General features: G+C 41.0%; 6 protein-coding genes across 8 annotated transcripts; 3 read left to right on the forward strand and 3 right to left on the reverse strand.

Annotated features, from left to right (window-relative positions):
* Positions 1 to 1,117: 1,117 nt before the first annotated feature.
* LOC131246214 (lysine-specific demethylase REF6-like) lies at positions 1,118 to 60,199 on the forward strand. 2 transcript variants are annotated; one of them, XM_058246118.1, is made up of 7 exons: positions 1,118 to 2,174; positions 4,404 to 4,482; positions 4,622 to 4,689; positions 15,894 to 16,044; positions 29,759 to 30,471; positions 55,451 to 56,317; positions 58,176 to 60,199. In XM_058246118.1, exons 1-7 carry the CDS (start codon positions 1,319 to 1,321, stop codon positions 59,516 to 59,518), a joined length of 4,077 nt encoding a protein of 1,358 aa, XP_058102101.1. In that variant the 5' UTR covers positions 1,118 to 1,318; the 3' UTR covers positions 59,519 to 60,199. The 2 variants fall into 2 exon arrangements, with proteins under 2 accessions (XP_058102101.1, XP_058102102.1); XM_058246119.1 differs by having other exon boundaries at positions 29,759 to 30,435.
* Positions 60,200 to 63,861: 3,662 nt separating this feature from the next.
* On the reverse strand, positions 63,862 to 78,704 carry LOC131246215 (protein NOI4-like). 2 transcript variants are annotated; one of them, XM_058246121.1, is made up of 3 exons: positions 78,515 to 78,704; positions 64,587 to 64,784; positions 63,862 to 64,104 (listed from the first exon to the last, which is right to left on the reverse strand). In XM_058246121.1, exons 1-3 carry the CDS (start codon positions 78,521 to 78,523, stop codon positions 64,081 to 64,083), a joined length of 231 nt encoding a protein of 76 aa, XP_058102104.1. In that variant the 5' UTR covers positions 78,524 to 78,704; the 3' UTR covers positions 63,862 to 64,080. The 2 variants fall into 2 exon arrangements, with proteins under 2 accessions (XP_058102104.1, XP_058102103.1); XM_058246120.1 differs by having other exon boundaries at positions 64,587 to 64,787.
* Positions 78,705 to 91,042: 12,338 nt separating this feature from the next.
* On the reverse strand, positions 91,043 to 91,687 carry LOC131246218 (probable ubiquitin conjugation factor E4). The gene is made up of 2 exons (XM_058246123.1): positions 91,520 to 91,687; positions 91,043 to 91,395 (listed from the first exon to the last, which is right to left on the reverse strand). Exons 1-2 carry the CDS (start codon positions 91,639 to 91,641, stop codon positions 91,071 to 91,073), a joined length of 447 nt encoding a protein of 148 aa, XP_058102106.1. The 5' UTR covers positions 91,642 to 91,687; the 3' UTR covers positions 91,043 to 91,070.
* A 2,699-nt stretch (positions 91,688 to 94,386) lies between these two features.
* LOC131246216 (uncharacterized) lies at positions 94,387 to 97,225 on the forward strand. The gene is made up of 5 exons (XM_058246122.1): positions 94,387 to 94,871; positions 94,964 to 95,192; positions 95,286 to 95,765; positions 96,005 to 96,435; positions 96,521 to 97,225. The coding sequence occupies exons 1-5, from the start codon at positions 94,404 to 94,406 to the stop codon at positions 97,157 to 97,159; spliced, it is 2,247 nt and encodes a 748-aa protein (XP_058102105.1). The 5' UTR covers positions 94,387 to 94,403; the 3' UTR covers positions 97,160 to 97,225.
* Positions 97,226 to 97,600: 375 nt separating this feature from the next.
* On the forward strand, positions 97,601 to 98,578 carry LOC131247081 (uncharacterized). The gene is made up of 2 exons (XM_058247523.1): positions 97,601 to 97,968; positions 98,452 to 98,578. The coding sequence occupies exons 1-2, from the start codon at positions 97,601 to 97,603 to the stop codon at positions 98,576 to 98,578; spliced, it is 495 nt and encodes a 164-aa protein (XP_058103506.1).
* Positions 98,579 to 112,680: 14,102 nt separating this feature from the next.
* Positions 112,681 to 113,127, reverse strand: LOC131247082 (uncharacterized mitochondrial protein AtMg00810-like). Its single transcript, XM_058247524.1, has one exon. It carries the CDS (start codon positions 113,125 to 113,127, stop codon positions 112,681 to 112,683), a length of 447 nt encoding a protein of 148 aa, XP_058103507.1.
* Between the last annotated feature and the right edge of the window lie 24,219 nt (positions 113,128 to 137,346).

Here is a 137,346-nt window from a genome sequence, read left to right on the forward strand (position 1 = left end):
AAGAGACAAGATCAACGCCTGTGTCACTCTTCTCAGATAGATTCATTGAATCATTCCCGCCTTGAGATGTTCCTTCTCGATTCTTAAGCGCCCTACAATCACATTTCATATGCCCTTTCTTATCGCAATGCCAACACACCTCTTTGTCTCTCGGTTTCTTGGATTTCTTCCTCGACTTAGAACGTCCGTGTTTATTGCCTCCTTTGCTCAACGATCTTCCTTTTCTTTCAACGTTTAGAGCATTCCTTGAATCCCTTGAAACTCCCTATGCATTTCTTCTAAATTCTTCGTTGAGAATTAGACCAGACACATCATCGAATTTCAGCTTTGTCGACCCTGAAAATTGCTCACAGCAATCACCAAACCATTCCAAGTGTCTGGTAAACTGGACAAGATCAATAACGCCCTGACCTCGTCTTTAAAAACAATGTCAACGGATTCCAACTGGCTCGTGACTGTATTGAACTCGTTTAGATGTTCAGTCACGCTCCCACCATCTGACATATTTATGTTGAATAGTTATTTCATAAGATAAACCTTGTTGGACGCTAAGGGTTTTTCATACATCGTAGCTAGGGCTTCCATTAATTCTTTTGTGGCCTTCACCTTGGATATATTGAAGGCGACGCTCTTAGACAAAGAGAGTTGAATTGTTCATAAACCTTCCGATCCAATAAAAACTATTTATCATCTATCATCTTCTCTAGTTTCTTCTCTTTTCCTCCTAGAGGAATATAGAGGTCTTTCTGATACAGATAATCCTCCATCTGCATCTTTCAAAAGGCAAAGTTTGAACTATCATACTTTTCAATTCTAATCTTCCCTTCTTCCATCGTCGCTCTCACTTGAACTAAACCAATAACTCTGAGATCAATTGTTGCTCAGCACGCCAACAACGTAGTGAACCAAGATCTAATCTCTGGTCTCACCCACAAACGATATGTCTTTCACCCGTTACAATGGCCCCAAATGCAATGTAGAAGTTTTGAAGGGTGGACGTTATATCCTTTTCTCACATGGTTTATTTGATAACGGACAAGCTATTTTCTTTGTTGAGCTACGGAACTATGTAATAAAGATTGTTGTCTATAAATTAAATTATTTTGTAGAATGGCTCGGGTCATTGAATAGTAAGCCCAACTAAAACAAACTCAAAACCCGTGCGCTCTCCGTTCTATGCTAGAACTTTATCCGCCAAATAATCATATACTTCCTTCAAGAATCCAATGGTAGTGCAAGTAATTTCCTCAAAACCGATTGATCTTTTGCCTTTATGAAAACCATGAAATGAAAATCTCCTCGGTCACCTTCTCCATCAATGGAATCAACAGAAGCAGAAGCTGCACCTGCAGCAGACCCACCTCTGGAAATTCTTCCATGGTTGAAATCCCTACCTCTAGCCCCAGAATTCCACCCCACCCTCATCGAATTCCAAGACCCTATTTCCTACATCCTCAAGATCGAATCTCAAGCTTCTAAATTCGGCATCTGCAAGATCGTCCCTCCCATTCATCCCTCCCCGAAGAAAACAGCTTTCTCCAATCTCAACCGTTCCCTCGCTGCCCGCCACCCTCAGAAATGCCCTGTATTCCCCACCCGCCACCAGGAGATTGGCCTCTGCCCGCATAGGTCCCGCCCCGTTCTGAAAACCGTCTGGGAGAGCGGCGAATCCTACGTGCTGCAGCAGTTCGAAGCGAAATCCAAGCAATTCGAGAGGACCCATTTGAAGAAGAGTGCGAAATGGGGTCCACTGCCACTCGAAATCGAGACACTTTTCTGGAAGGCGAGTGCTGACAGGCCCTTCTCCGTGGAGTATGCGGGTGATATCCCCGGGTCGGGATTCGCACCAGTGAGCGCAAAGAGACAGCGGGAGAGCGGCGGGCAGGCATTGGCGGTGGCAGACACGGCATGGAATATGCGTGAAGTGTCGAGGGCGAAAGGGTCGTTATTGAGGTTTGTTGAGGAGGAGGTGCTGGGAGTGACGTCGCCGGCAGTGGATGTGGGGATGGCATTCAGTTGGTTCGCATGGCACGTGGAGGACCACGATTTTCATGGATTGAATTACTTGCATGTGGGGGCAGAGAAGACGTGGTATGGCGTGCCGATGGACGCTGCTGCAGCATTTGAGGAGGTGGTGAGAGTGCATGGGTATGGTGCCGAGGTGAATCCTCTTGGTGAGTAACAATGCTGCCTTTTGATACTCTGTCAGATTGCGATGGATGATATGTGGGGACTTAGAATTTACTTATTCATACATGGCATGCAAGCAAGTGAAATTAAACTGTCCAAATTATGGTTCCCAGTTTAGATGTATCATGAACAAAAACTTATGGTTAATTTGATTTTCTGACTATCAGGTTGGTGGACATTTAAAAGTGAAAAAATATCCAATGGTCTCATTTCAACAAACAAGTGTCCCTGAATCAAAGGTTGCGATTGTTCAAACAATCTGATTTTGGGACTGTGACTTAGCGTCAGTGGGTTCTACAATTTAGCCAGTTTGATTTGAGTCAATATTGATACGAGTCAATATGGGAGCAACCTTGAATAACCACCCTGTTGGAAGGTTCTAATCATCCTACTAGGTTCCTGTCAATTGCGGACTGTTGGCTGTAATTGTGCATTTGCTAACTATTGACAGGTGGATGGCTAGGATTATCTGGGGAGAGAATTGTGTATAGATCATCCATCCAGGACTACCGGATGAACAGTTTAGATTATCCAAAGTGTGCCTCGCTTCTTCCATTGTTGAGTTGAACAGAAATGCCATTTCTCCCAATGGAGCATCATACTATTTGAAATTTGCATTTCTTGTGTTGTTTTGGATCCTCAACATGAAAGTTTGCAAAGCATAATCCAGATTCCAGATGTTTGGTCTGTTGCATCCCAATAAGAATGGATCATGCCCCGAAAATCTCCTCGATCAGACATTTTAACTGTTTGATTTATGGCCTCCTATCCAAATAGACAAATCAGAAGAGAAATGCAGCAATGGCCACATTCAAGTGAGGACAAGTCCGAAGATTGGTGGCTGGGATCTTCCAATTTGGGAGATGTTTGTGGCATTGTTCATCCATGGTGGTATCAGCATACCAATGGTCTGGATTATGAAACCATGGGCCCCAATAGCCTGAACTGACAAACCCGAGTATTCTGTGCAAAGCCTTGGGTGTAAGATCCTATACATCCTCCACTTTTTGATATAAAACTGACAATTTAAAACAATGGCCTGCCACTTTTAATTGCAGGATCCTCTATGTCCTACTCGGTTAGCATTGTCCTGTTTTTGAATATTTGGTTTTGGAAGGATATGGTCTGTTCTAAGGTGTTGCTTATGGTCGGGGCTAGGAAGTCAATCTTCTGTGTTCTGCATTTGAATATTTCTTTCGTAATTCTATGGCAAGTTTTCTCCTGTGACTAATAAGCAGTTGTTTCTTGTATTCAATTTTTTTAAAGAGCAGTGTTTATGTCACATTACCAACGTGATTTGGCTGTATTTTGGTGGCTGTGCTTATTTTTCCCATTTTTGAGATCTTCTGTTAATTGATAAGATCATAAATTGGAGCATCACCTGTTTCTTTCAAGTCCTTTTTTGGTCAGTTTTCTGTTTAAGCTTTTTTACTTGTAGTTGTAGATAAGGATGCAGGTCAGTTTAATGGATAAACAATTCATATTTTTAGTTCATCCTTTATATGCTTTTTGGTTTAATTGGCTGTAAGGAGGAAGGTTAACTTTTTTGGTAGTTTCTTGTATTCCTTATTATTATTATTATTATTATTTTCCTGCAGGCTGTTGGTTATTTTTATTGTTTGCTTATTGGTCTACTACTCAAGTCTTTCAACTGTCTTCTCTAGTGGTTTGTTTCTTTCATGATTATTGGTTTCTCATGTCTTAGCATGCATTTGTTCACTTTAATCATGAGGATATGATTAGGGTTTTTGAAGTCCTCAAAAAAGAAAAGAAAAAGACAAAAAAAAGAAGAAAAGAAAGATCAAATGGATAGAAATTTTCAATAGATCACAATTTTTATTTTTTTAAAGGTTTTTGGAATCCCTTCTTTAGCTGATGGAGTTCAATCCCCCAATATGCATGCTAAGGAAATTCTTCTTTAGCTAATGTGGCAGTAGTGACATTGGAACTCAATCTGTCAATATGCATGCTAAGGAATTACAATTTTGCTATTTTCACTTTACCTGACCAGTGATTCAGTTTGAGCATTCACCCAAATGCACCGTTTACTTTCTTGAATCAATGGCTTGAAATGCTTCTGTTTGATTATAAAAGACAAAGAAGTTACTAAAAATTAATTGGTTTCAGTGGATGTTTTGTGAGTAATTTACTTTTCTTTTTCTATGTAATTCTAATATTCAAGTACTTTGTTAATCCTGTTGAATTTGTCGCAGTTACTGTTGCTACTCTTGGGAAGAAGACTACAGTTATGTCTCCAGAAGTACTTATTGGAGCTGGAGTTCCTTGCTGCAGGTGACCTCTTACTTTATATCCTCTCATTATATTCCGTTTTCTTTTCATCAGTCCTGATGTTTCTTTGTGAGCTTAGAATTTATAGTAATATCACGAATGTGGCTTGCTTTTTTGCTTACTTGGTTATCATCAATCACAGATTGGTGCAAAATGCCGGCGAGTTTGTCGTTACTTTCCCAAGAGCGTATCATTCAGGTTTCAGTCACGGTAGGACAAAAATTCACTTGGAGTTTTCTCTTTTTAAATCAGTGATGAGAAAATAAGGATATCTAGTCTTAATATGACAAGGTTAAATCATGACATATGTTCTCCATTTTTTATTTTTTATTTTTTAAATTTTTAAAAAATTGTTAATGATGAATAACCTGTGTGATAGTTTACGTATGTGTTTGGAAGTTACTGGCCATTTCTGCTAATTTGATGGAAAAAGGCAAGTGATTGCACCTCCCAAGGCTGAAAGCATCTTCCCCAAGTGCCCCACAGTTTTTGGTGCCATTCACTGACTATTGAATAATGGTAAATGCTATTTCTAGGACTAGGATTGCCCCACTGGTCAGACTATCATACAGATTATTTTTTATAAAAAAGATGCAGGGAACAGTTGGCGAGGACACCCACCATTGAAAATGATTATATTGTTTTTGATGTCCATTATGGTGCCCGTCTACCCATCCAACCTATTCATAATATGTGTCATAGCAAGTTGAAGATATGACCAAACAATCAGGCTGATCTAAAACTCCGGTTGTCCACATCAATTGAATTTAGAGTTTAGAAAATGCTTTTGCATTATTTCCTTTGTTGTGGCCCATCTAAGTTTTGGATCAGCCTTAATTTTGAGCTGTATCATTTTCTTAGCAGTCCACATGTGATGAATTGTTTGGACGCTACATAAACATCAACAGCTCGACATGGTAGCATTTCCATTATGGGGCTGTTTCTTTCACCAATTGCCACATTAATGTAATGGAAATGTGCAATGATTACAAATTACTTACCTCTCTCTTGACAACATTTGCATTTGACCGCTGATTTCGATTTTGGTTTATCGGCGGTAAAATTGTTATGGTGGCATTTTTACATTAATGCCAAATCATTACCAATATATACTGATGTTGCTGTTTGGATTCGAGATTTCACAGTACTGCCATGAAAAAGTGCAATGGTTACAAATTCCTTTACCCGTCTCTTGAGTGCATCTGCATTTGATTGATAAATCCTGTGTTTGGTTTGATGGTGGTAAAATCGTAATGATGACACATTTCCTTTACGTTACGTAATTGGTGAAACAAGTAGGCCCCATGTGTATGTTTGTTGCTGTTAAATGGACCTGTAAGCAGTGAAAGTAGGGACCATTGAACCATTTTGGTGACTCATCCTTCTCACATGTGGCACTCATATATGCCATCCAAATCATCCAAATTGTGGTGCAAGTTGTGGATGGAGCATATCTCTGAGATCCCACTGATAAAAAAGTCAAACTATCTGATTTGGATGAACGGAGCACGTAGCAGCTGATATGGCCAATGTGAGTCGGTTTTGTTGTTGACTGATAAGGTCCACCAAAATGGATTTTTAATCCATGTTCTACACTGGGCATGAATTTGCATGTGTCACACCATTTCCCCCTTTATTTTATGTTGTCAATGTGTCTCATTTCTTGTTAGGGCATGTCAAAGATTGCTGACTTTATCCTTGTTGTTCAAGACCAGGAGCTTGAATCCATTCTTAAAAGCTGTGTCATATGGATGGTGTTTTTTATGTATTACTTTGTCCTTTTGGTGTCTTAGTTCTTATTAAATGAGGAAGTTTGCAATGATATATATTTTGTCTCTAGGCTAAAACATTTCGTCTGCCTATGCATGAAGAGAGGCAAATAAAATTGATTAATTAAGTCATTTCTTATTGATTAAGAGAGGAATTTATTACCACATTGATTTTTGGTAACGAAGTTTTCATCATCTATCAAAATAGAGTCCTTTCTTATTTTAAGCAAGTGAGCAAGAATTAATTAATTTGATAGAATTGAGAACCTCAACTACCATTTACCCAATAAAGCTATAGTCATTTTCTCTAAGTCCTTGCCCTCCTCATAAGGCTTGCAAACTTCTTCCCACTTTAAGACAAAACTTAGAAACTCTCTCTGCTCCTTGCCACAAGAAGTTGCGCCGTAATCTGTCCAGCTTATCTAACATCGGCTTTTGGCATTCAAAAAAGGGCATGGAGTAGATTGGCAAATTTGATAGAGTTGATTTGATTAATGTCATGACCCCCAAGGGAAAGATATTGGCAATTTGGCATCTCCAACTTGCAAGTTTCCTTTTGAACCTTTCCATAACAACATTCCAAGGGTGCTTTGTTGGTTTCCTAATGCACAATGGCACCCAGGGTAGGAAGATAGAAAAGAACCCGCCTCAACCCAAACACATTTACTAGTTGGAAAGGAGTCCTATCCACAAAATCTAAGTTTGACAGTGCGGTTGGCTTTAATCTTGGGGATGGGGAGAGGATTTGGTTCTGGGAAGATGTGTGGGTGAGGAATTCCTGATTGCAAATCTTGTTTCCTAATACTGTCCGCCTATCACCAATCCAAAATATCTTAGTCGCGCAATGTGCTTCGAGTTGCAGTGGTTCAGTGGTGTGGGCTCCCTCTTGTTGGTTGTTCCTCTCAGATGAAGAGGCAGTTGAATTGGCCTCGCTCCTCAGCCTCATTCAATTGTATCATTCGGTCAATGGAGAAAGGGACCATGCTCTATTAGTTCAAGCTTTTTTAGTTCGATCTTTTAGAGCAAGTGGTTAATTGTCCTGTATTAAATTGGTATCAGAGCGGTAGGTCTCGTGTTCTAGACTACTCATTAGGGGTGATTAATGCAGGGGCATTTTTACACCGGGCTCAAGTGGGGTGGCCTGTGGGATTCAGGGGCATGCTTAGGGTGGGCGGCCCGTAGAACCCATGGATTTGGGGCCCACGAGGGGATGGAACCCACGAGGAGGGTTCGGCCGAGGACCTAACCCATGGATTTGGGGCCTGGGCTATGAGATAAAGGGATTAATTTGTCATGTTCTATCAGTTCGAGTTTTTTTAGTTTGAGCTTTTAGAGCAAGTGGTTAATTGTCCTGTATCACATTGTTTGGGTCATGCCAAGTTCTATTGGTGATATGCTTTTGGCGTGGCATGGTGTACAAGTTGGAAAGGAGAAGATGGCTTAATGGTGGCTTCGTTTGTTGGGGGGTCTTTGGGCGTTTTGGGAAGAGAAACAGAAGGCGTTTCCATAATATGAGCCACAGTGTTGAGTGGATTGTAGCCTCATAGGAAGGGTTTGGGTCTTTGTTAGGGAGTGGGATTGCTGTAATAGTGGGGAGAGTGTTATGTGCATTTGTATTTGGGTGGGGTGGTTTTTTTTTTTTTTTTTTTTGGGGGGGGGGATAAAACAAAAAAGTATTCGGTGCTAAATGCTACATAGGGCACACTCATACATCATCCAAACTCCTCATCTGTTGTACCCAATGCTCATAGGCCATAGTCCAAAAATCACACTATTTAGATGATCCTAGCCAGTGTTTGGTTGATTTTTGCCCATTGAAAATTGACTGTTGGTTGGACTTTCCTTTCGCCCCTTTATAATCATCTACTGTCCTCCACTCTGTTTCTAGGATTACCCCACTGGTCGGACTTTTGAGGTACACCCCCTCTGTGGTTAGATGAAGGGTCTGGATCTCCTACACGTGTGACTTTTGTATGGATATTCAATGTTTGATAAATAAGATGATATTGATACACCTGATCCTCTCCATTAAATGAAGAGAAGTTTGGCAGTCACAACTATCTAAGGGGCCAAACTCCCAGCTCAGAATTTATTACACTTGGGTTTCTGACTGCATCATGATTTGTGTATATGGATGACAAGCCCCTTTTTGGAAGCATATCTTTGATATTGTCAAAAGTTTCATCAATTTGTAAGACGTTGTTAATTAGATCTTCTCTAAGCAAGGGAAGAGTCGGGGACAAGAATCCTAGTTTGCTTGGTAGAGGTGGTGGAGATCCGGACAGGAGCAAAATGCTCTCTCAAGGAAGGTCATCACTAGTACATATAAGAACAAGAACCTAGGGTCAGACTAGGGGTGAGATACGGAGGATTAGGGTCAAGCATGTGGAAGTATGTCCGCAGGAAAGTATGAGATTCAAAGGGAGAGTGTGCGGAAAACGTAAGATTTTGTATAGACATGCAGCTGGGGGATGGATCTCTCACTTCTAAATTCCCTAATCTCTATATGGTGACTTCTTCAAATGGGGCATCGATCAAGGAAATTATAATCTTTGTGGAAGCAATATGCTATGGAACAGTAATTTTAGGAGAAACCTAAAGGAGGAAGAATATGATAGCTTCATCCTCCTAATGGAGCCTCTCAATATGCTTTCATTTTGGGGCAAGGGACGAATGGGCAGATCTGGAATGGATGCTGTCTTGGAATTACACATAATTCTTTTTTCGCTTTCTATTGGATAGCAATAGGATGCGATTCTTACCATCTATCACTTGAAGCATTGGAATCACATCATGCCTTGCTTATGCTTTGTCTAACAAGGGTTAGGAATTGGTGCATAATCTTTTCATCCGTCCAAGGTATTCTTGCAAGATCTGTGGTTATTTCTTGAACCCGTTTTGCACAGAGTGATTTTTCACTACACTCTGGGAGAGAACAATGGGTTGGGGAAACTGGCCTGCTTAAAGCCAGGGGAAGAATTCTGTGGAAAGATGCTTCCTTATGGTGCATGATTGGAAAATCTCTTGGGGCAGGGCTGACACCTTTCTTGATAATTTTCCCTGATACAGAACATTTTTTAAGACCTTTCTAGTCAGATGCTTATCTTTCAATTTTTTGTTGCTTCAATTAATGATATTTTGTCCTTAATGACAAGAAGTGAACTCATTGGTCCTCCTTTGTGTACATTTTGTTTCTTCAACTGTCATATGATTGGCTTATCTAAAAGTTAGCAGTTAGATTTATCCAATGTCACTGGAGTCGGCCTTTTCCTTTTCTTTTCTTGTCTTCCAAGGAGAGCCATTTTTGTAATAACTCTGCCCTATTCAACTCTATGGTAAAACAATGGATTTGGGAAAAATTGGCTAATTAGCAACTTCCCAAAATGAATAAGGTTTTAGTTTTTTTTTTTTTGGCAACTTGTCCAAAAGAACAGGCTTTTTTTTTTTTTTTTTTTGCTTCTGTTTTGGAGGAGCTCATTTCAAAACTTGAAAGGTGCTTCTTGTTATTTAAGCAGCTGATTGGTGGCCTTCTTTCTTCATGTAATAATGAAGATAGATACATATGCATGTGAAACCACGATGACTGAAATAAGCTTTACCATCAAGATAAATAATAATCTACAAGGTGATACCTAGAGAGAGTTTGACTGCAACATAGGTTAATGGTTATAGATGTTTGCATTAAGAGATGGACAAAAGGATTGAAATTAATAGTGTCAAAAAACTAGGTGGTGGAATTTAAAATGAGAGAAAACAATGTGATTCAAAAATAAATTGATGGAAGGAGGAAAGTGGAATGTCGAGAAGAAGTAAACGTTATGTGGATGGGATGGTTGAGTGCATTAGGAGAGTGGCAAAAGATGTTTTAGCAGTAGCTGGAGGGTAAAGTTAATCATATAAGGAAACTTGGTGGTGGAATGGTGATGTACAAAAAGCTATGGAAATGTTCATGTTTCAAAGCTTGGCAAGGGACTGGAGGCAATGACAATCTTGAACAATATAGAAATGCCAAAAAAATTGCTGAGAAAGTAGTAGGTGAGGCTGAAATTGAGGCTTATGATGATCTTTACGATAGGTTGGGGACAAGAGAAGGTGAGAAAGATGTCTTCAAACCTGTAAAAATGAGTGAGAGGAAGAGTAGGGACATCGACCACGTTAGATGGATTAAGAGCTCATAGGGTACTAGTCAAGGACAATGAAATCAATGAAAGCTGGAGAATTTACTTTTAGAATTTGTTAATGAAAATAACTCTGAGAGCATATAGATAGAAGGACCTATAAGCTCAAATGATATCAAAGTCTATAAATACCTTTGCAGGCTTAGGATATCCAGTGTTTGAGTTGTCGACGAAATGTCGATATTATCGCTGATAATATCAGTGTCGCTAGTCTACCGATACCGAAACCCCATTTTTTCGTTTCTCTTCGGATTATTGGCGAAATATCGGAGATATCGGCAAAAATCTTAAATTATCACCGACAATATCCACATTATCGCACTGTAGCTACAATCTCGGTAAGAAAACCCCTCTTTCAAAAAATCTAAAAAAATATCGGAACTGGGAAGATCTCCTACCTGTTGATCGGAACTCGGAGCTCAGAAGAACGCCTCGATCAATAGCGCCGGTTGCAGACATTCCCCCATTTCTTTGGCAACAACCCTCTTTCGAAAACCCCCTTTCTTCGGCAACAATCCCTCTTCCGCGAAATTTTAGTTTTTTTTTTTTGTTAAGAAAAACCTTCTAGCCCGGAAGATTTATATGGAAGCCTTGAGCGCTGATGCGGTTTGGCTAGTGACGCTGCCAGGTGGCTAGTTGCAAGTGCTATGTGGGCCCCACCATGATCTATTTGTTTTATTAACACCATCCATTCATTTTTAAACGTCATTTTAATCATCCGTCTTATAAATGAGATTCATCAGAATCTCAGGTGGACCACACCATGGGAAAACAATAATGATTGAACGTCTACCATTAAAAACCTCTTAGGGCCCACTATAACGTTTATTTGACATATAACCTCTATATTAGGTCATACGGACCTGGATGAAGGCAAAAAACAAATATCAGCTTGATCCAAAACTGTTGTAGCCCCAGGAAGTTTTTAATGGTGAGAGCTCAATCAACGCTGTGTGGTCCACTTGAGATTTTGATCCACTTCATTTTTGGGTTCGTAGCATAAAATTATATGTAAAATGGATTAGACGGCATGGATGATACACATACATCATGTTTGAGGTCCACGGAGCACCTACCACTAGCCATTGGCTAGTCGCAGGGAGTACCCAATCCGTTTGAGGTAGCGGATTGCATAGTAACTCCTACGCTTAGCGAAACTGAGTAAACTCTGTGAGGCGCACCATGATTTATTTATTTTTATCCACTCCGTCCATACATTTTAACCGATAATTTTAGGCCTTTAGGCAAAAAATGAGGCATATCCAATGTTCAAATGGACCACACCACAAGAAATAGTTGAATTGAATGTCTATCGTTGAAAAATACTTGGAGGGCCACAAAAGTTTTGGATCAAGCTTATATTTGTGTTTTCCCTTCATCCATGTTTGTATGATCTTATGAACAGGTTGGATGAAAAATAAACATCACTGTGGGGCCTAGAAAGGTTTCAACAGTGGAAATCATTATCCCCACTATTTACAGTGGTATGATCTACTTAATCTTTGGATATGAATCAATTTTGGGCTCAACCCCTTAAATTAGATGAAAAACGGATGGATGGTGTGGATAGACCACATACATTCAAAGTGGGCCCAAATGAGTGGTCATTGAATGTTTAAACGGTGGTCACTAAATCTCCACTATTTCCTCTCGTGCGGCTGCCCTGAGTCTTGGATCCACATGATTTTTTGTCTGATGTCCTAAAATGATCTAAAAAAACAGATGGATGGGGTGGATTTTTTAGAAACATCATGGTGAGCCCCACGTAGCATCCCAGTGCATGAAATAAATCCCTGGCCGGATGCGGATTAGTTGTTGACAGATTGAGTTGCGAGACTTGCTACTGAGGTGACGTCTCCAAGTTCTGTAGGCCCCACCATGATGTATGTGTTGTATCCTCACTGTCCATCTATTTTAATAGACCATTTTAGGGTATGAGACCAAAAATGAGGTATATCCCAATCTCAAGTGGACCACATTACAGGAAATAGTGTTGAATGAACATAGACCAGTAAAAACTTTTTGGAGCCCATAAAAGTATTGGATCAAGATAATCTCTGATTTTTCCCCTCATCTTGGTCTGTATGACTATGACCTAATCAACAGATTGGATGTCAACTAAACAGTACAGTGGGCCTTAGGAGGATTTTAATGGTGGATATCCAATCACTATTGTTTTCATGTGGCGTGGTCCATTAGAGATTTAGATCTGACTCATTCTTTACCTCGTACACTAAAATGATATCTTCAAACGGTTGGACGATGTGGATACAAAACATAAACCATGGTGGGCCCATAGAACCGCTTGACGTCGCTTCAGTAGCAAGTCTTGCGACTCAACCTGTCATAGCTAATCCGCGTTCCTACGGAAGCGGGTACATACGTGTCGTGTGAGGAGGCGAATTGCATACTAAGTAAATTATGTGGGGTCCATTGTGATTTACATATTTTATCCACTCCATCCATCCATTTTAACAAATAATTTGAGCGCTTTAGCCCAAAACTAAGTATATCCAAATCTCAAGTGGACCTCACCACAGGAAACAGTGTGAATTGAAATTATACTGTCTAAAACTCCATGGGGGCCACATAAGTTTTGGATCAATCTATTATTTGTGTTTTTCCTTCATCCATGTCTTTGTGATCTTATGAATGGGTTGGATGACAAATGAACATCAGTATAGGCCCTACCAAGGTTTCAACTGTGGAAATCATTATTACTACTGTTTCATGTGGTGTGGTCCACTTGGCCAGAAATGTGTATTTTTTTTTTTTGAATTCATTTACTTTTACATGTCTTAATTACTGTAAGCTTGCATTTGTATTATATAAACTCTTTGGTTACTATTTGAGTGATTTCTTACGACAACGCATGCCTTTTAGCCCCCATTAAATGGAAACTTATTATTTAATGCATTCTTTTTGTAATTTTTTTCATTCCTGAATATGTAAATATGTGTATTTAGGCATGTCCTGAAGTTTCACTGAAAATTCCATCATTTTCTCCATGTTTCCCCATTTTTCCTTGCATTTCCGGTTATCAACGATATTATCGGCGATAACGATATTATATCTATATCTCCAGCCAGCGAAACTTGTAGCGATACCGACAACTCGAACACAGAGGATATCTGAAGTGAAAGAAGCTATGACAAAGATGAAAATAGTAAAGGCCCTTGGATAAGATGGTATACCGTATACCAATAGAGGTTTGGAAGTGTATGGGTGATACTAGGTTATCTTGGTTGATCAAGTTGTTCTACAAGATTGTAAGATCGAAGAAAATGGCAGATGAATAGAGGAAAAGTACCATGGTACTTATTTACAAGAATAAAGGAGACATACAGAACTGTACTAACTATTGTGGGATTAAGCTTATGAGGCATAGTACGAAACTTTGAGAAAAGGGTGATGGAGCAAAGGCTGAGGCATGAGGCGAATGCATCGGAAAATCATTTTGGTTTTATGCTATGGAGGTCTACCACTGAAGCTATTTTCTTACTTAGACAGTTGATAGAGAAATATTAGGAGAGGAGGAAGGATCTCCATATAGTCTTTGTTAACTTGGAGAAATCTTACGATAGGGTCCCTAGAGAGTTAATTGGGTGGGTGTTGGGAAAGAAAGGAGTTTGAAGAGGATATATGACATGATTAAGGATATGTATGAGGGAGAGCTAGATTTATGGAGGGATTTTTTATAATCTTAAGGATATGAAATTAGTTGGACTAAAACAGAGCTTATGGAGTTTAATTTTAGTACCAATAGGAGTGAGTATGAGGGATTAGTTAAGATTGTTGGCCAAGAAGTGTCCCAAAATGACCACTTTCAATATCTTGGGTTGTTAATCCATTAAAGTAGAGAGATTGAGAAGGATGTTGCCTACAGAATTCAAGCGTGATGGAAGAAATGGAGATGTGCCTCTAGAGTTTTATGTGATCATCGTGTACGACTCAAACTAAAAGGGAAAATTTATAGGATGGCTATAAGATCTCCCTTGCTTTACTGGAAAAAATGTTTTGCAATTAAGGAATACAATGTTTATAGGATGAGTGTAGCTGAAATGAGGATGTTGAGAATCTTGAGATGGATGAACGGCAAGGCAAGGATAAAATTAGAAATGAACAAATTCAGGGGAATTTAGGAACAACACCAATAGGTAATAAGATGAGGGAAAGTAATGCTTAGATGGTTTGATCATGTGCAATGGTGACCAAGAAATGTACTGGTTAGGAGTGAGTTTGTACAAGTTTTATTTTATTTTATTTTTGTACGAGTTGAAGTCTTTAAAATGGCAAGGGAAGGCCCAAGAGGATGTGGGTGGAGGTAGTAAGAAAAGACTTGATGACCTATGATCTAACTGAAGTTATGGCCCTAGATAGAGTGGAATGGCAGAAAAAGATTCATTTAGCCGACCCCAATTAGTTGGGATCAGTGTTCAAAGTATCGGTATCGCTACAAGTTTCGTTGGCCAGGGATACGGAAACAATATCGATATCGCCGATAATATCATTGATAATCGGAAATGCAGGAAAACATGGGGAAAACGGTGGAATTTTCAACGAAACTTCAGGAGATGTTAAAATGTACATATTTGCATATTTAGAAATAAAAGAATTGCACAAGGAATGCATACATAACAAGTTTTCATTTAATGGGGCCTTAAAAGCATGTGTTGTTGTAAGAAATCAGTCCAACCATCCCATCCGGCCTATTTAACCATCCAAAAATCCATCGATATTACAAAATATCAGCAACGCTTGATATTTCACCAAGAAATCATCAACAATTGGAAAGGAAACGAAAGATTGTGGTCTCAATATCACGCATGTTGCGATATTGATAATATTGAGATATTATCAATATTATCAATGACAAATTGAATACTTCATACAACCATGTGTCCATGAAAAAAAAAAAATAATAATTTTCTAATAAACAAAATTTTGATGATATCAATACATTGGCAATATTATTGACATATCGTCGATACACTTATGATACAGGCTTTACCTAGAATTTACATAGTCGAAAATATTGGTGATGCATTGGCGATATTGATGCATTGGCAATACAAGCGATACCTAGAATTAACATGGTTGAAAATATTGGCGATTACATTAGCGATATTGATACGTTGGCGATACTTAGCAATACATTGCTAATACTTGGAATCTTTTATACTACCAACGTTATTGGTATCGCTACCAGTGTTATCAGTATCGTTGAGTTGGAGATAAAGATAATATCGGAGATAATTCGAACACTGGTTGGGATAAGGCTTAGATGATTGTCGTTGTCCTTGTTGTTGGTTATCAAGATATACAAACACATTCTCATTTCTTCACAGCCAGTATATAAAATTCTTTTGTTGCCTACACTGAACCTGCTCTCTTGTGTGCTATATCGTATATCAAATTCATCATTTACAAGCTGGAAAAATCATCTCCTTTGTTTTTCGAACTATAGGTTTTAACTGTGGAGAGGTAGCGAATATTGCGACTCCTGAATGGTTGAGAATAGCCAAAGAAGCTGCAATTCGTAGGGCTTCAATTAATAACCCTCCTCTGGTGTCCCATGTTCAACTGCTTTATGCACTTGCTCTGACATTGTGTTCAAGGTTTGTCCTCACACCATTCCTGATTTTCAAGCATGATCCATGTGTGCATGTGGAATCTGTACATTGTGTGATTTTTTATTAATGTATTTTAGTTTTTCTCTCTTTTCCTCCCATGATTTAATGGCTCATTATGCTTTCTTAAAATTGATGCTTAGATAAAAGAATGTCTTGAATATTGTATCCTCCTTGAAGGTTCCCATTTTCATGCTTTTGCAATTTGTTTCTATTCCCTAGTGATAGAATTGATAGTTGCTGTGCATTAAATATTTGCTTCGTTTCTCATTGCAACTTTTGTTTTAAAATGAAATGAATATGGTTTTTGATGAGCTCAGCTACAATGATTTTTGGCAATCCACCGTTGAAACATTGGTGTGATACCTAGATATTTCAAGATAGATAACATATTTGGGGAGTGGATTTTGACCTCTTCTCTTTAATTTTCATGAATCTAATCTCTCATTTTTGGAAAAAGTTGCGAAGGGGGAAAATGTGCACAAATAAGGAAAAGTAAAAAAAAAAAAAAAGATTTTTTTTTTTGGTAAATTTTTGGGGGATCTAGTTGGGGGTGAATTTCGACCACTTCAATTTTCATGAATCAAATCCTTCATTTTGGGGGAAATTGGGAAGGGGGGGAAGGTATGTTAATATTGTGAAAATTAGAAAAAATAGAAAAATAGGAAATATATTTATTTTTTCAAAACATTTTAGGATCTAGTTGGGGAGTGGATTTCGACCACTTCTCTTCAATTTTTTGGATTTTTTAATTATTTAAAATTTTAAAAATGCAAAAAAAAAACTATTTTATTTTAAGAATAATTATTCTATTTTGAAAAAAACGTATTAATGTTTTCTATTTATGGATGAATGTCGAAGAGTGTGTTGCATTTTTTGATACGAATTACTTTTCGGATTTCTAAAAATTATGGAAAAATAAAAAAAATTCTATTTACTATTAGAGAATAATGTTATTTCATAATTATGCATCCATGTATGGATGGATGTATGATATATGTATGTGTTGATATGTGCATTGATGGATGGATTCCTAGATGTGTTATGGATGGATGGATGTGTTATGCATGTATGGAAGTATCACAAATGGATTGATAGGTGTCTATGAATGCATGAATGCATGTAAGTTTGTAGTATGCATTAATGGATGGGTGGATGGATGGATGATGGATGGTGTATGTATGTATGCATGCATGCATGGATACATTTTTGTTACTATTGCACTAGTTTTTTACAACATCACATGGTTTAGGCCCCTATTAAATGAAAACGTATTATGTGCGGTTCCTTTTTTGCAAATTTTTTATTCCTAAATATGTAAACACATGTCTTTTAGCATCTCCTGAAATTTCATGAAAATTCCAACTTTTTCTTGATGTTTCCCTAATATTTTCCTTAGTCAAAGATACATTTCTTGGTGTCAGCAATATTGAGACATGCTTCCATATCCCCGGTCAGCAATATACGTAATGATACCGATACTCCGAACACTGAATGTGATTGAAAAGTATCGCTTTTGGATATCAAATCTACCTCTAGATGCTACAAACTTGACAACCTGTTCAATAGTAGCTGGAATATACATAATTAGGGAATAAATATAGGAAGAAAGGATAAATATGTGGCTTCTAGTGGAAAAGTTCCTCACCACTTCACAACGTTGGGTCGAAATTTCTAAGAGTGATTGGAATCTGTTGGCTAATGGAACATTTTCACACCATCTGTCCTCTCCCAGAAGTGAACCCTGTCTCCTTACTCTAAATCTGTTGAATCTTCCGAAGGTGTTCCCAACTGATACAATTGCTTTCCATACCGCCAAATCCTTTCTCCGATTGACACTAGTGACTCCCTAGGACCCCAACCAAAAGCATTGACCTTGAGCATCTCCTTCCACTGAGCCTCTTTTCCATCCCTAACTTCCACTGAGCATCTTGGGTTCAAGCAGCTTATCTATCCACAAAGAAGAAGAAGAAAAAAGAAAAATCCATCACCATTTGCCCAACAATGCACAGTTCTTCTTATCCTCTCACACGCTAACCACCATGTCTCTTGGGTTTTCTGCCAACCTTCCATGAATCAAGGTGACATTTGTGGTCCTCTTATTTGTCATTTAATAGGAACTTTTTCTGAATGGATTCAAATCTGTCCACAGTTTGGTGGGTCATTTGATGTGGGATAGCAAGTATACTGGTAGGTTGGCAAAAACAGCCTTCAACAGGTAATCCTCTCAAGGCTAGCTTTCTTCCAAAATTCTCTGTAAGCCCACTTCAAGTTTCTTGAGGAGGCTTACAGTAGCAAAAGGAATACCCAGGTGTTTCACAGGCAGTGGACCCACCGCACAACCTATCACTTGAGCAAGCTGGTCTAGCATCACATCATCTAAATTCATCTGAATAACACTGCATTTTGCGAGATTTACTCTGTCCTAACTCCTAATTCTACTTTGTGACAACAAAGGCTACTTTTAAATGCCTGCAATTCTTGGATTCAACTGACACCAAAAGATGCTGTGAAATCTGTGTATTGGACATGAGTAATTCCAGACCCCGGAGCTTGCATCTTCATACCATTATTGATACTTCCAAAATTGCTCTTGACAGAAGCCTACTAAGAGAGCACTGTTGAAAATATTTGGGGGGGGGGGGGGGGAATCTCCTGGTTGAATCTATGGCTTACTTTTGGGAAAACCTGTAGGACTACCATTTGTCAATATAGAGAACCACAGGAGGTGATGACAAAGCAGTATGCGTCCCATGTTTTTGAAGAAACCTGCGTGATGATGGGATTCTGTTGCTGGCTCAAATGCTGGCCATGCTTGAGGAGATTTTTATTCCTATATCCGGTGAGGATAAATGGATTTGGGAAGCTGCTCCCGATGGCATTTTCTGAGTGCAATCTTTTTTGAAGCTATTGGAGGGAATCCTTCCTTGGATCCCTCAGTGATTTCTTGAATCTGGTTTGCGGCAGCGCCTTTAAAGATCAATGCCTTCTGCTGGATGGAAGCTCTTGATAAAATTCTTTGTATCACGTAATAAAAGAGGTCATGCTCTGCCCAATCACCGATTCCTATGCTTCAATCAAGAAGACAATGTGTTGCACCCATCAATGCACTGCAGATTTGCAAGGGAAGTGTGGATAATGATGTTTGATAGGTTCAAGATCCAGTGGGTCATGCCTAGATCAGTGGAGGCTTTAGTAGCTCGCTGGAGTAACATTGCACTAGCTCCAATTGCTAGTATTAGTTGGGAAGCGGCTTTACAAGCAGTGTTATGGTCCCTGTGGCTGGAGAACAGCAACAGGATTCTTTGAGGGAGATTGTGTATTGTGAAGAAAGTGTTTGACAAGGCTGTCAATCTGATTGTGGCATGGTCACAATGGATTTAAGCATCCCTCTTCAGCTTTTAAGACCTAACTGTGCAGAGGTTGCCCAATGCACTTTTGGAGTTGTCAGGCCCAACGAGATATGGAAAGCTCCTCTGGTGTCCGGCTGGAATTGGGGGTGGGATCATTCTCACTCTGGCATGTGCCTTTTAGAGTTTTCTGATCTGTGGGGTCAGCATGACTATAATATTGGGGAAGTTGTGGCTCTGTTTCGGGGAACTTTATTTGCCATAGAGCATTAATCGTGGCCCCTTCTTATTGAAGATGGTTACGCAAATGTCTATTAAGTGGACCGAGTCAGGAAACCATGCCTGGGAACTGGTCTGGTGGAGAAATTATATGACACTTGTCATAATCGCTGTGGCCTTCTTGCATGAGCATAGAGATGCAAACTCGGAAGCATCGAGTTTGCAAAACTGAGGGTATCTGAGAGAACATGCTCATTTCTTTACAGGTCCTTTCAAGTGATTTGTGGGTGGAATTCATGTGCATGATGTTAGAAGAGGTCTTTAGGTGTTGTTATGGTGTCATTGTACTCTCAGCCTGGGGGCTGCTGTATCTTTTCTCCTCTTTTTAACTAATTTCGATGATATACATAAGACACTAAAGAAGATTTTAGTGTTTTAAAATCTAGCTTTAGATAGTTTGATTGTGCCATAAAAATGGGATATTTATGGAGATAAATGTATTAAAATCTGGTTTCCAGGAATCCCATGAAAAATCCAGTTTGTTTTTTTTAGCCAACTTTATGCCATCTTTCCTACATCAATTGAAAGCAAAGCATTTTAAAAGGAAAGAAAGCAAGTCTTACAAGTTAATTTCATTGGCTTTTGATATGTGTAACTATAAACTAAGTCTTATACCATCTTTCCTACATCAATTGAAAGCAAAGAATTTTAAAAGGAAAGAAAGCAAGTCTTACAAGATCATTTCATTGGCTTTTGATATGTATAACCATAAACTAAACCCTTTTCTTTCCCAGAGTATCTTAGGATACCATTATATCTGTGCAAATATAAAGTAGATGGCATTAAGTTTTTAATAACTATCAAAAACTTTGCCCAGAAGTGATGCTCCAACTGATCCCTATCCCAGGAAAAGGATTAGGGATGCTAGGTGGGTAGCTGGTCATAGAACTTTTATTGAGCGATCATGAAACTCTTGTTTCGAGTATGATTGGAAGAATAAGATTCATAAAGCCAACCCCAATAGCCGGGGGAGGTGGTGGATCAAAGACTAAGACATGAAACAAGGGTATTAGAAAATCAATTTTCATTCTTGGGAGGTCAACAATTGAAGCTACTTGTAAACTTTAGACAATTAGTGGAAAAATATGGAGAGGAGGAAGTATCTATATATGGTTTTTATTAAGGGTGGCAATGGGCCAAGCTAGGCTAGGCTGGGGCCAACCTGACACTTCAGACCAAGGCCTGAGCTGGACATGGGCCTAGCATGATAGGCTGAAAGTCCAAATAAAAAAGGCTAGGCCTAGGTCTGCCCGACCTGATTCAACCCGACCCATGCCAAAAATTGATAAAATTCTTACTTTTCCTTTGAATTTTCCTAATCTATCCTTTTATCAAGCGGGTCATGCATGCTTAAAAAAACATTTTAGAGGAATGAAACCAATGGTCCTCATTTTAAAATAGATGTGATGCAGGACAATTAACCATTTGCTCTAAAAGCTCGAACTGTTAGAATATGGCGAATTAATCCCTTTATCTCATAGCCCAGGCCCCATATCTCATGGGTTAGGACCTCGGCCGAACCCCCTTCGTGGGCCCCAAATCACATGGGCCGCCCACCCCGAGTGTCCCCGCATCCCACGGGCTACCTCACTCGAGCTCGGTGTGAAATGTGCATTAATCACCCCTGGTAAGGAGTCTCGAACATGAGACCTCCCCCGTGGGCCTCATATTGCATGGGTCACCTACCCCAAGGGTGCCCTTACATCCAACAGACGACCCCACTCGAGCCTAGTGTGAAAATGCCCCTGCATTAAGATGGTTGCTGAATGATTAAAATGACATATTGGTAAGATATAAAAATTGGGTTGGGCCGGTTGGGTTGGGTTTTGTTGGGCTAAAATGACTTGAGCCCAAGCCAGACCCGAGAATTTGTTGGCCCATGCATGTTAGCCCCAAGCCCAACCTAGTTAGGTTGGGCAGGCTATCCAGCCCATTGCCACCTTAGTTTTTATGGATCTAGAGAAAACGCTCGATATAGTACCTTGGGAAGTTATTCATTGTGTGATGAGGAGGGAAGGGGTCTCTTCAATGTATATTGAAATCTGTACAAATCCAAAACTGAGAAAGAGGATTGATGTGTGTGAGGGCTAATGTGAAATAAGTAAGAGAAGGAGAGATGAATGAGAGGGAGAGAGAGGCCGACATCTTAGGGTTTTGGGACGTCTCCCCCTCTCTTTCATTAATAAATGTGCGATTACATAAATGCCCTTACGTTTAGATGGGCCTAGCCCACATAACCCACAGTCCTTCAACACTCCCCCACAAGTTGGAGCATATATGTTAATCATGCCCAGCTAGCCACTAAGAAACAAAAACTATGGGGTAGAGATTTAGCGAAAATATTTGCCAAAAGTGCTTTAGATTGTACGTGCTCCATGTCTATGACAATGTCCTTGGACACAATTTTCTCCCTAATGAATTGACAATCCACCTCTATATGTTTTGTTCTCTCGTGGAAGATTGGATTGCTAGCAATGTGTGTTGCTGCTTGGTTATGGCAATAAAGTATCATCATTCCTCCATCGAACAGTAGAAGCTCCTGGAGTAGGGAACAAACCCCATAGAAGCTCGCAGATAGCATGACGTGTGGTCCATGGCCCTATACTCTGCCTCAACAGTAGATTGAGCGACAACACTCTGCTTTTTGCTCTTCCAAGTCACTAAATTTCCTCAAACAAAAGTGCAGTACTTTGAGGTAGAGTTCCTACTTTCCACTAAACCAACCTAATCTGCGTTAGCACAATCCCTATCCTAGAGCTCTCTTCAGGTAGCGAAGGATATGCAAAACCGCATGCCAATGTTGTACCCTTAGTTGATGCATAAATCGACCCACTACTCCAACTGCAAATGAGATGTTGGGCTGAGTAACAATACGATGATGAGCTTCCCCAAGCCTTGGATGCCCTTTTGGATTCTCAAATAATTTCCATCACTGGAAAATCTACTACTCGGTTCCCATTGGAGTGTCACTTGGCTTGCACCCTAACAACCCAGTTTCTTCCCACAAGTCCACATACTTTGGGATAAGTTGATTCTTGAAATTGATAAGGTTATCTCAATCCCTAAAAAGTATCGAAGAGGTCCAAGATCCTTGGTTTGAAATAACTTTTGGATGTGGGCTTGAATTTTTGATATGCTCATAAGATCAGTTCCTGTGATGATGATGTCGTCCACATAGACAACCAAGGCGGCCATCCCTTTGGAACTATGCTTTATAAACATAGAATGATGCACCTGGCATCTATGAAAGCCAAAATCAATCAATGCTCAACTAACTTCTCGAACCAAGTCCTAGGAGACTGCTTATGATCATAAATTGCCTTGTGAAGTTTACACACTTTTCCATTGCCCCCTGAGCAACAAACTGAGGAGGTTGCTCCATGTAAACTTCTTCACTCAGCTCACCATTTAAGAACGCATTATTGACATCTAACTGGTGCAACGACTAAGATTTGTTAACTGCTAACTGCCACAAAGACCAAAATTTGCACAAAGTTTAGTTTAGCAACAGGAGAAAAAGTCTCCATATGGTCCATTCTTATAGTCTGGGTGTACCTTTTGGCCACAAGCTTAGCTTTCAGATGTTCAATTGATCCATTGGGTAAGTGCACGAGCAAAAGCCTCAATAGTAGATGGGATCTTGCTACTTTAAGAATCTGACCTTAGGGCGAAAGCTAGAGAGGAATTTGGCAACACAAAATTCTTCTCTACTGTTGCATAGTCTCATTATTGGTAGTGTCAAATGACCACTTGCTCCAAAAGCTTGAGCCGTTAGAGGATGGTATATCAATGTATATCAAGTGACTTTAACACTCCCCTACACGTGCGGGGTGGAACTCTACACGGGAACATACTGGGCAAGGGTGGAGGGACACTCACAACTCACACCATTTGCACTAATACGAAGCTCCATATTATTCCATAATAAAGTCCTAATTTGGGCATCCATTGCCACCTAATCTTCATACTCTATTGAACTTTCGCCAAGTTTGGGAGAGGTCAAATATTAGAATTTCTTTTTACCCTTTAAGTTATACCTTTACTGATGTGGTCCAGTGTAAGTAATTTGTCCCATTGAGTTTAATCTGAAAGTTCATTGACTAAAAAAGACTCTTGGCTTTTTTCTTGACATCCATTGATCAAGGAGAAATCAAACACCCAAGTAGGAACAAGTAACTTTAACTTCTTTTTTTCTGTTTTTTTTTTGAAAGATAACATGCTTTTATTAAAAAGAAGCAACACAAAAACAAAAGCAGCAAGAAAACAAAAAGCAGATGTGTCGAGAAGGCGACCAAACTACATCTCGAGAAAAAGAAGATTACATCCCTTAAGCTTAGACACGCAAGAAGCCATTCAATTAGGAGAGATCTAACCTTATGAGAGGTTCCCTCTGATGAGTTCCTTTCATTTCTGAAGCACCTTGTGTTTCCTTCCTCCCAGACAGCCCACCAAATAATCCAACAAGGTCATTCTCCACAATATCTTTCTCATCTTTCCAATGCCCGCAATATGCCAAGCTAGAAAGAGCTCACCCACCGGCAGCCAGATGGACAGACACCTGAAACCGCACAAAGTATCCTCCCAAATCTTCTCCATAAAGGGATAGTGGATGAAGAGATGGTCAATTGTCTCTTTGTGAACCATACAAAGAAGGAAAACATTCAGGAGAACCATTGACCTTTTGCGGAGATTGTCAATAGTTAAACTTTTTTCCTACCAACCAACCATCCAAAAGCAACTATCTTGGGAGGGACATTTTAGTGCTGAAGAAATTTGGTGTGCCCCACCTCATCTTGTCGATCAACGACTTGGATGAGAGAGTAAAAGGAGTGGACCATGAAAGATCTAGACTTGTTTGCCCTCCAAAACATCTTATCCATATCAAAAGAAGCCGGGGAGCAAAGATGAACGCGGTCCGAAAGCACCACATATTCAGCCACTTCTTCATCACGGAGGAATCTCCCACAAGGGGATCCCAAACAACCATTTCCCCATCGTGAGAGAAGCAACCATCCACCATTATAGAGGTATCCAGGGCTAAACAGTAGATTCTTGGGAAGTTGACTTTTGAGGGGGGAGGTTCCCACCCATATATTGTCCCAAAACCAGTGTTCGAAATATCAGTATCACACAATATATTGTACCCTCGGGATACAGATACGTATCAGTTATCGCACGGGATATATCCTTTGTATCGCAAAGTTTATCGCACTTTTTGGGAAACATGGGGAAACATTGGGAAAATGGTTGAATTTTTTAATGAAACTTTGGGGATTGTTAAAAGGCCCTTAATACACACTTTTAAATCATAACATCTCAAAAAAAGATGCACATAATAAATTTCCTTTGTATAGGGTCCCACGCTATGCGATGTTTAACTGAACTAAGGCAACTATATTTAAATTGAATGCATGATATTTATAAATATATCATAGTCATGTGTGAGAACACAACCAATCAAGTGTAGCTCGCTAAAATAAAGAGAAGGTATAAAATTCATCCTTATAATTTCAAATTTAGGTGGGCCTCACAACGTGAATTTATCAATTTGGAAGAAGTTTTACATTGTTCCCACTGGTATGGCCCACAATAATTTTTTAATCAACATGTTTTACCCTACAGAGCTGTGACGGTTTTATTCCCAGCATGTTTTCACTTCATACGGTTTTATTCCTAGCATGTTTTCACTTCACACCGTCCATTTATTTTTTCAAATAAACTTTTCAAATCTCAAGTGGACCCGTGACAAATCCACACCGTCTATCTAAAAAGGTTTCAACGGTGGAAATCATTATTCCAACTATTTCCTATGGTATGGTCCACTTGATCTTTGGGTATGATTAAATTTTGAGCTCAGTCGTTAAATTAAGATGGAAAAACCGATGGACGACCTGTATAGATCATATACATTCATGGTGTGCCCAATAGAATTTACTCAGTACGATAATAGCGTACTGAGTAACTTAGTACGCAACCCAATTGACGTGACCATGGACGTCACCAACTTCTGTGGGTCCCACCATAATGTATTTTTTGTTTCCACACCGTCCATACATTTGAATGGCTCATTTTATGGCATGAGCCAAAAAATGGGTAAGATCCAGAGCTCAACTGGACCCCACCACAAAAAACAGTGGAGAGAGTGACGTCCACCATTACAAACTTATTTTGATGGCCACGAGTTTTTGATCAAGATGATATTTTATCCGATCTGTCCATACATTTTACCAAATAATTTCAGGGCTTTAGCCCAAAAATAAAGCATATACAATATTCAAATGGGCCACACCATATAAAACAGTTGAATTGAACATCTACCGTTGAAAATTTCTTGAGGGCAACTTGGATGATTAGATCAAACTTATATTAGTATTTTCCCTTCATCCACATCTGTATCATCTTTTTAACGGTTTGGATGAGCAATAAACATCACCGCAGGGGCGGAGAAAGGTTTCAATGGTGGAAATCAGTATCCCACGTCACCAAGCTCTGTGGACCCCACCATAATGCATGTGCTGTATCCATACCATCCAACCATTTTTACAGCTTGTTTAATGGCATGAGAAAAGGAATGATATAGATCTAAAGTACAAGTGGACCCATCACAGAAAACAGTTGAAGCAGTCACACCCACCGTTAAAATATTTATAGGGCACACCATGATGTGTTTTTTTTAGATCCAACCTATTTGTAAGTTAACATACAGATAGATGAAGTGAAAACAAAAATATAAGCTTGATCGGAGACTTCTGTAGCCCCTGAGAAGTTTTGAACGGTGGATGCCATTGTCCCCACTGTTTTCTATGGTGGGGTCCACAGAGCTTGGTGACGTCAATTCAGTAGCGATTTGGCTACTGAACTTAGGGATCAACCCATTAAATTAGATGGGAAAACAGATGGACGGCGTGGATAGACTACATACATTAAAGGTGGGCTCAATTGAATTTACTGCGTATGATAAGAGCGTACTATGTAAACCACCACAACGAAGGTTTCCCTTTCCGTCTCCTTCACATAAAAATCGCGAGGGTTTTCAGATGAAAATTGCGCCCCTCTTATTCCGTTTCCCTCTCCTTCACGCACGCAATGCTTCCGGACCCACGTTCTCTCGAGCCGAAAAAATCGAAGAAAGATGGATCCAGATACTTACCTGTAGATGGCCCACCTCCGATCATTGCTACAGCCTATGGCTACATGTACTCTCCGATTTCTCCGTTTTTTTTTTTTCTCCACAACCCGGCATGGTAGCTTTTTATCGTTGTGGGTTGTGGGTTGTTGGCTACGTGAGACTCGTGAGTCCCCTGTAAACACACGGCTTGTCTGTTTGTCAATTTCCGACGATAATGGAGGCGGAAATACCGCGATATTGCACGGTGTGGGTTGTATCGGCGATATCGACGATATATCGTGCGATATCGATGATATTAGCTGGTATCTGGATTTGTGAATTTTCGATATCTTCCTGGGGTTATCGGAGGAGTTTCGTCTCGCTAGGGCCCGATACTAATAATATCGGCCGATATTTCAAACACTGCCCAAAACTGGATTCTCTCTCCATTGCCCAAAGAGAAGCTGAACCCTTTCATAATAGCTTTCTTTTCACGGAGGAGACCCCTTTCCACAAGGCCGACTATCTATATCTAGAGAATTCCCTCGTCCACCAACCTGCAATCGAGCACTCATACTTGTTCTTAACGACTTCTTTCCATAGTTCTCCATCGTCCTCTCCAAATCTCGAAAACCACTTGCCGAGCAGCACCTCGTTCATGGATTTGAGGTCTTTGATTCCTGCGCTTCCCTTTTCATAGGCTGTGCAAACTTCATTCCACCCATCAAATGGAACTTCTTTTTGTCATCCGCCCCATGCCATAAGAAGCCATGTCTAATTTTCTCAAGTCTTGAAAGTACCAAAGCTGGACATTTGAAAATAGACACGTAGGAGAGAGGAAGGTTTGATAAAGCTGCTTGGTAAGAGTGATGCACCTTCCAAGAGAGAGTTGGGGACATTTCCATCTTGCCAATTTCTTCTTCCCCACGCAAACAGGGAAACCCACAATTATGGTAGGAAGCGCCCTGGCTGTACAATGAGGGATTTGGCTAAAAGCTCCTCTTCCCCCGCTTCCATCCACACACCAAACAACTTGCTTTTTGCAATATTGACCTTTAAGTCGGAAATTGCTTCAAAGCCATGGATGATAGTTTTCAGCTTGTCCACCAAATATTTCCATAGAAGTGTCACAGAAAATAAGTGTCTTCTACAAATTGGAGACGAGTAAGTTTAACTTACCCGCACGTATCTTAGGAACCGATGTATATCAACGAACACAATCATTTGATAGAACGTCTTGTTTCAACACCTTCACATGCACATTGATTCTTTAATCATTGCAATGCTCTCCTTTGACACATTGTCGATCTCAAATCTGATCACATTTCTGGCCATAAACACATGATGCCCCACTTTTGTCCATCAAGATGGATCTATATGAAAGTGAGCCTCACACACATTCGTAGGACATGATTACACGGCCCACCATACGGTAGTTGAGAGAGATTTGTGTAGATCAGCCTCCAACGACCTTAGATTTACTCTTCAAAACAATGAAAGGAAAAAGAAAAGAGAAGAAACATTGAAGAAGAAGGAAGAGATTGATGCCCATATCAATGTCGCTCTAATAAATTGTGGATGGATTGAGAAGGAGGAAAGAGAAGAAGAAAAGACGAGGAGAAAGAATGAGAATTAGGGTTCACACGTCCCCACTTCTCTCGAGTTTATAAACATGGTTTTCAATATTTACAAGAATGCCATTGATAGCAAAAGCAAAAAATACCCACTATGTCCTAAACCTAGATGGGCCTAAGAATGGGCCAACATTCACATCCAATAACAATTTGATTAGGTTTAAGCTTCCAGATTTATACCTTTATGGGGTTTTAGTAATTGTTAGCAAGTCTTTTTAGAGAGGGGCCTGCTATATCACTGAACTGCAGTATTCTCTATCGTACAGTAACACAATAAAGCTACAGTACTCTTGTCTTAGTTGGCAGTATCTCAAAAGAGTCCTAGTTTAGTTTAGTGTTTTTTTTTTTTTTTTGTTTTTTTTTTCTATTTTTGTTTGCTTGTTGCTCAATAGCTTTCCCAGGTTTAGGAGGTTTTGGATTACAAGTGGTCCCTATAAACTCCATTTATCATGCAATCACAGGTAGGGTTTTCTTTATGAGAAGTTTACTAATAGTTCTCTTTTAGCTTATTCCTGCAACTAGAGTATTCTTGGAGAGATTCTTCAAGTTTTGGTGGAGATATTCTAGCAAACATGTGGTGAGACTTTGCACAAGGTATGGGTTGAGACTAGAGAGATTCCAAACCACCTATCCTTCCATCTTTAAATAATTTCTTATCAGCGTATACTGGAAATACTAGGGCGAGATATGGTTGCATTCAACTTTTGTTTTTTGGTACTTTCAGTTTCCCTTAGTTCTAATACTTTATTTCTATTTATAATGTCGTCATCTTTATGATCCTTCTCTGTTTTTTCTTTTTCTTTTGAACTGCTGTGGTAATAGCGATCCCATTTGCAGTGTTCAACAGAGGAATTGTAAGGCTTTGCTCATCAGCAAAAGTATAGCCTGCTGACACAGGTCTGCATAAATGTGTTGCATGTAGTTTGATGATCTGAATGGTTAATCTGATGGGCCCCAACGTGGATAGGGCATGCCTTGGAAACCTCCCTGTCCGGCTTGTCCTATTTATTCAATAATTAGCCTTTCTTCCATTGAATTTCAACAGTTGCTGTGTGTTTTTCTCTTCACCTTCTCTTCGTAGGTCACTATATTGAAGGGTTAGGATCTTCCAATCCAGGAGAGTTTGTGGGGCATCCCCATCCATGGCTGCACAGGTACTGAATCCTGTGAGTTGACAAACTATACATTTGCTGGTGAGCAGGACTCGGTAGTTATTCTCAAGGCTTCTTTGTTCATGCATTGCGAGGTTCAACTACTAATTCAGTTAGGTATTAGGGGGTAGCTTCTCTAGGCTACCTGAATCTTTATACGTTGTCGTCTTCTTTCTGCAGGATACCAATGAGCATCAGTAATGAGCCTCGGAGCTCAAGATTGAAAGATAAGAAGAGAGGTGAAGGAGATGTAATGGTCAAAGAGCTATTTGTGCAGAATGTAATAGAAAATAATGACTTAATGCGTGCTCTTCTTGAAAATGGGGCTTCTTGCATTCTTCTTCCGCGAAATTCTTCAGACGTGCATTTGAGCTCACATTTGTATGCTGGATCCCGAATAAAGGTAAAGCCCAGGCAATTACTTGGTTTATGCAGTCCCAAGGAAGCAACGGATGGCTCAAAAATTTTACTTTCCGATGGTATCATGCTAGACAGGAATTCATGGCTCAGGCATTCGAATGGTTCCTGTTCAGAGAAGGGAAAATTAGTTTCTGTATGCCAAGAAGGAAAGAGGCTTCCCACCGTAAAATACAGTCGATATGGAAGTAATGATTTGCATGGTTCCACTTCAGGCTTGTGGAGTATGGATTGTGGAAAAGAAGCAACATCCCAAGGAGGAGCATTGTTGGATGGAGGGCGATTTTCATGTGTGACATGTGGGATATTGAGCTTTCCATGTGCCGCTATCATTCAACCAAGAGAAGCCGCAGCTACGTACCTCATGTTTTCTGATTGCAATTCTTTTAGTGATCAGATAGTTGGCCCTGGAGTCAATGATGACATAGACAATGGTGCAGGTGCGGATTATATTTCTGATCTGGATTCCCGTTCAGGTATTCTGCAGCCTTTTTGCATGAAATGATGCATGTGTTTGGCCTGGACATAATAACTATGTGATGCATTTGTTAAATTGTTACTTTAACATTAAAATTTAGTTACTATTTGGTTTTATTCACCCTCTCCTGATTCTTGGTGTTGGACTGTTCCTTGTATTGCTGTCATATGACAATGGATTGAAGTTTAGTCGATCTCCTGTGACTGTTGTGCAAGGTACTCCAAAATGGTTATGTAACAGCCATAACGGTAACATTGGTAATTGTTACATGTTACGGATAATTTGACTTGTAATGGCTAAAATAGGTTTTTCAAAATAATAATAATAAATAAATAAATAAATAAAAATAAATCCATAACGGCCATTACAGCCCATATTGTAACTGATGCTGGACAATTAACCATTTGCTCTAAAAGCTCAAAATGATAGAGCATGGCGAATTAATCCCCTTGAATCATAGCCCAGCCCCCACATCCATAGGTTAGGTCATCGGCTAAACCCTCCTCATGGGCCCCAAATCCATAGGTTCCGTCCCCTCGTGGGCCCCAAATCAGATGGGTTCCGCCTCACACGGCCCCCAAATCCATGGGTTCTGCGGGCCCTCCACCCCGAGTGTGCCTCCGCATCCCACATGCCACCCCACTTGAGCCCGGTATGAAAATGCCCCCGCATTAATCACCCCCAGTGAGGAGTCTCAAATGCGAGACCTCCCACTCTAATACCAATTTGATGTAGGACAATTAACCACTTGCTCTAAAAGCTCCAATTGATAAAGCATGGTGAATTAATCCCTTTATCTCATAGCCCAGGGCCCACATCAATGGGTTAGGTCCTTGGCCGAACTCTCCTCATGGGCCCCAAATCCATGGGTTTTGCCCCATCATGGGCCCCAAATCACATGGGTTCTGCCTCACATGTGCCCCAAATCCATGGGTTCCACGAGCTACCCACCCCGAGTGTGCCCCTGCATCTCACAGGCCACCCCACTTGAGTCCAGTGTGAAAATGCCCCCACATTAGTAACAATAATGGATGTGGCTGTTACGACCACTGTTACTATTATGGAATACCTTGTTGTGTCGATGTGGTATATAACTAACATTGTCTGAGCCAAGGTTAATTGGACCATGGCTCACTCTAGCATGTGCTATTGGCAATGGGTATGTGGTATTAGGGGTGGCATTAGGGTGCGCGACCTGCTTCTTGAGAGATCTACCCCAGCTTTGGACGATGCTTGGACTTTTTAGCTTGGCTTGTGGGCTAGGTTTGGGCCTAAGGTGTAAGCAAGGTATGCCAAAACAGTTACATAACAGTAATGGTGGCAACTAGCATTTCTTGCGTTGTGGGGTCAAAACGGCCATTACAGAAAAGTGGTCCCTAATGATCAAATAGAAACAATTAAATGGATATATATATATATATATATATATATATATATATATATATATATATATATATATATATATATTTATGTATGTATGTATTTTTTTTTCCCAAAAAAAAATAAAAATAAATCTGCTACGGTCCATAATGAGGCTAAAACAGATTTAGGAAGTTGCTACGGAATAACTTGCATGTTTGGCTAGATCAATTTTTGGACTAGGATGGCTATGGTCATTTTAGCCCGACTCGGCTTGGATGCAGGGGTATTGTGTAATTTTAACATTAACCTAACCTTAGATCCTCTCATTCTCTCTCCTTTCTTAAAGGCTTCGAACCCACCCTCTCTCTCTATTTCAAAAAGCTTCAAAACCCCGGGCATCTAGTATGTGGTTGCTCTTTACAACCAGCTAATCCCCATCCCCTTCTCTCTCTCTCTCTCTCTCTCTCTCTCTCTTTCCCTTTGATTTTATTTTGTGGTGATTGGAACTTCAAGAGTTGTAGCTGAACATATAAGTTTTGACAATTTCCCTTACACACACACACACACACACACAAAATTGACACCCATGATTCATTTCTCTGATTATTGGTGTTGTAAGACCCAGTTTAGATGGTGATGATCCAAACTCTCCAAATTTGAAGATCCAATCATGGTTTGCTAACAAGATCAATGGCTTGGATGATCGAATCATGGATTCCATTCATTAGTCAGTAGGGCCCTGGTCCAACCTTTTTCTTTCGGGCTTGGGCTTGGGCTTGCTAGGGTTTTTCAGTATTGATGCCTGCATCGTACCTTGGGAAATGGAACTATATCGTTATCACATGGGAAATATCACTTGTATTGAGGAATTTATTGCTGTTTGAGGGAAATATTGGGAAAGTGATGGAATTTTTTAATGGAACTTCGAGAGATGTTAAAAGAGACATGATTACACACCTAAAACACAAAACATTACAAAAAACGAGTATCCATAATAAGTTTCTATTGCATAGGGGTTGAAATTATAAATTATTTGATAGAAGTGACGTAGTTGTGTATCCAAAATGAGTTTATATCATTCAAATATCCTAAATTACAAGTAATGAAATACAAAAATACAACCATATATTAAAAATAACAAAAAACTATACCTTTGCCACAAACCATAGAGTTATGAGATTGCTAGAAGCCGCCATCTCCGTACCCATTAGGGCAGCCATTGTAGCGTTGCTCCACATATCTTTAGTACTATGCTCAGGTCATGATAAAATGGTATTGAGTCATACTCTCGTGTATTGCTGGTACTCTTATCTAAACTAGATCATTATGCCCATCCATGGGTACTGCTTTATCGTGATCGTTTGCAGTTGTTGTGGTTTTGCACTTCCATACCCATATGAGTTGCTTGAAAACATCCGTAGGTAGTCATACAACTGATATCCCTGCCTGTATATGTAGGCATACTATTGCCCATGTCCATAGTTGGGTGATTGTGATTGTTTGCCTGTTGGAGTTACTCGTCCTATATTTGTACGATCCATACAATCCATATTTGGGAAAGAGTGATTGAGCAAAGACTAAGGCATGAGCCGAATGTATTAGAAAGTCAGTTTGGTTTCATGCCATGGAGGTCTACTACCGAAGCTATTTTCCTACTTACACACTTGTTGGAGAAATACAGGGAGAGGGAGGATCTCCACATGGTCTTTATTGACTTGGAGATAACTTAGAGAAAGTTATAATAGCATCCCTGGAGAGTTAATCTGGTGGCCATTGGGAAAGAAAGGAGTTTCAAGAGGATATATTGACATAATTAAGGATGTGTATGAGGGAGCAGAAATGAATGTGAGGACCTCTAGTGGAGAGACAATTGAGTTCCCAATTACTGTAGACTTGCTCCAGGGGTTGGCATTGAGCCCGTACCTTTTCGCATTGGTTATGGAGTTAACGAGGCATTTGCAAAAAGAGATCCAACAGCGTATGTTGTTTGCAGATGGCATACTTTTGATTGACAAGATGAGGGAGGGCATAAACCAAAAAGCTAGATTTATGGAGGGTGCTTTAGAATATGAAGGATTTAAAATTAGTTAAACTAAATATGGAGTACAATTTTAGTAACGATAAGAGGGGGAACGAGGAATTAGTTAAGATTGGCAGTCAAGATGTTTCCCAAAATGACCACTTTCGATATCTTGGGTTGATAATTCATGAGAGTGGAGGGAGGCGCCGCTTGTCAAACATCGTCTTAGGTTGTTGTTCAGTGATCTGCCCCTGTCGAACGAATTGGAGGGCTTTGTATGGCGGTGATGGCGGGTTGGATCATCATTAATTATTCCAAACTATTTACATAAACTTGCCTCCCTGAAACATAACCTATATTTACTCACATCTCTTTTTTGATCATTATATGATGGCTATAAGAGTTGGTTTGGATGAATTCAGGGATACAATGGGAGGCGAAACAAAGAAAAGAAAGGAAATAGTAAGAAGGAAGTTTATGGTTGTGTCTACTATGACACTACACAACCCTCATATTATATATAAACATGTACATATGGTGCTCTAGCAGAGCATACAAAACCATATACGCACACAAACAAATAAAAACACACTCAGATACATATATATTTCAATACTCCCCATCAAGTTGGAGCATAGATATCAATCATGCCCAACTTGTCGACTAGATGACGCAAGGAGTCCCGAGCAAGGGAATTAGTGCTGCTTCCCGGAATGAATGAATGAAGTTGCAATTTCTTTAGCGGCCACCTTTTCACGGATGAAGTGACAATCAATTTCAATATGTTAGGTGCACACATAAAACACATGATTGCTGGCAATATGAATGGCAGCTTGGTTGTCACGATACAAAGGAATCGAGCCAGGAGGGTAACCAAACTCTTGTAATAAGGTGCGAAGCCACATGAGTTCACACATCGCATGGGCCATTGCTCTGTATTCAAGCCTCCGCCATGGATCAAGCAATCACAAACTGCTATTTACTGTTCCAAGTGACCAGATTACCACCCACAAAGGTGCAATACCCAAATGTAGATCGACGATCATGAAGAGTACCAGCATAGTCATCATCGGAGTAACCAGAGAGATGAAGGTGACCATGTCGCTGGAATCATATGCCTCGACCAGGTGCCATTTTAAGATAACAGAGGGCCCGGTATATAATAGAAAGATGGGCCATACGAGTTGCGTGCATAAACTGACTGACAATGCCTACTACAAACGAAAGGTTTGGCCATGTAATAGCCAAATAAATTAGGCGTCCAACTAATTGACGATACATGTCAGGATCAAATAAGAGTTCGCCATCATCAAGAACTTTCTTAGCAACATCCATAGGAGTTGCAACAGGTTGACACTCAAGCATGCTAGTCTCAAATAAGAGATCAATGGCATATTTCTGCTGCAATAGAACAAGTCCAAATTGGGATCTAGCCACTTCAATACCGAGAAAGTAGCGAAGTGTATCCAAATCTTTAATAGAAAATTGTGTTTGAAGAAAGGTTTTGAGAGTAGTAATGCCCTTGGCTTCATCACTGACTAAGACAATATCATCTGCATAAACTAGTAAAACTATAACAATACGACGACAGATGATGAGAGAGTGATCTGAATGGTTGCGAACAAAGCCGAAGTCCAACAATGCGCGGCTAAACTTATCAAACCAGGCTCGTGGTGATTGCTTAAGACCATAGATAACCTTCTTGAGACGACAAACCCAATGTGAGCCGCTGGTTAGGGAGAATCGTGGTGGTTGATCTATATACACTTCCTCAGCAAGGTCACCATGAAGAAATGTGTTTTTCACATCTAGTTGCAATAACGGCCAAGATAGATTTGCTGCAAACGAGATGATCACACGAATTGAATTAAACTTGGCCACAAGAGAAAAGGTCTCGAAGTAGTCCATACCATAAGTTTGAGTGTAGCCCTTGGCGACTAATCGAGCTTTATACTGGTCAATTGATTCATCTGGAAGATATTTAATAGTATAAACCCATCGACATCCAGCTGTCTGCTTACCCTTGGGCAAGGGAACTAGCTCCCGTGTATCATTTTGTTCAAGAATTGCATTTCTTCCATCATGGCTTTAGTCTAGTCAGGGCTGCTTATTGCTTCCTTCACATTTCATGGGATAATAGAGGTGGATATGGAAGCTGCAAAAGATTGGAAAGAATGTGAAAAACAGTGATAAGAAACATAATTACTAATGGGATGCTTTGTGCATGACCAAGAAGGCTTGTGCAAGGTAGTAGGAAGATCATCAGGAGATGGAGAGCTTATACCTGAACCACTAACTGAAGCAAACGAGATGATGGGGGCTGTGAATGTGATGATATTTATATCCTCAATGATGCACCTGAGTTAGCGTCCGGTGCCTTGTCCTTGGAAAAAGAATTAGTTTCTAGATGGCATTGTCGCCTAGGGCACCCATCATTGTCTCATTTAAAACTCTTATTTCCTTCAATTTCTACATCTACTCCCTCGTGTTGTGAAACTTGTGAGCTCTCCAAACATCATCGAACTGTATTTCCTCTTAGTTCATCTGAGAGGAAACCCAAACCATTTGAGTTAGTCCACTCTGATGTTTGGGGCCCTGCTCCTATTACCTCTCCTTTTGGATACAAATACTTCGTTACTTTCATTGATGATTGTACTCGAATGACGTGGGCTTACCCTCAAAATCTAAGCATGAGGTGTTTGATATGTTAAGGTATTTTATAATGAGGTGGTTACCCAATATCAATGTCCTATCAAAATTCTACACTCTGATAATGGGGAGGAGTATATGTCGTATGCCTTTCTAACTTTCTTGCAGGACCATGGTATTTTATCTCGTACCTCATATCCTTGAACCCCTCAATAGAACGACATCGTTGAGCGAAAGAACTGTCATCTTCTTGATGTCACCCGCACTCTCTTACTTGGTATGAATCTTTCGAAACATTATTGGGATGATGCCTTGCTTACCGATGTATTTTTTATTAATCGTGTTCCATCAAGGATGCTATCATACAAGTTCTCAGTTGAATTTTTGCATCCTCATGAGAAACCATTCCTTTATCCCCCAAGATTTTTGAATGTACATGTTTTGTTCAAATTCTTGACGAAAACAATGATAAGTTGAGTCCATGGGCTATAAAGTGCGCCTTTTTAGGGTACTCTCGATCTCAAAAGGGGTATAAATGTTATGACCCTCTTAACCTATAAAAGATATGTATTCGCCAATGTGACATTCTTTGAAGATGTTTCATATTTTTTTGATAAATGGAAGTCTCTACATGACCCTCTTACTGGTTAGGGGGAGCATGCGTAGTCTAGTTCCATACCTCTCCTTGTTCCTTGTCTTGATGACGCTCCCACTCCATCTATCTCAAAGCCTATCATCGTGTATCATCGACGGACTAAATCTTCTATTGATCGGTCGCCCATCATCTTGTCTGCTTCAGCTAGAGATCATGAAATACACAATGAGAAGGGAAGGTTACTAAACAATTCAAGGATTTCGTGAGTGAACTAACATATAATAGATTAAGAGGAATGCTTGAGACATGTAGAATTGACGACAAATGCATAGAGGAAAAGAGATTGATGGAACCCATTCCTGATACAAGGGTTTGGCTTCCGTCAACAATAGTGACGAACTGTGATTGGCTAGTAGGATGGTAATAATTAAACATATGAGATTTACTAGTCATGTGAGAGGTGGCACTGGAGTCAATGACCTAGGGAGAAGAAGATGACACACTGAAAGCAGTACCTGACTAGGTTATCATGGCTCTGGAAGTGTTAGGAACATCACAAACATCAAGTTGCATCGATGCATCGTTGGCCTCATGAGACAAAAGAACTAAATCATTCGAGGAAGGTTTCTTTACTGTAGACAACAATGAAGTCTTCACAGTGCTAGTGAAGGCACTACTGGCAACAAATACCCCAAATACAGAAGAAGTTTTGTCCTTCGTTGGGTTCTAGCAACACAAAAAACAGGACCACAACAACTACAAAGGAGCTTATAGACATTGAGACATTCTCAAACTTGTACTAATATAGTGGCCACACTCATAATGAAATCCGAATCAGACATGGAAGTCACCCATACACTAGATCATATCCAGAAACAACATGACGAGTTTTGGTGTATAGCCAGTCCCCAAGCCCCAATATGGTCCAACCAAAACCCTGTTCGGCTCACTGCTCTCTCAAATCTTCTCATCCAACGATAAAAGTCTCATGAATTGTCAAGGACAAGAATCCAACCTAGGTATGGAGGAAAAATCAAGGAAACATCCCCCAATTTGAGATGAATCACCGAAACTCAAAGATTTGGGGATTTTCTATCAAATGTGAAAAACAGTTCAAACATGCCTCAAAGGGCCGCAAACAATTCTGCAAAAATCTCCATAAATCTTCTAAAATCAAGTTGCTTCAAACTATGTTCTTCTAGTTGAAAGAGGAGTCATACGGAATATACAATGCTGGCGTCAGCCATATGATTGCTGGCATCAACAAGTTCTAGTAGCAACACTAATCAACTCGCACAAACCTTGCTTTAATGCCAAGTTGGTTTGGATGGATTCAAGGAAAGAATGGGAGGATAAATGAAAAAAGAAAAGGAAATAGGACGAGGGAAGTTTATGGTTGTGTGTCTACAATCACACTACACAACCCTTATATTATATGTAAACATGTACATATGGTGCTCCAACAGAGCATTGAAAACCATATACACACACAAACAAATAATGACACACTCGTACACACACACACATATATTTGATACATATATCTCAATAATAAGACTGAGGCATGCTTTACGGGATAAAATGTTGGGCAATTAAGGAACAACATGTTCATAGGATGAGTCAGTGTTTGCAATATCGATAATATCAACGGATATTATTGATATCACATGTCAGCGATACAAAATCGATGGGTAATGACAAAAAAAAAAAAAAAAAAAAAAAAGAAGCCCAGATTCCTGAATATCAGTGATAATCTCACAAAGTATCGTTATGTATCAGAGATATTGTGCGGTATTGATTTTTTTTTTTTTTTTTAATGGATTTTACAAATATCGACAGATATTGTCAATAGTTCACAAGAAACGCATGTTGTCCTTCCCAAAAACTCCAAAAACCGATTTTTTTTTCCCATTTTTCTTCAAATTTCTCTCTTCTAACCTGTTTGTGGGTGGATATTGGTCTATCTTTTGCTACCATTTGAGAGAAAAACCCACATTTGAAATAAGAGTAAAGATTTTCTTGCATTTGGGTTGTTTCTTATTCGCTGAGTAATTTTTCATTTTGATCCTTTTTTTTTTTTTTCTTTTTTTCATATAAAATGAATTTGAAATCATAAGAAATCCTTGATTCTTCTTCCTTTGGATGGAAAATCAAGGATTTCAACCTTTGATTTTGAGATTTGAGGAAAATTGGGGAAATTTTGAAAAATTCCCAATTTCTCCCAAATTGTTTGTAATGTTCGACTCCAAACATGAAATCAAGCATGTATGATGGCTAATCTACTAATTTGTTAAGTTTTTTTTCAAATTTTGGAAAATAAAAATTATTTTTAATTAAAAATAATAATAAAATTATTATTATTATTTTTTGAAATTTTCCTTTTGAATGAATTGTTTGTGTTTTTGTACATGTCTTCTTACATTTATAAATGTTGTGAATTCAATTTGAATATAGTTGCATTAGTTCAGTCAAACGACGCATAACTTGGGACTCTATCCAAAGGAATCCTATTATGTGTACTTTTTTTTTTTTTTTTGAGATGTTATGATTTAAAAGTGTGTAGTCTTTTTTGAACAATCCCTGAAGTTTCATTGAAAAATTCAACTGATTTCTCATTGTTTCCCCATGTTTCTCAAAAAGTGCGATAAATTGCTCGATACAAACGATTTATCCCGTGCAATAACCGATATGTATTTGTATCCCAAGGGTGTGATACGTAACGTGATACTGATATTCGGAACATTGTCTGTATCCTAAGGACGCGATACGTAATGCGATACCGATATTTCAGACACTAGGATTGGGTGGGTCATTATAGTTCATACTTCTAAGTAAACATAATATATTTATATATCCAAAACTGATATTGTAATTTATATATGAATCGATAGATGCTATTGTTATAAATCTTGCATGCCTACTGTCTGATGGGGACATCACGCGCACACGCGCACTCACACCGCCCCCTACTCACGTACGCCAGAAGGAGGGCCCCACCGTCGATCTGGATCGATGACGGCATCCAGGGAGGGCCTCCTACCTAGAAGACGAAATTTTGATTCAAAAGAGTGGGCACGTTAGTCAAGAAAAGCCCATCATGGGATCTCATGATCGTGGCCCACTAGTCAGATTGATTTCATATTTTAGGTTTTGCTTATTAATGTTATTTAGAACATCATGGACGATTTAGATTTCTTTGATTAGTTTTTATTTTGGTTTACTTCATCACCAAGTAATAGGTTACGCACATGGCGCGAGTTTTGGGGTATAGGATTTTCTTATAAATAGGCACCCCTTGTAGCTTTTTTTTTAATTGATTGAAGATTAATAAAAATTCTGCGTTTTCCTACTCTCTGAGTTGTAAAGCCTAATTGGGTGCGAAGCCCTCCCTTCATCGAAGGGTTAACTACCGTGGTGCGAAGCCACATCTATCCCGATTCGCCCCCATCCATCGTCATCTCTACTATCCATCTTCTACCATCCCTTCTTCTCATCTCACCCCATCATTTACACTTCGAATCAATCATCTATTGCAGCAATTCTCCTCCTCACATCAGAATTTCAGAATCTGGCCCTACCGGAGGGCTGAAACTTCGACGAAGCACCACACACAAACCGCACATCGGATCGAGCTGAGATTTGGGGGTTTTTTGGAGTCCATCCCTGGCCGACCAGGGCCAAGGTGGCCTTATTCTGAATAGTGAGCCCCACACACGTGCGACCGAGATTACATGCACATGCGTCTGGGCCATTGTTGTTGTCCACGCGTGCGGTACTTCTCTGGTTCGTCTCTCTCATCTCTTTCACTCCGCTTTCACCCAAAATCCCTAAACCTAATCCTAAATTACTCAACTCTCCAATTTTATGCCCCTTTTCTTACCCTAGGGTTCCTTGATTTGAAATTGGTGATTCCCTTGGATTAGGGACTGATTACTATGCATGAGTGAATGATTATTTCTTATCTTTGAGTATCGTTTGGTTCATAATTTTTATTGATCCAGCCCTATCATGTGCAGGCCTGGACCCGCATAGATTCCCCTTAATTGAATGTTTGGACTTTCATGTGGGATATGGAATTTTTGTAATTGTTTCTGAACTAACATGATCTTAGCCTAAAATCTCTCATATCATATTTAATTTCCATGTCCTGCATCACTGTCTATATTATGTATGCTCGGTATTACATGAACTAAAGAATAAATCACTAAATGCTAAATCATCATCATCTAAGCCTTTGTTGAGATGTGGAGTCACATCTGGACAGGGCTACTCGACCGGTCGAGTGGTTCACTCGACCAGTCAAGGGCTGGCTCGACTTAAAGTCTAGCGAGCTATGATTTTTTGGGTCTGCGATGCTCGACCGGTTGAGGCCCTTGTTCGACCAGTCGAGAGTCCGCTCGACCAGTCGAGGTTACGTAGATTCGTTTTGCGGATTTGATACGGACTGCGGAAATTTGAGTTTGTTTCGCAGAGGTGCAAAAAGGAAGTTGCCTAAACTATAAATAGGGGTCCTAGGGTATGCAAAAGGTATTCTAAGGTGTGGGCAAAAGGGTTTTCTCTATACATCTAAGGGCGTGTTTGGATTCGCGTATAGTATTGTAAAGGAAAGTAAAATTGTCCCATTAAGGTATTAGTGGTCCTGCAGTGGTAATGCATCTGCAAACTGCAAACCACTCACAATGTTTGGATAAGAGTGCACTTGTAATCACAGGAGACCATGGTTTCCGAAATCAATGTTTGGGAATGGAGTGTTCATTAGCCGCACTGCTTCCAAAGCATGATATCACATGGAATTAACGTTGATTTGCTCGTGAAATAGAAATTGTATATAGACATCCGGCCCTCAGATGATGTACTTACTGTCCAAACTCAATGTGGGCCCCACCATGATAAGGTGCCATAAAACCAAGAGAGTGGGCATATCTCGCATCCACAACATAATATTTTCCTACACAAAGCAATATATGAGAATTAAACATGTGAACAATCGCATCCTACATATGTACATGAATCAGCAATTGTCATTGATTACCATGAGGGACAAGGAAACAATCAGGGCTACGAATTAATGCATTTTGCAATACACGAGCATTGGAGGCCGAACCATCCCAACCCGCTAGCACATATACAAATTTCATATCGAATGTACAGGCTGCCATTACATTCTGTGACAGAATACCTTTTCGATTACGAAAAGTTGCACTTTCGCCTCTTGGCAAATAGGCTGGAATGTGGGCACCATCGAGTGCCCCAACGCAATCCTACAAGCAACATTCATCTTACATTTAGGTTGTCATTAAACAAACGTCAATGTAACTGTATCATAATTTTAGTATTATGGGATCGTATTACCTGAAAATAGGGGCTCCACATTGGATTATCGGATCTCTTTCGGAGTATGTAAGCCCGAGAACTTGACATATTCCGAATAAAGGCCAATTACAGCATCAAGAACCCTATTGAAGTGTCGACTCACTGTCTCCAGACCTTGAAAACCGATTACCAATGACACCGTTTCGCACATTGTGGCCAATTGTATGCAGGAACATGACGACTTGTTCCTCTAAACTGCACCTTTTAGTATCACACAGCAAATTCCTATCTCTTAACAAAGAACATAACTCAAAATTTTTATCACGACTCGTACGTAGTTGTGAAAGGCAATCAGCATCACTTTTCGTTATGATTCCATTCACAAATCTATTTCTAGCTACATGACAATCTCGAGAGGACGACTTCAAACAATAACGGCGATAAGATTCGGCAGCTCCCATCACACATGCAGAGGCTGCAATTGCAGTCATTGCAGCTGCTATCTCATTTTCATTCCAATCACTATTGGATGAATCCTCGCGACTAGAGCACCACTATTAGACCCCATGAGACAATTTGTGTCTGACATGTTACTAGGTCCAAGTTTGCATATACAGATGCAAATGTCATGAAAATCCCAAATGTACAGCAAGATTATGATATGACATGCAGAGTATTTCTATTGAACATCAGTAAGATTATCAACATAATTGTGAATATAGCATAGATCTATTTCGTCTAAAACATGAAAACCATTTTCACTCATCAGACATGACATTGGATACTGACAGTGTTTAAGCAACCAACAAGCATGTCTTCAAATACAATCTGAAATAGATATTAGTAATAGCAACCACATCAATTAGGATAGCCTGACAATATATTCACAGATTTTTTCATGCCCAAAAAATGGAGAAATTTTCATAAAACTTAAATACACTATGCGCCTTCAAAGAAGACAATCAACCAGTCTATGGAACGTGTCAAATGAGAAGAAGCATGTTCGATACATTAGAAAAGATTGCTAACACAGACAGGGAGGTAATACCTCGCCTAATGCAGAAGACTTAGAGTCTGTGCAGTAGTTAAGTATTTAACTTAGAATCGAATGAGAGAAGAAGGAAGGATAGTTTATATAGACTTTCCGCAAATGGTTATGAGGCGCTTCAAAGATCAGTACGCCCTATTCATTATCATGCACAGGTCATGTCGCATGCCGCAGTATAGTGAATCCATCAACCGGATACACTGCAGATACACAGTAAAAACAAAAGATTCATCTGCCAGGAATATCTTTTCGACGATAGCCTTCACACAGGAACCATCGTCTTAGCGTGATTCCCCACCATGGTCGTTACTCTACCCACACATGCATATCCAAATGGTATGTACGTTTGGGCGTTTGGGGAGTAAACAGAGAGACGGAGAAATACAAACTGTTGATAACATCATACTACATCAAACGGGAATTCTATCCCATAGATTCGAGGAAGTAGGTTGTATATTACCTGTATTCACGAAATCACTCACCTGTAATGTCTGCAAGGAAGAAGGTGAGAGGAAAGGCCGCAGAAAGGATGACCAACGAATCCTATCCAATTGGTTCCACTCGGAGGCGGTGGTGGAGGTCTTTGGAGAGGTGCACGACAGGACGAGTGAGGGGAGGAGGGTGGAAGATGCCTGAGACAACCAGACAAATGAGAAGAGAGAGTAGATGCTACAAGATGGTTCGCTGAAGCACTTGCAACTACGGGATTATTTTTTTTTCAAACTGTCGTCTGCTATGGTGGTGCGGTGCAATGAAAGCACTGCACAGACGCTTGCGTTGTAGCAGTGATTTACGAGACGTGTCGTTTCGAGAAACTGGGCTGGCGACATACTCAGGTCGCCAGCGTACCACGTGGCGATGTTTGGATAACGTCGATTTGAATGATGTATTTTATTCACATATACGGTACATTACATTATGGGCCCGACATCCAAACACGCCCTAAAGGGAAAAGGTTAGTATATTGCTTGTAATATCGTTTTCTTCATAGTGGAAGTTTGCACCCATGGTTTTTTATCCTTGTTTGGAGTTTTTCCACGTATATATTGTCTTGCGGTTTGTTTGGTATGCTTTGATTCTACTTCTGGATTATATTTATTTCTGTTTATCGTTTGTGGGTGAGACTGGAGATTGGATCTCGGTTCACTGCGTTGTTGGCGTGCTGCACAACAACTGGTATCAGAGCTATTGGTTTAGTTCTATTGGGAGCGATGACGGAAGAAGGGAAGACTAGAATTGAGAAGTTTGATGGTTCAAATTTTGCCTTCTGGAAGATACAGATGGAGGATTATTTGTATTAGAAGGACCTCTATATTCCTCTAGGAGGAAAAGAGAAGAAACCAGAAAAGATGACAGATGATGAATGGTTTTTATTGGATCGGAAGTCTTTAGGAACGATCTGATTCTCTTTGTCTAAAGCCGTCGCCTTCAATATATCGAAGGTGAAAAACACAAAAGAATTAATGGAAGCCCTAGCTGCGATGTATGAGAAACCTTCAGCATCCAACAAGGTTCATCTCATGAAACAGCTATTTAACATGAAGATGTCAAATGGTGGGAGCGTGGCTGAACATCTAAACGAGTTTAATACAGTCACAAGCCAGTTGGAATTCGTTGGCATTGTTTTTGAGGACGAGGTCAGGACGTTATTGATCTTGTCCAGTTTGCCAGACAGTTGGGATGGTTTGGTGATTGCTGTGAGCAATTCTTCAGGGTCGACAAAGCTGAAATTTGATGATGTGGCCGGTCTAATTCTCAGCGAAGAATCTAGAAGAAAGGCATAAGGAGTTTCAGGGGATTCAGGGAATGCTCTAAATGTTGAAGGAAGAGGAAGATCGCTGAATAAAGGAAGCAATAAACACGGACGTTCTAAGTCAAGGAAGAAGTCCAAGGGACCGAAAGACAAAGACGGGTGTTGGCATTGCGGCAAGAAGGGGCACATGAAACGTGATTGCAGGGCGCTTAAGAAACAAGAAGGAAGCTCTCAAGGTGGGAAGGATTCAGTGAATCTATCTGAGGAGAGTGATACAGAGGCGTTGATCTTGTCTCTTCATGCGAGGAATGAGTCTTGGGTTATAGACTCGGGTGCTTTGTTTCATCCCACTTCGTGTAAGGAAGTACTGGGTGATTATGTGTTAGGTGACTTCGGGAGAGTCTACCTGGGTGATGATGAGCCGTGAAGTATTATTGGAAAGGGAGACGTTCATATAAATCAGAAAGACGGAACGACTTTGAAATTGAAGAATGTCAGACATGTACCGAGTTTGAAATGGAATTTGATCTCAGTGGGACAGTTGGACGATACCGGATATGTGACGACATTCACTAGTGATTCCTGGAAGATCACAAAAGGTGCCTTAGTGATATCTCGAGGCAAGAAGGAAGGTACTTTGTACGTGACTTCGGGATCGTATAGTTCACTCGCAGTCGCATCAACTGGAGTGAATGGGCAGTTATGGCATCAAAGGTTTGGACATATGAGTGAAAAAGGGATAAAAGTGTTATTGTCAAAAGGGAAGCTACCAGGGCTGAAGTCTATTGACTTGGAATTCTGCGAGGACTACGTGTATGGCAAGCAGAAGAGGGTAAGTTTCAAGAAGACAGGACGCGCTCCAAAGACACATCTGTTGGAGTTTGTACACACTGATGTGTGGGGACCGACACAAATATTATCTCTTAGTGGCTCACGTTATTTCGTTTCTTTTATTGATGATGCTAGTAGAAAACTGTGGGTCTATTTCTTAAAGCATAAATCTGATGTATTTGATGTATTTAAGAAGTGGAAAGTAATGGTAAAAAACGAGACAGGTAAAATAGTAAAATGTCTTGGATCAGATAATGGGGGAGAATACTGTGATAAGAGGTTTGAGGAGTATTGTACAGCAAATGGAATCAAACACCAGAAAACGATTCCAAGGACAACGGAGCAAAACGGTGTGGCTGAGCACATTAACAGGACCATCCTTGAGTACGCCAGGAGCATGAGGTTACATGCAGGGTTGCCCAAGACCTTTTGGGCAGATGCTGTGAATACTGCCACATATCTCATCAATAGAAGTCCCTCAGCACCATTGGATGGTGGGTTACCAGAAGAACGTGGACTGGGAAAGAAGTGAACCTTGCATATCTTAGAGTGTTTGGTTACACTTCATATGTTCACATTGATGTAGAGCATAGAAACAAGCTGAATGTGAAGTCCAAGAGGTGCACGTTTAGAGGCTACGGGCAGCATGATTTTGGCTACATGTTTTGGGATACAGAAAATAGGAAAATCATAAGAAGCAAAGATGTAGTCTTCAATGAAAAAGCGATGCATAAGGATAGTGTGCAGCAAAACAAGGCCGATGAGAAAGAATTCGTAGAGTTGGAAGAGTTACCGGACACGGGTGTTACAACGCCACATAGGAGCATTATGAGGCAAAGCTATAGACACCGGTTGTGATGAGGAGGTCTACTCGGGAGAGGAGACCCACGGTCCGATACTCACCCTCCTCACATTATCTACTGTTGACAGATAATGGTGAACCAGGGTGTTTTGAAGAGGCATTACAGTCAGATACATGGGTTAAGTGGGAGCAGGCCCTAAATGATGAGATGGATTCTCTTGAGTCTAATCGTACATGGGATCTAGTCACTCAACCTAAGGGTAAGAAAACTCTTCATAACAAGTGGGTTTACAGACTGAAGGAGGAGCACGATGGTTCGAAACGGTACAAGACTAGATTAGTTGTGCAAGGGTTTCAACAAAAGGCAGGTATCGATTTCACTGAAATATTTTCACTAGTAGTGAAAATGTCTACGATTCGCATAGTCTTGAGTATAATGGCTATAGAGGACTTACATATAGAGTAGCTAAATGCTAAGACAACCTTTCTTCATGGAGACCTTGAAGAAGAGATATATATGCATCAGCCGACAGGATACATGGCACCACGAAAGGAGAACAAGGTGTGTAGATTGAAGAAGAATCTATATGGTCTGAAGTAGGCCCCGAGGCAGTGGTACAAGAAGTTCGACAATTTCATGTCGGGAAACGGTTTTAGGAGATATCATGCAGACCACTGTTGCTATTTGAAGAAGTTTGATACGTCGTACATCATCCTTCTTCTGTACGTTAATGATATGCTTGTGGTCGGTTCAGGCATGAAGGACATCTCAGATATCAAAAAACAACTATCTAGAGAATTTGCCATGAAGGATTTAGGAGCTGCAAAACAAATCTTAGGCATAAGGATAAAGCGTGACAGAGAAAACAAGAAACTAGTTTTGTCACAGGCAGAGTACATAGCCAAGGTACTTGATCGATTCAATATGGGAGGTGCTAACCACTAGCCAACCACTTCAAGCTTTCTAAGGAGCAAGGTGCAATTACGCAGGAGGAACGAGACTACACGACTAAACTCCCATACACATCAGCTATTGGGAGTCTCATGTATGCTATGGTGAGCACGAGGCCAAACATTGCTCAAGCAGTGGGAGTTGTTAGCAGGTTCATGAACAACCCCGGAAAGGAACATTGGGAAGCTGTGAAGTGGATCCTCAGATACCTGGTAGATACTGTGGATATAGGGCTGTGCTATGGTGGATCAGAAATCAAGTTACAAGGCTACGTAGATTCAAATTTGGCAGGAGATATCGACAGCAGAAGAAGCACTACAGGTTATGTCTTTACTCTGGGTAGTGTTGCAGTCACTTGGGTCTCTCAGTACGACGGAAGTAGAATATGTTGCAGGTACAGAAGTGTGCAAGGAGATGGTGTGGATGTAAGGTTTTAAGGAATAGTTGGGTAAGAAGCAAGCAGATTGCAAACTGTACAGTGACAGTCAGAGTGCAATACACTTGGCTAAGAATTCAGCCTTTCATTCAAGGACCAAGCATATTCACATCAGATATCACTTTATACGTTCGTTACTGGAAGATGGATCGATTGCTCTAGAGAAGATTCATACAAGTGAGAATCCTGCGGATATGCTGACCAAGGTGGTCACACGGGTGAACCTGAAGCTCTGTTCAGCTTTGATTGGTCTTTATGCTTGAAGACGGAGAGGTGGTGCACTCCGGATGTAGAAGACGTAGGTTTACGGTGATGTGTCTCCAAGTGGGAGATTATTGAGATGTGGAGTCACATCTGGATAGGGCTACTCGACCGGTCGAGTGGCCCACTTAACCAGTCGAGGGTTGACTCGACTCAAAGTCCAGCGAGTTATAATTTTTTGGGTCCGCGGTGCTCGACCAGTCGAGGCCCTTACTTGACCAGTCGAGGGTCCGCTCGACCAGTCGAGCAACCTTACGTAGATTCATTTTGCGGATTTGATACGGATTGCAGAAATTTGTGTCGGTTTCGCAGAGGTGTGAAAGGGAAGTTGTCTAAACTATAAATAGGGTCCTAAGGTTTATTTTAGGGTATGTAAAAGGTATTCTAAGGTGTGGGCAAAGGGTTTTCTCTATACATCTAAAGGGAAAAGGTTAGTATATTGCTTATAATCTCGTTTTCTTCATAGTGGAAGTTTGCACCCGTGGTTTTTTACCCTTGTTTGGAGTTTTTCCACGTATATCTTGTCTTATAGTTTGTTTGGTATGCTTTGATTCTACTTCTAGATTATATTTCTTTCTGTTTATCGTTTGTGGGTGAGACCGGAGATTGGATCTCGGTTCACTGCGTTGTTGGCGTGCTGTGCAACAGCTTTATGCCAACTAATTGGGTGCATGAATCATGTGCGACCATTCCACTCTATTAAGGTCCATATCCTTATTTAAGCCGTAGGTCATCAAGTCTTTTCTTACTACCTTACCCACATCCTTTTAAGCCTTCCCCTTGCCCTTTTAGAGCCTTCAACTTGAACCAACTCACTCCTAACTGGTTCAGATCTTGGTCTCTGTTGCATATGCCCAAACCAAGTTTACTTTCACTCATCTTATAACCTAATGCTGCTACTCTTAAGTTCCTTTGAATTCATTCACTTTTAAATCTATGCTTCCTCTTGCTGGTTACCCATCTCAACATCCTCATTTCAGGTGCACTCATCCTATGAACATGTTGTTCCCAAAAAAAGCATGGCTGGTCTTATAGCTATCTCATAAAATTTCCCTTTAGGTTGATTGGTGTGCGGTGAAGTACATTCTAAATATGAATGTAAGTTAGAATTTAGTCAACAATAAGACTGTAAACCATAACTTCGGGTCAATGAGGATGATGATATGAATTGTAAATGATCCCCAGCCTGGATCACATGATTCGAAACAAAATACGTTTGGGGGATGGCGATTTCGGTAGCCTTTCTTAGAATGACTCCTATGTGGAAAGTGTGTGCAAGAAGGTTGTCCCTCCGAACCTGCTGTATAATCATGTGGGGACCAGGGTATCAATTTTTATGACTGATGGATGGTTCACACTTGCAAAAATGGCATGAATCATGTGGCACCCATTGGATGGGCCCCACATCTGCACAATTGTGCAGGTCATGTGGCTCTTGACAAGTTTTGATGAATGATGGGCTGGCTCCACATACAGCGGTTTGATGTGTGGCCCATTGTGTAATCAGTTTTGATGATTGATGGATGGGCCCCACATGTAAATTGACATGGATTGGTATAGGGCCCACATGTGCCAAATTGTACAGCTTGATGTGTGGCCAACATTCTTAAGCTGTTTGTGGACAACTGATTGAAAGTTCAGAAATATGCCAATTTCCAAGATTTTTGAGGCAGCTGCCTTCGTTTTTGTATCTTATCAGATAAACACTTTTGATCACCGACTATTATCCCAATGTATTCTATATAAACAAGTGTTCAGGGCATATTCCAGCAAACCATTTTGCTATGTCCACCTGTATGTATGGCCCTGCTAATCTACATGCTAGCAACATTCCAATATGCCACATATGCCTAGCATCCTAGCTTTCCATGATGTGGCCCCACTATCTATATCATATTTTCTCACCCAAATCAGGCCAGTTCACTTTCAAGGTGGGCTGTCAATTTGTTTTTGACAGTAGCCAGAAGGTTGAACATGCCTGAATGTACAATACAAATGGATGGTCAAAACAATTATTTCTAGCTGTCCACTTGTTTTGTATGTTGTGGACCATGTAAGGTGTGGAATGTCTTCATTTTCAGGTTAGAAGATATCAACCTTCTAGAAAATCTGATAATAAGAAAAAATGACTCTACGCCATTTTCACATTGGCACATGCACTTGCATGGGTAGGGTAGAGATCACTCACTCGTGTGCTCCAAACGTTTTCCAACATTTTGGGATCTGGGCACTTTTGTTAATTTAAATTTAAAAAGCCATTGACTTGTAGTTCAGAGGCATTTTAATAAAAAGGCAAAGAATATAGGGGACATATGAGTGATTTGCCACTTATAGAGGCATTCTATAAAATAGGCCAAATTAGAGAGGTATTTGACAAAATTTCCCTAATCTTTACAGGGAACAGTCAAGCTATATGAGTTGTTTCTGACATAGAGCCATCCACTATAGCTGCAAATGACTGCATAGAGAAGGCACCATTTGATTCTAATTACCATATCCTTGGGAATGTATACTTCTAGAGTGGTCAGCAATTGTATCAACACTGAAAGTTCTTCATCACACAGATTCCTTCTGAAACACGTGAGCAGAACTTGCTGCTTCTTGATAGATGAAATTCTGAATGACCTCTCCATTTTTATTCGCTCTACTGCAAAGAGCTTCAAACTCTCTGGCTGGAGGCTTATCACTGCACAATTTGTCTTCCCAAAATTGGACATTGTCCCCCTTTTCTGATTGTGAATCTGATGAATTTTATGAAAAGACTCTCCGGTGATGATGTTGCTCTACTAACTGCAGATCCCTTTCTTCAATAGCACAGATAATCCCCCTCTGATGGTCAGCTGGGAGACCTAATTAATCCATCTAAGATCTTTCTTGTAAACCTTTCTTTTCATCTTTCCAAGCAACAATGTGGTATTTGTGATTATCTTCTTACACTCCGATGTATACTGCATAAAAGGTGACTTGGGCTTGGACAGCATTACACTGATATATACTACATATAAAGGAAATACATGGGAAGTCATTTTCCAAAAGTGTCCCTACATAAAATCCCTTTATTTAGTATTTGAAAAGCAATGTAATGTTGGTAGAGTACTGCTCCAAAGAGCAATTCTTCAATTATTATTATTATTATTTTTTTTTTCCCTGAGAAAAAGTAGGTGCAAACTCAACCCTCCTACTCCCCTTCCCTGGTCCCTCTCTTCCGACATCTCATGCATCACATCATGTGAACTTACATGGCAAATGTGTGCTGAATCCAAGCCATTATCAGGTGGGCCCACCATGAACATGCCCTTGGAAAAAAAAAAAAAAAAGGCAAATGCACTCATAAGACGGCATACATATTCCTTGAAAATGGATGGTGGTTATTTTCTTTTAACAGTCCATTTGTCTCAGTTGAGTGTGCACCAACTGGTGAATTTGGCTGGCTGATTTTTGGGGTCAGGAATATTCAGAGAGGGATGCATCAGATGCATGTGCCATTTGAGTCTTAATTAAATACCAACAGGCCATCCCACCTACACACAAAACAGGATCTTATCATTGTTGCGGTGGTGCACAGGGGAGGGGGCTTACCCTTCCGATAGCAGTTTTCACTAATACGTGAATGTATATTCTATCCCTGTTTCTATCCAAAGTTGACAAAACTGAATTTGTTTTTTTTAAAAAAAGTTTTGCTTTTGGTTGGGTAAGTAAACTCATGATCTATGTACCAGAAAAATGAGAGAACATCCCCTCTTACAGGTAACCATGGGCCCCACTGGTATAGAATCATAACCTTGTGTCGGTTCTAAGGCTTTTGTAAATAGCTACAGTAAACAAAATCAATGGGATGTCTTTGCAGTTCAAGAGGGCGCCGGTTCTTCTCTCTTTCAAAAATTAAAGTTGCTGAAACAAAAGATAGGGGAATGGAAAAAAGAGGTCTTGATTGGCCAAGAGGAGGAAAAGACCAACATTCTTCTAGAGATCCAAAGGTTAGATTCTAAAGAGGAGGAAGAGGATCTATCGGAGGAGGAAAGAGCTTGGAGGGAAATGTATGGTGCAAAATACAATGCTAGACTTAGGGAGGGAGAGATCAAGTGGAGACAAAGGTCAAGGGTAACCTGGCTGAAAGAAGGGGATAAAAACACCAAGTTCTTTCATGCGATGGCAAGTGCTAGAGCGCGGGCAAATGAGATATCATCGTTAGTGGTGAATGGTCAAAGGATGGAGGGAAAGTCAAAGATTTGCAAAGTCATAGTCCAATTTTATAAAGATCTTTTGTCCAAGGAAAGGGAACGTAAGCCATCTCTTGACAATTTGTATTTTGAGTCCAATTCGGCAAAAGAGGCAGACTCGTTAGTACAAGCCATCTCTTTGTTTACGTTCCAAGGAAAGGGAACGTAAGCAATGTCAGATTCGGGCAGTGATAAATCTCCAGGCCTAATGGTTTCCCGCTTGCATTCTATCAGAAAATTTGGGAGACTGTCAAGGGAGATGTGGTAGGCTTCATGCAAGAATTTTTTGAGAAAGGCTTAATAACGTCACAATTAGGGGCAACATTTATAGCAATGATTCCAAAGAAGGAAGGGGTTGAATGTCTGAAAGATTTTCACCCTATTAGTCTACTTGGAGGTCCATGCAAGATATTAGCAAAGGTGTTGGCTTCTAGATTCAGGAAGGTGTCGGGAAGTGTTATCTCTGAGTTTCAATGAGCTTTTGTGGATGGTAGACAGATTGTGGATTGTTCTTTATTAGCCAATGGATGTGTTGATTCTTGTCATAGAAAGGGGGAGGAAGGCATAGCATGCAAGCTGGATATATAGAAAGCATATGATCATGTTGACTGGGCGTTTCTAGACTATATGTTGGGCAGGCTGGGGTGTGGACCAAAATGTCTTTTCTAGGTGAATCTTGTGCCAGATCGGAAAAATTCTCCATATTGGTGAATGGGTTGCCGAAAGGTTTCTTTGCGGCTTCCTATGGGCTATGTCAAGGCGATCCCTCTCTCTTTTTCTATTCGTTATAATAATGGAGGCTTTAAGCAGAATGATAGACATAGGTGTTCGGGTCGGTTTGGTTAAATGCTTTGGGGTGGATAATACAAATCATCTCATTTATCACATCTAGTATGCGAACGATACTCTATTATTGTGCAAGGCGAACAATTAGTGCAAAATCTTCGATCAATCATTAGTTAGTTTTGAGGTGTTTTCAGGGTTGAAGGTCAATATTTCCAAATGTGAGATGTTGGGCATACCATTATGCATAGGGAGACCGGCGAAGCACATGTGGAACAAAGTTATAGAAAGATGTCAAAGTGGATGTCTAGATACTTATCATTGGGAGGGAGAATGATCATAATTAAAGCGACCATGTCAAAACTCCCAGTATACTGTCTCTCTTTAAATGTCCAAATTCTATTCTAAATGCTTTGGAGAGATGTAGAAGGGATTTTGTGTGTGTGTGTGTGTGTGTGTGTGTGTGTGTGTGTGTGTGAAGGGTCAGGAGAGAAAAAAATAAAAATAAAAATCCATCTTCTGAAATGGGATGAGGTGTGTAAACCGATGGATCAAGGAGGGGCGAGTATTAGAAATTTAGAAGAAATGAATCTAGATCTGTTGGGGAAATGGAATTGGAGGTTTTGGTCAGAGAGAGATGCAAGATGGAGGGAGCTTATATCGAGAAAGTATGGGGTAGAGGAAGGGGGGTGGTGGACTAAGGCATCATCCTTGTGTCAATATTCGTACTTATGGAAGTCAGTAGTGTCTTTAAAATGGAGGGTGTGGGAGGGTATAGGCTTTAATTTGGGGGAGGGTTTAGGATCAGACTTTGGGAGGATAGGTGGGTTGGAGACGTGAAGTTATGTGTTAGTTTTCCATTGTTACCAGGGTTAGCTAGGGAAGAGGGAGTGAAGGTGAGTGATTGCTATTCAGTAAGGGGAGATGAGGTTACTTGGGCACCTTCTTTTAGAAGACATCTAACGTATGAGGGGTTCGAAGAGTTGGTTCAATTGCTTAAGTTGTTAGCAAAGGTTTCTCCAGTGGCTAAAAGATAAGTCTGGGTTATTCTTAGTGAGGTCCTTCTATTGGCTTCTGACTGCATCCGATGATAATTATGGGGTATCTTCAATGACTTTTATGTGGCATTATAGTGCACCTTTGAAGGTGGTGGCTTTTGGATGGCTGGTAAGGAGGAACAAAGTGCTTACAATTGACAATCTGTGCAAGAGGAATATGTGCCTCCCAAACGTGTGCTTGATGTGTTTTAAGGATGTAAAATTGGTGGATCACCTGTTTATTCATTGATTATTTGCAAGGGAGGTGTGGGGACACATGCTCCAATATTTCGAGGTTCTTTGGGTGTTTTTCCAGCATGGCATGGTGGGGTGATAGGGAAAATGTTGTGGAGATTAAGCTTGTTAGCTATCTTTTGGGCTTTATGGTGGGAAAGGAATGAGCGGTGCTGTAGAAACAAGCAAAGAGATGCTTTTCAATTCTTCATAAGGGCAATCCTTAACGTTAAGGAATGGGTGGACGCTTAGATCTTCTACTTTTCATTTGCAAGTTCTTTGGGGGATGTTTTTCCTGCTCTAGGTGTATTTTTGTATATTTATATTTTTAGGCTTCGCCCTCTTTTAATGAAATATCATCATTGCTTCCAAAACAAAAAAAAAAAAAAAAACAACACAAGATCACTGGAACTAAAGATCTGTTAGTGAATCTTCATGTCCTCCATGTGAATATTGAACCTCCAATTTTTTATTTTTATCTTTTACTTTTTCTTCTTTTTATCTATTTCAACACAATTCATGCATAGCGTCTGCACGCTACTCATATGGCTAAGTCTAGAAAATGAATGTTTGCCTTCTACGGTTCTACCTGCCCATACAATAGTTTGAATGGTTACCATTATTCCAAATCTCGTTGGGTTCACTTTTTAATTTTAGTTATGAGACCTTGTTTTTGTACAGGGTGGATGCAGAAGGATGACAGGGACTGTTTGGAACGTATCGTTGTTCGGTCTGCTAACTATAAAGCCCAAGTTGCAGGTCAAAGGGTGGAATCGGCTTGTGATACCGTAGAGTATGACATTTCCTCCCTTGATCTATTAGCTTCTGCTTATGGGGATCCATCAGACTCTGAGGAGGAAGCGATTCGACCCGACACATCTGTGTGTGCTAATGACTTCTCAATAGAGTCTAACAAGAATGAGCCAGGCCATCAAGATGCAGATGTTGTGATTCTTGGCCAGCCTTCATCACCACTTGATTCTGTTAATGAAGTTTCTGCTCAAATGCCCGGTCGCACAGGTGCTCCTCATGATGTGCTGAGGCTGGCCACTGGTAGACATCCACAATTCATGAAATACTCGCTCCGGAATAGCATGGAAAGTTCAATATTGACAGAACCATTAAAGGGTACAAATAGAAACCTTAAAAAAACATCTGGGAACATCATAACATCAGCCGGAATTTCACATTTAACAGATGCAGGTCGTAAAGAATTGGATGGTAACCACCGCACATGCATACGAATGGCTAAAGATAGTCAGTGTGATGTTAACATGGATGATCAGGACTTCGATTCTGCAGATTTATGTAGGTATTCTGAGAATCCCTCGCGCTGCATTTCGAATGGCGCAGCAGCTGGAAGGTTTGTAGAAAGGACAGAGTTTGGCAATGCGGGCATTTCGGTAAAGAACCCAATGATATCATTTATGCGGAGATCTGATAACAATTCCTCTAGAATGCATATATTCTGTCTAGAACATGCTGTTGAGGTGGAAAAGCATCTTCGCGCAGTTGGTGGAGTGCATATGTTGCTCCTTTGTCATCCAGGTGAGTTTGGTATGATTTGTGCAGGACAATTGTTTTCCATTGTGGATTAAATCAAGGCTATATTTCCTCTCTTTTCTAGGCCTCATGTTTTGAAATCACCCCTTCAGGGAATGATGCAGCGAGAATACTTTGCACTTTCTTGTAGTGTGAGTCCTTTGGTATGGATATTGGGCCCAGTTTTGAATTTTATGGACAGTTGGATATGAGGCCCTAGATGGATTGCACTAGGCCTAAAAATCATTCAGATTGGATGTTCTCAATGAACCAGTCAAGTTCCTGTAAATGGTTGGTAATACGGTTTGATCTTATTGTTCATTTTGCAGGCTCTTGGTTGAAAGGATAGGGTCATCTGATCAATGTGATTTTTTGGATATAGTGTATGGTCCTTGTGCATCTATGGTGATGCAGGCAAGACCATAGGAAGATGATTTCCAACCAACCAAAAGCAATGTACAATAATTGATTGAAGAATATAATCTTTTGCGTTGTGGCAAAGATCACAAGATGAGTTCGACTAAAAGAAAAAATAAATAAATGAACAAAACAGTTGGCAAGTACAGCATTCAATGAAGATAGATTCATCAACTTCAATCCAAATGAAGCACCTAACCCTCTGCATGCAGAATTTTGTTAAAATTTTCTTCAAAATTGTAATTGTAACCATTTGTCTACCTTTTCTTTGTGAGGGCATGTTTGGATATGTGGAATCCAAGGCAAAAGAAAGGGAAAAACAATAAATTATCAAATGATTATTTCCGTGTGAACTATTGAACCATGGATTCTAATTCCGAGTTTTGTTTGGGTAGCAAGTGAAAATCTCATATTCCTCTCACAATACTTACCTAGTTTCTTGTGCCAATAATCCAAATTATGGATAAGTGTAATGATTGCATGGTGGAATCTACTCATTTCTTTGCTATCCAAACAACTAAAATTGTCAAATCAAAGGAAAACCCGTTTTCCACTGTTTGGCATGGAATCCATGGTTTCCAAACATGGCCTGAAAGAAGCTTCCAGACAAACCTAAAAACTAAACTTAAGCTCCTATATTTTTCCTCTCCCATCCATTTAATATACAGCTCATAATTTCTAAATTATAGGAATTTTAATTTGGTAACTTGGACTCCTAGAAACCTTAACCAGTAACCCACTAAACTTTGATTAGTTACCTAATTAAATCAAGAAACAAATAATGATTAATTCTATAAAAAAAGAACAACTTAAAGGTATCAATGATAGCCTTTAAAAGTACGTATCGAATCCTTACAAAAATAGTAAAAAAACATAAAATTTCCAACTTCCAATGTTCCCTTTTATGTGCCCTATATATCCCCTTCCTGTTGTCATGTCATCGTGCTGTTTCTTGCATTCTCATTGTTCCATATCTGAACACCTCCTCCCGGTTTTGATGCAATTGGATTGCATTTGCTTCCAAATCCATTCAAGGCTACCCGACAGTATCCAGGTGAATTTGAGCCTTTGATCCACACTCCAGATTTGATCCTGCTTGATGTAGCCTCCTTGAATTTGTCCTACAACAACCAATTGTGTTTCTGAATTCTCCTTTTGGACTATATGTTTCATCAGTAGGTTGCCCCTCCTGGATTCTCATAGGACTTTGCACTGTAATAATTCTAGTATTTAGACTCTGTTGACTTATAGACAACAACCCATGCATGTATTGTCTGTGATAAGCTTTTAGAATTTGCATTAAGATAAACCGCTTTTCGGTTCCTATTGTATTGAAATAAATGCTTCTCGTTTGCATCAAAAGTTTCCAGAGCCAATTTTACCTATGTTTTATCGAGGATATTTCATTCGCCCCATAAATCTTGATTTCCTATATTGATACTTGCAGACTATCCCAAAATAGAAGCAGAAGTGAAAACATTGGCAGAAGAATTGGGTATAGATCATCTCTGGAAGGACATTCCATACAGGGAGGCAAACCAAGATGATATAGAAGTGATAAGATTGGCTTTGGATGGTCAGGAAGCCCTACAAGGAAATGGTGATTGGGCAGTAAAACTGGGCATCAATCTTTCTTACAGTGCCAGCCTCAGCAAGTCTCCTCTCTACAGCAAACAGATGCCATACAATTCAGTCATATACAAGGCGTTTGGCCTCCGCTCTCCGGGAAACTCCCTCACCAAACCAAAGGTTTCTGGGCGGAGGCCTGGTAGACAGAAGAAAATATTCGTCGTGGGCAGATGGTGCGGCAAGGTTTGGATGTCAAACCAGGTTCATCCTTATCTTGCCTGCAGAGATACCCAAGAGCAAGAAAATACGAAGTCCCGTTATCAAGGTATCAAACAGAAGCTCAAGGTTGATGTAGATGTCAGCCTGGTTGAGCAAACAATGCTTCCCAAAAGGAGCTCATTGGTGGGTGCACCCATGATGGAAGGGAAATCTGGAATAAAGAGGAGAAAGTCATTAGAAAAGGTGGGCCCGAAAAAACCCAGATGGGCTCAATCCATTGCTACCACTAAACCCGCAGAAGATTTACCCAACAACCCCTCTCAATGTGGAAGGGTTCTTCGAAGCAGGCTAGCAAAAAGTGGGACGCCCTTGTTTCTTAATGATCGCAGGAAGAGCAAGAGCATCGGTCGGATGGATTCAAACTCGAAAATCAAGACTGAGGGAGGTCCGAGCACGCGCCTTAGAAAAAGACCGTTGAAGCAGCAAGAAGTCAAAGTCGGACGGGAAGTTGTCAAAGTCAAAGTCAAAGTCAAACAGGAAGTAGTCAAAGTGAGCTCCACGGATGAGAGGCAAGTAAGGAAGAAGAAGGCGATCAAAGCTCCAAGCAGTAAAAATGTAAGAGTGAGAAAAGATGAAGCGGAATATCAGTGTGATATGGATGGGTGCTCCATGTGCTTTAGCACGAAGCGAGAGCTTTCAATGCACAAGCGCAACATCTGTCCAGTCAAGGGGTGCGAGAAGAAACTCTTCTCTCACAAGTATATGGTGCAGCACCAGCGGGTCCACATGGATGCCCGCCCTCTCAAGTGTCCATGGAAGGGGTGCCGGATGACGTTCAAGTGGGCATGGGCAAGGACTGAGCATATGAGGGTGCACACGGGGGATCGCCCTTACCAGTGTGGGGAGGCAGGGTGTGGTCAGACATTTCGTTTCGTCTCAGACTTCAGCCGTCACAAGCGGAAGACTGGTCATTCGGTGAAGAAGAAGAGGGGCAGGGGCTGACAACTTCAAATCAGTTCATCATCATCATCATCATCATTTTCTTAGTGTTGTAAATAACATAGAGAAATGATGCATTGCTCTTAATAGTGCTGAGTTATGGTGCTCCTAGTTCAGGACACTTGGACAGTCCAATTGACCAATCCGACTTGACCATTAGGTCCACAACATATTTCATGGGTTACCACGTCCCTATTGGATGATTTGAACTATTCTGATCACTCAAAACATGAAAATGGACACCCTGTGTCTTCAAAAAAAAAAGAAAATGGACGGGCAAGGTCATTTACAGACAAGTAGGCCTAATCAACTATTTAACTGTTGGGGCCCATCATGGATTACTTATGGTTTGTAAAGCATTACTTTTGTCAGTATCAACCGTCCCATCCATGGCTTGGAAAATGGATGGCTATAAGATGGCCAGCTTGTGGATGGATCATCTGATCAGTGTTGATTTTCATAGTGTGGCCCATTAAATGTATGATGAACCTGATGGACAGTCTGGATTGAACTGAGATATCAAAGTGTCCCAATGCAACTAGGAGCACTATAACTTAATAGTACTATGAGAGCAATGGATCATTTCTCTACCATACATGGCTTTTATGTGATGTCATTGACAAGAGTATTGGGTGAGCCAAGGATTTGTGTATTTCTTTTCTCTTTAGCACACCCCGTTTTTCCCTTGCCCGGTCTTTGATTAGTGCTATTCAATTACTACTCTCCACAAATATCTTGAGGAAAAATCCAATATAGCTTTGACAATCTCCAAAACAGATTATCATCTCTAAGATTGTTTGATGGAGAGGAATTAAAGGGGTCCTGATTTCAGCAAATGTAAGGTTCACAGAGGCTTCTCATTCTGTATGTGGGGCCCATGGTCTGGTGATCCAGACCCTCAACTGATGGGAGATAGGGGATTCCTTTCAAGTCTACAGCACAGGAAGATGATAACTTTTGGATCAAACATTTTTTTTTTTTTTCACAAACGACGGGAATAAGGTTTTCCAGAATATGAAGTTTTGGGTCATTTGATTGAAGGTGGGTCCTACCAGATCAACAGTCTGGATATTTGAGCCATGGCCCAGCATGCATCCAATTGGGAGCCTCAATAATAATGTTTTACCATATGACACTGTAGAATTTTTGGTCATTTTCAGTAGCATTGGGGAAACAGTACTACTTAACCATGTGTGGAATGGATCCCTAAATAAACATGGTATGGTTGCAACTAAGCCAGGTAGGAGCGTTTGAAAGGCCTACTACCACAGCAAAAACCCAGCCATGATGTGAGATAAGAGCTGGGCTTGCCCTCAGGCATGGGTGGTCTGGTTCAATGGCTGAATTCTCACCAGAACAGTTGCAAGTAGGATTCGACTTTGATGACAGTCACAGTCAGGCCGCTCCCATTAGTTATTAGGCCTGAAAACTCTGCTTGGGTCCAAGATGGGAGTTCTTTATAGGTCTGTCAATGGCCTGGCTGGTCCCTCGGACTTTGTTCCTGATCAGCTTTGGGCCGGGATATTAGCCCTGAGGGATGGATCCATAACTGAAATTAAGTCCATTCATTAATCAGTCCAGGCTTGGGCTATCAATGGGACATTGGCATCATTTGTGTATGAGAGAAACGGACGGTTAGAAAAAGAGGACAAATAGAATATATTAGAAGTACATTTTTATTGTCCGTTCAGATCCTTCTAAAATAAATCCAAGGTTGGCAAATTCATGCATTTGATTCCTGTCCCTTGTTTGGAGCTTATATAGAGGGATCAATAGATTGTCTTAAGCCTATATGGATAGACCATGGACTGGTTGTTCAGGGCACACTTCATTCCCCACTTCTTAATATAAAGAATTGGGGCCGTTTGGATGCGCCCACCAATAGGGGTCCAAATGGGTTGGGTTGACCCTAAGGGTCATTGGACCTGACTGCTAGTTAGTCTGGGTGGAAAATTTAGATCCATGGGGCCAAATTTCTAAGTGGGACATGTCTAGGTCATCTCAAAATTAACCGTACCCAACTCAACCCAGACTTAAGACTCGGTCTTTAGATGGGTCGAACTTGGGTCATACTAAAAGGGACCGAACCACTCCCAAGAAAACGTAGTTAATTAGGTACTCTTCTTTTTTCTTTTCTTTTTTCTAGAAGAATGTGGTTGCCGAATCCACTACTCGTAAAAATCCCGACTGTGCAAGATGGAGAATATATGAAAAATCACACCAGTGGTACTACCTTAACCGCTTAAATTTAGTTGTTGAATTTGGACTATATATATATATAATCCAAATTGATAACCACATCTAAGTGGATGGTATTGAAGATTATTAGTGTGAAAACTCGATTTTATTTTCTATACCCAACTCAAGAAACAATCCCAACCCAACACATGTAATAAACATGTTGGGTTTGGTCCAAGAGGACCCAGTCTCCCCACCCATTAAATTAATGGTTCAGCTTCTTTTTTTTTTTTTTTACTTTGACATGACCCAAACCTGACATAAGTTTTAATGGGTTGGATGTAGGTCCAAAATTCAGAACCAGATTCTCAAATTGGTTGGCTCTGAACCCCCTAGACCCAATATCACCTGACCCATTTGCACCCTTACCCTCCTAAGTGGCATTTGAAGCACAAACCTCCTTTCAAGCCAAGCCGAGGTTTTTGATGTGTATTTGCATGCACTCTACAAATTCCCATTCCACCATCCTGCTCAATAGAAACCAGTCAGACTTTCATCATTCTGCCAACGAAGCACGCTTGAAAATCCCCTAAACGGGCTCTTGATGTGTTTGGAGAATCCAGTATTTATCTTCCATACATGTGCCACATTTGCAAGCATGCTGATAGTCACATTTTTCTTTAGTTATATGTTGCAAAGTTGCATTGGTCACCCGGAAATAGTGGGCCATCCTCTAGCCGAGAGTTGATGCAGCTCATGCTCCGAGTCAGCCAATTAAAAAAAAAACATATATAACGGGCTTCAAAACTCAAGTGGGCCACACTACAATGAACGGTGGGAAATGAACGCCCACCATTGAAGCCTTGTTTTCCCTCTATCCCGGTGGGAATTACCTTATGAATGTGGGTTAGATGGCATATAAACATAATGGTGGGCTGCAGGAAGGTTCCAATGGCAGGAATTTCCATTCCTACCGTCTGATGTGGTGTGGCCCACTTCAGTTTTGGATCTGCCTCATGAATGAAGACACAAAAATTAGCTGGAACAAGGCTCACGTGATGCCGATTAATCCAGCCTAAAAATATACTTTAAAACAAATTGCAAACTGACACATGCCTGCCTGTAACAACGGTATCTAAACCATCCCTCACTGTCCAATCAGGGCACATGCCACCTCAATCAGCCACCATCCAACCAACTAGCCACCTCTTGGATGGAATGCTAGTGGCCTGATAATACTAACCGACTGATCTCTAGTATTCCAAACTGCCATGTTAAGAACATTGACAGGCTATGGTTAATTTGGGTGGACGGTCCAGATGGACTGCACATGAACAATTTAGATTATACAAAGGTGAACTATGATACAGCTTCCTCCAGTCTAAGGGCACAATTAATTGCCCCAAACATCATGAAATTTCGTGATGGCAAATGTTCCTTTAAGATCGACCATACCATAGCTTAGATGTGGGGCCCACCATGATTTGTGTGGGACATCCAAACTGTGCATCTGGTGAGTCCCCTCCAGGTGATGTTCCATCCCAGAAATCAGCCATATTCAGAACTTAAGTGGGCCACACCATTTGGAACAGTGCAAAGCTGATTAACTAAAACATCTAAAATAATATGGTGGGGGCCATGGGGCCAACTGAGTTTTGGAATAATCTGAAATTTGGTGGGACTCCTCATCCAGGAGGGACACACAAAATGGATGGTTCAGATGTTTCAACCACATCTAGGTGGGCCCCACAAACAATCAGGAGGGTTTTAATGGGTGGCCACCCTCTTTCAACTGTTTCCTGCCATGTGGCTCACCTAAGTCATGGATCAGATTGGATTTGAGCTCTAGGCTCAATATGGGGTGAGGGGCACATGTGATGGACAGGGTGGATGTCCGACCCACATCAAGGTGAGGTCCACCGAGCTTGACTTAAACATAACTTACAATAAGGTTGACCTTACAGGACCACTTTCCTTTCATGTTTAATCAATCTAAAATAAAAATGACATTTCATGATATTTGGATCAACCAAACGCACCCCAAGTCTATACACATGATCACTCGTGTAAACAGTATAATCACTCACAATGAAAACACACACACACACACACACACACACACATACAGAGAGCAACAGAAACATAAAGGTTTCAGCCAAACAAGCAAATAGCAAAAAGTATGCTATGTTTATTTTATTTTATTTTAATCTTTATTTTATTTTAATCCATTACCTTTTTCTCTTTAGATTACATATAGAAAAAGTTTGGGTTACAAAAGAATAGTAACAACCAGAATTCTCCACTCCAGAAATGTAGCCTGGCAATAAAAACCCGAAGTGACCTCTTAGTAGAATGTCACGATCTCGGGGCTCCAAAGGCAGTTGCGCTCAACCACAGCAGAACCACTTTCTCTGCATCATACAAAAGATAAATAAAGAGATTGATAGCAATGCCATGAGCCTCAATGCTGTGCAACCATGAGCCTCGACCACTGTATAGTTTGTCAGGTGCACCGTGGAATCTGTAGATTTGGGGCCCATGGTTCAGCGATCCAGATTGCATAGCATTGCGTAATGTATCCCACGGAAGTTGGAGGATGCCTCAAAGATCTCAAAGATTCTAACGCTTTTGATCAATGGCCTACAAATAGTTGGTTATAAAAGGCTAAAAATTTTCCACAATCACTGGGAAGTAGGTGAAAGATCAGAGGGTTTGAATCAACCAATCTGGGGAGAAATTTGTTTACACATTCAGTGGCGCCCATTGGATCAACGGTCTTAATTACTGAACCACATGCCATACATATATGGGATCATGTGCTTCAGTAAACAATGCATTTGCATTCCTCAAAAAAAAAGAAGAAAAAGAAGAAGAGGAAGAAGGGGGGACGTACACTTTTTGAAGGAAAGTCGTAATCGTTATCTTGTTTATATCCACCATTGGTTTTTCGTGGTGACACTACTGCGTTAGTATTTCCACTGGTCTTCTTCTCATCTCTAGCCTTGTTGAATATTACCGTGAATCCCTCGGCCGATGCAGGATTGTTCACATCCCACTCACCGAATTTCGGCAATGGTCTGCCCCTATCCTGCTGCTAAATGAGTTTAAGTATATAAGCATTAGTTGGGCTTTTGTAAAAGGAACTTGACTGTATGGCGGAGATAATGCAAGTAATGGAAGCCAGGCAGTATTACAATGGATGTAACATGCACCAATCCTTGCATTAAAAAGATCTACTGCAAGAAGGTAGCACAATCTACTGAAACAATGGGTTATATGCAATGCCAAACAGATGGATATTACAAAACTGGGAAATTTATGCAAGGAAAGATTAAAGAGGTTATTTGCAGCACATGTGCCAATGTGGAAAGTGCTTGCAAGATCTCATCCATTCATCGGGAAAGTGACCGTGAACAAGCCCCCAGCTCCAAAATAAAAAGCTGGAATACTCATCAGGTGGGCCACAAATGTATAAGAAAAATGGACGTTGAATAAAAAGATGGCCAACAGTTTATATTCAACATACACATGTAGCAACATCAGGTGGGACATCTTTATTTTTGGGCTGGGGCACATCCACACCACCACCTAGTGAGTGCTAATCATGCACACATGTGGACATTGTCAGGTGTGCCATGTGTAGAGGCTCTGACCAGATACCAAAATAAATATACCATATGAAGTTCTAAATGTTAGATTTTCTTCAATACAGAGTTTAAAATGAAAATTTGCTAACTATGATTCCAATCCCTTGGGAAACTTGCTTCTAATTTTGTCAATCGATTGGTATATGATAATCTGCACACATGTGGACATTGTCAGGTGTGCCACGTGTAGAGGATCTGACCGGATTCTAAAATAAATATACCATACGAAGTTCTAAATGTTAGATTTCCTTCAATACAGAGTATAAAATGAAATTTTGCTAACTATGATTCTAATCTCTTGGGAAACTTGTTTCTACTTTTGTCAGTCAATTGCTACATGATAATCTGCTTCTGCAATGTCAATATATTCTTTTCCAATCTTCTACATTATTTTAATTACCTGCATCAACTGACCTGTTTGGATTTTGTTTTCTTCATCAACATTTGTTCATGCAACCTGGTTTTCTGTTGCAATAACAGTTCGATAGGATCAATCAATCCATTAACCTGAGCTTATTTCTTCCGCAGCATCTGTTACTAAAACTTCCGGGTGGCCCCTACATCCCGTCCTGCTTCGATCAGTTAGTAGCAGTCAAGTAACTTGAAATTCTATTTTCTTCTGCCACTTTGTCGTGGAATCAATCAGCTAATCCTGATTTTGTTGTGACTCTCTCATTCAATTCAATCATGTTCGTAGTTGCTATTTCTGCTGCATAATACTGATCTATAACCTATTCTGACAAAATTCTATTAGCATCAGCTGGTGAACCTGTTCAGTTCCGGCTGCAAACCTGCTGATAAAAATGATCAATCAAATTGGTTTTGCTGTTTCTGAATTGAAAACTGTTTCCTACACTCCAAACCAGTCCATAAACTGTCCACCCAATCTGTTGTCTTAAACAAATAAAATAAAATAAAGTTCCAAATTTCCACCCAAATTACAGATCTTTAACTCAGCCAATTCTTCATTGTTGAGATGCTGTCGAGAGGTGGATACTCATACACTTTTTAGAGTTATTCCTACGCGGATTTCGGTACCTACCACAATCATACTTATCCATCTTCCAATTTATATCTAGGTAGCTTTGACCATTACAGCCGTTCTTCCTCTCGTTAACCCAGCCAATCCTTCATTGTTGAGATGCTGTTAAGAGGTGAATATTCTTATACTTCATAGTGTTATTCCTACACGGATTTTTGTACCTATCACAATCATTCGTGTTCATCTTCCAATTTATATCTGGGTGACTGATCATTACAGTTGTTCTTCCTCTCATCCCAACACCTACTTGTCTACCTACTATTATGATGGCTCCTCACTATGAATTTACACAATAAAAATGCCTCGTGTTTAAGTGACCTATAGAAATACATACAAGCAAATGGAGTAGCAATTGGCAGACATAGAAGAGATGGGTGTTGGGCAAGCATACTTTTATTCAATGGCTAGACAGAAACTCATGTGCATTCTTCTCATGGCCAAGACGCTTATAAATATAGATGCCATCCTTACTAGTTTAAGTTTAAATAAGAAACAGTAAGAAAAATGTGTAAAACCAACTATGACTAAACACTAACCTCGTCAAATGTGCTTCAACCTGCCTAAGATAGCCTTATAGTTGGAGTGTAAATAGCATCTTACGTAACTTACTAGCAAGTCACATATAACCATGGTCTGAAAATTGGTTCAATATGACTAGGTATCTTCTGAGTTACCAGTTTCAGTTGGAACTGATTTGAGTCAGAGACCTGATATGCTAAAAACAGGTGACTCAGTCTGACTGACACATCTGGTACTGGTACATGTCGCACCAACTTGGACCAAGTCCAAATGAGTCACGATGAGTCCAACTCAGAATTCATGAAAGAGATTTTATTTATTTTTATTTTTTTCCTTTCTTTCTTTCTTTATAACATCATAGCAGGATCACAAAACCAAGCAAACAAACATGAGAGAAGAAGAATAAAGCAACAGAACAACAGCATCTCTCCACCCAATATAGGCTGAAAAAAGGCTCCATTCCCCCATGGGCTGTCCCCTCCTCTAATGAAAAGGCCTAATTTCTTTCCACGCTTCTCCCAATCCCAACACCCTCTTATTTTTGGATGTCCTGTCATCTAACAAGATGAAACCTATGACCAACCCCTCACAAAAAATTCCACTGTAATTAATCCAACTTTTTTGCGACCTTGGCCAGAATTTTGATAAGAGGAAAGATAATAAGTGGGAAGGTTGACCGGCATTGACTTGATAAGGTCTGCTGCCTATGAGAGAAACATATGCTCTTGCACATTGCTAATTTCTTCTCAAACCTTTCTACCACTAGATCCCATGTAGAAGTCCTCAGATGATTAAGCTAAGAATAGTACCCCATTGTCGATAATTGCAGTGGGCCTACTAGAGTTTTGGAGAGGTATGAAATTTGGTGTGACCCCTCATCCAAGTGGTACAACACAATGGAAGGGCTGGATGTCTAACCACATCTCACTGGGGCCTGTATACAATTGGGAAGGTTTCAATGGGCGGGCATCCACTCTCAACTGTTTTCCGTGGTGTGGCCCACCTAAGTAATGGATTGGCCTGATTTTAGGCCCATAGCCTACCATGGAAGGGTGCATCTGATTGATGGGGTGGATGTAAGGCATAGACTAATTGGGCCCACATAGTTTGACCTCATGACGTCCACCCCAAGTGTGTCACTAAAGCTCTTCCTAAAGCCACAACCACTGCTGAACTGCCACATCCATGGCAACACAGGCGAAGAAACTCCTCCTAAAGCTAATTTGAAGCCTGGAAAAATCTTCAAAACCTTGAAGGATAACTTTTATGATGCCATTTGTGAGGCCTTGAAGCCTCATCAGAAAAGAAGTGTCATTAACAAACTATAAATTGGAGAGAGTGGTGTTTTCCCTTCAAACTCTAGAATGAAATAGCTTTCACCAAAATCTTGTAAAGACTACCCACTTACCACCGGCTGAAGGGTCAAAAGCCTTTGATCGCCATCACCAATCATTATGTATCGGATACTAAGAGCAGCATGTGTATGCAGCTCCTCTTGTGAAACTCAAAGAAATAAGCATAAAATCGTCTTTGAGGAGTACCACCCAACATGTTTGAAAAATTCTATTAATTCAACTCAAAGCCTTGTAACATTTGCACTATAGGCAAAAGGTCTTTCTAGACACAACTCCAGAAGACAGGATAACAGGAAAAATAAAGGCCATCCAAACGTGGCCTAACAAGTTGCTCCTTGAAATACATGCTTTTGAAGAAATTGATGATTTGTTTCTCAATGCTGGCTGCATCAAAAAAGAACATCATCATCTGTGATCTTAGAGATGATTCCTTCTCGTCTTTCAGTATTAATCACCCTGTAGAAGAAGTTAGTAATTTTCATTACCCTCTTCAAATCAAAGGGCATACAAATTCATGATGCCAGGTTACCTCTTCATTTCTTAATATATCATTCATTCACTCAATTCTTTCTTCAAGATGACTCACTTCTTAAAATCTTTAGGGAATAGGACACGTCTCCTCATCCACATTGATGGCCTCAATCTCCCCATGCAACTTGATTTTTCATGGTATCGATTCCCTAGTGGGGGTGGCTAACAGTAGAGGGTTTACTAACAGCAGGGTGTGTACTAACCAGCTATATTTACCTATCAACCTTACTTTCAATGTGAAAGATCTTCCCATCTATCATGGGCACCATATTGACAATGGTATCGAAGAACAAGCCATCACACTTCTAACCATTTTGGCACCCTATAGACACGATCATTGATATTCTCAACAACCAGATCATCAACACGCGCCAAGGTGGTTATTAGAAGTTTCTTGTCCTTTGGCAAGGACGACTGATGTAGAGCGGGCCGTGGATACTTTCGTGTCCAAGATGGACCAGAGAAGGCCTGATCAGAGGCAGAAGTCATCAAAACCGTCGTAACCATAAAACGGGCATATCTCGCAAACCGGAATGAGTTACTCGACGTACCATACATGATTTTGGGGTAGGACAAGCTACTTTAGCCAACCAACCTGGGTATGCCGGGTTATCCACGCTGAATTTGCGAGATTCCATCAGATCGACGGTCGAATTCCCTATTTATTTCCGTTTTTACTATTTTTAGTAAGTTTTGGTTTGATTGTAACTCTTCATCCGTTGGGCTTAAGGAGTTGTGTCCAACATGAAAAGTGCTTAGAATAATTAGGAGAATAATGTGGTCAAGTCACATAGGACACTTACTATAAATAGTAAATTTACTATTTATAGTAAGTTACGAATTTTAGGGAGTTTTAGTTGTAGTTTAATTCCAAAACTTCTTCTAAGGCTTGGTATCCCTATTTAAAGGGTTGAAGACTCGTTTATTTCAATTATCAATCAATTTACGAATTTTCTATAATATTATTTCTATTTTCTTGCTTTTTTTCCTCGTGGATTCGAGAAGTCTCTGTGAGGAGTCCAGAGAAGCTTAGTGGATTCGAAGTAGTTATCCTTAAGGAAGACAATGATTGACCTCATCACGTTCATCCCTGTGTCAATGAACTCTCTCCGATGCTACATGGATCACAATTACAGACTTCCAGCACTTGAATCCTGACCTCTATGAGCAATATCAGACCATTAACTTACTGGAGTCAAGTTCTTTCAAGCCAAGGAAGATTGATGTAGGATGAACAAAAGCCACGATCCATGGGGGCCCATTAAGCCCAAGCCCCATAGTTGGCCCACTAATAAGGAGGCCCAAGCTTCCTATTTAAGTAACTAGCTAGCAAAATCAATTGGCTAGCTATGCAATAATCAATTAGTCAAACTTCTTAGTTGCATTCTTATCACACATGCATCTTTTTTACTACTTTTCAATTTTTGTAATAAGAAATTGGTTGTCAATGACACATGAATCTTACTTATATGCACATTTCAAAGCCTTTATAAGGGTTTAGGATGTGTAGTATGAAGGCACCTTTGAATTGAATCAAATTTATGGAATTATTCTCTTCTACTTTGTTTGTGTTCTCATGCTTAGATTGAAGGTGCCTACATTTGGGCGGATCCTTCCCATCAGCCAACTGTGCCATTAATATTTCAAAATGGATTTAATATTCGTGCAACATGGATATATGGTGCAATTTAGTTAGTACCCCAACAAAAGCTTCCAACTAGCTATGACTAAAACAAATAAATATCAGTCACTAGTACTACTTTACTACATATGTTCTAGTTGAAAAGACACAATACTAAGTACTAACCCTACAGGGTAAGTGACATGATGGAACAACTATTCTACAGTAAATTCAGCTCATGGTATTCTCGCCATCAAATTGACGACACTCCAACTTAATAATTAGGTTGAAAAGGATCGCGTTTCAATCCATTAGTTTTTTTGAGGTAATAGATGGGCATCAAGGTACATGGATGGGCCAAGTGTGTTACCCCACTCACTTGGTTAACCAAAATTTCACTTCTAGTTTGTGACTTATAACATCGTGTTTACAATCCACTACCACAGTCAAGGACTGGCTGTCATGCATCCTTTGTGATTGTTTGTGGGCATTACTCCTAAAAGAAGAATTATTGTTTAGCATTTTCCTTAATCTACAGTACCACTTGCCCAATTTACTTGAACTTCGTAGGAGTTGCTATGGTTTTCTCAGCACAATGTTGTTTAATGGTTTCCTACTAGATGTTAAAAACCCCAATAAAGGAAGGAAAACAAATTCATTGAATGGCTGCCTTGAGGGGTTCCACAACATTTAAAACGCAGCCTTTTTCCTCTTCCTCTGAATTTACCTAAATAGATGACCCCTTAGTGTCTTGATAGAATTACACTAGACATTAACTAGGTTTCCTATTTTAGAGAGATTGAATGACTTCAACAACAAACCTTTTCTAACAAATTACCTAGGTTTCTTATTTCAGGATTAACTAATTTTATCCTGATTCTGGTGAACCCAACTAATTTCCTAACTTCCTTAATTCAAAACTCTAGACTAATGCTAACCCCTTCCATGAAAGATCATCATCATCATCATCTAAGCCTTATCTTTCACAAAAACTTAATGTTTATGAAAGTAAACTGAAAGGACAAGCAAAGAAGAATATGGAGCAGCAATTCTAAACAGATTGCTTTCCAGATAGTGGAGGAAATACAACATCAACGTACAAATCCATTTTACATGTTGCATGCATATACATGAAACCAAAGCAGCTTAATCATGAAGCCTATTGAAGATGGAGCATGGACCAATATCAAATTAACTTGGTACTCCTCACTTCTAACTGGTCATCAAATGGATTTATTATTATTATTATTATTATTATTATTATTATTATTATTTTTACATGGTCATGCAAATTCAATGAGCAAAATTGTACGATTATGATAGTAAAATTGGTGGCCTCATCAACAGAGAGGCTCGTATTCCAAGAGATCTAGATTGACATTTATGATGTATTCATTGATCATACTAAAGCCTACCATCCAATGTATAGATCATCGTCACCTTAGCCTTTCTCCAAGCAATTTGGAGTTGACTTCTAAATGGTAGATTGGCAAAAGTTTTATGATTAGATGTTGACTATGTTGGGGGAACCGCGGAAGCACACAAAGATGAATCTAGGTTAGCAATCCAAAAGCACCAAGCAAAAGGGAGAAGAACACAGAGACTTAACATGGAAAAAACCCTTTCGGCAAAAAACCACGGAACAAAGCGACATATATCACTATGAAAGAAGAAATTACAAAGAGAAAGAGATTACCCGATTTGAACAACCTCAAATCTCACCCTTGCAACACCCTTTGAAACCTTATGACGATTTAGAAACTCTTAGAGTACCTCACAATCCCGTTTACACCCATATATATAGCCTTGGAAAGAATCCCAAACGAAATTATAAACAAATTTCTCAGATCCAATGGATCCTCAAAATTCTGCCCAAAACGTTCGATGTCATCGACACTTAAACTTCAATGACATCGAAGCCACTTTGATGGCATCAAAAAAATGCCAAAACTGTCCAGAGACAAAACATGGACTATTCGAAAATCTTCGATTACTCAACCCATCTTCGATGGCATCGAACGTATCTTCGATGTCATTGAACACTCCTCTATGTCATCGAAAAATGGCACCAATATGTCCAGCAACCAACAGAGGAAATCCGAAAAATACTCGATGGCATCGAAGCCTGCTTGATGGCATCAAACCTATCATCGACGGACTGTTGATTTTATAGATTTAAGACATCTATCAACAACAATCTCCACCATGTCTTTAATCTTCAAACGTGTAGCTTTATATCATCTTCTCTTATCTCTAACTCGCATCATAACTCCATCAACGCTTCCCGTGCACACTCCGTCTTCCTTTTACGTCATCGTCAAGCCTAAAGAAGTTGCACAGAACTTAAACTTTTCTACAGGAAACACCTTGTTGAGCATGTCCGTCGGATTCACATTGGTGTGAATCTTCTTCAAAGTCACACCTCCTTCTTCAAGCACTTGTTGGATAAAATAGTGATGAACATCAATGTGTTAGTATGAGAGTGATAAACAGATTTTTTAGCCAAATTGATAGCGCTCTCACTGTCATTATTAACTGGCACAGCTTCCTGCTGAAGCCCAAACTGATTTATCATGCCTCTCAACCAAACACCTTCCTTAAATGCTTCCATCACTGTCATATACTTTGCTTCGGTCATGGAAAGAACCACCACAGACTGAAGCTTCGACATCCAACTGATTGCTCCACTCGCTAGCACAAACGAGTAACCTAAAGTCGACTTTCTGGAATCCACACTGCCAGTGTAGTGTAAATCAACATACCCTACCAACTTTACTCATGTTTTCTCAAAAGTTAAGACATAATTTTTTGTACCTCGATGTATCGAAGTAGGCATTTCACTGCTTCCCAATGTTGCTTGCCGGGGTTTAACATGTATCTGCTCACAACACCGACTGCCTGTGAAATATCCGATCTCGTACAGACCATGACATACATTAAACTGCCAACGACATTCGAATAGGGCACATAAGACATAACCTGCTTTTCTTCATTCGATTTAGGACATTATTATGAGGAAAGCTTGAAGTGCGCCGTGTGAGGAACCCTCACTGGCTTTGCCTGGTCCATCCCATACTTGATCAACACCTTTTCAAGGTATTCTGCCTATGATAACCAAAGTCTGCTCCTCTTCCTGTTTCTATGAATATCTATGCCGAGAACCCTCTTTGCAGCCCTCAAATCTTTCATCTCGAATGTCCCTGATAACCGAGTCTTCAATATATCGATTTCAGACACGTTATGACTGACGATCAACATACAATACTAGGATGATGAATTTTTCATTACTCAGTGTCTTATAATAGACACAGTGATCGTATTCACTCTTGGTAAATTTCTGATTCAACATGAAAGAATCAAAGGTTTTATATCACTGCCTAAGCGACTATTTCAGGCAGTACAACGACCTCATTAACCTGCAAACTTTGTTCTCTGCTCCTTTAACTTTGTAGCCCTCTGGTTGCTTCATATAAATCTGTTCTTCTAACTCCCCATGCAGAAATGCAGTCTTGACATCCATCTGTTCTATCTCGAGATCATATTGGGCAACCAGCGCCAACACAAATTTGATAGACACCTGCTTAACCATCGACACGAATATCTCTGTGAAGTCGATTTCTTCTCTCTGAGCATAACTCTTCGCTACCCACCTCACTTTGTATCTATCTTGTTTCCTTTTGAACAACTATTTGCATCTGATCACTTTTCGACCCACTGGAAGCTTCACTAGCTCCCATATTTGATTCTTGTACAAAGAGTCCATCTCATAGTCCATAGTCGTCTTCCACATTTATACATCAGGCTCATCAAGAGCCTCCTGAATAGTAGATGAGTCCCCATCATCTGTAATGAAGGCACATGTCGTATTAGAGTCGTCCCTGTATTTTGCCGAGAGCGATCACGTGATGGGTTTCTTCTTACAGGTGGCTGCTCCACTGACTCCTGTACCTCTGTCTGCGTATATGTCTCTACCTAAGTATTATCTGTGTCAATCTGGACGTCTACGATCAACATTTTTTATTCCTCTTGCTCCTCTTAATCATTCTTGCGGAATAGGGAGCTTTCATTGAATATAATGTCACGGCTAGTGATGACCTTGCGTGTGGCCTTGTCGTATAACCTGTAACATTTCACACCAACACCATAATCAACAAAGATGTACCTTTTGGCACTATGGTCTAGATTATATCTCTCAACTGACGGTACATGAGAGTAAGCATCACAACCAAATATGCGCAAATATGAGTAGTCCATTTTATGGCCACTCCATACTTCCTTTGGGATCTTACAATCAATTGTCGTTAAAGGGAACTGATTCACCAAATAGCAAGTCGTGTTAACGACCTCAGTCCATGGGTCCTTGCCCAACACAACATTACTTAACATGCATCGGGCCCTCTCCAAGAGAGTTTGATTCATCCATTTAGCCACACCATTTTGTTCGAGCGTGTGGCGCATTGTGTTGTGCTTAATGATCCCTTCATCTTTGTAATGTTCATTAAACTCAGTGGAAGTAAATTCTCCACCATTATTAGTCCTTAAAATCTTTATTTTTTGCCCAGACTGTTTTTCTACCATTACCTTCCATTGTTTGAATATGGTGAAAACTTCGGATTTATGTTTCATGAAGTAGACCCAAACTTTTCGGGAGTACTCATTAATAAATGAGACAAACCATGACGACCCTCCAACAGAAATCTCTGGCGATGGCCCCCATACGTCAGAGTGCACATAATGAAGTACTCCCTTATATACATGTTTTCCAGATTTAAAAGATAATTTAGATTGTTTACCATATATACAATGCTCGCATATATCTTATAATTCTTAAAAGCTGAAATCAAACATCGATCAAGAAGTACCTTCATGCCCTGCTCACTCATGTGGCCCAGACGAGCATGCCACATACGTGCAGATGTGAAACCCGCAACGGTCGCTACCGCTCCACCTACTAAGGTGCTCCCGATCAACCTGTAAATGTTTTTATGCCTCTGCGCTCTCATAACTACGAGCGCCCTTTTTGAAACTTTAAGGACACCATTAAGACCGGTGAACTTGCACCCTATAGCCTCGAATGCATCGAGAGAAATCAAACTCTTCTTCATATCAGGAATGTGCCTGACATTAGTCAAGGTACACTCCATCCCATCAAGCATCTTGATACGTACCATACCAATAACTACAACATTATAGGCATTGTCGTTGCCCATAAACATAAAGACCTATCCATCATCACACTCTTTGTAACTGGCAAACCAACTCCGATGAAGAGTCATGTGATATGAAGCTCCTGTGTCAAGGATCCACTCATCTCTATCGTGCAAGTGTCCGATTATAGACACAAATAAAACATCACATGTGCTTGTCTCTTCATCAGATATGACAATATTAACCTCCCTCGAAGAAGCCTCTGAGTTTTCTTTCTTCAACTTAGGATTTGTGCAATCCTTCTTCATATGTCCAATCATCCCACAGTTCCATCACTTCAACTTGCCTTTGCCCTTGCCCTTGCCCTTAGATTTGGATCTAGATCTTGAAGTTCATGTATCTCGCTCAGTATTCCTACCTCTTATGAGCAGTGCATCAGAAGAGGTCCCTATGCTACCATTTATCTTTCTCATAGCCTTTCCCTAAAGGGATAAGATAACAGTATCGGCACTCAGGAACTCATTACCAGTGCACAATGAGTCCCTGAATGACTCATACGATGTCATAAGAGAATTCAACAAGATACATGCCTGATCTTTATCTTTGACCACTTCCTCCATGTCTAGCAACTTGCAAATCAACTTATTAAAATTATTGATGTGGGCTTCCACATCCTCGCCTTCTGTCATCCTGAAGTTGAACAACTGCAACTTTTAGTGTAGGCGATTTTAAAGGGACTTTTTAGCATAATCGTCCTCTAACTTTGCCCACATATCCGCTACGATTTTCTCCCTCATAACATTGTAGAGAACCTCATCCGTTAGACTCAATTGGATAAAAGATTTGGCCTTCTTATCAAGAGTCTTCCGATCATCGTCACTCATAGACAGTCGTCGCTCCTCAAGAGCCCCATCTTCGCCTTGCTTAGTTAATAGTCTAATCATCTTAACATTCAATAACTCAAAATTATTTTTGCCTGAGTACTTCTCAATATCATACTTAGTGTTTCTCATTAATACTGATCCTTCAGATTCAAGCCTGCGCCCCAACATTACCTCTGATATCACTTGTTGGGGGAACCGCGGAAGCATGCAGAGATGAATCTAAATAGCAATCCAAAAGCACCAAGCAAAAGGGAGAAGATCACAAAGATTTAACGTAGAAAAAACCTTCCGGAAAAAAACTACGGCACAAAGCAATAGATATCACTATAAAAGCAGAAATTACAAAGAGGAAAAGATCACCCGATTCGAATAACCTCAAATCTCACCCTTACAACACCCTTTGAAACCCTATGACGATTTAGAATCTCTTAGAATACATCTCAATCCCGTTTACACCCATATATATAGCCTTGGAAAGAATCTCAAATGAAATCGAAAACAAATTTCGTAGATTCGGCGGATTCCCAAAATTCTACACACTTAAACTTCGATGACATCAAAGCCACTTTGATGGCATTAAAAAAAAATAATAATAAAGCCAAAACTGTCCAGAGACAAAACATTGACTATCCAAAAATCTTCGATTACTCGACCACATCGAACGCATCTTCAATGTCATCGAACACTCTTCGATGTTATCGAAAAATGGCACCAATATGTCCAACAACCAACAGAGGAAATCCAGGAAATACTCGATGGCATCAAGCCAACTTCGATGGCATTGAAGCCTGCTCAATGGCATCGAACCTGTCATCGATAGACTGTTGATTTTACAAATTTAAGACATCTATCAACAACAGACTAGACATCAACCTTCCTCTTTTACCCAACCTCTTGGAACCAACAATAGTAGAGCCTCACCATCTCAGGGACCATTGTAATGCTTTGTTTAATTAATATGTTATCCATATCATGGCTCCCATTGTGGATGGGACATGGACCAAGAATCAAACTAATCATACAATCAAGACCATTTAATTGGTGGTAAAACCTAAACAATCCCTAGACAAACCAAAACAAACAATGTCATAGAATTCCACTTGTAAAAATCCACATATATTTGCTATACCATTTTAAGAAAGATACTCTTTGTTATCCATTGGGTCCAAAGGGAGAATAGGTTTCTTGATCTTCCATTCTTCCTAGAACTGATAATTATCACCCTCCTTTTTAGCAGCTCCAACTTTTCAAACTGGATGGGCTAGACTAAGCCGATAGTTCACTGTACATGTGGCATGCATATGCTTCTATGAAGACTGTAGGCCTAATGTGAATGGAAGAACACAGACACACTGCTCAAACACTCCCAACCATCCAACTGGTGTATCAAACAGATGGCTGCTGATGGCATGGTCAACGGGCAAAATTCAACAAGGCGAATATAGAATGTTAAGACATGCCAAACAATGTGATTTTCAGGCTACGCCCACCCAAAATGGGGCCCATGATTCAGATGGTTTGGATTGCTTTACATGCATGCAATATGGATGGTAGATAGCCACCAACATTTCGAACTAGGGCCAGACTCCTGTTACGATTCACCGCTATTTAAAATTTGATGGTGACTCTTCAACCATAAACATTTTATAGTTGTGCAGCAATCCAGACCATTGAAATCGCCAACCCAATTATGATATACCATAACCCAAAAACTACAACAAAACATGATATATTAAGCATCTGATTTTTCCATTGGAATCTGGACACATGCCATCAATTGGATGGTTACGATTGTCACATCAGACACATGCCCCATCCACCATGCATCACATAGTTTCAATGGCCTGGAAAGCGTACACGAGTGCCGCAAGCGAAGAGATTGAGTCACCTGATGAACTATCATATGAGCCAAGCCCTTTCAAACAATCACCATAATGGATCCCAAAACGAAATAATCCCATCTCTTGCCTAAGCTGATACAATCAAATTTCATGAAGAGATACAAAAACCTACATTTTCCAATTTCTAGAATCTAAATCTAACCAAAGAGAAGAAAATTGAGAGAGATTCTTACCGACGACATGGATGAGAAATCGTTGCAGGGTCGGATTTCCGGAGAGAGAAGGAGAGAGAAAAGATGGAATCAATAGGAAGAGAACGAGTCCGGAGGAAGGAATCCGAATAAAATGGAAAAAGAGTATTTAATCGACGAGTGCTGGCTGAGGGTGACACGTACTCTCCTAACCGTTTCGTTTTCGAAGTTCAAACATCGGTTCCCTTCTATAATAAGTCCTATGCTTGTGACGCCAGCGGTTTGGAAGGTGACCCCTTACCGACCAGCTAGCTGGCGTCAACGCCTGGGCCCCACCATGATGTATTTTTTAATCCACGCCGTCCATCCATTTTTCCAGGTGATTTTAGATGGTGTACAAATATGGTTTAGATTCAAAGCTCAAGTGAACCACACCACAGGAAATAGTGGGGATTGTACGCCAGCTGTTGAGAACTTCATGGGGCCACATAAGTTTTGGATCGAGCCAATATCTGTGTTTGCCCTTCATCCGGAATTATTGACTTTATTAACAGGCTGGATGGAAAATAAACAATTCGGTGGGCCCCAAGAAATTTTCTTATGGTGTACGTGGTCCACTTGAGCTTTGGACGTACCTTCTTTTTTATCTTATACCTTAAAATAGCTAGCAAAATGCAGCAAGATGATACATCACGGTGGGCCTACAGAGCTTTGACACCAGCCAGCTAAATGGTGTGCGGGTCACCGGCCAAACCTCGTCAGGACAAGGATGGAACGGACAGGGGGTCTTAGGGTCCACCATGTTGTATAATTTTTATCTACAGTGTCCATCTATTTTTTATTTTTATTTTTTAATATTATTTTAGGGTATGAGCTTCAAAATGAGGCAATTCCAAGCTTAAAGTGGACCACACGGTGGGGATTAAACACTTACCATTAAAAACTTTTTTGAGGCCACGGATGTTTTGGATCAAGCTGATATCTGTGTTTTCCCTTCATCTAAGCTTACGTGACCATATGAACCGGTTGGAGTGGACCATATGAAGGTTTCAATGATAGAGTGTTATTATCACCGCAGCTTCCTGTGGTGTGGTCCACTTAAAGCCTTGCCTCATTTTTGTGCTTTGAAGAGATTGAATGAATGGTGCGGATAAAACACATAATTACCCCCCAGAGCCTTTACATTCCTAGCCAGTAATAGGGAATAATATCTAATGCTGGTGTCTACCCCGTCTCCCTCAACTTGGCCCAGTTGAGACACGGTTTTCCTGAGTTTCTCGGAAGCTAGATGGGCCATGGTCATGTTCGCTAAAAATTCACATTTTCCATTCATTTTATTAGTGCATTTTAGAAAATGCAACAAAAAAATGAGGAAATTAAACAGGTGCCGTTGAAATATTCTTACAGCCACCTACAATTTGTAACAGACTAATTTTATTTTATTACAGCTTGAATGACATATAATTATTAAGGTGGAACTCATGAAGTCGTGGACAGTGAGTATTTCTTTTCCAGCTGTCGCACTTTGGGCATTTGGGTCAACTTCCTTTTTGGTATTTTTTCTGAACATGATCCGGCAAAAGGATGAAGGGGTGGCTTTGTCAGAAGCGGATTCTCACTATGTAATTAGTAAGCTTTGTGAGGCTTACTATGATTTATGTATTTTATCTGCTCCGTCCATCTATTTTCCCATATAATTTTAGTGCTTGAGCTCAAAAATAAAGTATATACAATGTTTGAATGGACCGCACCACATGAAATAGTTGAATTTAACGTCTACTGTTGAAAATTCCTTGAGGGCCACAGAAGTTTTGGATCAAGCTTATATTTTTGTTTTTTGTTCATGCATGTCCATATGATCTTATGAACAGGTTGGATGACAAATAAACATCACTGTAAAGCCTAGCAAGGTTTCAACAGTGGAAATCATTACCCCCCTGTTTCCTGTTATATGATCTACTAATCTTTCCATATGCTTGAATTTTGGACAAAAACCCTCAAATTTGATGGAAAAACGGATGGACGGCACAGATAGACGACATACATTCAAGGTGGCCCAACTGAGTTTACTCAGCACGATAAGAGCTTACTGAGTTGCTCCGTACGCAATCCAATTTCGGCACAAACATCACGTTGGCCCACTACCTTCCGAAACTTACTGTCAAAGCTTCGGCAGAAAATCTGCGTCCACAACTCATGCCCGAGCGGCACACGTTCGAGACTAAGGCCGTTCATGAGCATCGCCCCATCTCGGCGAATGAGAACATGCACCTTAGACATCATGTCGCATTTGTCGATGCTATCGATCAACAGCTCTTTTTGTTGAGAAACGTTGGTAAGTTACAGTGCTCCTAATTGCATAGGTTCACGTGCAGAGGCTAATCGACCAATCTGAACGGTCCCTCAAGTCTAAAAAACTTCCAATGGGTTACTAAGAAAAAAATACCACTGATCTTATGATCCAATCTATCCTTGATTTGGCTTTATTTTGGACGGCCATCCTTTTTCCAAGCTATGAATAGGATAGTTAAGATTTCCTGACAAAAGGGCTTTCTTAGAATCATAAGCAATCCATGATGATCGCTAACAAATGAATCAAATTGTTGATCGGGCCTATTTTGTGTAGATGATTTTCACGTCCATATTAAAGGCCGTTGATCAAATGGTTAGGATTGTTCGAAACACGTGATGTTTGCATGGCAGCCCATGACAGTGGGTTGGACCTAATGAACAATCCGACTCAATGAATTGAACGACGTACCTGCCTCCACGCAGCTAGGAGCACTGAAACTTATAATGCGCTAAGGCAACTGGAGCACCTCTCTTTCTCGCTGACTAGTATAATATTAGATACTTATACGAGGAGAGTTGAACGCGCGTGTGCAATAAAGCTCATGTACGTACCACACATGTGCTAGCATGGCACATAAGTATAAGATCCACTCCATTCATCTGATTGGTCTGACCTTCCTACATTTTTTCCCAAAAATGAATCTGGCCCACTCATCATGTGGCCACCAATATTGGAAACAAGTGGATGGATTAGAAAACATCAGCCAAGTTTTCAGAGCCATTCATTTGATTTAAAAAATGTGACCCACCTGTGTAAGGGATCATCCTGATTATTGAACTATGGCATCAATAGAATACTTCCTTTATTATGGATAGATTGGATCTAGGATATATCATGCCATTCTGACACATATATTGCATTTACATGAGCTTTATAGCACATCATGTGGGCTTTGGCAATGCTGTCATATATAATACTTGAATTGTCTAACAGTATTGTCCACTATCATAGCTTGTTGACTTCTTCTTCAATTTAAGTTGTTATAATGACAAAGGCAATGATGTCATCACTTAATGGCTTCTTTATGTTAATTGATGTTGAGCCTGTACAAAGATCTTAGAATAAATCCAAGAAAAGGCGTTGATAGACTTTTAAATCAACTTAACAGAAGCAGTGGAGTCTTCTTTGGAGATTCATGTATTTTCACACATCTTCATTAGCTCTTCAAAGTTGTCTAGGTCAATTTCTTTCAAGTTTTAAACACTTTTGCACTGTTGCTGGGCTTTGTGACAAGGTTAGGTGGTTGTGCATCTATAGTGATGTTTATGAAAACTAAGGATCTTGATCCATCTTTAGTACAGATTATTTAGGGATTTGAGTTAGAGTTTGTGAGATCTAGGGTGGAGACTTTTTTATTGGACCAAACCACATTATCAATTAGATGAGAGTCTGGATCCCCAAACTATTTTTATGACGAAATGACTTGTAACTAATGTTCTTTATGGTGGACATAGGCATGTGGAGCCCACTTGCGGGCAATTACTAATAAAAAGGTCCTACGGGATTGCCTTTGATTTTTTAATCTGTTTTTATGTTGATTGCTTGAAATTGAATTACAAATTCAACTTTAAACGAAGATTTAGATAATGAAATAATGATAACATTATATAATCTCTTGTTTTATCCAAACTCTTGGTCCTTCCATATAAAATGGGAAGTCATGTTGTGAAAATCATCTCGAGAAACCATGCTTCATGAAAATCCATAAGGGTACAGAGAGAAAATAGAAAGATTAATAATGTCCATCTTGCCCGTGCCTTAAATGATTCAAGCTATAGATCATAGGCGGGGGTCATCTATACCATAGATTTAGAGGGGTGATTAGACCCATATGCTCCAATAGTGTGGCTAGGCGGACCGTTGGACCTACGCCGTTTATCATCAACTTTTGTAAATGTCCCATGTTACGTAGATTGTTGAATCCTGAGGGCCCGCTCTTCTACACTAACTTTCAATGGTATCAAAGCTAATCAATGGCGGATCTCCGATTTAATGATTAAAGGATCGTATTGAGGTAAATAGTCCTTTATTTATAAATCTGAATTTTTATTATTTGTTAGTTAATACTTTTATTTTATTAAATATATCGATCATCTATAAATAACTAATCTTCTTTAAATATACTAAATTCCTCTAATTTTATATGTAAAAGATGAAATAATAATAATAATAATAATAATAATAAGGGATTAATTACTTTTATGTCTTCTTCTCTTCTTCTTTTTTTCTTTTTTTTTTTTTTTAAATATCTGAGGTATGGGGATTATTAATAATAAAAAAGAATAATATAAGACTATTCGCAAAAGACATCGGATTAAGAGATTGACAATTTGTATGATAGATAGATTAATAAAAGACAATCTTGAGGATTAGTATGATAGAAAAATTAGAAATTTGATAAAGCCCAAAATTTATAGTATGACATAAAAAGATTTGAGATAAAAATAAAATAAAATAAAATAAAAAGGTATTAGAGAAGAATGAGGCAATGTTTATTGGCAACCTGGTGTTCACCAAGGCAGTGGCTGAGGTTCTAACCATGGTCGCTACTGCCACAACATGCAGCGGCACCGGCACCGGCACCGACTGCCGCAGCCGCAACTCCAACCCCTTTTTCTTCCATCTATCTTTCCTCGCCAACCGCTAACACCGCGAGTAGTGGCACCTGTCATGGTTGCCACCACCGCGAGCAGCCATTCAAGAGAGAGAGATGATTGTGAATCCCCTTGGTGCAGTTCAAATACGGCAGTCCAAGTTTCCTTGCAAAATTGGGTTTTCGAATGAAACCCTAGTGTGGAGAGAAGAAGAAGAAAAGAGGTAGTTGGGCCTGAATTCGGGCTTTTGTGCGGACCTGTCTTGGGTCTATAGGATTAGACTTTTAACCCATCATAAAGTGTAAAGTAATTATTTTTTTTTTTAATCCTTAAAAAAAAAAATGAAGATATGGGTTGTGTTTTTTAGATGGGCATGAATGAAAGGATTTGTGGGATATATATATATATATATATATATATATATATATATATATATATATATATATATATATATGGGAAAAGGTACTATGTATGGGAAAAGGTACGATGTGCTCGACCTCACGATTAGCTCCCATGAGGTCAAGCTGTGTGGGCCCCACTGTGATGCGTGTCGACCATCAACACCGTGCATTTGATGGGTACCCTCTAAATTATGGGATATCCCAAAAATCAGTATGCAGAACTCAGGTGGGCCATACCATCTAAAATCATGTGAAACACCGTTAAAACATATAAAAGCACTTGGTGGGGCCCACCTGAGTTTTTAATTCTGCTGAAACTTGGTCTGAACCCTCATGCAAGTGGGACACACATAACGGATGGGCTGGATTTGCAAACCACATCTTTGTGGGCCCAAAAAACTGATTATGAATGTTTTAATGGTGCACGGTTCCTCCCCACTTCTGTATGTGGTGTGGCCCACACAAGTCACGGATTGACTTAATTTTTGAGACCTAGGCCCATGATGGAATGGTGCATCTGACTAATGGGTTAGATGTTCGAAACGCATCACGGTGGGGCCCACACAGCTCGACCTCATGGGACGGACTCGTGAGGTCGAGCGCATAGTACCTTTTCCATATATATATATATATATATATTGGCTTATAAGACTGAATGTGGATCTTTTTCTTGGCGTAATAGAAGTCCAAATCTAAAAATATTCCAAAGTATTAACATAAGAAATAAATGGACAGCAATATAATGTTGATCATTGTTGTTTTCATTCTCACACAATGATGGCCTAATATTAAGGCTCAGGCCCATTAACCCTTCATTCGCCTTTCTAATAGTTTTTATGATATAATCTATCATTTATGCACAAATAAGTAGACCATTATAAACTATTCACAAGTGATTGGACAACCCATATATGCCCCACATTTAATACACATATTATAATGGGTCGGATTTGAAGCCTAATTCATTTCCTTTCAAGATTAAGTGTATCTTGATTATGGGCCTTTAATCAATCATTTGTGGGTTGATTTAGGCCAAGTGTTGGGAAGTAACTTTGGATTTTCCGACAAGATCTAATCGATTGTGCGGTTCATTTTTATGATTAACCATTAAGATCTCTTGTGACGGTGATGACCGATGTATGTATTAAAATAAAATAACTTTAAATGATAAGATTTTGGATTTTTGTGATCTTAATTGTGATGTATTAATATCATGATTGCAATAATGTTAGGTGGGTTACACATTTTTGGAGTTCGATAACCAAAATGTGAATCCTCATGTATTCATGGTTAAAAAATGTACATATGCATGTATTATTGCACATATGCATGCATGGAAATGTAGATTCTTGGATATATCCATCAATTCATTATTGGTCAAGGGTCCATTAGTGATTGGAACCATCATCAATCATGATGATCACTATTGATGAGAGGATCCATCATAAACGGTGATAATTAACGATAATGATCGGATCCATCACAAATGAACATGATCAATGTTAATGATAGGACTCTCTTAATATCGAAGCACTTATTTTTCTTAAAATCTGATGATAATGTTTATATGTGTAATATAATTACGCTTGATGCAATCAGATCTAAGCTCCTTTTTTATTAGAAAGTAGAAAACTTAGTGTTATTATCTTCCTATATAAAGGTTGTGCATAACCCAAGTGGAGGTTATGTCTCCTCCACCAAATGATGTATGCAACTTATAATAAAGGTTGCATGTTATACAAATAGATTATTATAAAATCATCATATTCATCTTAAATAAGAGAACTTGATTAATTTACACCGTCCATTTGGGTATGTGGACTTTTATATCTCATTAAGATGTGTTAACTACTTTTATACCTTGAAAATTTGAATAACACGTAGAAATGATAATGATTAGTGCCAATACCTTAGATCATAGCTAAATAATGATACCTGATGCAATGTAGAGATGATCCCCAAAGTATTAATCATTGAACAACCCAAATGTCAACAATTTGACGGCAACAACTAAGAAAACTGATCCTATGCAATGTGAAGCCTTCTAGACGAGGACAACATATCACATACTCTAGATGAGATTCAAGAGGAACCTATATTGGTTGAGACGAACAAAAATTTAAAAGAACATAGGGTTGCAATAAACCGTTATAATAAGTAACATAAACAAAATCGTTCTGCAACAAAGAACTCATACCAACATATACAGTGCGTGACACTACTAGAGGGATCTAGGATGGACTGGAAAATATCTATGTGTAGAAGTTAGATGCAAAAGTTTAGCCAATGAAACTAGAGTTCCAGGAATACGGGATGCCAGTCGGCTACCCTATCAAAGATCATATCCTCAAGATGGAGTAGATGATAAGCGCCCTTAGGAATGTGGAGTGCAAATTGATTGAAAATTTAAAAAAAAAATAGCAATACAACATTCATTGCTCGAATCTTGAGCCCCAATCAAAAGGATTTTGAACTATACTGATTCTATCATTACGTTCAGAGACTTTTGTGGTCATTTGGTACAAGAGGTTGAAATAAATATAATTCAATCAGGTTTGGCTAAGGCCTTTGCAGTAGAAACCTAAAAGAGGAAAGCTAACAGGAGACGGTCCAAAGCTCACAAGAATGCGAAGAAGAATGAATAAGAAAAGAAGTCCGCAACACTTCCTCCAAATCCCAAGAAGGGGAAAGGAAAGAAGAAGTAGAGAAAGTTAAACATAACTTGCTTCATCTGTGGCAATTTCAAGCACTATACCCACCAGTGCGCCCATAAAAAGAAAGTAATTCCTAAATCACTAGATACTTTTTGTGGGCATTTGTTCTAAAATCACTTCCATCGATACTCCATCTAACGAGTGAATTATGGATTCAGGTGTAACAAATCACGTGAGACGAGAGCATCAAGAACTTAAGGAATTTTGACCTATAGCCACGAGGAGTTATAAGGTATACATGGGGAATAACATTGTTGAAGATGTACTAGGGATTGATATTTACTGTCTCCATGCACATGTAAGGTAAACAATAATCCTCTGTGATACTCTTTTTGCACTGGGCATGCGTCGAAGTTTAATTTTTGTTTCTAGATTGTTAGTTGATTATTTTGATATTCATTTTTTTTTGGGACACGAGTTTCTTTAAAACTCATTAACCTTATCTTTGCATGGAAAATTTGATTTCAAATTTATTTATTCTAGACATACATAATAATGATGCAACTCTTGCTTTATCTGCTATTTGGAATGAAACTATATTATCTAAAACTCTAAAATGGAATGCGAGGTTAGGTTGCATTAGAAAAAATCATATGACAAGACTAACACGTTCTGGTCTTTTGGATTCATTATCCAAAGTTGATTTGCCATTTTGTTAACATTGCATGTTTGACAAGTTCTCGAGGAAACAATTTCCTAAAGCAGTCAGGTCCAAGGGCCTGCTAGAGATAATTCATTCAGATATATATGGACCCATGAATGCACGTGCTAAAAATGAATGTTAATACTTTGTCACTTTCATTGAAGATTACTTGCGTTATATATATGTGTATCTCAACTCACACAAAATCCAAGACTTTTGATTATTTTCTCAAATATAAAGTTGCAGTGGAAAATCAATTGAGAAAAATATTAAAATTCATCAATCTGATAGAGGTGGTGAGTATACATCTGAAATGTTCAAATCATATTATGAAAACATTTGCTTTTGTCACGCCCCATACTCGGAAACCGGGCTCACAAAATTTTCGATTATCGAATTTGGTGCCAACAGCCTCTGTAGTACCTCATTTTCAGCTTCCAATGCCTATACGCCAGATTATGATCCTGGGATCCTAAAAGGAGGATTTTCTATCGTACGTTTATCTCATAAGAAGTATAACCACAAGTTTACCCAAATCACAAAGGCAACATCATTATCACATATCCACTAATATAAATAATTGAATACATTACTGAAAGGATAATACATATATCGAAAATCAAAGCTCCAGAAGACCGCTACACGCTCCAAGCTCAATGTTCACTCCCCAAGTATAGGGTTGTGATATAGTAATAAATTCGGTGAGACCTAGGTCGAATCCCAAGGGACTGAAACTTGTACGTAATCTGAGACTAAGTAAAAGTAGAACTAGACTAAGATGAAATCTATATCGATTGAATTTAAGGAATAATGTCGAAATATTTATCTAAAATTTAAAATTCAAAGGTATGAAACTAAGGATTTAGAGGATCCACTTGTAGAGATCAGGGAGATCTTATGCCTGCATCAAAAACTTAACTGAACTTAGAGTCTATCTTCATCCAGTTGAAGGGTGTAACCATAAAAATCAAGACTGAACTTCGTTTGATCTAGTTTTTAAGAGATGAAAGGTATATGAATTAGAATGGATTCTATCACCAAACCATGCCCAGGAGACAAAGTAAACAACAGAATTAAACTAATTAAAAACCAATCATCATGATATGAAGGTTAGGAAGGGTACCGTCATCCGGCCATACCCAGGAGACGATGGTGAACAACAGGGCTTCCTGACGTCATAAACATAAAAAGAAAAGAAACATACTCAAAGCAATCGCAGACCCATTGTAATTTTAGTCACAACAGACGATTAAAAACTAAAAAACATTCCCTTAATTAAACTAAAATCAACATCAATTCAGTCTAAACAAAAGGCACAAGCAGAAAGTTCTCCCATCATGCTACAAGCTTCACCTCTTAGCCCTAGCTAAGGGCCCGTTTGGACGGGTGGATTCGAACGGTAACGGACGGCTTAGGATGGATTGCGGAGTGGAATCCCGCCCCATATGAAAGACGACGCGTTTGGGATTGCGATAGGATAGGAATGGAGCCACAAGCGAGGGATTTTTCGTGGGATTAGGTAATCCCTTCGGATTGGCGACTCTGGAGGTGGATTGCGTCTCGAGGCCATCCCAATCCCTCCGCATGCAGTCGGTCGTTGGGACTATGGGATGGGATTGGAGAGCCAGGGCGGGAGTAATGGCGGGAGATAGGGCGGGAGGTGATTTTTCGCGGCCAAACGGGGCTATAAATTCAGGTATAGTGTGGATCGCGATGGCCATGAGTTCCTCCATCATCGTTGCCATCGCTGTCTGACGGTTGGGCTGAGGGCAGAGGTACATCTTCTTCCTCCCTCTCGAAACCCTCATGTATGTCAAACCCTCATGTGCAGCCCGTAAGATTGCCCTTCGAGATGCATGGCTATTGTCTGCTTTCTGCCATGGCTTCCGGTTAGGGGATTTTTATTGTGCATGTTTGATTTTAGCCAGGGATCTGATAAATACACTATTATATTTACTCTTTTTCTCCTTTAATCTTCCTTTGGTCAATGAATAAATTGGATTATCTCAAATTTCGCTGCTAATATGACTGGATTTTGGGGGTTTTTAACATGTTGCTTTCTCAATCCATTTACTCCCCCAAAAAATGGGGTTGTTGGGTAATTTGCAATCGTTTTCCTGTGTTTACACCGATTCTGCGTTAATCCTGCTATTGTTAGCGCAGAATTTTTGGAAATTTCATTTTGACGTTGCTCATGGCTTAGGGATTTTGGGGGTTTTGGACTATTGATGTCTCAAACCATGAATTTCCATGAAAATGGGGGTATTTGGATTTTGGGAGTCTTGTGTTATTTTTTATGTAAAACTTATAGATTTCAACTGAAGCATGGGTAAAGATGATCAACTTCGGATTGCACACATTTTTCAGTCCATGGAGTCTACGTTATCCTCCATGTCCATCAATGAATTTATCTATAGCCTGTAGTGTTTTCAGTTCTTCAATATTATTGGATTCCAACTACATATACACAGTTGGATTCATTCAACTACATAGTGTCCTTCGACGCCTTATGTTTTGAGTTTTTTTTTTTTTTTTTTTTTTTGTAAATTTGTTGCTAACTTGCAGCATGGTTTTACTGAATAGAAGGTCATTGATCTCGAACCTTGCATTTGATAAGGATCTCTGGTATGTTCCTTTCAACTATCTTACTTTATTTCTGTCCGATTAATTGCATTTGCTATTCATGTCTGATTCTGTCAATGGATGTTAATGTAATGGTATTGAGCTGAGCTTTCTCTTTAATTTCATTCTGGACTTGTTTGCAATAGTTGGGCTTTGCATATATGTTGGCTATAATCATATATTACTGGTAAAGCCTGTTTTAAATTCTTGAGTAAAGATTCTTCTCTTACATCATGAAATCCACTGTTACCTGTGGTGAGAAGTGAAGGACCAATGAAATAGGCCACCATGTCTTTTACTAGAAGAAATGAAGAATTTCAAGGGATCAATTTACTTGAACAATATGGTTGCATTCCTTGAATATCATATTTACTTGAACAATCCAGGGATCAATTTCAAGGACCACTTCCATCATGCACCCTAGAATCATGCTCAAGTGTGTGTGACATTGACGGGGTGGTGGAAACAACCGCTTATAAGATATTTGTGAAAAGACTTACTGATTTGCTTGTTTACAATGGGATACAGGTGCCTGCCATGAATAATTTTGATTTTATTTAATTGTACAAACCAAGGATCTAGTTGAGGACCACTTCCATCATGCATCCTAGAACCATGCTCAAGTGTGTATGTCACAAACAATTTAACAAGCAACATTTGGAAACTTATTATTTCATGGATGGTTGTGTGGAGTTTCATTGACAGTTAATGTACGTAGCAGATATTACACAGAAATCTTCCAAGTATAAAAGCAGATAAATCCTGTATGCAAACCATGCATTTTAGGTTTGTAGATGGGTTCCACACTTGGTACTGTTTGGGTTCCTTGTATGTGGCAAAATCCTATCCATGATCTGGTAAGCTTCTTCACGCAACAAAAAGCAGCTTGGTAGTGTGGATTTTTGATGAATGAAAGGGGTTTGGGTCTGTTTGGATGCTTGGAATTTGTTGTTCATCCCATCAATGTTAATTTGAATGGGGGCTTCTAATCACGCGGAGAGAATCTGCATGACCATTGATTTGTTCAGATACAGATTATAGCTATACACAGATGGCCAATAATTGAAGAGTTTGGGTGACAATCTCATTTTATTAGGACTGCTCTAGCATAGCTCAATACAATATATTGGGCTAAAATATAGATTAAGTCTGTCGAATTGAGTCAATTCGAGTAAACTTGGCTGATTTTTTCCAAGTCATGAACACTATGACTGGTAATATTTAATCTTAGAAAATGGAGAATCATCCCTAAAAAGCACCTAACCTTTTTTTCATTTGTTCATAGCCTGTATCCTTACCTGATCTAGATGATTGAAGTCTGAAAATGCTTTCAGAAGCCCCAAATTGAGCACCCGTGCAGTCATGAAGAAACATTCACAAATAAATGGGTACTTATTCTTTACACCACAACTAGAAAGTGGCTTGGCTTTAGAAAGAACAGAACTTGTACTATTGCCAGAGCTTGTAGCTTCTTGAGACTGTAATAATCGATTCTCTTCATCACTTCTATGACTAAGTCCATCAATTTTCTCACAATTATCTTTGCCAATCCATGCTGCAACCTCCTCGGATGATGCATGGAGAGCTGTCAACCCTCTAATATACATACATATACATATGAACACTAATCAGGAGGATGCGAAACTTATAATACCAAGGAGAAATGTGAATATAATATGAACAAAATTGGCAAAAACCTATTTCAGCTAAGAACCCTCACCTTAAATCCAACCGGCTATTATAAAACACATACTTTGGGTCAATTTTGTCTCTTTTTGTTAGATTTGCATCTAGAAAGGGCTCACACAGCTGAAGCATGACTGCACTAAAATTGAAAAACATGCCAGAACTTGCACAAGATAGTGGATCCACCTGTGAATTACATCCTAATCCAAGGTTAAAAAAACTTGAAAACTTTTATTTCCCACAGAAAAAAAGATTTTGTGCAATATAAAATGTTCATTGCAGTGTATATGGATTTTAACTTGAAAATAGCAAGCTCTGAAAGCAGTCACCTATATATGAGACCTCGATGCATTCCTCTTGATCAACTCTGCAAGATACTCAAGAACACATTCTCGGGTATCTGTATTTTTCAGAAGAGCAAGCAGGACTTCCCTAAGGCCATCATATAAGTTGTTCATCACAGTCCTTGTATGTGGCAAAATCCTATCCATGATCTGGTAAGCTTCTTCACGCAACAAAAAGCAGCTTGGTAATGTGGATTTTTGATGAACGAATGGGGTTTGGGTCTGTTTGGATGCTTGAAATTTGTTGTTCATCCCATCAATGTTAATTTGAATGGGGGCTTCTAATCACGCGGACAGAATCTACATGACCATTGATTTGTTCAGATACAGATTATAGCTATACACAGATGGCCAATAATTGAAGAGTTTGGATGACAATCTCATTTTATTAGGACTGCTCTAGCATAGCTCACATGTGGAAAAATTTCTTGCATGGTTGATTAGGCAGAAAGAGTGCTTTTGACTTTTAATTTTCTTTTTGGTTTTGGTTTGCTTTGCTTTTTGGTTGTTTGAATTCTCTTTCACAGGCACAAATTCATCAACTCAATATTTGCCAATGCATTCATTTTTTTTTTTTCTTTTGATAGTAGTATGACCAATTAATTAGCAGATCTTGGTTTACATGACTATAACAATGATGTAACCGTTCTATCTATCTAGCTACCTATCTACCTAACTTCAGCAACAAAACTATTTATGATGACTGCTATTAATGAAATTAGAACTATCTCCTTCATGACACACAAGTCAGGATTTTTCTCATGTTATGGTATTTGTTCCCATAACTATCATCCAAAACTATTTGCTAAGGCTGCATGTGCCTCTGTATGTGGCCATACATACCACCTGGCCTATGGGATATATGAGCTGTTGATCAGGTGAGCTTCACCATGTAGTTGATCAGGCCCATAAATCAGGATAGTCCAGTCATCTGGAGAGCCACATGTGTGCATTCAATGTGGGTCTTTGGCAATTTTCACTAAACCATCCATTGTGTTCCAGCATGTGTGGCCTGCCTGATTTTCAAACCAAATCATCTGAAGGGTAGAACCCTCTTGCATTGCTGAGTTGAGAATGCATTTTCAGATAGAATGTAATTAGTTTTCATGATATCTCTGTTGGTCAATACAGAGTAAATACATCACTAAAATGTTGCTACTTAGTGGGAGAGGTTGTCACATGTATATGGTTGTTCTATCCTACATGTCTGTAAGTTGCCACTCATGTTTTACTTTAGGAGAACTTCACGGCTGTTGAATTACTCATGCTGTAGCATGTTAAGCTCTATTGAATTCTTTTCATATTTTCATGTAAATGTAGGAAAAAAATGTGAGATATGCTGACCTGGCATGCAGCATTAAGGTGATTCATGATGTACATGCACACACAACCAGTTGGCAGGTCTGATTTTTGGGCTAGGACTGCTACTGAACGTGATTCATGATGTACATGCACACACACATGTAGGGTTTCAGAACATCATAAAAATCTGTTTACATCTTGGGATGAATACTTGACAGGAGAAATGATCACTTTCCTCCACTGCTATCCACCATTTTCTCCTTATTCAAACAATACTGCAATGCAAGCAGACTTAGTACAAATTTATAAATAAGACAGGTAATGATCACACACTGAAAGGGAAGAAATGGAGATGGATGTAAAAGTAAAATGGGTGTAGGTGAAGTGGGGGCAGTGGTCTAAAGTTTTTATTTTTGGCCTGTTTGATTGTTGTTATGTGAATCTTGCTTGAGATATCTACTTGATATCTTGGAATTTATAGACTTGTGTTTGAATGGTTTCATTGTTTTTATTTTCATTTGCTATAGTCCTCACTTATCCTATAACAATATTTCTCATGTCCTTTTACTTTGATTAACACCAATCTCATGTCCTTTTATATTGCATATTTTAATCATCTCATGCTCTTTTATATTGCATATTTTAATCATCTCATGTATAGTGTTGCTCATCATCTACACGCTACAAGTAGGTGCAACATGGTACTGTACCAGATCTGAGCTTTTCATTAGAAGTGACCTTTATGTATTTCCATGAAAATCACATATGTTAAAACAAAAAGGTTATTTATGATTCTTTTCCACAAATTTGCTCCAACGTGACATTTTTCTTTCCAGATCTACCTTTTGGGATTCCTTCCACTAGTCCAAATAGACTTGACATTTTGAGAACCACCATTACCCATCTTATGCTATGTGCATGTAAGTTCCAAATATTAGTTGTATAATCCTTGTAACTAGGTGGCACTTTCACTCCAAATCATGCTTTAGACTCATGCCCCATTCCTGCTTTCTAACTGTTGATACTTGCTAACATTTTTTAAACAGATGTTTCCTCACCTCCAAACCTAAATCTGCACGGACACATATATATAGGAACGGACACCTTGATACTAAATCGCATCGAGCTGGGGATCTTCTTGGAAATGGGAAGATCTAGGATAGGCAGCTGGCTGCTTTGAATTTTGCTTCGTACAATTGCATTCCAAACATATTGGAATTCTCCCTACAAAATATAGGCATCAAACATATGGATTCTTCAGATGAGGATGAGATGAAGAGGGTAATTATGTCTCAAGCGGTGTCAGCTTGTGTACAGGCTGTTGGGGAATATTGTCGCTACTACATGTTCAAACAACCGGCGCGTCATGGGGATGATGAGCGAGCGAAGTTCATCAATTCTATTATTCGGGCTAGCGATGGAGATTGTTTAGATCAACTTAGGATGAATCGAGATTCATTTTTTGAACTATGTACGCTGATACGCGAGAAGACAAGACTCCGTGATACTCGTAATGTCAGTCTTGAAGAACAAGTAGTTATTTTTCTACACACATTGGGACACAATGTTCGTAACCGGGTTTTAGGTCACAGATTTATTCGATCAGGAGAGACTGTCAGTCGGCACTTTCACCGTGTTCTAACAGCAATTGTATCACTATACCCCGATTTAGTTAAATCAGCCGGAACAGAGACGCCGTTGGAGATCCAGACAAATCTAAATTGGTCTGCTTACTTTCAGGTAATTTTCCAATAGGTCTGTCATCCAAGTTAGTAATTTTCACTTCAATTCAATGTGTGGTCCTTTCATGATAAATAATTCGCATGGTTTAGGATTGCGTTGGTGCAATTGATGGAACACACATTCCTGCACATGTTCTAGCGGTTGACCAGGCGAGTTTTCGCAATCGTAAAGGGGTCCTCTCCCAAAATGTCCTGGCAGCGTGTTCATTCGATATGAAATTTACATATGTATTGGCCGGTTGGGAGGGTTCTGCTTCGGATGCGAGGGTGCTACACAACGCAATGACTCGATCAGATGATCCCTTGATTGTCCCAAACGGTACTGCTTATATGTTAAAACAGTGTCACTCTAATTTATAACTATGATTGTATCCGATTTTTCACTTAAGGGAACTATGATTCGAATGTGTAGGAAAATATTACGTTGTCGACGCTGGATACGCTCATTCACCTGGTTTCATGGCTCCATACCGGGGCCTTCGATATCACTTACAGGAGTATCGAACCGGGAGAGCGCCTACAAACATGAAGGAGCTGTTTAATTATCGACATGCACAATTGCGCAATGCAATCGAGCGTTGTTTTGGTGTTTTGAAAGGCAGATTTCCCATATTGAAGAGCGCTATGCAGTATGAATTTCAAACACAAGTCCAAATTGTGATAGCATGTTGTGTCCTACACAATTATATACGTACCGAAAATGAGTCTCGACTGGACAGCGATTTCGTTGGTATATCTGCAGCCGATGGGGTGGCTATCCCGACACCTGTAGAGGTATCAACTAATGATGAGCGTCAATGGTCCATTCGAGTAACTCGGCGTGAAAAAGATGCTTGGAATCGAGTACGCGATGACATTGCAGCTAGAATGTGGGCAGATGCTCAGCACAATAGTAGGAGTTGATAGTCGATACTACATGTGTCATTTACATTACATTAGTTGGATGATAGTGTATTTCAAGTTTACTTAACTTTAAATTTTCTCTAATATAGTCACCCAGTTACATTAGTTGGATGATAGTATATCGATAATGATCAATGAATTTATCCCTTTTTGGCGTATATGTTAATAGATGTTGTTTTGACGATTATAATTGACATTGGTAAAATATCATACATACTCCGTATTCAGGTGAAATGACAGACTCCTTTAATGTTACATCAACACCGACCCAATCACCCATAAGAACACCGCCGGTTCCCACTCGAAGTTCTCCGCGTGGGAAGACGGTGAAATCTCTAGCGGAGCCTTTATCTAGAGCCGCAAAGATCAAATGGACTACTGCTATGGATCAGATTCTGTTCGACACATTTATCGAACAGGTTGCATTAGGGCGTAGAGCTGATAATGGTTTCAAGCGGGAGGCATACCAAATTGCGGCTGAAGAAGTTACGAAGCATACTGACGTAGCCGTCCAATGGCAAAACGTGTCGAATCGGTTGAGATATTATAAAAGAGAGTATAATGCAGTGAAAGACATGCTAGCAGTGAGTGGGTTTGGTTGGGACAATGAGAGGATGGTGGTCACGGCTCCGGATGAAGTCTGGGAGGAGTATCTTAGGGTAAGTTTTACTGGTTTTTAAAATCCCATCATACATCTCTATGTAGTTTTAACCCTTAATTACAACTGACTTATTCATATGGCAGTCTCACCCACGTGCCGAACGACTCCGTGGGAAACGCATCGAAAGGATGGATGACCTTGCAGTAATTTGCGGATCTGACCAGGCCACCGGACGCTATGTGCAAGGCAGTAGGAGTATGGCTACATCAGCATCATCTTCTCGTCTTCAGCGAGATCTTAATGAATCATGGAGAGAGGTTGATGATATGGATGATACTATTGACCTATCAGAGGATTATGTAACAGACTCCACAGGGACCATTCCATTACCATCGGACAGTCCTGTGATGGGACATCATGACTCCCGCAGTACTCCCACTCACACTTCTGATTCTGATGTTAACCGAGGAGGGACAGGTACACGGAAACGTTCGCGTTTTCCTCGTCCCTGTGATGTATTGGGGACCTCTCTGCAGACCGTAGCCGACTCGATGATGAAATTTGGGCTTGGCGAAGAGGTCAATCGCACAAGCAAGGTTCTTGATGTGCTAGAAGAGGTGAAAGGCCTGACCAGCTCTGAATTTCTTGAAGTTGGTCGGATCCTGAGTAAGGACAAGTCACTTGCGTCGTTCTTTGTCAGTCTCCGACCCGAGCGTCGAATGGAGTGGTTAAAGAAAACACTCCGTGATCACTTTGGTGATGGAGGTGTTGGACCTATCTGACATTGAATGAATGGTTGTCTTAATCTGTTTTTAAAACTGGGCATGTAATAACTTTCTACTGTTGGTGTGTTTGGTTTGGTTTTTTTTTATTTTTTTGAGTGATGTTTTTTTTTTTTTTTTTTTAACTGCTACTTTGGACTTTGATGTGCTGATTTTCTGGGATTATCATTACCACTATGAATTTTGTGATTATGACTATATCAGATCATTTGTTACTTGTCTTTTCGTATATCTACCAAAATGCATGCATTATGCACGTTAAGCCGGAACGGAGCACACACTTGATTTACTGGAGGATGGTACGTATAACGACCTTTTCAATTCTTGTTCAGGGTAAATAATTCATATTTGGATTTCTTATGTTTCTCCATAGCATCAAGTTGCTACCATAATCAACAATTTGAAACATTTGTCATCACTAACCCTCACATTTCAATGCAGATGGGTAAAGAGAAGTATTATGTTGTCCTCGTTGGACGTCATCCTGGTATATACTTCACATGGGACGATGCACGAGTAGAAGTGGAGGGATTCAGTGGGGCCAGACATAGGGCCTTCAAGAATTGGAAAGAGGCTGTGGCATGCTGGGAAAGTTATTTCGGAAAGGCTAGGGAACCGTCTAGACCTATTACAGATTATCCTATTCATCAGATTGCTGCTTCATCTGCTGAGGTGGACATCCCTCTCACGACCACCTCCTCTATTCGACAGACGACACAACCAACCATGGTTGTGGTGGAGAGGGCAACGTCGACTGACAATCTTGGGCTATCGGACAGCGAGAAACTCGTGGCCCTTTTGGTTGGCGTGTTGGTTGTTTTCTTTTCGTTGCTTATAATTTTCAAATTTTAGAAATTATTGGTGTTGTACTATTGAGTATCGCACTTTATGGATTTTTTAGGTTCTACTGGATTTTTTTTAGCATACTGACTTACTCAGTATGCTACCGTACTGAGTTAACTCTGTTTAGACTTACCAACAAATTTTTTTGCATCTTATTTTTTGGATGGAAACCATCAAATAGGCGAATCGATGGAATAATGATTTGCACCACTGAAATTTTGATCATGTGGACCATAACTTAGTCCGCAACACAGAATAATGATCTCCACCGTTGAAACCATTAATCAGGACTATTCTGATAATTATTTTACTGCCCACAGTGGGGAGGCCGTACGGAATCCCTGCAGGAGTAACAAGGCATGAGGTGATCTTTAACAACTTACTATTATTTTCCGGATCACGGGTCATAATCTCCAGCAAGTAATGGTTTTCTGTTTTCACTTCTGTAGTAGCAAATTGCTAGCAGCAAGCATCTCTGATTTTCCTGAATACGTGTCAGAGGTGAAAAGGATCCGAACCGTTCATCCAGTAGGTGCCACCAAACTATCCAAACCTCCCAATCACCAAGTGACTTAAATTTTTTAAATTCAAATCGAACGGTCAGGCCCATTTGTTAATCCTGAATTTTCTGCCATGGCGGGTTTGGGAAATCCCAACTGTCCGTTCAAAGTTTTTAATTCAAATCTTCAAATCGAACAGTCAGGATCATCTGCCAATCTTGAATTTTCTGCGTTAGTCTGTACTTGGTGGGGTCCAGGAAATCCCAACTGTTCAATCAGAAGTTATTTGCCATCAAATGGGAACCTATTATGGTGTATTATCCTGGAATGAATGGGATTGAAGCCTAATCCCATGTCTGTCCAAACAGGATGGATTGTTGCAATCCCTGGATTACCTGACCGTCCAAACACGCACAGGTGGATGGATTGTTGTAATCCCTGGATTACCCTGACCGTCCAAACACGCACAGGTAATGGGCGTAGGATCAAAGAAGTCAATGGGATTAGGGACAATCCACTGCCAAGCATTAAAGAGCCTTGGTAAATGTGCAATCCATCCAAAGCCAAGACAATCCCTTTCAATCCACCCGTCCAAACGGGCCCTAAGAGGTTTAGCCCAACATGATTAAGCTATCCTCAAATATCATAAAGAAATTAAACAGAAAACTAAGAAAACAAATATCTGTAGAAACTGCTTCACGTCCAGGCTTCTCTGCTCCACGCTCAGCACAAAATTGGATCTCCCTCTCCAAGATAGCCTTCCCATTCTCTCTCTCTTCTTTCTTATAAGCAAAGGACCCCCTGGAGAAGGAGTTCCACACTCCTCTTTACGCAGAAAAGGCTTCCTGCGCAAACTTTGTTTCTTGCAGCAAGAAATGCACAAAAGGCTGCGTTTGGACTGAAGATCAGGACGTTGATCGTCCCGATTATTGCATCTTCCATCACGGCTAGGGTCAACCCTGGCTGGGGCTTCAATTGGACGGTTCAGATCGCTGATCTGATCACGTTCTGGGTCACATAACTCCACGGAAGATCCGGATTTTCCAGACGCGCGTAAACCTTGCGCAGGTTACGTTAATGTGTTCGGTGGGCCCCATAATGATGTCTTCAGAGAAATTCACTCCGTTAATTGGATTCCTGATGAAAAAAATGGTCAAGAAAGGTGGGTTTATTTCAAATTTTTCATGGCCCATTGTACCAGATCCTTTTGCCGTCCATCTTGCTTTTAGACGATCAAAAACGGATCTCCGGTACCTTTTGAAAATTTTCCACCTAGGCATGAGTGATATGGTCCTCTTGAATCTCATGGACGGTTTGGATTGTCCATATGGACAATGTATGGGGCCCACAACATGAATCACCGTCTGCACCTTGCGGATGCTGTGCGTACGCAAATAGGATCTGGTCAGCGCTCGCTGACCGGTGCTCTGGATCATGTGCACCTTGAGTGCACTTGTGCACGGTGCACAAACACGGCTGGTGGGGTCCACAAGGGATGTTTATGAAAAATCCTCACTGTCCATCTGTTCTTTCGCCTCTTTTAAGGCGTTGAGAAGAAAATTTAAGCATAACCAGATAGCAGGTGGGCCCTAAATCACTAATTTATGGGCTGGTCTATCCGTTAGACTGCTTTTACAAGGATCCAACGGCCGAATTTCGACATGTACGGTTAATATATGGTCTTCAGGTTCTGTATGAAGTTTCGAACTGAACGGATGGTTGGAACCCTGTGATCTTGTATTCTGAGCCAATTTCGGACCACTTGAGCTTCAGTTTCTCGATTTTCTTGAATCTCTGGCGCTCAAATCTGTCGATCTTGATATCCTGGGGTCCGTCCCTTGCCTTGGTGAATTCAAACTGTCAAATCCATGCTTTTAGTATCCTTTTTTCAGTCCAAGTTCCTAAATACACCTTGCATCACAAACACAATTAAATTGAGCCGTTAATCAGTACCATGTTCGTAAATCCAGGCAATAACTGGGGTCTAATATGTAATATTTGACCCTTAACACTCAACACTGCTGCGACCTAATGTCACCTGCACGCATCCATCTTATATAAGCTTATAGAAAGCTTAGAGGGTGGTGTAAGTGTGTGCGCAAGGTAAGTACCAAGTATGTAATATCAGAGTAATGTGGAAACATGCTAGTAAGTCCATAAATACTATCAGCCTTATTTAGGCTATGCAATGTAAAAACATAATAAACCAATATCATATATTAAGGAAGCAATGTAAATCAGCTATACAATGCAGAGACATATTAAGCTAAATATCATATACTGAGGATGCAATATAATATGCGGTGTGAATGAAATGACCAAGCTAAAGTGTGAAGTCGGGATGATAGTACGTACTGTCGCAAGCTATGGAGTCCATCGTAAGGGACTTCTATCCAAACTAGTCCCATACTTGAATTTGGATAGATATACTCAATGTGGTAAACTCCTGATCTCAGGTTGGTCACGCACCCCAACTGAAATTTTGGCCATTGTAAAGGTACACAACAATTAGTTGCGCAACACCAACCCGAGTGGATAGTGAATGAATGAATGAATTAGTAAAATGCTGAGTATGCAACTCTTGCTCAATAAGTCCACATATCAATATTGTACATCTCTGAGATCATCACTGGGGTCTACTATACCCTACACGCGATCGCCGCCCACTGGTCGCACAACCATGTAAGTGGAAGAGACCTCACTATCCGCTTGACCAGTAGTCAGCCAATATCTACCCGGCACGTCGATAGCGGACCCATTTACGAGCTGGTCAAAATCAGCCTAGTTATGCCCCCTACCCTCGGGCGGCTAAGGACACACCCCCTCCAACCGACCAAGACATAGTGGGAGACGCGGCCTACTGGTATTCGGCACTCGGGCGCTCATGTATCCACTTAGTTTAGACGCTGAAGCGTCTCCTGGCCACGGAGGTTTAGGGACTTTCACCCAGGGACATCTATAGCACCCCATGTAGAAAAAGATTTTTGATGTCCCATCTGGCCATCCACGATATACCTGTGGAGGCTACGACCCTGATATCGCTAGGGCGTACAGTAGTCATATCCTAAAATGCGAGATGCATGAGTCACACAGTCCAATCATGCATCAATCCTGCACATACCGTACAGTCATGTGGGATGACTTCACCTATCAAGGAGTCCCATAAACAACCTACCATATGACATATGAAATGGTCATCCACATCTCATAACAAACATGCAGATGATGCATATGGGCATGTATCATGACGCTATGCAGTCGCATACTCATAATCAGTATCGATAACCGGTATCGATAATTGGCCTAACAAAGGGCCTAAGGGAATGTCATAATGTAAACATTAACCATCATTGCCCATCAATGTGGACATTTAACAAACATTACTCCCAAGGAGTGACCTTCATAGGGCCAAACATATAGTGGGGCCTATGGTCTCACACAAGGGCTTAATGTACATCACACTGGGCCTCATCATATGATCCTCACATACATCACATTGGGCCTCATCAAATGGGCCTCCCATATCACAATGGGCCGAATCACATGAGCCTCATACACATCAAGTGGCATCGCATGTGCTTCTCATACATCACAATGGACCTCATATACATCACCATGAGCCGCATCACATGGGCTTCTTATACAACACATCAGGCCTCATCATATGGGCCTCATATATAACACATCGGGCCTCACTCATGGGCCACATGTAGATCACATTAGGCCTCATACCCGGGCCTCATACACATCACCTTGGGCCTCATATACGAGCTATAAATACATCACATTGGGCTACATCCACGGGCCTTAAATATATTATATTGGGCCTCATACACAACATAATGGGCATCATATGGGCCTAATATACATCATAATGGGCCTTATCTCATGGGATTATTACACATCACGATGGGCCTCACTCATGGGCCACATATATATCACAATGGGCTTCATTGGATGGGCCACAAATACATCACATTGGGGTGGGCCCTATACATTTCAAATGGGCCCCACCAGATGGACAACTAGGATCAAACACGTACATCACATGGGGGCCACGCGAATGGATGGTGTGAATATACAACACATCACAAGGTGGGCCCCACCCATCCAGAAATTAGATGGGCAGCGAGGTTGGATATAAAACATATATGTCACGTGGGGTCCACACGTCCCTGGGATGGACGGTGTGGATTAAACAGATCCATCATGTGGGTCCCACAGATGGACGGCTGGATGAAACAATACATCAAGGTGGGCTCCACACAGCGGTGCGGATATAGAATACATACATCAAAGTGGGCCTCATGGGGCAGCCCACGAACCAAAAAAATGGACAACCGGTGTGCACATAACCCATACATCATGATGGGCCTCATGGGATAGCCCACACGCTCCAAAAAAGAATGGACAACCTGTATCTAACACATATATATATCCTAGTAGGCCTAAAAAAAAAGGGCAGCCCCACGGTGGGACGCCCTAACCCAACTGTTGCTGAGGTGTCCACCTGAATTTTGGATATGTTCTAAGGGAAAACTGGGCCCTCATCCTTGTATGGGTCTGGGAGGATCTGAAGGAGGGTGTGAGGGCCCCACACATCATCAATGGGCCCCACAATGGATAGATAGCCCGGATATATAGTACATATAGCAAGGTGGGCCGTTTGTTGGACGGTCAGCCCACCTGCTGCTGGCCCAGATTGGGTGTCTGAATAGCTGGACAGCCAGGATAAAATACATGCATATGGTGGGCCTCACACATCACCAATGGGCCCCACCAGCAAATGGCTAGAGTGGATACAAAATACATACCGCAAGTTGGGCCAGTGGCTGGACGTCCAGGCCACCAGCATGTTAGGCTTGTTGGACGTCTAGTGAGTGGACGGCCTGGATAAAACACATACTCACAATAGGTCCCACTTGGATATGGGTTACCAGAAGGTGGGCCCTAACTAGGTGGGCTAGAAAATGGATGGATGGCGAGGATACATATACATCATGGCAAGGGCTCATATGGCACCGTCCAGAGATGGACGGTGCAAATACATATATCAAAGGTGGGGTCCTACGACCAGCTGGACAGTGGAGATCCCACACGTGCAGGGTGGGTCCCACCGTCCAGCAAATGGATGGATGGTATGGATTAATCAGATATAGCACGGTGCGTCCCATGTAAACATCACAGTGGACTCTACCATCTGGACAGTGAGATGGGTGGACGGTGTGGATGGAATCACACATCAAGGTGGTCCATGGAACTTAATGATGTCACTACAGCAGCTAATAGCTACGTGGGACCCATTGTTCCTGCATGATTGGACAGTGTGGTTATAGAATACATACAGTAAGGTGGGCCCCACCCCTACACGTGGTTTCTCCACTGACTCCTGTACCTCTGTCTACGTATATGTCTCTACCTAAGTATTATCTGTGTCAATTTGGACGTCTACGATCAACATTTTTTGTTCCTCTTACTCCTCTTGATCATTCTTGCGGAATAGGGAGTTTTCATCGAATATAATGTCACAGCTAGTGATGACCTTGCGTGTGACCTTGTCGTATAACCTGTAACATTTCACACCAACACCATAGTCAACAAAGATGTACCTTTTGGCCCTATGGTCTAGATTATATCTCTCAACTGACGGTACATGAGAGTAAGCATCACAACCAAATATGCTCAAATATGAGTAGTCCATCATATGACCACTCCATACTTCCTTTGGGATCTTACAATCAATTGTCGCTAAAGGGAACTGATTCACCAAATAGCAAGTCGTGTTAATGGCCTCAGTCCATGGGTCCTTGCCCAACACAACATTACTTAACATGCATCGGGCCCTCTCCAAGAGAGTTTGATTCATCCATTTAGCCACACCATTTTTTTCAAGCTTGTGGCGCATTGTGTTGTGCCTAATAATCCCTTCATCTTTGCAATGTTCATTAAACTCAGTGAAAGTAAATTCTCCACCATTGTTAGTCCTTAAAACCTTTATTTTTTGCCCTGACTGTTTTTCCACCATTAACTTCCATTGTCTGCGCCCCAACATTACCTCTGATATCACTTGTTGGGGGAACCACGGAAGCATGCATAGATGAATCTAAGATAGCAATCCAAAAGCACCAAGCAAAAGGGAGAAGATCACAAAGATTTAACGTAGAAAAAACCTTTCGAAAAAAAACCATGGCACAAAGCGATAGATATCACTATGAAAGCAGAAATTACAAAGAGAAAGAGATCACCCGATTCGAATAACCTCGTATCTCACCCTTGTAACACCCTTTTAAACTTCAATGACATCAAAGCCACTTTGATGGCATAAAAAAATAAAAATAAATAAATAAATAAAGGCAAAACTGTCCAGAGACAAAACGTTGATTATCCAAAAATCTTCGATTACTCGACCCAACTTCGATAGCATCGAATGCATCTTCAATGTCATCGAACACTCTTCGATGTTATCGAAAAATGACACCAATATGTCCAACAACTAACAGAGGAAATCCAGGAAATACTCGATGGCATCAAGCCGACTTCGATGGCATCGAAGCCTGCTCAATGGCATCGAACCTGTCATCGATAGACTGTTGATTTTACAAATTTAAGACATCTATCAACAACAGACTAGACATCAACCTTCCTCTTTTACCCAACCTCTTGGAACCAACAATAGTAGAGCCTCACCATCTCAGGGACCATTGTAATGCTTTGTTTAATTAATATGTTATCCAAATCATGGCTCCCATTGTGGATGGGACATGGACCAAGAATCAAACTAATCATAAAATCAAGACCATTTAATTGGTGGTAAAACCTAAACAATCCCTAGACAAACCAAAACAAACAATGTTATAGAATTCCACTTGTAAAAATCCACATATATTTGCTATCCTGTTTTAAGAAAGATACTCTTTGTTATCCATAGGGTCCAAAGGGAGAATAGGTTTCTTGATCTTCCATTCTTCCTAGAACTGATAATTATCACCCTCCTTTTTAGCAGCTCCAACTATTCAAACTGGATGGGCTAGACTAAGCCGATAGTTCACTGTACAAGTGGCATGCATATGCTTCTATGAAGACTGTAGGCCTAATGTGAATGGAAGAACACAAACACACTGCGCAAACACTCCCAACCATCCAACTGGTGTATCAAACAGATGGCTGCTGATGGCATGGTCAACGGGCAAAATTTAACAAGGCGAATATAGAATGTTAAGACATGCCAAACAATGTGATTTTCAGTCTACGCCCACCCAAAATGGGGCCCATGATTCAGATGGTTTGGATTGCTTTACATGCATGCAATATGGATGGTAGATAGCTACCAACATTTCGAACTAGGGCCAGACTCCTGTTACGATTCACCTCTATTAAAAATTTGATGGTGACTCTTCAACCATAAACATTACGATTCACCGATAGTTCAATATAGAAAGATTAATATTGTCCATCTTGCCCGTCCCTTAAATGATTCAAGCTGTAGATCGTAGGCAGGGGTCATCTATACATTAGATTTAGAGGGGTGATTAGACCCATATGCTCCAATAGTGTGGTTAGGCAGACCGCTGGACCTACGCCGTTTATCATCAACTTTTGTAAATGTCCCATGTTACGTAGATTGTTGAATCCTGAGGGCCCGCTCTTCTGCACTAACTTTCAATGGTATCAAAGCTAATCAATGGCGGAACTCCGATTTAATGATTAAAGGATCGTATTGAGGTAAGTAGGCCTTTATTTATAAATCTGAATTTTTATTATTTGTTAGTTAATACTTTTATTTTATTAAATATATCGATCATCTATAAATAACTAATCTTCTTTAAATATACTAAATTCCTCTAATTTTATAGGTAAAAGATGAAATAATAATAATAATAATAAGGGATTAATTACTTTTATGTCGTCTTCTCTCCTTTTTTTTCTCTTTTTTTTTTTAAAATATCTGAGGTATGGGGATTATTAATAATAAAAAAGAATAATATAAGATTATTCATAAAAGACATCGGATTAAGAGATTGACAATTTGTAAGAAACCCTAGAAACTAGGATTCGAGTGCCTCTTCTCCATTTCTTGCGGTGCCAAGAGAAAACACCTGAAACTCTTCCAAGTTTGAAACCACCATGTAAATGCCCTCCAAGCTTCAAAAACCTACATCAAGAAGCTTCATAGAGGTGTTTTAGAGAGTCCATGAAGATCAGATCGTAGAGCAGTGCCACCGTTTGAAAGTTGCCATTGGAGCTCCATCATCTTCCTCGCCAAACCTTCATATTCGATTCGAGCCAATGTCTGGTCGAACTCAGTGACATGGATGGGCATGTTGTAGCAGAGGATATGAGAAAGAGGAAAGAATCAGGAGGGAGAGGAAGAAGAAAAGAAGACAGAGAGAGAGAGAGAGTGGTGGTCGATGCTGCTGTGCTGTGTCGCACCGAGTTTGGACCAAGTTCGGTCCAAGTTGTGTGTGAATCTTGCTTGAGTTCAAGCCATGTATAAGGCCAATGAGAGAGAGAGAGAGAGAGAGAGAGAGGAGGGAAGTAGGAAGGAAAGAAGAAGTAGGAAGGAAAGAAGAAGAAGAAGATGGAGAGAAAGAACGGAAAGAGGAAGTGGGGCGAGTCACCGAATCGGGTCTCTGATTCGTTGTCTAATTAGGTCCAGACCTTGCTAGAACTCAATAATAGAGGAAGAAAAGAAAGGGGAAAGAAAGGAAGAAGAAGAGGAGAGAAGAAGAAGGAGATGATCCATTCAACGAGTTGACTCGCTGAGTCAATCCACTGGTCTATAGCAAACCGAGTCAAGTTTAGTCAGGTTGGCGGCTTTTTCCATGTATAATATTTCATGCAATGGTGATTTCAAGGAAATCGAAATTTTGGTTGTCCCTTTAATAAACTTGATGGCTCATCAAGTTGACTTATTGAGTCAACTCGCTAAGTTGGGCCTATTTTGGGCTTAAGTTCAGTTTTAGCATTGTCAGTGGGTTCGCATCGACTTAAATCATAACCAAATGAATTTACAAAATTCTAATTTTCCTTCATTTGGCCCGCACAAAAGTCAAGTTGGGTCAAAGCATGTCAGCTTAGTTGAGTTAACTCGGTTTAAGTTTGTATTGAGTCAAGCCGAGTTAACCCCCCAAACATGAGATTAGATTTCAGGATCTTAAAATCCTAATGCTATTTGAATTGTTTTAAATTGATGTTGAACTTTATTTCAATGTAGGAAATGGTGGTTTTCAATAACCTCCTTTAGATTCGAAGATTTTTGATAATTAGCCTTGCTCACTTATCTTTATTCATTTACTTTATTAATTATTTAATGCGGTTCATTGCTCTTATTGATTTTGATTCCCTATGATGATGGATATATTATATTTAAATTTAATATTCGAATATGTCATAAGATCTAATTATCTCTATTTTGATTTGAAATGAATGCTTTAGTTATGCATGTGCTATATCGATATTATACATGATTTGTCATTCATGATCACTTAATGGAATGATTGGAGGTCCTAGAACTAGTGACCATTTTGTCTAATAAATTAAATAGAACATTTGATGTGGGTTTATCATCTTACAAAACATTTGTTGTCTAAGTGACTATTGGGATAGTCCATTTTCATTACATCCTTGGGATGGGTTGTTTGCCCTTCCGGCTTGATTTAATATTTGTCCTATATGGCTTTAAGGAACCATCTTCATATAACCTTGGGATGATAAGTCACACTTGTAAAACTATAATTAGCCACTAGTTGAGTATGTTACCTTAAAACATCTTATTTGTTAGTCTCATAAGCCAGGGATGGTGGAATGGGACACTATGCCTGAGCGGTCGGCCTATACTAGGTGACAAACCCCCCATAGTGACCTTTGAGCTTTCTTAAAATAATTGTTTGAAATTAGAATAATAATGGTTGGGCTAATCATGTATTTTCCTGGCATATGGTCTTTTCTGGGTGACTAGTTCTCCTTGAGCGTACCTTGAGTACTTTTCTAGGTGGATAGATCTTCTTAGGTAATTTATATATTATTATGGTCTTTTCCTGGTGGTTAGTTCTCCTTGGACGTACCTTTGTGTACTTTTTTTGGTGACTAGTCCTCCTTGGGCGATCTATATATTATTATGGTCTTTTTCAGGTGGTTAGTTCTCCTTGGGTGTACCTTTATGTACTTTTTCGGGTGACTAGTCCTCCTTGGACGATCTATATATTATTATAATTTTTTTCGAGTGGTTAGTTCTCCTTGGGTATACCTTTATGTACTTTTTCAGGTGACTAGTCCTCCTTGGGCGATCTATATATCATAGTCTTTTCCGGGTGTTGGCTCTCCTTAGGCGTACCTTTGAGTACTTTTTTGGGTGGCTAGTTCTCCTTGGGCTACTTTTTACTAGCTAGATGTGCATCCCCAGGTTTGCGAGTATGTGCATGCATCCATGTATTTAAACAAGATTATTTTGTGCGATTTATTTAATGAATGTGTATTTGATGAACCTTATCTGATTCCCATGATAATCATTGTGTAATATTTGTTATATACTGTCTCTAATAACTATGCTTAATTACCTTGATGATGCGATAATTCTTGAGGGTTATACCTCATTGGATAGCCATTGACGCTATCGAACCATATTCAGTATGCAAGACACGTAGATGACGTGCATGCTAGTGTTCATATGGAATAGGAGGAGCTAGATGATCTTGCGACTCTATATTCTTGACTTCATCTGTATTTACTTTGTACTGTTATGCATTGTAAAAACTTAAGACATTGATTTGTATAAGTTTTTGGGTAACCACTTGAAATCTTGGTTATATGTATTTGGACTCCCTTTTATACTTGATTTGCTTCTGTCCCGCTAGTTTATTAACTCTGATAATAAAAAAAAATGTATGTGAAATTTGAAATATTTAAAGGTTAACGCTCGGGTTTTTGGAAAACGAGTAGTGTACTTGGGTTCCAGGAACCGGGGTGTTACGCATTCTCTCGCCGACTTATGCACTTGGGGATCTTTGTGATATATTTTGATGTCTGCTCCACATAGAAGTAAACTTAATAGTAAAACGATTGAGTGTGTGTTCATCAGGTACCCCATGCACTCAAAAGGAATATATTCTAGTTTATAAGGACAGTTGATGATGGATTGAGATAGAATATAGGGACATGACATTCGCTGACGACAGATACCCTAGCCAAAAGAAGTAAAATGTTGTGGTAATTTTTTTTAAAATTTTTTATATATCTTAGGAGAGTGGGAATTCTACTTCTCAAAATGGAGATGCTCATATAGTTCGTTAATACAGTGGGGGTACATCTCAACAAACTCCTGAGTTACGTCGAAGCGAAAAAGGATTGATTCCCCGAAGATACTTCGATATCGAGGGCCAGTCATTCTCATGCATTACGGCTGACAATGGTGAACATGATTCTTATCAGGATGCATTGTTGTCTCCTAATTTAGCTGATTGGTGGCTACATGGACGAAGAGATCACTTCCATGAAAAAGAATAAAGTCTTAGAACTTGTAGATCTGCATTCTAATTACAAATAAATAGGTAACAACTAAGTACTCAAGATCAAAAGAAATGCAGATGGTACGATGGACAAGTACAAATCACGATTAGTTATTAAAGGTTTTACATAGAAAGAAGATGTTGATTAAAATGAAACATTTTCACCTATTGCAAATTCTCCTCGATCTGCATGATGTTGTCCATTGTCGCAAGTTTAGACTTAGAATTATATTAGATGGATGTAAATACCGCATTCTAAAATGGTGATTTGGATGAAGAAATATACATGCAACAATCCATGGGTTATGTAGATAAAAATCATTCAAAAAAAGTCTGTAAGTTGTTGAAATCTGTATATGGGTTGAAATAATCTTCAAGACAATGGCACATAAGGTTCCACTTAGTCATCATCAATTTTGGATTCACAATGAGTGAAAAAGATCATTTTGCATATATAAAATGGATTGGAAGATCTTTTATAATACTATCTCTATATGTATATGATATCTTCTTAGTTAGTAATTACATGTAATTGTTGATATTAACTAATTAAGATTAGCTCTTCTCGAACTTTGAGATGAAAAATCTTGGTGAATCTAACTTTATTCTCATCAACCTAAGTTTTGACGGTGCGTCCAAATGGGTCCTCGTCCAAGACTTTGGTGATAGGCTGGGCTTGGACACTAACAATGACCAAGTGGGCCGGACTTAGCCTATATACATGAAGAAGAATCCTATTCTCTCTCTCTCTTAATTTTATTTTTTAATTTACATAAAAGAATACATTTTTTTCTTTTGCATTTTGCATTAAGAAAAAATCTTTATAAACAACTCGGTCATACAACTAATCCATGGGTTGTACCCTTTATATTTTAACAAATGGAATCTGCGAGCTAATCACTGTACGTAAGCTTTATGTCTTCCAATATGATCCCTCTGCATGGAGAGCTTGTGCTGCATTAAAATTTCATGGCTACCTTGGTTGTCGATGTTCCTTGATGTTCTTATATGTCACTTGACTGATTTTCACACCCGACTTGTGCAAATAAATAAATAAAATCACCAACATGTACGATCACAAATAATTAAAGAGTGGAATTGAAGATGTTGATAACTGTCCAACCAAATATTGCATAAATTTTCTACCCATTCTCTCTGTCCATGTATATATGAATACAAGATAAGAAGCTTTTGCTTTTCTAGTCTGAAGACTATTGAAGGCCGTGTTTGAATGTCCAATCAAACCAAACTGTAATAATACAATTCAACAAAGATTATAAGATTATATGACCAAATTGCAACCAACATCATTCTAAGCCTAATGAAAAAGGCATAGGTTGTCCATTTTAAATTGGTGCCCACCATACTTTGGCCATCTCCTCCACCAGGGGTTTATTTTTAAAATTATTTTCTATAAAAAATCAATTTGCATATTTTATTTGTCTTACCTGGCTAGGACAACCTTCATTGTCAATGGGCCACATCAGCCCAAGCCTATCCATCCTATTTTCATCTTAAAATTTAGCCCTAGGCCCATAACCTCTAGAAGTGGGCCTGAATGGGCCACACTTCCAGTAGGAAGAGTTTTCAATCTCTGGGTCAACTATTTATTAATTGGACCTGAAGATTAGCTCTAGGCCCGCCCTTGATTGAATAGGCTAAGAAGCCTAGCAGGTCACTGCAGCTTATTGATAGCCTACAATTCTCCAAGGATGTTTGTGTTTGTACCCACCATTGTGCCATCGGACAGTCATGGCCCATACCCTTGTAAGCCCACAAGCCCAATCCTTGCCCATCAAGGTACCCGCCGTTGCCATTGATCGAACATAACCCAATTATCAATGGTGCCGATTTCTCGATCACTCGGAGCAACCAAGATCCCATCCACTTGAATAGTAATCCCAGTATTATTGCATGGGCCCTCGAAGATGACCGGTCCAAGTCGATACCTCTTGTATGGGACAAAAAATCATCTTGGGCTCATTCGAATGGCAAGCTGTGGTCCATGCTTTGCGGAATGATTAGGTTGCATCGGTCTTTCCATCACCAATGGCACCATAGTCTGTGATGCTGAGATGACCATTCACTGAAAGGAAGGAGGAGATGAAGAGGAGAGAGAATGTAGTTCATGTGTTTTTCCATTGTAGTCGGAAGGATTTCTAGGTCTGAAGACTTTGGAAGGTTGATTGTGAAAGGATTTGCAAATCACCACACTATTTTACATGGGTGAGTATTTCTATTTATAATATTGTTCAATTGTACAATCTGATTACACAGCTATGGTATCTACAATAAAAGGAAATAATCAAAACAGATTTGTATGACATCTCCTACAATCAAAGAGGATCCCGTGGATCAATGGAGGAGGATTTGCAGGGATTCTCAATAACAACCCCCCAACCTGAACGTGGGATTGCAGCTGACGTGAAGATTGGATTGGAAAAAGGTAAATATTGGCCATGAAACACTTTTGGTAAATATATCAGCAACCTACAAATTTGACGAAACATATTAGGTGCAAAGGGTGCCGGCAACAACAAGTTCTCGTAAGAAATGGTAGTCAAGGTCAATGTGTTTGGCACGCTTGTGAGAAACAAGATTCGAGCTTAAGAAAATCGTGCTCTTTTTGTCACGAGTAACAAAGGCTGATGTGTGGGGGTGACCTTGAGATCACTTAGGAGATGAGTAAGCCATAGAACCTTAGCAGCGATAAAAGCGAGAGCACAGTACTCGGATTCGCAACTGGAACGGAAACTGTATGCTGCTTTTTGGCACTCCAGGAGACAAGATTGTCCCCAAGATAAATGGAATAACAAGAGGTGGAACGCTGAGTATTAGGACACCCTGCCCAGTCAGCGTCAGAATAGGCCAAGAGACCAGTAGATGGTGCTGCAGAAAAGGTTAAGCCAAAGTGAAGAGTGCCCTTGACATAGTGCAGGATATGCTTGATGGCTTGGAAATGTTCTTCAGTTAGAACATGAAGAAAATGACTGACAGAGTTGACAGACTGAGTAAGATCAGGGCGCGTGATGGTCAAATACTGCAAGGCAACTAAAGAGCGGTAAAGAGTAGGATCCGAGAAAGGTGTACTGTCAGAGGAGAGGCGCTGAGACACAACCATTGGTGTAGCAACAAACTTACTGTCAAGTAATTGAGCATGAGCAAGAATGTCATGAGCATACTTGGTTTGACTGAGAAAGAGTCCATCCGAAAGAGAGGAAACCTCGAGGCCAAGAAAATAGCTCAAGGAGCCTAAGTCCATGAGGGAAAATTCCGCGTGCAGCTGCTGAATGAATCAGTTGAGAAGTGTTGAATTATTCCCTGTAACAATGATGTCATCAACATAGAGCAACAAGTAGATGAGATCAGCGTTCCTACTGAAGACAAAGAGGGACATATCAGCACGGCTGTAAAAGAAACCAAGTTAGAAGAGAAATGTACTAAAACAGTGAAACCAGGCCCGCAGAGCTTGTTTCAAACCATAGAGAGCCTTTTTTAATTTGCACACATGAAGAGGATGCCAATGATTAACATAGCCGAGAGGTTGTTCCATATAAACATCTTTACAAAGAATACCATTAAGAGAGGCATTCTTGACATCAAGTTGACGTAAGGGCTAGCGATTAGACACAGTTAGAGAGAGAACAACCCTAACGGTGGAAGCTTTGACCATGGGACTAAAGGTGTCGGTGTAGTCAAGTCTGGGAAGTTGTGTGTAACCCTTGGCAACTAGGTGAGCCTTGAAGTGATCAATGGAGCCATCAGAATGATATTTGGTCTTGAAAACCCATTTGGAGCCCACAATATTTGTATTGCACGGCCGAGGAACAAGAACCCAAGTATCATTCTTGAGCAGTGCTGTAATTTCTGCGTCCATAGCTGCAAGCCATGCAGGATCCTTAGCAGTAGAGAGAAATCATTTGGGCTCGAAAGTACTGAGCAAGGCATGTAGAAGGGCTAGAGGTTGCGCAATGTTGAAAAAAGCCAGATGCTTGGGCTTGAAGATCCCAGCTTGAGCTTAAGTGACCATAGAGTGACGAGCAGGTGGAGTTGGATTAGACATTGAGGAGGATGGACCAGATACAATGGAGAGAGCTCCAGATCATGAGGAATCACGAGGCTCACATGCAGTAGGATCCAAAGCAGAGGAGGATGGGCTAGAAACCTGCATGAACTCAAAAATAAGAAAATCATCACAGATGGTGCAAGGGTCAGCAAGGGGCCGTGTAATAGTGGGCACAGGGGATGGAGCCAGAGGGGTAGGAATGGAAGTGCATGGCTCTAAAAAATTAGAGATGATTAACTCCAAAGGGGGATGTGCATGTGAAGAGTCTAAAAATGTAAAGAAAGACTCATCAAATTGAGCATGCCGAGTAATGTAAATACGAGAGGTAGTGGTGTCCAAGCAATGGAAGCCCTTATGAGATGGACTGTAACCAATAAAGATGCAAGCAAACTACACAGAGCAAATTTATTAGAAACATAATCATGTAAACAAGGATATACCCGACAGTCGAAGTGATGAAAATGCTCATAATTAGGAGACTTACCATATAGAACCTTAAAAGGTGAAATACCGCTAAGGATCGGCATAGGCAACCGGTTGATAATGTAAATGGTAGTGCTGAAAGCATTAACCCAAAAGCGAGGGAAAACATTGGAATGAAACAGAAGAGCAAGACCGGTTTCAGTCACATGACAGTGTTTGCGTTCTGTACATCCATTCTGGGAAGGAGTGTAAAGACATGACATTTGATGATGAATGTCATTGTCCTGAAGATGAGATTGAAATCGAATACTGGTGAATTCGGCTCCTCCATCACTTTGAATTTTTTATTTTTATTTTTGCCGAGAGTTGATTTTCCACAAATCGTTGGAAGCGGAGGAAAATATCAAAGAAATCAAACTTAAGCTTCATAGGGTAAAGCCATGTGAAACGTGAGTGGTCATCTATAAATAACACATAATAAATAAAACCCACATTTGATTTAACAGGGGATGGACCCCAAATATCAAAATGAATTAGGCCAAGCATAGAATTAGATCTACTATCGTTAGAAGAAAAAGGCAAGCGATGACTTTTTGCTAACTGACATGTAGAGCACATATGCGGAGTGGGAAGCAAAGAGGTAAGAGATAAATGGCCTTTTTTATTTGATAAAGATATAATAGAATAATTGACATGTCCAAGTCTAGCATGCCATAAATCAAACGAGGCACATAAAGATTTTTTAGCAAGAACAGAAATAAAAGCTTGATTTCCGCGTTCCAGCACATAAAGACCACCTTCTCGTTTACCGGTTGCCACGCCTTTCTTGTTATTCGGTTCTGTACAATAAACTGATCATTAGTAAATATAACAGTGAATGGAAAATTAGCAGTTAATTTACTAATGGATAAAAAAATTTTAGTAAGGCGAGGGACAACAAGCACATCTAACAGTTGAATATTTTGAGAGTGGTAGACACTACCAGTGTGGGTAATTGGAAGAGAGGCTCCATTGCCTACTAGTACACGGTCCTGACTAGAATATGGTTCTGATATGTCCAATTTACCCAAATGAGGGGTTATATGTGCTGAGGCGCCCATATCTATGTACCAATCAGACTCGGCTTCAGTGGAAAGAGAGCAAGCAATAGTGAATGCTTCAACAAGCCGAGCATCAGCCCAATCATATCGATTTCAACAACGATCAGCAGTATGGCCCTCGGTTTTGCAGATCTGGCAACGGGGAATGTAATGACGACGGCCACGACCAGGTCCACTGTTTCGCTGGTGTCCTCCACGGCCACGAAACTGTTTAAAATGACCACCACCGCGAAAGTTAGAAGAGGAACCATGGGTGGCGGTGAACGCAGCAGGGGTAGTAGGAGATTGTTCGAGAGATTTCTGAAAAATGACAAAGTTTTCAACCTTAGAAACCAGATCGATGAAGGGGGGAAGGGGTGTGAGCGACATCTAGGCAGTAGAAAAGGTGAAAAAATCAGCACCTAACCCCCAAAGAAACCAATGAGATTTCTCTATATCATCAATCGAACGACCCATTGCCGAGAGCTGATCACATAACGCCTTGAATGAGCGAGAGTATTCGAAGACGCTGCGGTTTCTTCGTTTGATCAGTTGCAACTCATCTTTGAGATGAAGTTCATGTGTTTTGGAACGATGGTTGAAAGAGTTTTCCAAGGCAAGCTAGACATCTCTGGCAGTGGTGAGACTGAGCACTTCTGCCATAGCTTCTTCGGTGAGGGACGAGAGAAGCTGTAAGGCCTGTATCCTAGACCGTACCATTCCGCAGGCTTCCGGGTCCTTCTGGTCGAATTTTGACAACCCTCGACTTGTATCCGACGTTTGCGCGCGATCCTAAGCCGAGTCCTATATACTAAAGTCGGCTCGACTCGAAACTTGTACCCTAGCGACCGTGCCTTCCCCGCGGTTCCAACGCTGCGACTTGCGCACCGAACCGATACTCATGCCAGAAGATGTGGGCCCGTGTTCATTCCGAAGAAACACCGTGCATTGCGAATTCTGAGAGAATCTCTACAGCATGTCCCATCAATCAATCAATCAATCAATCAATGTCAAGTACACTCCATACCCCAGGTACAATAACCCATCCCTTCCCATTCCCCAAGTCAATTCTCTCTCTCTCCACCCATCTCTTTCTTACAACCCCATCACTCCACCCATCACACATTATCTCATCCCTTTTCATCACTTCCCTTTCTCTCTCATTCCCTCTCTTCACTCCCAAGCAACAAATATTCCATGTCCAAGCCTCCCCAAGCTCTCTTCCAAAAACAACAAGTGTAGCCCACTTTCTTACCCTCTCATCTCCCATCAACCATTTATTCATCATCTACCTCCATCAAAATCGAAGGCAAGGAGCATACAAGCCTAAGGGAGCAAGAAGGAGGCCAATAGGTGGGTGATCTACTGTCAATTTGCATTTAAGGGCCCACTTATAGGTTGGACCCATTATGATGTATGTGTTGTAATTATGAGGGGCTCATAGTGGCGGGGGCCCTCCATCGCTGTCTCTCTCTCTCTCTCTCTCTCTTTCCTTGTTTCTTTGTGATGATGTGGCCGTATGGCCCACTCGGATAAACCCCCCACCATGAAGTATGTGATCTATCCACGTCATCCATCTTCATGGGACCCACCTGATGGATGTGTTGGATCTACATTGTCTAGCCCATTAGGGGGCCTGGATGGAAGGAGAAAAACACAAGTATCAGATTGATCTAAATCAAGTGGGCCATGTCTACGTGGGACCCACCTTGATTTATGTATTCACGCCATCCGTCCAGCATCCAAGGACGCTGGACGTGTCCTGTGAGTGTGAACGGACAATGGGGTGTACTTCCAGCAACATAACATAATAATATATATTTATATAAGGTATTTGGGTGGGCCGCTTATGCAAGCCATACCTTGATGTATGAGTTTAATCCACGCCGTCCATTCCATTCCTCATTTCATTTTAGGCATTGAGTCGAAAAATGAAGTAAATCCGACTATCTGGCAGGCCATAGCATAGAAAATAGTGGCTTTACCGTTGAAATCCACTTTGACATGTCTATACGCCAAAACATACTGCATATTGGGCTTGTTTAGTCTGTCTTGAGCCATGGAATGCAATGGCCGGAGTGGATTTGCCTGATGCGGGCCCCACCTAGGAAAAACCTCAAAAATTCTATTTAAAAGAGAGAGAGAGAGAGAGAGAGAGAGAGAGAGAGAGCAGCACCAAGCGTTGCTTGCCTCTGACCGTCCAGAGGATGCGTAGCTCGTCTTGTTGTGCTGGACATGCACGGGCCAGGGGCCATGGGTCCCAACCGTGGGCCCCACTGTGATGTGTGTCGTCATCAATATTGTGCATTTGGGTGGGCCCCTTAGGGTAGTGGGCCACCCCCAAAATTAGCCGTATACAAACTCAGGTGGCCCACATCACCAGGAAATAGTGAGGATTTAACGTCTGCCATTGAAACTCCTTAGAGTCCAGGAGTTTTGGATCATTATGAAATTTATTTTTCCTCTTCATACGGGTTTGTGTGACCTTATCAATGGATTATGTGGAAAATAAACATTATGGTGGGCCCCACATGTGACCCACTAATGTACGTGTTCCATACCTTCCATCAGTGTGGCCCCCACCAGGAGGTATGTGCCTTACCTATGTTGTCCATCCCTATGGGACCCAACATGATGCATGTGTTGCATCCTAACCGTCCAACCATTTTGAAAGATAATTTTAAGGCTTGAGACTAAAAATAAGATAGATCTAGGATTAGGTGGACCGCATTACAGAATACAGTGGGTTTAAACGTCCACCATTAAACCCTTGGGCCACCAAGTTTAGACCATTATGATATTTGTTTTTCCCTCTAAATCCAGGTCTTTGTGACTTTATGAATAGGCTGGATGGGGAATGAACTATATGATGGGGCCCACTGGAGTTTAACCGTGGAAAATCATTATCTCCACTGTTAGTGATTGTATGGTCCAGTTAATCTTTTGATATGATTCATTTTATATATTGATTCCTAAAAATATATGAGATGGGTTCGGCCTATTTGAACTCGGCCCATTTGACTAGGTCCATTCAACTTGGCCCATTCGACTAGGTCCATTCAACTCGGCCCATTCGACTTGGCCCAGTTGATTCGGCCTATTGTTTCGGCCTATTTGACTAGGCCAGATGTTGAGGCCCACATGGATATATATGAGGCCCATGTGACATGACCCATTTGATGTATTTGGAGCCCTTGGGTCGAGGCCCAATGGGATGTACATAAGGCCTATTACGATGTGGATCCCACCATGATGCATGTAATGATGTTTTGGTGGCCGTGCCTTGGGAGCAATGATGGTTTGATGTCCACATTGTAAGGATGATGTTGGTTAAATGTCCGCATTGTCACTCTCCCTAGCGCCCATTGATAGGCCCATACTTGTAGTATGTAGGTCAACTGGGCCCATCTTCGTTATGAACAGAGTCCATCACCATACAACATGATTAATATAGATTCATGATTCATGCTCATACGCATCATATGTATGCTTAATATGAGGAGTAACTGATCATAGCATATGCCCTCGGGCAGATCGTTTATGGGCTCCCTGATAGGCGTAGTTGCCCTTCATGAGCGTGCTGTACGCGTAGGATTGTTGTATGTCGCGTAGGATTGTTGTATGTCTGGTAGAGTGATTCGTGTACTTGTATTTGTGTGATTGTGATTATTGTATGCCCTACCGACAACAGGGCCATAGCCTCCATAGACACATCATGGATGGCTGAATTGGATAGCAAAAATACTGTTTCTAGCATTAGGGTGCCATAGATGTCCATGGGTGAAAATTCCTAAACCCAATGGTACCAAAGGATGACTCCAACGTCAAGACCGAGTGGATACATGAGCGCACGAGGGCCATATACCAGAATGCCGCGTCTCCCACTGTGTCGTAGTCATTTGGAAAGGTGTGTGACCTTATCCGCCTGAGTGAGGGGGCAATTTCTAGGTTGAGTTTGACCAGCTTGAGGAATGGGTCTGCTATTGATGAGTTGGGCCCGATATTGGCAGGCAAATAGTAAGGTCTCTTCCACTCTCTCAGTTACTCGTTCGGATAGGGGCGACAAGCTGGCGTAGAGTGTACTAGACCTCGGTGATTATTCAGAATGAGAACTGTACTGATATTTGATGAGTTATATGAGGATTTAGATAAGGGTTGACATGCTTGAGTTGCATCTCACATCGCATGGTCTTGATATGGCCAATAGCATTCATATCTTGCATCGCATAGTCTTAGTACGGCTGATTGCATCCATGTACCCATCAGCATGATTCCGCATTACTCTGGTATTGCATTCTAAGCACGTTCATACTACGTATACATTACACCACCCTCTAAGTTTTTTATAAGCTTATGCATGATTGATGCGTGCATGTGACGCCAGGACGCAGCCATAGCCTCACTGCAGTTGGAGTGTGCAGTAGAGCTTTTGAAGTTTCTGTTATTATTGTTATCTTGTATTTCCCTTCATACGCAAAGTTTTTTATCATAGTGGATTTTGTGATGGTGTTCTTGTGGTTATTGTTCGTGAGTTATGCTTATAGTTATGCTTATACTGAATCAAAATAATGTTTGAAATCCTCTTTGTAGGGTCCCAGGATCAAAACCTGGTGTGTGGGTGCTGGGAGTCGAGAATGGGGTACTATGGAGACTGTCGATGCTGAATTCGGCGATCGAAAATTTTGTGAGCCCGGTTTCCGAGTTCGAGGCATGACAGAAGCAAGCTGAGGATGCGCTGATCTTGAAGTTTCCAATCCGTGTATTTCTAGGTTGCTGTAGAAGACTCAGTAGTAGAGGTGGAGTTTGTGGGTGGAGTAACGATGGACTCATCGACATAGCCAAGAAGTCCCTGACAGTCAAGAAGCGGAATAAGCTGATTGTGCCACAGAAGATAGTTTAATGTTCACCATATGAATCATGGAGTTGAAGAAAAGGAAAGAGTTGGAGGAATCGACAACCATGGGGATTGGTGGGAGGTTGAACCCGTGAGGGCTCTGATACCATGAAAGGGTTTGCAAATCACCACTCCATTTTACGTGGGTGCGTATTTCTATTTATAATATTGTTCAATTGTACAATCTGATTACACAGCTATGGTATCTACAATTAAAGGAAATAATCAAAACAGATTTGTATGACATCTCCTACAATCAAGGAGGATCCCGTGGGTCAATGGAGGAGGATTTACAGGGATTCTCAATACCCCCGTAAGCTGAGCGTGGGATTGCAGCCGACGCGAAGCTTGGATCGAAAAAAGGTAAATAGTGGCTGTGAAACACTTTTGGTGAATATATCAGCGACCTACAAATTTGATGAAACATATTGAGTGCAAAAGGTGCCGGCAACAACAAGTTCTCGTAAGAAATGGTAGTCAAGGTCGATGTGTTTGGCGCGCTTGTGAGAAATAGGATTCGAGCTTAAGAAAATCGCGCTCTTGTTGTCACAGAGTAACAAAGGCCGATGTGTGGGGGTGACCTTGAGATCACGTAGGAGATGAGTAAGCCATAGAACCTCAGCAATGGTAAAAGCGAGAGCACGGTACTCAGATTCGCAACTGGAACGAGAAACTGTAAGCTGCTTTTTTGGCACTCCAGGAGACAAGATTGTCCCCAAGATAAATGGAATAACGAGAGGTGGAACGCCGAGTATCAGGACACCCTGCCCAGTCGACGTCAGAATAGGCCAACAGACCAGTAGATGGGGATGCAGAAAAGGTTAAGCCAAAGTGAAGAGTGCCCTTGACATAGCACAGGATACGCTTGACAGCCTGGAAATGTTCTTCAGTTGGAGCATGAAGAAATTGACTGATGGAGTTGACAGACTGAGCAAGATTAGGGAGCGTGATGGTCAAATACTGCGAGACGCCAACTAAAGAGCGATAAAGAGTAGGATCCGAGAAGGGTGCACCGTCAGAGGAGAGGCGTTGAACACAACCATTGGTGTAGCAACAGACTTATTGTCAAGTAGTTGAGCACGAGCAAATCACCACACCATTTTACATGGGTGAGTATTTATATTTATAATATTGTTCAATTGTACAATCTGATTACATAGCCATGGTATCTACAATAAAAGGAAATAATCAAAACAGATTTGTGTGACATCTCCTACAATCAAGGAGGATCCCATGGGTCAATGGAGGAGGATTTACGGGATTCTCAATAGATCACAGGAGTTATAGAAGGTGGGCCTTTTTATACTGTGTAGCCGTTTAGGTGGCCCAGATACGAAGAAAGACGCGCCAACGTCTATATGAGAGGTTGAAAGTACGACCGTTAACGTGAGAAAGCAAGTGTTGCTTTGGCGGGTGATCTTCAAAAAGAAGGATACGCGCCACCTTACCCTGACACTCGACTGGTGCGGGCCATGGTTCAGTAATCCAGACCGCTGGTCGATTTCAACCCATCGGGATGGGTTATTCATTAGATTTTTATTTATTTTTTTCTACAGGACAATCTTGAAGTTGTAGTTTGTGGCATACAGATGAACGGTTATGAAGAGAAGTAGAACAATGGTGTACGCTTAACTAAAAGTATCCAAAGAGTGCTTGCTGGGATCTTTCAATCTGGAATAATTTTTAAGGCACGGTCCGTCCACTGTGGGACTCAATAGACTAATGGTCTAGATTACTGTACCAAGAACATGAAATCAGTGTATACACTGGAAACTAGAAAGATGCAGGTATTGTATAATTCTTCCTATCTAACGGCTTATCAGGGAAGAAGGAAAAGAAGAGATTAAAAACTAGAAGAATACTTCTGCTGGAAATATTTATCCTGGAAGGTAATTTTCCTAACTTGAAAAACTTAGATTACAAAGCTTACTAGCTTTTCGAGCTCCATTACTTTCTATGAACTATTGGCTTTTGTATGGGTTTATTGAGTTGGTATCGATCCCTAGTGGGGGTGGCTAACATGGAGTGTGTGTACTGACATGGTTGTGTATAACACGCTAACCCAATACATATATATATATATATATATATAGGTTTATTGAGAATATTCTACGTATAAGAGTAAAAACAAAATACGCATTATATTAATGTTTCAGGAAGATTAAAGGTCACTTTCTAAATTTCAGCATGTTTCCAAATATTTCATGAATTTTCAAATTATTATTATTACTTCCCCTTAATTTGAATCCTGTCATTATTATTATTATTATTATTATTATTATTATTATTATTATTTTGAGTTTAATGAACTTTTCTATGGTCATAGGATTGGTGCAAATATCTGTAAACTTGTATTTTGAGTTGTAAAACTTTTTAAAATTTTTTTTTTCTTTTGTTAGCTTGTTAGTAAACTCCACTGGCAGTTCACACTTCACTGTTAGTCACCCCACTGAGGAATCGATACCAAGACTTCAGTGTTGAAACGAGGTTTCTTTCACTGATCAGTCTACTACTTGATCTATGGATCAGGGTGTAGTAAAAAACTTCAAAACTTCAACTCAATTTATCATTCTTCAAATAACTACATGACGAAGTGATGACATAACTCAATGTACTTTGATCACTCTGGTATATTGGATTCTTTATCATAACAATCACTGACATGTTGTTATAGAAAAAGCAATGGGTGATTTTTGTTAATTCTATAAATTGAGTAAAATTCTTCTCATATAGCTTCACATACTCGTGGCTTAATGCTAGACTCACGAGAGTTTTAAATGTCAATGAATGATGATACTTTAAAGAGGAAGGGAGATACTGGCTTGGGATGGCCCCACCCCATGGTGTTCATGTAAAATCCATCTCAACCATTAGGTAAGTTACCTAATGTTACACCCCAAGGCCCTTAAATCAGCCTCATCAGTGGTTCAGATAGAACACACGATTAAAAACATTCTACAAGGAATGCTTACACTGGAGACTATTTCCCTTGGTATGGCCCCACTTGAATAATTTATGAGCCTTCATTTTAGCCATCAGGCCTAGAATCTGGTGTGGAATCCAATGGTTGGAATGGATTTCACATGCTCATCACGGTGAGCTTGGTAACAAGAAAGGGTGGACGTCTCTCTCAAATGTTTCTATTGTGGCCCACTTGAATCACATATCAGCCTGATTTTTTGGCTATGGAACCTACACAAGATTACACATCCAATGATTGGAGTAGATCGAGTAGATCTCGTGGCACGCATCACGGTAGGCCCTGTGCAAATATAAAGGGTCGACCTCTTGGACGGTTGGTTCCATAAACGTCGGACGTTCCGAGATTGGTGGGAGAGTGCATCAGTGTTACCCGGTAACAAAGCAGTACGGTGATTACCTGACCGTGTGGCCCACCTTCATGCATACTCTGTATATCCACGCCATCCATCAGTTTTTATACATCATTCTAGTATATGATCCCAAAAACTAAAGTAGATCAAAATTTTTAAGTGGACCACATCACAGAAAAGAGTAGACATTGAATACCCACCGTTAAAAACTTCCCAGGGCCTATCGATAATGTTTTTTAGCCATCCAACCTCCTGATAAGGTCACAGTGACCTCTATAAAGGAAGTACAAAAATATCAGCTTGATCCAAAACTTTTATGGCCCCTAAAAAGTTTTATAATAGTCATTCACCACTATTTACAGTGGTGTGGCCCACAGGATTTTATGTGTATAATGCCAGCATTACGAGGATTAATTACGACCTTAAATTACGCTAGCCCGCTAGCATTTGACGCGGATTAGCTATCGTAGTGATGTCACTACCTTGGTAGTGAGCCCAACCATGATGTATGTGTTTTATCTACACCGTCCAACCATTTGGAGAGATCATTTGATGGCACGAGACAAAGAATGAGCAGATCCAAAGCTCAAGTGGACCCCACCATAGAAAAAAGTGAGGATTGAACGCCTACCCTTAAAAACATCCTGAGGCCACACAAGTTTTCGATCAAGCTGATATTTGCGTTTTCCCTTATTCCATGTTTTTGTTAAATTATAAACAGGTTGGATCTCAAATAGACATCATGGTGGGCCTTCAACGATGGGCAACATTGTCCCCCCATTTTGTGTGTTGGGGTTCACTCGAGCTTTTTCGATCTACCTCATCCTTTTGCTCATGCCCTAAAATGATCTCCCCAAATGGATGAACAGTGTGGATACAACACATACATCATGGTGGGGCCCACATAATATCACTTCATTTACGAGTTACTGTTGGGTTCAGTGGCTAATCCATGACCACCTGCTTTATGAGCATTAACTACCACGTTAAAGGCCTGTTTGATTTCGAGGGAATAGGAAAATACCCTTAAAAAAGGTCATTATTACCTTCGCCCCTCCCCGTTTGAAATTTCAAATGCATTTTCATCTCAAAAATTGGTCCGAAAAAGCTAACTCGCATTTGTGGACCCCACTGTGATGTGCATGACATATCCACACCGTTCATCTGTTTTATTAGAAGATATAGGGCTGAAGTCCAAAATCGAGACAAATGCAATGCTCAAGTGGCCTATATCACAGGAAACAATGGCCTTAAACTTCTGCCATTAAAAGTTATTGTGTTTATTGGGCCCACATTAATGTTTATTTGTCATCTAACCTATTCATGAGGTCATAAAAACATTGATAAGGGGTAAATACAAAGATCAGCTTCAGCCAAAACTTCTAAGGGCCACATAATTTTTTATACGACAAGCATTCAATTTCCACTGTTTCCTGTGGTGTGGTCCACTGGAGCTTTGGATCTGTCTCATTTTTAGGTTCATGGCCTAGATGAGGCTAATGTATAAGATGAACGGTGTCGATACATCACGTACATCACAGTGGGCCCTATATTCATTTGGCAGCCATCCTTAATTTTAACGCGAAAAAGCTAAGCCGTCAACATAGGCGCAAGAAACGATGGGGTAATTCCCCGGTAAGTAATTATTACTTATTTACCAGGTAATTACCATTTACTTCAAAAATCATACAGGCCCTAAATTATGCATGATAGTAGTGCTTTGGTTGTTTTGGAAACAGGTATCACATGGACTCCCACTGCTGATTTTTTTTGGGCGTACACTAACATGTGTGTGAGATCCACTCTAACCATTAGATGTGTAATCAAGTAATAAGCTTACAACCAATAACTCAGGCTAGCCTGTGATTTAGATGCGCCACACCAATGAGAATTGTTATGGGGAAATCTGGGTAGGGTCGACCCGAGCCATCTGAACTAGTTAACAGGACCTCGGAAAGGGAACATCATGTCTAGCATGAGTGGACCTCTGTACTGCGACCCTAAGCTGAATAAGACGAGCTCTCATCCTTGTCCTCGTCCTCATCTTCACCCGAAGAAGGTTGGTCAAGCCAAGCTCTCGTCCTTGTCCTCCTCCTCATCTTCACCCGAAGAAGGTTGGCCGAGCCGAGCTCTCGTCCTCATTCGAAGAAGGTTGGCCGAGCCGATCTCTCGTCCTCGTCCTCATCCAAAGAAGGTTGACCGAGCCGAGTTCTTGTCCTTGTCCTCGTCTTCATCCAAAAAGCTACGGTCCCGGACCCTTGGCCTAGAGGCCGAGAGCTAAGCCCTGGATAAGTACGCCCAATAGACTCCGACCCCGATGACTTGACTATGAATTCCAACTACAGGTACTCAGCCGCGGACTTGGATAGGACGAGGTCCAAGCCCGGATGAATATACTCCGAGTACCGAGCTGGGAAACCAGTCCAAATGTGGACGTGGCCGAAGATCACGCCTAGGGATACGCTCCATTAAGACACGATGCGCTATACGATCCAAAGATTGTGGAGTATCTCTAAGATTGTAGTATCTGCTTGATTGAGTAAATTATGCTGAGATTGACGGACACGATCCGCCCGACCCACAGGTATAAATACCAGGGGACTCCATTGCAACAAGTACGCAAGATCTTGCACCCTCTCTTTACATTACACAACTTAAACCCAGATTCCCTAGCCTGACTTAGGCATCAGAGGGTCCCTTATTTAAGCCAGGTCTCCTTTGCTCGCCTTTCTGTGCATGACTAGGGCCCATTTTGAGTTTGCAAGCATTGAGTAGAGGGTGGTCCAAATTTTGACCTCAACATTTTTTAGCACTGTCTGTGGGAATTCAAACAAAAAGCTAGAAGGCTTTATTAGAAATGGCAAGAGGAAAGAAGAAGGTTACAGCAGTGGAGCCCGAACCTAATGGACAACATCAATTTTCTTCATTGTTACATACTTAATCGGCTCCAATAAGGTTATCCCAACGGACTTGGAGCTGAGGAGGAAAGTACAAGGCGTTACAAAATGAAGTACAGATGCTAAGGGATGAAATTAACCGAATGAAAGCTCAACAAAATTAGCAGCCACCTCTTAACATGGTGGAAGCCACCCCGACACCCGAGGGACAACTGCAGCAAGTCAGTTCTCAGGTCAGGGGATCCCAGGCACAGTTTGCAAGAGCTCCCAACTCTACACAGAATGCAGTGTCCCAAAACCGGTCTGCTTGAGTTCCGCAACCTGCTTGGGATGCGAAGTCATCCTATATATCCATAACTTCGGCTCTGGCTTTCACTGACCTCCGCCATCGGCTGGAGAGGAGAAGACAGGGCAGAGCGCCCGAGGTGGTGGAGGCCCCCCAAGAGACAGTAGTTGAGAATCAAAATCCTTGAAAGGCTCCTTAAGGAACTCCTCGACCAGATTAAGACATTGCGAAAGAATCAACAATCCGCGTCCATCTCGACTGCAGTCCAGGCGATGATGGAAGAGACCGAGCCTCCCTTCACTTTAGAAATCATGGATAAGGTGATGCCACAGAGGTTTAGGATGCCTCCAGTCATCCAATACTCTGGGTCTGGAGACCCATTAGAACATGTGGAGTCCTACCGTTCGTGGATGCAAATCCAGTCGGTCACGGATGTAATGATGTGCAGGGCCTTCTCGATAACCCTCTCCGGGTCTGCTCGGAGTTGGTATCGACAGCTTAAGCCAAACTTAATCGGCTCCTTTGCAGAGCTCAACAGATTATTCCTTACCTAGATCATCTCTGGTAAGAAGAGTCGAAAGCCAACTACTCATTTGTTTACCCTCAAGCAGGGGAACAAGGAGTCAATGAAGGACTTCATCGCCCGCTTCAATGAAGAGGCACTGTTAGTGGACAACTACGACGACAAGATGACACTTTCTGCCATGTTCAGTGGACTTAAGGAGGGGAAGTTTGTTTTCTTAATTGGGAAGAATCCGCCGACTACTTTGGCCGAGCTCATCAACTGAGCTTAGAAGCATACCAATGCCGAGGAGTTCTCAAACTCCCGTAAGAATGTCCAAATTACCGAACAGTCGTCCAAGGAGAAGAGACCGAGGAATGAAGAGCCTCTGTCATCCAGTAAGTAGCCAGACGATCGAGCCTCTCGCGATCGCCGACCGAGTAAGAGGCATGAGAGCAAGTTTTGCTCTTACACCCCCCTCAACACATCTCCGAAACAAATCTTGTTAGACATCAGGGATCAGAAACTCCTGCAGTAGCTAGTTTGCATGAAGGCCGACGCAGGACATCGAGACAAGCGCAAGTACTGCAGTTTCCATCGTGATCATTGTCACAATATGAGCGACTGTGTGGATCTCAAGGACGAGATTGAGGCTCTCATTCGTAAGGGCCATCTGCGACAATACATCAAGGAAGAAAAGTCAGCTCGGAGAAAAGAGCAGCTAAGCAAGACTACGGAAGAGCCTGCCAAGATCCGCACTATCTATGTCGGTTCATCTGGTGGAGGTAAGTTAAATAGGGCTCGTAAATCCTACTCTCTGATCTCAGACCCCAAGCATTATGTCCATCTGACCGAAAGGCCAAGGAAAGAACTTCGAGTGAGCCCCTGCAGTCTGACCTTCACAGAAGACGATGCGCGTGGAATTCAACATCCACATGACGATGCCCTGGTAGTGGTTATGACTATAGCCAACCACAAGGTTTACCGCATCCTTGTCGATACCGGAAGCTTGGCCGACATCATCTACTCTGAGGCATTTGAGAGAATGGGGATCAATAAGTCATACCTCCGACCTGTGAAGACCCCTCTACATGGCTTTATTGGAGATAAGGTGATCTCCGAAGGAGCCATCTCCCTCCCCGTGACAGCAGGGGAAGGGTAGCATCAAGTCACACTTCTAGTCGACTTCCTCGTTGTGAACGTGTCGTCAGTGCACAATGTTATATTGGGCCAACCTTTCCTTATTGCAATGAGGACGATTGCATCCACTTATCACCTCATGATGAAGTTCCCTGCAGAGGGAGGGGTCGGGTACCTCCGAGGAGACCAGCGCAAAGCCCAGAGATGTTATTCTGTGGCAGTTAGAAAGGGTTCGGTGAAGCAGGCCCTCACCGTGAATATCATCGACCTTAGGGTTCCTGCAGAAGACTCCTCCACGGAGGACTTAGTGATCGTCCCACTCGAAGAAGCCGACCCGAGCAGAACTGTTCAGCTCGGATCATCGTTGAATCCTGAGCAGCAGTCTCAGATGCTGGGGTTCTTACAGCAGCACAAAGATGTCTTCGCCTGGTCACACAAGGACATGCCGGGTATCTCTACCGAGGTTATGGTCCACAGGTTGAATGTGGACCCAGATCACAGACCAGTGAAGCAGAAGAGGAGGATGTTTGGATTCCCATCCACAGAGGCTTTCTTACAGCAGCACAAAGATGTCTTCGCCTGGTCACCAGATCTCTCCCGAAAGGTACTCGGCCATAATAGATGAAGTGTCGAAGCTCCTTAGCATCGGATTCATCGAAGAAGTACATTATCCAGACTGGATTGCAAACGTGGTCCTTGTGAAGAAAGCCAACGGGAATTGGCGGGTCTATGTAGACTACTCAAACTTGAATAAGGCTTGCCCCAAGGACAGCTTCCCCCCGCCTCGAATCGATCAGCTGGTGGACAGCACAACCGGACATGAATTGTTATCCTTCCTGGATGCGTACTCCGAGTATAATCAGATCGCAATACATCCTTCAGATAGGCAGAAGACGACCTTCGTCACGGATAAAGGTCTCTACTGTTACTGGGTCATGCCCTTTAGCCTGAAAAATGCTGGGGCAACATATCAGAGGCTTGTAAATCAGATGTTCGCCAAGCAAATCGATCACACCATGGAGGTTTATGTTGATGACATGTTGGTGAAGAGCGTCAGGGCATCCGATCACTTTGCAGACCTCAGAGAGACCTTCTCGATTCTTTGGGAGTACCGTATGAAGTTGAACCCCGCCAAGTGTGCCTTTAGAGTCGGCTCAGGTAAATTCCTCGGGTTTCAAGTTAGCCAGAGGGGCATTGAGGCAAATCCCGAGAAGATCAAAGCACTACTTGACATAAGCTCACCTCGGACCACAAAGGAAATTTAATGCCTCACCGGTCGAGTGGCGGCACTTGGTAGATTCATATCCCGAGCCACAGATAAGTGTCTTCCCTTCTTCTAACAGTTGAAAGGTCATAAGAAGGCTGAGTGGACCCCAGAGTGCAAACAGGCATTCCAGCAGCTGAAACAATACCTAGGCTCACCTCCCTTACTATCTAAGCCGGAATAGGGCGAGCCCCTATTCTTATACCTAGTGGTCTCTGCCTCGGCCGTCAGCTCTGCACTTATCAGGGACATGGGGGTAAACAACACCCTGTCTACTATGTGAGCAAGGCAATGGTACCCGCTAAGAACAGGTACCCGAGTATGGAGAAGCTAGCACTCAGCTTAGTCTTCTCAGCGCGAAGGCTGCATCCGTACTTCCATGCACATACTATTGTTGTCTTGACTGACTCCCCCCTCAGGCAACTCCTTCAAAAGCCCAAGGTGTCAAGACGACTAACCAAGTGGGCGATAGAACTTAGAGAGTTTGACATCCAATATCGTCCGAGAATTGCAATCAAGGGCCAAGTCGTAGCCGATTTTATAATAGAGTTCACTACTACGAATGTAGAGACGACAAACGCGGGCGCGGAGGCAGTTCCCCGCGGCCCCGCCAGCTCTCCCACTTATCCAAGACACGGAATTAGATGGAGAGCATAAATGGATTCTTTATGTGGACGGGTCGTCCAATTCCAAGTGCGCCGAGGCAAGGATTGTCCTAGTCACGCCCGATTCAACCTCCATCCAATACGCTATCAAGCTTAGCTTCAAAGCCTCCAACAATGAAGCAGAATACGAGGCCTTGCTGACTGGACTCAGATTGACAACTAGTTTAGGGGTTCAATCTCTCGAAGTACGATGCGATTCTCAACATATTGTAAACCACATCTCCACCGAGTACGAGGCCAGGAAGACTAGAATGGTGGCTTATCTTACCGATGCCTGAAAGCTGATAGAGAAGTTCTGGAGCTGCATCATCAATCAGATTCCGAGGACGGATAACTCTTGGGCTGACGCCCTCGCAAAACTAGCCTTGGCCGCGGAAGGAAAGATTCCCAGGATCATTCTTGTGGAATTTTTAAATGGTCCGAGCATCGATCGGGCTAATCAAGAAATGGTCAATCCAATGGAGACCACTCCGAGTTGGATGGACTTAATCTACAACTACCTCACATCTGGTGAGGTCCCTTAAGATAGAATAGAAGCCCAATATTTAAAGGTCAGAGCTACATGATACAGTCTTGGACGAGATCCTATACAAGAAGGGGCATTCACAGCCCTACCTCAGGTGCCTCTGACCCAACGAAGCAGACTGCGTGATCCGAGAGACTCATGAGGGAATCTACAGAAATCACTCCGGTGGTCGTGCTTTGGCTCTAAAGATACTCCGTTAGGGGTACTTCTAGCCAACCCTTCGAGAAGACTCCAAGAACTATGTCCGGAGGTGCGACAAATGCCAAAGGTTCGCTGCCGTGCTAAGGTAGCCTGCGGAGGAGATGACCCTTATGAGCAGGCCGTGTCCGTTTGCTCAATAGGGGATTGACATCATTGGACCTCTGCCCACTGGGACAGGACAAGTCAAGTTTGTTATCGTAGCGGTCGACTACTTTACCAAGCGAGTTGAGGCCAAACCCGTAGCGAAGATTACAGAGCAGAAGGTGACCGACTTCATCTGGAAAAACATTATTTGTCGATTCAGAATCCCGCACACCATTGTCTCTGACAATGGGAAGCATTTCGATAATGACAGATTCCGAGGCATGTGTAGGGGGCTCGACATTTCAAATGCATACTCCTCACATCGTCATCCATAGTCCAATGGGCAGGTGGAAGCAGTGAACAAAGTCATCAAACACCACCTCAAGACAAAGTTACAAAAAGCCAAAGGTAACTGGGCCGAGGAGCTCTCATTTATCCTTTGGGCCTACAGGACATACAGCTCAGTCGCCTACCAGGGGACCCTATTTTCACTATCTTACGGCTTAGAGGCAATCGTCCCAGTCAAGATCGGCCTCCCCACAACTCGAATAAAAAACTATCAAGAGGGCCAGAATGCTGAGCAAATTGCAGCAAGCCTTAGCTTGCTCGAAGAGGCCAGAGACGTCACCAGACTCTGAGTCACAGCTCGACATCAGCAAGTAGCTCGATTTTATAATTCCAGGGTCAAGACGAGGCGATTTCGGCCAGGGGACCTAGTTCTCCGCCGAGTCTTCCAGAATATAGCAAAATCAGGGGCTGGGATGCTCGGACCGAACTGGGAAGGGCCTTATCGCGTGGTTAAGTCAACGAAGCCAGGCTCTTACCACCTGGAAGATCTCGAAGGCCATCAGCTCCCTCACCCCTGGAATGTTGAGCACTTGAAGATCTACTATCCATGAAAAACTACTGGTTATTCAAGGCCTTCAATGAATGTACGGCTCGGATCTACTAGCCTATTAAGGCTCTAAATAAAAGCATTTTTCCTTCTACATGGTCTACCCGTTCAGTTTATCTACAACAAAAGAGTCACCTCTCATAAGCAGAGGTGAACTTAACGGACCGATCCCTTAAAGAAGGGGTTGGCTCGTTAATCCATGAAAAACTACAAAAGGGTCACCTCTCATATGCAGAGACGAAACCCGTAGGTGAATTGATCCCTTAAAGGGGAGGTCGGCTCATCATATGTTAAAAATCAACAAAACGACTAAGTGTTGTGCACCATTCGTGGAAAGTTGACCCCTCAAGGGGTCGGCTCTCGACATCAACAAATCATCATGTAGCAATCAATGCATAAAATTATGCCCTTAACCGAGGATTAAATGGTTAAAAATCATCATCTAAAAAATTATCATCCATCCACAAACATCTCATGTAAAAAGAAAATATAAAGTTTCTCACTCCCTTCGAGAAGAGGGATCAGCCGCCAAGATAGGGGGTTGAGCATCAGGGGTGGCTTCGACGACAAGAGGCATTCCCGGGCTCCTCAACTATGGCTAGTTCAGCGTCTTCGGCCTCGTCCGCAGCAAGAGCATCGAGATCGATGCCTTGGTCGAGCTTTCGAACCTCAGCAAAGCAAGTGTTAAAGCCGGTGTTGTAGCCAAAGAGGTACAGGTTATCCAACTCTTCAGCTCTCCCCGATGACTCCTTATAAACCTCCACTGCCGCGGCAGCTTGTGAGGCCGCTTGAGTCTCGAGCGCCCCTCGCTGCTTCTCCAGCTTCGCAACAGCCCAAGCCTCGAGGACAACCCTCTACTGAATCAACCCCTCGGCAGCCTTATGCTTCACCCTCCTGACGTCATCCAAGAGTTGCGCGCTCTCCCCCTCCATGCATTCAATGGAGGCCTCTAGGCTCCCAACAACCTCCCGCAGGCGCACGACTTCGAGGTCGGCCACATCCAAGTGAGCTTGGAGTTGATTGACCTCACCCTGGAGCACCAGCTCCCTCGCTTAGCCCTTATCCGCAGCCCTCTTCAGCTCCTCCCGTTCGGTAGCTGAAGCCTCCAGAAGCCTTCCAAGCTCAGCTTTCTCAGCCTCGAGCCCAGCCTTCTCCACCTCGAGTCAGTCCATCTCCTTCAACCTTTCCTTAACCTCCACCATCATCAGCAGCGACTAGTAGCAGACCGCTACGTAGTCGTTCATGAACTTGTGTAGTTGCGGTAGAGGGTGCTGGCCATGCTCGACTTTGGTACATACTTGGCCACCTATTGATTCAGTAAAGCCATGTGGTAACCAGGAGGGAAGATTTGTAGAGGAGTGGGCTCGGCAGCTCGTCCAACTCCGCTGGCCTCGAGGACTGAGCCGCAACCTCGGGCATGGTAGTGTATCCGACCAGGGCGTCAGTTCTATCGGCTAGGAAGTCGACCTCGACAGTAGTGAGGCGTGCTACGGAACGGGCGGGGGCGTCAGCATCGGGAGTCTCCCTGACAACTTCTCCCCCTATCCTAGTGGGGCCAGTAGGGAATGGGGATGGAACCTTGGAGGCTTGCCCCTCTGGAGTCGGAGTTGAGATGGTGATAGGCTCAGCTCCGATGAGGGCCTCCGGGGCTCGCACTTCAGGGGCAGGGGTCGGGGCTGGAACAGGCACGACTTCGGTTGGGGCGGGCGTAGCTTCAACCAAGATAGGCTCGACTTTGAAAATCTTCCTCTTCTTCGGCTTCACTTTGATCCTCGGCTCATTAGCGAGGACCACGCTCATCGGAGGGCGCAACACCACTGGCCTCCTCCTTTTCGAGCCACCTGCTTCCATTCCCATCCGAAAAGAAACAAAATCAGCCTAAGCGAAATCTACAGAAGAACAACGGACAGTCTTCGAGGACCTTTACCTCACTTACCCAGAGCAAAGGGAGTAGGCTAGAGTCTGCAGAAATGAGATGACACTAGATTCACCCTGTTGATGAGGTTAAACCGAGAGTGTTGTTCTTCAGTGAGCACTTTGGCTCTGGCTACTTGGTTTCGCTAGAGAGGATTGAGATCAGGAGTCCCTTTCGGTTGGGCTATAGCAGAAGCAAAGCACCAGTTAGAACACAAAAAGAAAAGTCAGACATACAGTGCGATAAAATGAAAAGTGTCCGACCTTGGTTGGTGAACTTGGTAGGGACCTGAGCCCGCAATCTGCCCAGCTCAGAGGTCAAGGCCTCCCACTCTCCCGGGCCCAAAACCACTTCCCCTTCCAATCTTTGTTGGAAGTAGGGAGTTGGGTTACCAAACCCGGAATACATGGGAGTCTAGCAAAGAAGTAATACTAGGACGGCTCATTCCTGTCGTACTTAACAATGTACAAATATAAGAACTCGTCTGACGTCAGCCTCTGATTCTTCACCCGGTGCCAGATGATGAATGTGGAGATTAGGATTCGCCAGGCATTCGAGACCATCTGGCCCGGGGCCACTTTCAGCTATGCAGTAAACTCCCGCACAAATGAGTGGATGAGAAGTTAGAGCCCGCACTAAAGGGCACCAATGAATATAGCGATGTCCCCCTTAGCAGAAAGACCCGCTTGATCAGTGGGAGAAGGAGCTCGGATGTGCACCGAGTCCAAAATCTGGTAGTTCTCGCGAATCTGGGCCATCTCGAACTCGACCAGAACTGAGCCCCTGGGGACCAATGGCTTTGGTCTGCCTCCCAATGGGCCTACCTTCGACTATCCCGCAGGATCTCTAAGTGCCCTCTTCGGTCTCTTGCCTCGGCTTTCAGTCTTCAGACACGCGGTTCTTAAGGTCGAGGGGTTAAGTAGTATGGCCTCAAAGGGACCTTCAGAGTCCCCGAGCCCTGAGTCAGTGATCCCCGATTCGGAGTCGGCTTCCGCTCCTCGGACCTCCTCAACTTTATCAGAGTTTCTTGACATTGTAAAAGAAAAAAGTCTAAATGGTGGAAGACTCACTGCGCTGAAGGCAATTCACTCAGGCAGAAAATCTTTCTACTCTGGTAGCTTCCTCCAAGCGAAATCCCTTCTCCGGCTATCGAAAACCCTTTATCCAGCAAGGAAAAACCACTTTCTGGCAGAGGCGATTCGAAAAGAGCGAGGGAATAGGAAGTGAGAGAGCTAGAATGCAGGAGGAGACTGAATGAGAGCAAGAGGGGTTTATATAATCCTCCCATCACTCAACGTCATCATTGTGGATAGCTGTCCCCGAAGCCGAGGCGGCTAGGCACTATCATCAGGGGACACGTGTAGGGAGTAGATAAGCTCGAGTCCGTGTTCCTAGGTTTGAGCCTTAGTGGCATTAAAAGTTATTTATGGCGCAAGAAGCCTCTCGCCTCTCTATGAGCTCGTGACATCGTTTCCTCTGCTCCGCCGATTACGAATCATAACCGTCGCTACGTGTCCTTCGTTAAGAGGTTGAAATTCGAAGAGTCTCAGCTGTCATACTCACGCGTAACCCAAAGCACAATCGTCACGGTGATTGCACCCCAATCATCCCAACTATCATCATGAGTGGAGGCATAGAGGTGTCGCCCCGTTTCCCTAGGCATTTACTCTCTAAATCCGAGCTCGGACTAAGAGGTAGGGGGCTTCTGTTATGGGGAAATCTGGGCAAGGTCAACCCGAGCCATCTGAACCAGTTAACAGGACCTCGGAAAGAGAACATCATGTCTGGCACGAGCGGACCTCTGGACTACAACCCTAGGCCGAGTAAGACGAGCTCTCGTCCTCATCCTCATCTTCATCTTCACCCGAAGAAGGTTGGCCAAGCCGAGCTCTCATCCTTGTCCTTGTCCTCGTCCTCATCCGAAGAAGGTTGGCCAATCCGAGCTCTCATCCTCATCCTCATCTAAAGAAGGTTGGCCGATCTAAGCTCTCATCATCGTCCTCGTCTTCATCCTAAAAGCTACGGTCCCGGATCGACCGACTCACCCCCGGCCTAGAGGCCGAGAGCTAAGCCCTAGATAAGCATGCCCCACAGACTCCAACCCCAATGACTCGACTATGAATTCCAACTACAGATACTCAGCCGCAGACTTGGATAGGACGAGGTTCGAGCCTGGATGAAGATACTCTAAGTACCGAGCTGGGAAACCAGTCTGAATGTGGACGTGGCCAAAGATCACACCTGGGGATACGCTCCATTAAGACACAATGCGCTATGCAATCCAAAGATTGTAGAGTATATCCACGATTGTAGTATCCACTTGATTGAGTAAATCATGCCGAGATTGACGGACACGATCTGCCCAACGCACAGGTATAAATACCAGGGGACTCGATTGCAACAGGTACGCAAGATCTCGCACCCTCTCTCTATAGTATGCAACTTAGACCCAGATTCCCTAGCTTGACTTAGGCATCGGAGGGTCTCTTGTTTAAGCTAGGGTCTCCTTTGCTCACCTTTTTATGCAGGACCAGGGTGCATTTCGAGTTCGCAAGCATTGAGTGGAGGGTGGTCCAGATTTTGACCTCAATAAGAATAATTAGGAGAGAGACATCCACCCTTGATTTTTATAGGGCCCGCCATGATGAAACTATGAAATCTATTCCAACCATTTGATGTCACAACAAAGATAAGCCTAGGTCCCAAAAATCAGGTTCATATATGATTCATATGAGCCATGCTAAGGGAAACGGTTTGGAGGGTGAACCTTTCCATGTACACTAATTCTAATTGTGTGGTCCTCTTGAACTACGGATGGGGATAAATTTTGAGACCATGATATAAGGTGGAGTGACATATGTGATGGTCGGGGTTGATTTTACATTAACACTATGATGGGACCCACCCAAGCCATGACCACTTTTCCATGCTAAAATGAAACTAGTAGACATTGAAATCATTTACTTACATTAATTAAGACGAAAGTTTTCATTAAATGCATAGCTAGTTGGACGAAAATGTAATGTCCAACTAGTTGTGTGTGAGCATTACTCATATATATATATATATATATATATATATATAGAGAGAGAGAGAGAGAGAGAGAGAGAGAGAGAGAACGCCTAATTTTCAAGGGACCAATTTTTACCCTGATCTAAAACTCTGATGGGC

Source organism: Magnolia sinica, chromosome 5, assembly GCF_029962835.1.
Source record: "Magnolia sinica isolate HGM2019 chromosome 5, MsV1, whole genome shotgun sequence".
NCBI lineage: Eukaryota > Viridiplantae > Streptophyta > Magnoliopsida > Magnoliales > Magnoliaceae > Magnolia > Magnolia sinica.

Bases quoted from the DNA above. Each gene is read 5' to 3' on its own strand.
- LOC131246214 (XM_058246118.1), top strand. From the start codon at position 1,319: ATGGAATCAACAGAAGCAGAAGCTGCACCTGCAGCAGACCCACCTCTG. The intron at 4,483-4,621 runs GTGACCTCTTAC...CATCAATCACAG, and splicing joins GCTGGAGTTCCTTGCTGCAG to ATTGGTGCAAAATGCCGGCG. The intron at 16,045-29,758 runs GTTTGTCCTCAC...TTCTTTCTGCAG, and splicing joins GCTCTGACATTGTGTTCAAG to GATACCAATGAGCATCAGTA.
- LOC131246215 (XM_058246120.1), bottom strand. The intron at 64,105-64,586 runs GTACGTCCCCCC...TGTATGATGCAG, and splicing joins ACGACTTTCCTTCAAAAAGT to AGAAAGTGGTTCTGCTGTGG.
- LOC131246218 (XM_058246123.1), bottom strand. From the start codon at position 91,641: ATGTTTTTCAATTTTAGTGCAGTCATGCTTCAGCTGTGTGAGCCCTTT. The intron at 91,396-91,519 runs GTGAGGGTTCTT...TATGTATATTAG, and splicing joins AATAGCCGGTTGGATTTAAG to AGGGTTGACAGCTCTCCATG.
- LOC131246216 (XM_058246122.1), top strand. From the start codon at position 94,404: ATGAAGAGGGTAATTATGTCTCAAGCGGTGTCAGCTTGTGTACAGGCT. The intron at 95,193-95,285 runs GTACTGCTTATA...TCGAATGTGTAG, and splicing joins TCCCTTGATTGTCCCAAACG to GAAAATATTACGTTGTCGAC. The intron at 95,766-96,004 runs GTAGGAGTTGAT...CTCCGTATTCAG, and splicing joins GGCAGATGCTCAGCACAATA to GTGAAATGACAGACTCCTTT.
- LOC131247081 (XM_058247523.1), top strand. From the start codon at position 97,601: ATGGGTAAAGAGAAGTATTATGTTGTCCTCGTTGGACGTCATCCTGGT. The intron at 97,969-98,451 runs GTTGGTTGTTTT...TCACTTCTGTAG, and splicing joins GTGGCCCTTTTGGTTGGCGT to TAGCAAATTGCTAGCAGCAA.
- LOC131247082 (XM_058247524.1), bottom strand. From the start codon at position 113,127: ATGGTTGTGTCTCAGCGCCTCTCCTCTGACAGTACACCTTTCTCGGAT.